This window comes from Alligator mississippiensis, chromosome 10, assembly GCF_030867095.1.
Source record: "Alligator mississippiensis isolate rAllMis1 chromosome 10, rAllMis1, whole genome shotgun sequence".
In the NCBI taxonomy this organism is placed as follows: domain Eukaryota; kingdom Metazoa; phylum Chordata; order Crocodylia; family Alligatoridae; genus Alligator; species Alligator mississippiensis.
In genome coordinates this window covers 57384747-57528925 of record NC_081833.1, presented here as the reverse complement: position 1 = coordinate 57528925, position 144179 = coordinate 57384747, and the positions used below count along the sequence as shown (strand labels likewise).

The 144179-nt window shown below is 43.9% G+C and overlaps 3 protein-coding genes across 8 annotated transcripts; 2 read left to right on the top strand and 1 right to left on the bottom strand.

Moving 5' to 3' along the window:
* Positions 1 to 31515: 31515 nt before the first annotated feature.
* CCNE1 (cyclin E1) lies at positions 31516 to 45630 on the bottom strand. The gene is made up of 11 exons (XM_014595574.3): positions 45525 to 45630; positions 45345 to 45435; positions 45152 to 45220; positions 38985 to 39130; positions 38735 to 38870; positions 37605 to 37751; positions 35031 to 35126; positions 34501 to 34635; positions 34311 to 34422; positions 34078 to 34235; positions 31516 to 32187 (listed from the first exon to the last, which is right to left on the bottom strand). The coding sequence occupies exons 1-11, from the start codon at positions 45536 to 45538 to the stop codon at positions 32065 to 32067; spliced, it is 1227 nt and encodes a 408-aa protein (XP_014451060.1). The 5' UTR covers positions 45539 to 45630; the 3' UTR covers positions 31516 to 32064.
* LOC102568784 (uncharacterized protein F13E9.13, mitochondrial) lies at positions 41310 to 93843 on the top strand. Of its 2 annotated transcripts, XM_014595573.3 has the most exons (6): positions 45806 to 45948; positions 54128 to 54210; positions 63962 to 64142; positions 85611 to 85761; positions 87652 to 87779; positions 92982 to 93843. In XM_014595573.3, exons 1-6 carry the CDS (start codon positions 45876 to 45878, stop codon positions 93170 to 93172), a joined length of 807 nt encoding a protein of 268 aa, XP_014451059.1. In that variant the 5' UTR covers positions 45806 to 45875; the 3' UTR covers positions 93173 to 93843. The 2 variants fall into 2 exon arrangements, with proteins under 2 accessions (XP_019348498.1, XP_014451059.1); XM_019492953.2 differs by lacking the exons at positions 45806 to 45948; positions 54128 to 54210 and adding an exon at positions 41310 to 41549.
* Positions 93844 to 123166: 29323 nt separating this feature from the next.
* On the top strand, positions 123167 to 136531 carry C10H19orf12 (chromosome 10 C19orf12 homolog). 5 transcript variants are annotated; one of them, XM_019492942.2, is made up of 5 exons: positions 123167 to 123274; positions 125318 to 125389; positions 131645 to 131682; positions 132039 to 132215; positions 135100 to 136531. In XM_019492942.2, exons 4-5 carry the CDS (start codon positions 132056 to 132058, stop codon positions 135363 to 135365), a joined length of 426 nt encoding a protein of 141 aa, XP_019348487.1. In that variant the 5' UTR covers positions 123167 to 123274; positions 125318 to 125389; positions 131645 to 131682; positions 132039 to 132055; the 3' UTR covers positions 135366 to 136531. The 5 variants fall into 5 exon arrangements, with proteins under 5 accessions (XP_019348487.1, XP_019348489.1, XP_014451067.1 ...); XM_014595581.3 differs by lacking the exon at positions 131645 to 131682 and having other exon boundaries at positions 123168 to 123274; XM_019492944.2 differs by lacking the exons at positions 131645 to 131682; positions 132039 to 132215.
* Positions 136532 to 144179: the final 7648 nt, after the last annotated feature.

Below are 144179 nucleotides of genomic sequence, written 5' to 3'. Positions count from 1 at the left end.
CAAAATAGAACTCAGCAGTACCAGTCCTCAGTCACCTGATTAGATACGGTAGTACTGAAAAGTGCTTTTTATACATAAGCGAGTTATTGTTGGAAACTCAAATAAAGCCATTTATCATCATGGTACTTGGGAACTGAGTATTTAACATCTATCAAGACAGTGCATATGGGTACATGAACATGTTACCATGAGGTAAGCTAGGGTGTAAGCTTATAGTACATCAGCTACTTTGTGGTAACTGTCCATATAAATGTTCTTATCCTGCAGTAAAGTTTAAGAAGTTTACCCCTCACTGCAAGTAGAGATACACAAATAACAAATATTCAGCAGTTAATGGAGCAGTAGAATCACATATAGAAATGTTAAGCAGGAGAGAGGCTAAATGGAGAGGTAACTCTGTACATGACATGCAAGTCCTTATAAGCCAGCACGTGTAAATACTCGTTCATGTTATAAACCTGTGTTTCAAGTAGTACAAGCACATAGGTGAGGTTTTCCACAGTTATTGAGCTAAATATCTAACCACAGTTGAGTGCTGAGTGCTGGTGGGTGAAAATCCCACCAGCAGTACAGCAAGTGTCCAATTCTAGTTATTTTGTATGCAAAAAGATCTGATTTGTATGTGCGATGAGTAATCACACATGTAAATTACACTCCCAGTAGTGCACAGATTTTGGGCATGCAGCTGCATGTCTCATTTATTTGAAAATCTGATTCTCTATTCTACTGGAATGAGCAACAGAAAGAGCAACACTATTTATGTCCTATATTTTCCAGGTACTCTGATGTAAGGACACTAGGACAGAAAAAGCATAAATATGAAATAAATGGGAGTGGGTCCCACATCTTACATCCCACATAACATATGAGTAATGGGTTGCTGTAGGAAGGCTATGTGAGGCTTTTAGTTGGCCAGAAGAGGTAAAGGAAGAGCTGTGTAAACTTTGCTTAGATTATACAGAAACTGGTGACAGGGAGGGACTAGTTATTCCTTTCACTTTGAACAGATTTTCATTCCTCCATCCTATTGAGTTCCTACTTTCCTCAGAAAGATTGGCATCAGTCAGGCAATTGCTGTACCCACCTTGACACAGTTACAGTTTCCAAGTCACTACAAGATACCAACAAAAATGACCAGCTTTTTTCTTCTACAGTTGGGAGTCCTGACTGTATTTATAAGCAATTTAGGTGTTTCCATAAGAACAGAGCAATCAGAAGATACAGCCAGCACAAAAACCAACCAACCGACCCAACCTTTCAGAACATGCGTATATAGCCTAGTCATAGCAAACTCCAGCAATGATGCCAAACATCCAGATTAATAAGAATGCTTTTCCAGTGAATACGGCCTTGCTGAGTCCAAGCACGTTCTTCCACGATGTCAAAGTCAGCAAAAATGTTGAACTGTCTGTTTGCTTTAAACAATTATGTCAGCTCCATGAGTAAAATGTGTTCCCTCAACTGACCTCTATGCAACAGGTAGGTAGGCAGCTCTAGCTGCCTCATGGTTTAACACAGATATCCTGAGGCAGCTGGAAATTTCTATTAGGGAGGGAAGGAAAGGGTAGGGGTGGAGGATATGGATGCACCAGGGACACTGGTGGATTATTTCACCAGAGAGCTTACCAGTCATATTATTATTGGAGTTACAGAGGTACGCAAGACCTCAACAAAGGTCAGAGCATATTTTTATAGGGCACCATCCATGTCACATAGTAAGGGACAGACTCTGCTCAGAACAGATTTCTTTTGAAGGGCCATGCTTTCAAAAGTTCTCAGATCTCAAGCAGGGTTTCTTGGTGCTGGACCCCTTGGAAAATATGATTTCTTCATAAAAGCTATGACTACAAAAGTGAAATGTGCCCTGAGGTAACTACCTGGATAGAGTTTCCTATATGGAACTTTTTCAAACTCTTAGTGCTGAACTGAAAACTGAGTTCTTGTGAAAATGAAGCCACTTATATAAGCGCAAAGATGCAAAAAGTTGGCTGTTGAGCTCTTTTCACACTTAGATAAAACCAAGGAGGTTCTGGGGCAGAGAAAGAATAAATATTCACAGTCAAACAGGAAATTTGTGGCAGAGCTGGGAGCAGAACCAAGATACCCTTGGTTGCAGCCCAGTATGGTCAACTTGAATTATTTTGCTGCTATCCAGCATGTATTGTCAGTAACAGCTGCAGCATTTTATCCTATAGATGGTGGAGGCAAACACCTGATAACTTTCACCCCATGGCTAGGGATAGAAATTACACAAACCAGTATAAGTGATTGAAAACCAGTTCAAATCTGTAACACAGAAGTTCAGTGCACATAAACCACTTTCAAAATGGCCAAAACCAGTTTAAGATAAACTTGGATGGATACAGTATCAGAATTAACCGATTTAGGTTATATCAGTTTATTGAACTTCTGCCCCAGATCCCCTCCATATTTAAGTTGTCTGCTCCAGCAAAGCAGGGAAGTGTGCTCTAGCACCCCTCAGCTTCTGACCTGGGCTACTGCAGGTACGTGGCTGCATTTCTGAAATCAAAAGTGAATGTCTGTACACTTACTTATCAGTTCAATCTATGCAGCCTAAACAAACCTGTGAAGAGTGAATTGATTCAGCCTCCAGGTTTTTGACCTTTGGTACTTAGCCCACAAGTGCCCACATGGGGGAGTCATACAAAAACAACAATGGTATAATTGTGTCAGTATAACTCTGCTGGTTAAACTTCTCCATGTGGAGAAGTCCTCTGAATTTATGTTCAGTAGTTCTTCACATCCAGTTAAATGACTCAGTCATTTTACTTTACCTTGACCTGATTCCCAGTGTAACACATAAGCTAAACCACAAAGTGTTTTTAGTTTGAAACACATGTTTGCAGAACATTTGGATAAATCTTTACCAATACAATAATGGCTTTGAGTGAACTGGCAACTGATACACAACCAGATAGAAATCTTTAGAGAAGATGATGCCAGCTTAAATCTCATTGTCATCATCTTTGCAGCCTATGTAGGCAACATAGATGGCATGTGGCAAATTAGGCTAAGGGAAAGATAGTTACAGCAGCCTCGTGCTGAGAAGGACTGATTATGGCACAAGAACTTTCTGAAACTGAGCAATTAATGAAGAAAAGATTCTTCGTTTCCCCTGCAGAATCTGAACGGTGCTGACCAGAAAGAACTGTTCTGCTTTGTGAGTACTAGGGTAAATCCAGGCAGCTGAGAGCCCTAGAGTGATGAGTAATTTCCTGTTATGAGTTTTCAAGTTTCTTTACAGATCTCGTGAGATTCATCAAAACTATCCATCTCATGCTACAAGAGACAAATCAGGGTGGGTAAGGAAACTAAATATCAAAATTGACATCGTTTTTTAAATGTTTTGACAGAGTAGCATACAGTTTTAGCTATTTGTGCTAACATCCAGCTGAACAATGTACTGTAATTTGTAAAAGTTCTTAGAAACACGAGACCTCACTACACCATGCTACTTTTAAAACTTAATACAAAGAGCTCTTCAGACTGTAACTATAACATAAAGCAGACCTAGTGATGGGCATTTGAAGCCCAAAAGCTTGCTTTTTATCTTTTTTTTTATTGGACCAAATTGTATAGCTGGAAAAGTCTTGCCTCACAAAACTTGCTTCTCTCATAAAGCCAATATTCATTTACATTCAAACACAGAAAAGGAAAATGGAAAACAGGACAAGTGGATACAAGGACATGACCAATGCTATGATCTGGTGGAGACAGAACACCAAGAGAATTGTATAACAAACACAAGAACTATAACAATCCTCTAGGGCGACTATACACATGCAGAGAGGCTGCTCCAATGCGCTGTAATGAAATCGAGTCTGCTGGAGTGTAGTAATTACTGCGCTCCCACAGACTCCAGTGTCGCATGTATCAGCATCCCTGCACTGAAAAATGTCAGCGGAGGTGCTTTAACTAAAGTTTGTTTGATAAGCTTTAATTAAAGCACCCTCACCATCATTTTTCAGCACAGGGACACTGATACACTTGACGCTCCGAGCGCTTTAATTAGAGTGGTTCTTAGAGACGCTCTAATTACAGTGCTCCCCCCTCCCCTGCCTCTATTCCCAGATCACGTTTGTAAGTGCCCTTAGTCTCTAGTATTTCACCCTCCAAACTGTCATCAGGTAAGAGCGTAATATTGCTCTTAGTTGCCAGTCTTCAGAGCATAATAGTTTAGCTTCCTAAAATCTTTCAGAATCACCACAGTCTGGGAAAATATATCTAATTCCCTCTAAAATAATTTGGAGCTTCACTGGGTAGAAAATTGCTATTTCTGCTCCAATGCTGGAGAATTCCATTTTTAATGATTGGAATTTCTGTTATGTGCAATTATAATATTCTTTATATTTTCTCTCCTTCTCAGTTCAAACATACTATTAGCTTTCTCGCTGCTGCTATGCATTGAGCAGATACAGGTCACTTCTAATGTTCTGGGATTGTGTCCTTCTTACCCCCTGAATCAACTCCAACACAGAAAGAAGGATGAAGGGTTGTGTGTATTCCAGGAGACTTGTTTTAGATACCAGTGGCTTTTGGTGACAAGAAATCCTCACTAATCCACATTCTAATATGAGCTAGTTAGATGGCATTGTGATAGTTCATCTTCATAGCTAGAATAGGAAGATGGTGACTGAAACAAAGCAAACTAAGGATGAGATTCTGCAAAGGGATTCCCAACAATCCCATATCTAAGTTTCCTGTAAGTCAGCATAGATACAAAGGTCCATACTAGTATACAGGATGTTTGCAGGATCAGGAATACAGACAATAATGGAAGAGTGCCTGGAGTCATAGACTGCTGAAAGTACAAGTATCGTTACATCATGATTAGTCACTAAGTAGAATTCATCAGCTGACAGGATCAATTCATTCTGCAAAGAATACCAAACAGCTATCCAAGGGCAACAATTTGAGTTCTCTGGCTCAGATTTGTCCCAATTAGGAGTGGCTGAGAAGTGAAAGCCTTCAAGTGGGCAAATGTTACTTGAGAACTACATACCAAGGATTAACATTTGTAAAGATACAACCATAATAAATCAGCTGCTTGCAGGAATCTGTTGATGTTTTATACGGATTGTCTCCAGAAGTTTAGTGCCTCATTTTTCAGTTCCTACTAGAATTTAGTACCTTTACTGATCTGAATCAATATCCTTAATTGGTAGTTTATAGTTACAGGCAAGGTACATTGACACTGATGAAAATTGGGCATATAATTCACCAGTGGTACAGTTCCACCACAGTGGAAGCTGTAGCATAGGCATATCTGACCCCATGCAAGCCTAAGGAAAGAGGTAAATCTTTTGTGCATGTTGTGGAGAGAAAGAACCCTGTGAGGGTTAGCCCACAGAGAGGGTGCTCCTGTGTGCACAAGGGGTGCTCCTGTGTATGCATGTATCCATCCCTTTATGTATGTGAGTGGGCCACCTCGGGGAGAAATATGAGGATATGGTAAAGCCATGGATCCCCATGAATAGAAATGGCTCCAAGAGAAATGGCCGGTGCATGAACATAATGGGCTTAAATGCACAGAAAAGACCCTTGTTCCTTCTCATGACATCTATCCTGCGGAAAATAGAACTCACATACTCAGAACCTAACTTGGAGCAGCAGCACATCCCAGTCTATATTTGCACATATTGATTACAAGCACAAGTGGTGACCTCATAGCAGGTTGAAAACCCTAGTATTTCATAGCATGGCACCAGAACAAGCCATAATGTAGCCTCATAACCTCTTTTTCCTTATGCAACACTTCTGTTAATTGTCATTTTATAAACAAGGGATATTCCAAAATACTCTGTTCTAGCAAGACCTTCCTCCCCTTTGCCTATGATCACATCCCTATCCATCACTGGTGATGCTCTTTGCAGACAGAATAACTGCTGCAGAGACACCCACTGCATTCCACTCAGCACTTCCTTTCATTTCTGCTCTGACATGGTTTCACTGTTACTGAATAAAAGATGATGTTTAAATCAAAAGAAACAATATCTCCCAATTAAGCCCTTTCAATATAAGTCAAAATTAAATGCAGTCACCATGTGCATGTTTGAAACCCTTGCTACTCAGCTTTTGAAGTGGCCAGCCTGTCCATATTTCCTTTGAAGCATGCCTGCTGGCTGCAGGTTTCTATAGTACGTGCCTGCAATTACATATCTTTTCAACTTCTCTTTTTTAATTTAGAAAAACTGAGACAAATTTATAAAAAAACCAAATCCCTTATCATTCAGACTTATCAAATACAATGTTAGAGGTAAAGCATCTACACACTGAAAGAACATGCAAGCAGTGGCAGATAGGAAAGGAATTGTAATTCATAGTTGAGTTGCTCTGCTCATTAATGGCTTGATTCTGCAGTAGAATTAAAGGTGCTGCTTATTTACTTATACTCCAGCATATATTTTGCTGAAACTTAGCACCCCACAAGATCAAACCCTTACTGAGCAAATGTTGATGGGTGTATTGGGGGGAAGAAGCATCTATCTGTTGGATTTGTTATTTGTGTATGTTTATCACACATTTCTCTCAAGACTTCACAGGACTTCCAACTTCTCACAAAGCTAGAATCCAATAAGATTCCCTAGTCTCATCCCTGTGTAAACTGAGAACTAAAGGGCTAATCATAGAAAAATGTTAGACTGATATAATTTTTCCGGGGAGGAAGAGAATTCAGACAGAGACAATCAAATCATGTTTGTGGAGAAGGAAATGTGCAGAGTGGGTACATCATTCTTTGAAGATATTAGGCATTCTTATTCTAGTTGTAGAAAAGCTAGGATGAAAGAAGGAAGCATAGGGAAATCCTAGCCCCATTGGCACAATGATAAAAATTCTGCTGGCTTCAGTAGAGTGAGGATTTCACCCACTATGTAATTCCCCCTATAAGGAACACATTTCCACTATATGTGTGCTTTAACATGCATTTGCTTATTTTAATGCTCATTAAAGCGTCACTAATAAAATGTGCTATTTAGTTAATGCGCATTAAGATAGGCTAATGTGTATTTTCTTTAGTACCTCACAGTGGAGGGTGTGCTCCAGGAGTTGGGGAGGGTGAGAGGGGAGGGTGCTTTAATTAAGGCGCCTCTGAGAGAAACTCTAATTAAAGTACCCAGAGCAGCTTGTGTATCAGCATCCCTGCACTTCAAAATGGAGGCAGGGGTGCTTTATCTAAAGCTCATTAAATGAGCTTTATATAAAGTGCCCCCACTGCCATTTAAGTGCAGGGATGCTGACACGCAAGCCTCAGGAAGCTGCTGGAGCACAGTAATTGCCACACTCAAGAAGACTTGATAATTTGAACTGGAATTACAGTGCATCAGAGCAGCTTCCCTGCTCATGTATAGCGCCTGGAGGTACTAGATTTAATGAGCATTAACTAAAGCGTGCTAATGCATGTGTAGACGTGCCCAGTATTTAAAAAAATTATGCAGCACCACCTGGATATTAAAGTGACCTTCTCCTCCCCTCACACCCCAATCTAACTCCATTGTCCGGGATTTTGTTTAAAGACGGATAATTCTAAATCTATAATTCTAAAAGCACTGGAAGAATTTAACATTATAATGGAGGACCAGCTCTACTAAAGTTGAGGCTCAGTTTAAAGAATGACCTTTCCAAGTGTTTTAAAATCCACTTAAATACTTGGGTGCCTCTCACACTTGGAGTTCCTCATATGGAGATGGTGAGTGAGGGTAGGCAACTTTTTCAAATGTGGTGGCATTTGAGGAAAAGGATCCTATGACACAGCTTCCTGGAAAAATCAGGTTTCTAAATTACCAACTCTTTCTTTTGAGCACATCTAGGAATAATGACTGTGATCATGCCCCAAATAAACTTGATTAGCATTTATTACAGCTAGTACAGTTTAAGTCTCTGGAAAACAACCTTAAATACTGGATTCAAAATAAAGGTGCGAGTTTAATACTCTAAAGCTGAACCAATTACACTGAACCTGTGTGGGCTGAGTTTTGGTCTACACTGAAAAAGTCTTCCAGCATATCCACACTAGCCAGAAGTGTGAAGAAAAACACCCCAACAAAACCATCACACCCTTTAGCTGACAGCTCTTGGCAAAACCCCCAGCAGAAATTCAACTAGGAAAACAGAAAGATGATTTTGTCAGTTTAGTTTATGGCAGTGGGCTAAGGCGCTCCTTCTGCCTGAATATACTCCATCTCCGCTAGGTGGCTCTGTTAGCATAACTATTCTGATGTCCCCTGGGTATCTGCAGTGTAGACAGACCCCAAGCAGCCAAAAGGCTTGTTCTGGCTGTCAATTTTCACATGTGCTTGGGCAGTTCAAAGTGACACGCAGCAGTCACTGCACTTGAACTACAATCTAGCCAGAAGCAGTTCAAATGTGTGCAGAAAACTACATGGGAAACAGGTGCCCTGCTACAATCAATCTTTGTCAAAGGGAAAAAATGTTACCTGAGTACAGTAAAAATAAATAAATAAATAACAAATTCAGAAGATAGTTCAATAGCTTTCAAAAGGAAAATAAATGACACATGGGCAGCTGGTGGGGGGGAGACAGGGGTAGGGATGGAGGAAGACAAGGCAATAGGGTGGGAGGGGTGGGATGCTGTAGCAATGGGATGGGCCTAGATAAGGGTCAGAGCCAGTGGGAAAGTGAGTGACAGGAGAAATAAAAGAATGACAGGTGTTCCCACCTCTAAGTCTCACATGTCTAGGGTGTGTACCAGGATCTTGGGGGCTCTGAGCCCCTCTTCTTCTATGACAGCTGGGATATGAGGATATCTGTCACTCTGGGACAGATATAAATCCCTTTTCCCTGAGCCACATGTACACTAGGATCTGGGAAGCCTTGCAGAGAGCCTGAGGCCATCTTCCTGCCCCCTGTGCTGGAGTCCCGAGTGTGGTCTGAGACTCTCTCTCTGCCCCCGTGTGAGTCACGATTTTGGGGGCCCCTGAAGAGAACAAAATGAAGGAGCCTGGCACACCTGACTGTACTGGGGGAACTGGACAGAGAGCCCAGTAATGGGGCCAGTGCTGGGCTAGAGGCACACTATGTGGGCCAGGTGCCTGGCTGGCAAGGAGTGGCTGAATCTAGGACTGGGTCTAACAGCTGAGCTGGATGGGAGGAACACAGAGCAGGTGCAGGGCCTGACTCTGTATCCATCAGACTACATAACCAAGGATGCATACAACCCTCCAGTGTGAGCCACTGCCTCTAAGATATATATATGAAAAATCAGAGGGTGCCAGACACCAGAGAACAATTTTCACATGTTACTGACTTTTAAAATGGCCTACTGAGATGGGAAGGGGAGGGGGTGGTAGAAATGGTAGCAGGGGCAATGTGTTGTGGGGATGGAAGACACATCCTAGTCTTCTCTTACATGCTTTAACTTAGTTCAGTCAACATAAGTAAAGGATTTTAGGGCACAGCCATGACTGATCTATTTTATCTGCTCTGCTACTAACTACAAAAACTTCTGACCTTTTGACACAACCACAGCCCTTATTCACTAAGTGCCTAGGAACCACAGGGCATCCTTTACCCTAGAAATCTCACTAGTAAACCTACAGGAAAACAACTGCCTAAAAGATCACTGTCTCCTACAGACACAATTCCCCTTCCTGTAAATAAACCCTGGAGAATTCAAATCTGCTAATGCTAAGTTAATACCAGTAGTCCATGCAAAATTTTTAGTTCAAGTAACATTCAAACTCCTGGAAACCAGGAAAGGAAGTGTTAAGATACAGGGCCACACAACTTTAACACTGCCTATTTAAGTATGACCAGCACTGTCCCCACCCACTCTGCCTGTGAATGTGAACCATATTGTGTAGGAGCTACACCTGCCTTACAGCCAAGCAGCTAGTTTCCTTCACAGAAAGACCACCACAATCCCTTCACTACTTTTACAGCTACTTCACCCTTATGCACACAATGTCATTCAACATTGCATTTTCACTTGGCCAGCATTAAGGTCACTTTTCTGTCTCCTAACTGCTGACAATCTGCTGTGCCTCAGTGCTGCACAATTTACACAATATAGTGCTCATATCACAATCACAGCTCCATTTAAGCTGCATCAGCTAATCCCTCCACCATTCAAGGCAGCTAAAACTAATGCAGTATATGCAGCTGGAGATAATGCTCAGTAGATAGTGCAAGCTTCAAGGAGATCAACAGCTTGAGGTTGCCTGAGCATATATCTTAATGCCTCATTTCTTAGTTTCTGGAAGTTTGAGTTTAGCATGACTAGGCATTTGGGAGGGGCACACGATGCCACATGACATCTTTACCTCTGCGTCCATGGAGATGTTTATCATTGAATTAACAGTCCACAACCCCAACCACTTTTCCATTCATGCTGGTACATGGTTATTAGGGCTGTGCGGAATGGCTCTGTTCCATTTCAACTTCAGCTTCAAGGTTTGGACAGAACAGCGTTTTGTTTTAAATTTCATTTCGAGTTGAAACAGCTGTTCCATTTTGCTCTGTCAAATCAGCGAGGCTGTTTCGACACTATTTTGATGTTTCGCCTGACCATCGGGCTGGGGAAAGGGAACTCAGGCCAGCTGGGCAAAGGTCCCAAGCCTAGCTCGATGATTGGGCTGGGCTGAGTTCCCACCCCCGCGCTAGATCGGGCTGGGGATGGGAAGTCAGCCCAGCCCCATCCCCTGCACTAGATTGGACCGGGGATGGGAAACTCAGCCCAGCTGAACTCCTTTCCCCAGTCTGATCGCAGCGCTCGGGAAGGAAACTGAGCCTGGGCTCAGTTCCCTTCTCCTGAGCTGTGATCAGCTTCCTGCAGCCCGGTAGTGGGAGATGGGGGAGCGCCAGGGCTGCATTCCTGGCTGCTGCTGGGAGTGCAGCCCTGGTTCTCCCATCTCCCACCACCTCGCTGCTGGCTGCTTCGAAACTCAAAATATGTTTTGAAACTTTCAAAACATTTCGACTAACCTTGCTTTGTTTTGAGGCTGTTTCGAGGCCCTTTCTTTCAATTCGATTTTGCTGTTTCGAGCTCGAAATGAGCCAAAACACTGTCAAATCAAAACAGCCAGCAAAATTTTGCACAGCCCTAATGGTTATATTGGGGTTGTTGTTTTTTTATGGTCCTTAACAAATGAAAATGGTACACAAAGGAAAACCACTGTCTGTCAGTAATTATTAGAATAGGATTTAAGTCACTGAATATGAACATGAAAATGCTGTGTGTTTAAGCAAGGTTGTGCTAGAGAAAGCTATTTCCTGTGTCCAACAATGTGTCCTACTGGTCCTGCAAAATCTATGCTACAACAGCTTGGGTATCATCTATTAAGCCCTTAACAATTTACCCATACAGAAACACAGAGCAGGCCAGTAAGAGCTTGTAGTCAATTTGTCTGTGTTATTCTGTTTAATGTGAACCAGTGCTAATGAAAGACATTGTATTCACCATCCTGGAAATCAAAATCCTCTATTCATCCATGGTATATATACAGTACTGGCAACAGCACAGCAAGCTTCCTCAACACCATCCCCAGAGCCCACCTACCACACCTATAAACCACTTGTCTGGGAAAGACATCACCCCATCTCTTCATTCCTTATTGCTGAGAGCTTTGTGTCACTTGAGGTGGACACTTCAGCCCACCAACTTGTTTTGTGTAGGCTAACAAACCCTATAATAAGGATTATCAGTCATCATTCACCAGTTCTGACTGGCACAGATAGATTTTTTTTAGGCTATTACCAGTCCTCTAAGCTATTCAAGTCTCAGTCTGGTTCTCTGAGTATAAAAAGTCTCTACAAAAACAGCATGTATTGGAATTAAACAATATGCTCAGCATCTTTTGTTCCTCCCTTCAAATCCATGCAATTCTGCTATTTTTTAAATTCCAATTTATTATTAGTTTTCATGTTATGGCTACCACAGGGAGATCCTCCAGAATTCATTGAGGTAATAATCTATTTAAATAGTTAATTTGCTTAAAATTTAACCATAACGATGGATTAATGTTCAATGCATTAATATTCAAACATATTCAATCACTTAAAAACTGGTTTTGGGACATGTTGGGATGTATTTTCTTCATGACACATGAACAGAATATATACTTCATTGTTGATATTTAACATATTTTCTTTCCTGCTTTTCCTTTCACTATGAGCAAAATGATGTTTGTCCACACTCTTTCGTAGGACAAAATGTTATCATTTGTGCTTGCAGAGACAACCCAAAATTAAAGGAAATGTGTTAGCTGCCAATACGAAATGTCAAAAATGATTTTAAGACATTACTAATATGCTGGTGTGTATGCATTTTATTCACAAAATCCCTTTTAAGAATATTCATCTGGGGATATTTCAAATTTATTATGTAGAACAACACAGCGTTAACGTACTAGCTCCTATTTAATGCTTTGGTTCATAGCAACAAAGATACCAATGGGAAATCATTAAACAAATATGTGATTTTTGCAGCATAATAGGTCTATGTTTGGAATCATTTGAAAAAACTCACTGAGCTCAAACTGACAGAAAAAAAATGCAACGATCAGGCAAAGTACAGCAACATTATAAACGTTAACAGATTTCAGAAAGTGATTTTATATTAATTCAAATGTTAATGTTGTCCGCAGCAGTTGAAAGGAATGCAAGTCTGAGAGACGAGATAGACATTGTTGTCAATAAGAAAGCACAAGAAACACAAAAGCCTGGCTTTTTGGTGTGGGTGGGTGAGTTTTATTAATTATATTTCCTTTAGAAATGTAACAATAACACATCAGTAATCTACACACTTTGTACCTAATTGATGTTAATGATTTCTGTTTTCTTGTTTTGGCTGAAGACTCTCCCTGTGCCTACCCTGGCCAGAGCTCAAAGACACTGGGTCCTGAGAATCCCTGCTATACACTTCTCTCTCGTAGGGCCCGATCATGCTTAAATTAAGTCAGAGTTTTATCACTAAGCTTTGAATGCCCACACTCCCCACATACTCCCCTCTCTAGCCAAGCCCTTCTACAGATTCAGCCTCCAACCTCCTTTGTAAGAGCTGCTCAGTAGCTGTTTAACAGTTTTCCATGGCATGATAGGATCATCTTTGCTTCCCTTCTTCCCCAACTCGCACATACTACATACCGTGGGGAAGGGAAAGCAATAAATTAAATCCTTGTATTTTATTTGCCACACCTACTAAGGGCTCAGGGCAACCCCAATGTCCTTCATCCTGTATCCATAGTCCATCATGTGTAGATGTGCCTAGTGGGAGCTCACCTTACTACAGGACAGGCCATGAAGCAATGTGTTTAAATTGCAACAATGCAGATTTTGATTAAATCTTGGATAAAACTTTCTAACCATACAAACTGTAGACCAATAGAACATGCTACCCAGGTGAGTTGTGGAATCTTCTTCATTTGGGATTTTCAAGAAGAGGCTGGGTAGGCATCAGTCTGGGAACGCTGTCCAGTATGTGTGTGGGGTTGCTCTAGAAAACCCTTCAGGCCCTTTCCATTCCTATAATTCTAGTCTAGGAGACTATGATCCTGTAGCAAAAACAAAATCAGATGTGCAGAGGAAAGCTAGACAATCCTTTTTGAAAACACAACCTTCTGAGTGCTGTCCCTCTATACCTCTGCCAATCTTTCAATACTACTCCCAGACTCCCAGGCAGTAGTATACACTCCACCAGTTTTTGGACAGGACCAAAAAAAAAAAAAAATCTACTGCACTGCATCAAACCCAAGTAGTTTAATTTTTAGGCAGATGATCTGTAGGTTGTTAGGGAGCAAAATCCAATCTATAACAGAAGGATCAGGCAGAAATGGCATTTCAGGACCACAAGCAACCTTCAAACAGCCCAGTGGGTGCATACTAAAGAACCAGTATATTTACTGCAGTAGAGTTCAGATGATTCACGGCACTGATCAAGATGATTTGTTTTTAGCTATGCCGATTTAGGGGCTTCTCTAACAGACAGATATCAGAAAGACCAATGAAAAATAAACTGGTTCTCTCTGAAGGTAATAGTAGCCTCTCTTCTGCATCTGTTTTGTCTTTCTGTTATAAAGAACTAAGGGGTAGTAGTCCAATAGGATTCTTATAACGCCTGTCCATTCTGCTCCCTCTGTAAAATGGAAGTGGCCCAAGCAATGGAATATTTAATAAATTGTTCTATTGTCACCGGTGAGGGGAAAAATGTTTGTTTGAAAACAGTCAAATGAATTTTGAGAGCTCTCAGGGGCACTTTGTTATGTTAATAACTGTTACTGACTGTCTCTTCTTTATATTAAAGTGTTGACTCATTCTCAGTTTGGGTGAGACAAGACAGCTCGCTTTTGCCTTACAGTCCTTTTGCACTCACCCAAACTGCTCATGTGAAGACACTTTAATATGAAAAGACATTGTCTGCAGCAGTTATTAATCTACAGTTTGAAGCACAGAATACTAATAAAACATCTTAGGATAAACCAACCATTTCTCAGTACATATTTTTATTCTTCAAGAATTGCGCCAAAAGTAAAGCCTTTTTCTTTGACTGATTGTGCCAGTCTTTGGCAGGAAACCAGACTTCACAAACTATGATTTAAAAAGATTTATACTTTTCCTTCACTGTACTAAAAAACAAACAAACAAACAAAAAACCCCCCCACCCTTATCAACTAGAGATATCTCCTGTTAATATTAAAAAGCATTTATTAGAAATCCATGATCAACCAGCATTTTTGCAAGTCTGACTGAGGGACAGATAGAGCTGTCCACTCAGAGCAAAAAGATGTCTCACACCTTGACCTTAGTGTGTAGCCCAAAATATTACATGGAGAACTGCTAGGTGCATGGACAATAAATGTACACCACTAAATGCCAGTCACCCACAATTATTAGCACTGGGTGGAGCCTTGGAGGCACTGATTTGTTGAAGCTGCAATCTCATCCCAAGAGCAGAATGCTAGGACAAGGTTTATAAAATTGTCAGACACTTTTTTTCCCCTTCCTGGTTTATTTTAAATTCTATTATCCAGGGAATCAATTGGGAAATATTTCTTAATCCATACTCTTATACCAGTTGTACAGAGCATAGGTAGCTGCACAGAAGTGAATTCTAACCACTGCAACGCTGCAGACATGGCAAGCTACAGCTGTTGCTGCTTCTCAGTATATGACCCATGGAAAAAAAAAAAAAAAGACAGACAAGGACTTCCTGCACAGTTTTAACTGATCCTGTACACTGATTGCACCGTATGCTTAACTTTCAGCCCAATCAGGTATTTTTAGTTCTACATTAAGCCTCTCCCACACGCATTAAAAAAAAAAAAAAAGGGGGGGGGGGGCTGGATTAAGAGCCCAGCTGATTTACTTGAAACAGGGCAAAACTCTAATCTTGTGGCAAGTAAATGATTAATTCCTGCTACCCTATTGCAATTACAACTCCTAGGTCTCAGCTTTTCAGCTCTAACAGAATCTGTATTCCTGAACAATGTGAATGTCAGTTTGTTTATGTAGGTTGTTATTTTTCCCAATTAGTTTCTCAAATAAATTATTGGGAACATCTTTCTTTAAGAAAGTCCCATTACTCCATTTTCAAAAGAGATAGAAGAGGCTGAAGGCAATATACGGTGTTCAGCAATGTCCAAATGCTGTTTGCTTTTTCTACTGGGAGCTTGATTTCTGTGGCATGGTTTTTAACTACGTAACGTCATTTTCCTGGAATGGTGTACTTTTTTTAGGATGAGTGAAATATTTGGGTTCCTCAATTACTGCTTTCTTGCTATGTGGATTGAACTATTTGCTTTATAAGCAAGATGTAGTATAATGTCAGTGATACGGAATTTTGTTTGTACCCAATTTATGCAAATACTCATAAGCATTTTATTTTGCTTTTCCAGTTGAAGGAGACTGTCAACTCATATTTGGCTGAATATTCCTATTATAGATTTATTTAAAAAAAAAAATTTATAGAAGCTAAGACCAAGTAAAATATTATCACACAAATATAATAATGACAATAATAATACTGACAATTACAATGAAGACTATCTGCAGGAACTCAGCATCCCCCTACACTGTTTGCAAATATCACAAGGAAAAACTGTTGTTCATTAAAACAAGCTAAAAATAGTTTTGTAGCAAGGTCCAACGTCCAAATGCAGCATATTCAAAAATTTTACTACAATCTAAGCTATACATAGCTTGCTCACTTGGTAATCAAAATTTGTTTCACATGCACAGTGGGTGGTTAATCCTTCTCAGTGCTGTGCCCTAAAACTGAATAGGTTCTGCTACTTGGCAAAGATGCTACAAGAAGGGTAGGGGCATTGAATAACAAAAGTAAGGAGTCTTAATGAGGTGCAAACAGCTAAACCCAAGCAAAGTGCTTGCTCAGAGTATTAAACGGAGCAAGCCTAATGATATGCAAACAGATGAAGGCCGGGTATCCCAAACAAATTAGCCAGTTTGCTTAATTATGCTTAAGCACTGTTTTTAATATTGAAGTCATTACCATTAGGCAGTCCTAGAACTCTTACCCAATTTAAATAGCTGCCCATGTTAGGGCCTTCTTACACCTTATGCTGTAAGTGGAAAAAATGTTAATCAGCTTAGTGTTGTTCAGCTTTGTGGAGTAGTCACACCTTAAAGCAGGGGTCAGCAACACTTTTGGCCGGAGTGCCAAAAACATCCTAGCCTCAACCCATGCCTTGACTTGGCATGTGTCAATGGAAGCAGCCAAGGCTCTGTGGCCAGCAGCAGCTGCATTGAGTGGTGGCCATGGTGCCTCCTGTCACTGCTTGAGCTCTGAGGGGCCCAATCCTTTTTTTCCCTCCAGAGATTGTCTGCACTTCCCCCACCTGGGCTACCGGCCATCTGGGTGCCACCTGAACTCTAAAAAGGATCAGGCCTCTCGGAGTCCAGGCAGCACCCAGCCAGCCAGCAGCCCAGCTGACAGCTGTGCAGGTGGGGATGGGGTGTGGAGCTGCTGGCTGGCTTGGCACTGCCTGAGTTATTAGGGGACCAATCTTTTATTTTCCAGAGCCTGCCCCCACCCATGCCTCTGTCAATTGTTGGCTCTGGATTTAAGACCCAGATGGCTTGTTCTGGGATAGATCCACCCTCAGACTCTCCCTCAGACCAACTACGACCTTTCCATTTGATAATAGGCAAATGTATTGATATACAGCGATAACAAAAAAGAAACAATACAAGCAATCAAGCAATTTTATAGCTATTAATCCTAGCATCAGAGTCAAGAAACATCTGGCCAGGATGTATGCTTCAACTCTGAGACTCTCTCTTAGGTATCAGCATCTTGGAGGTGGGATGCTGAGGCCCACACCCCACTACAGTGGGGTGGATGAGATGGGCTGGCAGTGTGCCCTCTGTCCATGGTGGCCTCAGAGACCCCTCCCAGGGGATGGGGATAGCTGGTGTCACCTTATTTCATGTTATGGAACAGTGTGGTACGTGCCCCCACTTTCCCAGGCTGTGTGTATATCTGTTGGCCTTGTTGTGTTAGACAGCCTGCCTACTTCTGAAGGCTCAGAAAACTGTATACGATAGCCAGCCTTTTAAAAAAAAATCAATTAACCCCTGCTGCCCATTCTGAACCTTTCTAATACATAATATAGTAATGTATATAATATAATAATTCCAATATAATAAAGGGCTTAGTTTGTGTGTGTGTCTGTCAGTCTGTAACACTCCTGGCCAAGTGCACGTACGCTGCCAAGAGGGCAGGCGGCGATTGGCTGCAGGGGCCCAGGCTGTGCGGGCCCAAGTTTGAGCTACTGCTGGGGAAGTTGGCAGCAGTGGCTACGAACATGCCCTGGCCACCCAAGGAGCAGGGCTTCCCCACGCCTCCCTGCCCAAGGGTAAAGGATGAGGGTCACAATGGCAGTGCCCCTCCACTGCCCAACTCCACCAGCCCTCAGAACAGCCAGCACAGACGGGGAGGTGGCAAACAGGGAAGGAGGGAGGTGGAGTGAGGCAGTGGAGGCGAACTAGGGGGTCATGGTGGTGGCTGTTGTTGGGGCTGGGCACAGGAAGGGGGCCCTGACAACAGCCAGCAGGGAGGGGGAGGTGGTGGGGAGGGAGGGAGACTGCATGGGCCCAGATAGGTTTGGGGTGGTGGGAGGCAAAGCAGCGGGGTCATGGTGGCAGCTGTTGTCAGGGCTGGGTGGAAGGGACAGAAGGAAGGAAGGGAGGGAGGGAAGCAGGAAGGGTCACAGTGACAGTGCCCCCTGCCACCCAGCCCCAACAACAGCTGGCAGGGAGGGGGAGGTGGCAGGGAGGGAGGAGCAGGGGGCAAGAGGGGGACATGTAAACACTAAGCCTGTGTGAAATGGCAAGTATTCACTTCAGATTCAGTTGATTTGGAGGGACAGTGATTCGATTTGGAGATTTGAATCACTGTCTTGATTCGATTCACACAAATTGGATCCGAAGATTCAGTGCCGCTTCAGAGATTTGGCCATAAACTAAACAGGCAGCAGTCCTCACCACACTGGACACGGCTGGCAAGTCTGTTGTGGTCAGTGGAGGGAGGCAGGAAAGGGCATGGGGGAGGGAGGAATTGGGGCTGGGACAAGCTGCCCAGCTGGGTTGGGGGGCACAGGATGTGGCCACAGCCATGGCAGCACTGGGAGCAGGGGCTATGCCCTGCTGCACTTGCCCAGCTGGGATGGGGCAGAAAGGCCCAATGCAGGCACGGCTCGCTCTGGGCAGAAGGGGGCAAGAGGCAGCAGGGTATAGACCCCGCTCCCAGTGCTACTGCGTCCACATCCCATGTCCTCCCACCCTGGCTGGGCAAGTGGCAGCAGGGCATAGCCTGCCACTTGCCTAGTTGGGGCATCCACATCCCACGCACCTCTGCCCCAGCTGGGCAAGTGGCAGGGTATGCCCTGCTTCCGCTTGCCCAGCTGGGATTGGGGGGGGGGGGGGAGGGGGGTGTGCAGGATGCAGGCATGGCAGTGCTAGGAGTGGGGGCTATGCCCTGCTGCTGTTTGCCCCCTTCCACGCAGAGCAAACTGTGCCTGCGTCATGTCCACCACCCCGCTCCAGTTGGGCAAGTGGTAGTAGGGCACAGCCTCCGCTCCCAGTGCCGCTATGCCTGCATCATCATCCCTCCCCCCCCCCCCCCCCCCCAAGTCCCGCATCCCCCTGCCCCAGCTGGGCAGCTTGTCCCAGCCCCAATCCCTCCCTCCCTCCCCCATGCCCCTTCCCTCCACCCTCTGCCCACCACAATAGACTGGACACGGTCTGGAAGCAGCTGTGTCCAACGTGATGAGGGCTGTTGCCTGTTAAGTCTATGGCCAAATCTCCGAAGCAGTGGTGAATCTTTTCTGAATTGATTTAGAGGCTTCCAATTCAATTCAGATCTTTTAACTGGTCTCCCGATTCGATTCGGATTTGCAGATTCAGCTGCTGAATTGGGCCAAATCTCCTTCAAATTGAATTGGCTACTGAAGCTTTGCACAGCCCTAGTAAACACTCCCTGAAATCCATCATTCTTGATGGGGAATTAGCTAATATATATGCCAATTCCCAAAAAGCAAACTTTTAAATACCATTTTTAAGCCATCACCAGTGGGAGCAACGAGCTGGCTTGGGCAGCAGCAGGGGGCACCACAGCTGCCGGGCTCTCCAGAGCTGTGGCACTCACTCTGTCCGATGTCCCTGGGGGAACATGTCTGGCCCCACAGTGTCCTGGCATCCCCAATTGCCCTGACTCAGAAGGGACCACTGCATCCTGGGATGGTGGAGGACTTCAGCTTGGGTGGAATAGCTATAGGGAGTGGCCACACCTTAAGCAAACAGAAGCAAAATTAGGCAGATTAGGCACTCCTGCCCTGGCGCAGCATAATTTTAAAATAAATAATGTGTGCTTTAAACCATTTAAAGATGTTAATTTACAGCCAATCCAGGGGTTAAGAGCTCCAGAAGCCACCTAAATTTACTATGTAATAAGGTTCTTAGGCTTCCATCTTAGCTTTCCCACCTCAGCCCCAATTGGTGTTCCCTTCCCTTGCACCACTGAGGCTCCACACAGACAGAACCCATGGTTCCAGACTCCACCCAGATGGAGCCCCTGGCACCGGGCTGCCTAGCACGGCTGCCAGTAACTGGGAATAGGTTCAAGGTCACCCATACCTGTGATATATGCTCCTAAATGAGGTCCCTGGAATCCCTGACTGAGCTCCAGGCCCAGGTAGGCAGACTTCGTGACATCAGGGCCCATGAGCAAGAGATTGATGATTACTACAGTCAGGCTTTTCTCCTGAAGAATAAAGAAGAGAAGATAAAATGGCCAACAAGAAGGCTGGCTGAAAAGATCTACCTGGAGCTACCTGGAAGACAGTCGTCTCAGGCTCCAGGACATGCAGGACTAGGGCTGCCCCTCCCCCTGCACTGCACAACAAGTATGCTTCCCTCACCACGCATGTGGAGGCTCCGATGGAGACACCGGAGGAGGTGGGTAGTCAGTGAACTGCCACCCCCAAGATGAGATGCAGGGTGGTGGTGGTTGGGGACTCCATCCAGTGGGGCACCAAGGGACCCATCTGCTGTCTGGACCCCTTAAGCCCATGAGGTCTGCTGCCTCCCTGGGGCCCACAACCAGGATGTTACAGAGAGGATCCCTAAGCTTGTCTGGCCCTCTGACCACTACCCCTTGCTTTTCATTTACATGGGCATGAATGACATGGCCAGGAGTAATCCAGATTGGGTTATGAGTGACTACAGGACTCTGGGGGTTGGGCTCAAGGGGTCAGGGGCACAGGTAGTCTTTTCCTCTGTGCTCCCCAGTTGCAGGCCACGGACCTAGGAGGGAAGGATTCATCGAAGAAGTGAACCAAAGACTCCAATGGCGGTGCTACTGAGAGGGCTTCGGCTTCTTCAGCCACAGTGTATGCTTCAGGGAGAAAGGAGTCCTGAGAAGGGATGGCATCCACCTCACTCAGGGGGGTAAGTCCCTGTTCTCAGCCAGGACGGCTGATCTTCTAGATAAGGCTTCAAACTAAGATCACCAGGGGATGAGGAAACACTGACTGAAGCATATCCAGGGACCAGCACACAAGAAAGCTCCAAAGTTGGGGACACTAGGAGAGCTACTCTTGCAAGAGCTAAGGGAATGGTTCTCCCTCAGCATGACAAGAAATCAAAGGTCTCAATTGGAGGAGTCAGGTACCTGTACAATAATGCCAGGAGCATGGGGAACAAGCAGAAAGGAAGATCTAGCCCTCCTACTCTCCAGTGGGCATTACAATCTAGTAGGGATTACGGAGACCTGGTGGGATTCCTCACATGACTGTAGCCATCACCCTCCACAGAAGGGACTGAGTAGGGAAGAAAGGTGGAAGTGTAGCTCTCTATGTGAGGAAGCAGTACACTGCCTTGAAGGCTGACATCAGCTCCAAAGAAGAGCAAATCAAAACCCTCTGGGTCAAACTAAAGTGGGGCAGTGGTGAGAGAGACCTCACTGTAAGTCTATACTACAAACCACCAAACCAGAAGGAGGAGCTTGATCTGGAGTTCTCTCAAGAACTGGCAGAGGCCGTGTGCATATGGGACATGGTCGTCACAAGTGACTTCAGTTACCTAGACATCTCTTGGGAGGAACACTCGGCCAAGTCAGATCAGTTGTGCTGCTTCCTGACCTGTATCGAAGAACTCTACCCGATTCAGGAAGTGCATGGGCCAACCAGAGGTAATGCTTTCCTAGACTTGGTCTTGTCCAAAGGAGACGATCTGGTGAGCGACTTGAATATAGAGGGTAGCCTGGGCTACAGCAATCACAAAAACATCATGTTCACTGTCCATCACAAGGCAGGCAAATCAGCTAGCAGGGTTGAAGTTTTGGGCTTCAAAAAAGTGAATTTCAACAGGCTCAGGTTAATAGTAGAGGAAGTGCTCCAGGACCAGGGACTGAAAGTGAAAGGAGTACATGAAGAGTGGTTGTTCCTCAAGGACACAAGCCTCAAAGCACAAAAGAAGTCTATTCCCATTCAGAGGAAAGGTAGCAGAAGAGCTGGTAAGCCCTTTTGGCTTGATAGGGATATCATGGTCCTTTTGAAAAAGAAGAAAGAGGCATAGAAACAATGGAAGCCTGGGACAGTCCCCAAGGTACGTAGGGAACAAATGGAAGCATGGGGCCATGCTTAACAACTCAGGACAGCTGGTTACTGACACTGAGGAAAAAAACTGAACTCCTGAATGATTACTTTGCTTTGGTATTTCACTGGACTAAGGGAAAAATCATACTAGATAAAGGTTCAGAATGGGTACGGTGGGAATGACTGCCTTCCTACTGGTGACAGCGAGTTGGTGCATGATCAATTAGAAAAGTTATAAATGTACAAGTCAGCAGGACTGGATGAACTTCATCCGAGAGTGCTGAAGGAACTTACTGAAGTCATCACAAGACCTCTGGTGAAACTTCCAAAACTCATAGTGGTCAGGGGAGGTCCCTGAAGACTGGAAGAGGGCCAATGTTGTGCCCAGCTTCAAGAAGGGGAGGAGAGAGGACCTGGCCAACCATAGGCCAATTAGCTTAATTTCTAATCCAGAGAAGTTAAGCCAATATCTGAACCAGATATGATTTAACATTATTTACCTCGATCTTCACAGGCAAGATCAGCTCCCAGACTACTATACCTGGTAGCATAGTTTGGGGAGAAGGTAAGCAGCCAACAGTGGAAGACGACCAGGTTAGGGACTGTTTAAAAAAGTTGGATGCGTACATGTCCATGAGGCCAGATGCGATGTACCTCAGGATGCTGAGGGAGTTGGTTGATGTGATTTCAGAACCACTGGCCATTATCTTTGAAATCTTGTGGCAACTGGAAGATTGAAAAAGGTCCTGGATGATTAGAAAAGGGCAAATATAGTGCTCATCTTTAAAAAAGAGAAGGAGGAATATCTGGGGAACTGCAACTGGTCAGCTTCATCTCTGTCCCTGGAAAAGTAATGAAGCAGGTCCTCAAGGAATCCATTTCTAAGAACTTGGAAGAGCAGAACATTATTAGGAACAGACAGCATGGATTCATTAAAGGCAAGTCGTGACTGACCAACTTGGTTGCCTTCTATGATGAGATGACTAGCTCTGTGGATGTCGGGAGAGCAGTGGCCATGATATACCTTAACTTTAGCAAAGCTTTTGATACAGGTCCTCCCACAACATTCTTGCCAGCAAGCTAAGTACAGGAAGTACAGGTTGAAGGAATGGAAAAAATGTCTGGATCATCAGGCTCAAAGGGTAATAAATCAATAGGTCAATATTTAGGTGGCAGCTGGTATCAAGTGGAGTGCCCCAGAGGTCGGTTCTGGGGCTGGTTTTGTTCAATATTTTCACCAATGACCTGGAAGATGGCATAGAGTGCACCCGCAGCAAGTCTGAGAGCAACAGCAAGTTGAGAGTAGTAGATATGCTGGAGGGTACAGCTAGGATTCAGAGTGACCTCAACGAATTGGAGGATTGGACCAAATGAAATCTCATGAGGTTCAGTGAGGACAAGTGCAAAGTCCTGCAGTTAGGATGACAATTCCATACACCAGTACAGGCTGGGGACTGACTGGCTAAGCAGCAGCTCTGCAAAAAAGCACGTGGGGGCTATAGTAGACAAGAAGCTGAATATGAGTCAACACTGTGCATTTGTTGTCAAGAAGGCTAATGGCATACTGGGCACATGACTTATGAGGAGAGGCTGAAGGAACTATGTTTATTTAGCCTGGAAAAGAGAAGACTGAGGGGGGGGATATAATAGCACCCTTCAGCTACCTGAAGGTTGGTTCCAAAGATGGAGCTAAACTGTTCTCAGTGGTAACAGATGACAGAACAAGGAGCAATGGTCTCCAATTGCAGCAAGGGAAGTTTAGGTTAGATATTAGGAAAAACAACTCTCTCACCAGGAAGAGTAGTAAAGCACTGGAACAGGCTACCTACAGTCTCCATGCCTGGAAATTTTTAAGACCCAGCTAGACAAAGCCTTGGCTGGGATGATCTAGTTGGGGATGGTCCTGCTTTGAGCAGGGGGCTGGAATAGATGACTTCCTGAGGTCCCTTCCAATCCTAATCATCTATGATTCTATGAAACTGAAATTAGATTTGGAAACAGGATAACTGTTCAAAGAAACAGAATCCCACAAGGTCTTTTTTATGTATTCTTGTTCAGAAGTAAACTTTCTACAGATGCTGGAAAGCAGAACATCTGAATTTCTCTTCAAACACCCAAGATGTACACCAGAAAGTTATTTTTCACTGAAACTGAAAAGAAGTGCTCATATTTGAAATGTTTTCTACTGACTTCAATATTTCACTATTAGAGAAGGCAGACAATTAAAGGTCTTAAATTAAAAGTATAACAACCCATTATAAGCAGTCAATTGCAAGTTTAATATGTGGTGCTCATTATTGATGTTAAGCTTTTATACAAAGCATTAGAAATAATGGTAGGAAGGTTAGTATTGAAAACGAATCTATCACCATTTACAAGCTGTCCAGAGACTGCTCTTCAATGAAATACTTAGACCTAAGTCTGAAGATACGCAGAACCTAAAACTTGCATTAAAGAGTTGCATGTTTTCACCAAAGCAAAGCTGGCAAGTCAGTCAGCAATGCAGAAGTCCTCGACTTCAGGAAAGCTGACTGTGACAAGCTCAGGAGGCTCGTTGTTGAGGCCCTAAGGGACCATGACTTGACAGGAAGAGTAGTCCAAGAGGAGTGGTTGCTCCTCATGGGAGCAATCCTGACAGCACAAGGGATAGCCATCCCACTCAGAGGAAGAGTAGCGAAAGGGCACAGCAACCCGTTGGCTCAGCAGGGAACTTGAGGACCTCCTACACCTTGAAAGAGAGGCTTATAAAGGCTGAAATTACCACCAAGGAGTTCTCAGCACTGGTCCGTACCTGCAGGGAGTAGATCAGGAAAGCCAAGGCTTCAACCAAGCTCCATCTGGCTTCACATATCAAGGATAACAAAAAGTCTTTTTTCAGATATGTAGGGAGTCGGAAAAAGAGCAGGGGTAACACTGGACCCCTGCTGAACCAAGCGGGACAGCTGATAACCAACACCCAGGAAAAGGCCAACCTGCTTAATGGGTACTTCACGTCAGTCTTTCATCAGTCCAATGGGACTGCCCTGCCTAGCAAGACACGGGACAGCCAGGGTGAGGGTATATCTATACCCAGCATCGATGTTGATCTCGTACAGGATCACCTTGAGAGGCTGGACACCTTTAAATCAGCTGGTCCTGACACATTATACCCTAGGGTACTCAAGGAGCTGGCAGGTGTCATAGCCCAACCATTTGCAAAAATATTCAAAAACTCATGGCACTCAGGTGAAGTACCTGAAGACTGGAAGAAGGCCAATGTGGTACTCATCTTCAAGAAAGGGTGGAAAGTAGATCCCAGGAATTACAGGCTAATCAGCCTCACCTCAATCCCCAGTAAGATTCTGGAGAAAATTATCAAGGATATCCTTCTGGATAAGCTGGCTGAGGGCAACATCCTGAGGGATAGCCAGCACGGGTTTGTCACAGGTAGGTCTTGCCTGACCAATCTCATTTCCTTCTATGACCAGGTGACATATCACCTGGACAAGGGAGAAGAGATAGACGTCATATAACTGGACTTTAAAAAAATAAAAGAGTCTTTGATCTGGTGTCCCATGACCTCCTCATGGAAAAATTGGCCAATTGTGGCCTCAGCTACACTACAGTCCGATGGCTGGGAAACTGGCTCTGAGGTCGGACCCAGAGAATAGTGGTCGATGCTGGTGAATCATTATGGCATGCTGTGACCAGTGGCATCCCTCAAGGCTCTGTCCTTGGACCGAGCCTTTAACATCTTTATCAATGATGTGGACATTGGTGTCAGAAGCACACTGGCTAAGTTCGCCGATGACACTACACTTTGGAGCATAGCATCCACGCCTTAGGATAGGCTAGTGATTCAGGATGACTTGGATAAACTTAGTAAGTTGGCAGATACAAGCCTGATGATGTTTAATACCAATAAATGTAAGGTATTACACCTTGGGGGAAAAAACCTGCAGCATGCTCAGCAGTGCTACGCTTGTTAGCACCACTGCTGAAAGAGACTTGGGGGTCATGACTGACCACAAGATGAACATGAGTCACCAATGTGATGTTGCAGCTGGTAAAGCAAACCAAGTTCTGGCTTGCATCCATAGATGCTTCTCAAGTAAATCTCAGGATGTCATCCTCCCGCTGTACTCGGCCTTGGTGAGGCCACAGCTGGAGTACTGCATCCAATTTGGGGCTCTGCGATTCAAGAAGGATGTGGAGAAGCTTGAGAGAGTCCAGAGGAGAGCCACACGCATGATCAGAGGGCAAGAGAATAGGCCTTATGAAGAGAGGCTGAGAGCCATGGGACTCTTCAGCCTGGAAAAGCGCAGGCTCAGGGGGGGGACTTGGTGGCTGCTTATAAGTACATAAGGGGTGTGCATCAGCATCTGGGAGAACATCTATTCACCAGAGCACCCCAAAGGAAAACTAGGACCAATGGTCATAAACTCCTCCAAGACTGTTTTAAGCTAGACATAAGAAAAAATTTCTTTACTTTCTGAGTCCCCAAGAGCTGGAACAGACTCCCTCCAGAAGTGGTGCAGGCACCTATTCTGGACTCATTCAAGAAATGTTTGGATGCTTATCTTGCTGGGATCCTTTGACCCTAGCTGACTTACTGCCCCTGGGGCAGGGGGCTGGACCTGATGATCTTTGAGGTCCCTTCCAGCCCTAATGTCTATGAATCTATGAAAAAAAAAAAACAAACCCCAGTGATGAGCAGATTAACATTTTTTCCACCAGGGCCTGTGACTCATTGTCAGTCAAATCTGCTGCCAGTAGTAGAAACTCCAAGCAGGCTGCTGCCAAGTTGTTCATCTGACATTTACACTTGTTCCATTAGTGTCCAATTTACAACCTTTGAGATTGAGGATCATTCTTTTGAAAGATTCCCTACTTGGTATTGCTACGATGCAATGAGATGTTTAAAACTAGGGGTGCACCAATAAAGATTTTGGCTGACACCAATAGCTGGCTATTAGCCAGCCATATTGGCAATACCGATCCAATAACCAGTTTACAGGAATGCAGCTCGGCAGCATGGAAAGCAGCTCTCTGCAGGTACGTTTGTGGAGAAGGGGCATGAGGGAGGAAAGGGGCATGGGGGGGGCAGACTGAGGCCCCCCCAAGGTGAGGGAGGGAGTGGGGCAGGGGCTGAGCGGGACAGAGCCATGGGCAGCTCGTCCAGGGGATCAGCATCCCAGCACTTAAAAATGGTGGTGGGGGCACTTAAAATAAGTGTCATTCAATGAGCTTTAGTTTAAGCACCACTGCAGCCATTTTTAAGCATGGGGATGCTTTTAATAGGAACAGATCCAGTGGGACAAGGACAGGTGTAGGCTGCTCACTGTGGGCTCGAGGCTCTCCACCCTGCTGCCTTTTCCCCTGGGGCCTTGTGCTGGCCACGTGTCCTCTGCCCATCCAGCAGTGGGGAGCACAACTTACTGCCCTTGCTGCTGCCAACCAGGCAGGGGGCATGTGGCCAGTGTGGGACTCCTGAAGGAAAAGCAGCAGAGCAGACAGCCCCGAGCACACAACAAGCAACCCACATATGCCCTGTGAACGTATCTGGGGGCAGGGGGGCACATGCCCCCGCATGCCTCCTCTGGTGGGGATGCACACAGTGGCAGGGAGCCATCCCCCCTCCCCCCTCCCCATCCCCTCTTGCAGCTCTGTCATGCTTCCCACCCTGGGTCCCATTCACTGCCCTGGCTAGGCAGCCCCCACAGCCCTACTCCCTCCCTCACTGTGGGGGTCTTGATCTGCCCCTCCCAACACCTTCCCATCTACAGACCTGCATGCAGGGTGCTGCCCTCCATACTACCCAACTGCATCCCTGGCCATGAGCATGCATGCAGTTGCACACATGCACGCGATGTCCAAGGGCTGCAGCCAGAAGGAATATTGCATTTAATCAGTGAACGTTAATTGGATACACTGGTCAAAAAATAAAAAAAAACCTGATAGCCAATATGGTTAATTATCTTTTTATTGGTGTTGATCGGATATGCCAGGGGTTGTCAACTGTGGATATGCATACCCCTAGAGGTACTTGGAAAGGTCATAGAGGGTATGCGTGGGCAGGGATGGAGCACAGTGGTAGAAAGAGGGAGGGGGCAGCAGCACCCCTCTGCAGATGGATGTGGGGCAGGAGGGCTTGCACATGGTGGCCACTACCAACACCCTGTGGTGCTCACTACCCCATGCCACTGCCTTCCAGGAGCAGGGCTGGGGGGGAGGGGGTGGCAAGGGCAGCAGAGCCCTGCTGTGGGCCGCACAGGCACCGTATAGCTGGTGCGCAATCGACCAGGTATGAGGCCCGTTAGCAGCCCACGGAGCTGCACAGGAGACCAGCCATAGGACAGTGGTGCACAGTGGATGACAGTGGTGGCCACCCAGTGCAAGCCCTGCCCCCTCCCCACCCCCCAGCCACAGCCACCACAAGTGGTACACTTGTTAAAAAAGGTTGAAAACACCTGTGGTATGCAAACAATATTGCAACAGGGTCCCTGCTAGAAACCCTATTACTTGGGGAAAATCCTCAACACCTGGGGGGAAGACTCCCCACCCCTGCACGGGCAACCAATGACAAACAAGCTTTAGGGATAAAAGAAAGGGAAAGCCCCGAAGAAAATGCCTTCAGGCACCAGGCGAAGCAGATGGATGATGGAACTTGGAAAAAGAGAAGAGAAGAGAACTTGCCAGAGACCCGGATGGACCCCAGGAAGGGGCAAAGCTCAGAGGTATTCAATACACACAAAACAGAGACGCAGAGTGGCAGATCCCTGAAGGAAGCAGCAGGGCGACACCCAGGAAAAGTCGTCTATCCAGTAAATTCCGTGGCACCAGGGAAGGTGGGGCAAGCAGAGGCACAAGGTGGGAGATCCCTGAAGGGAGTGGCAGGCAATGGCTGAAGAGGCACCATGGGGTTTGCCAGCAAGGTGGTGAGGATCACAGGAAAAGGCAGAGGCGTCAGGTGGCGGATCCACTGCAACAAGCAAGTGTTGCTAAACAGTCTCTTAATGAGGGAGAGGGCCATTCCTGGGCCAGAACCCAGTAGAACTGGGGCATCTAGGGACACTAGAAGCCAATCCTCAGGCTCTCCCTAGGTTCTTGCACCAATGTAGAGCAGGGAATGCAGAGGGTGCCCACCACTAATGAGGCAATTAGCAGCAGCATACAAAGCTTGGGTGGGGAGACTCCTCATTTTTCTTTAAAGACTTATGAGCAAACGAGTGGGGATTGCATTTTGAATACTCTGTGTGGAGAGAGCAAGCCAAAGACTCCCTATGTGATCAGGCAGTACGAAGTAAAAGCTGCCCGACACCCAAACTACTAACTAGACAATTAACCCCATTGAGCCACCTGCCGACACTTACCTGAAAGATCCAGCAGCTGCAGGTCTCCTCTTAAGTCCGTGTGATCCAGTGAGAGACTCAAGCTGGTTGCCGCCTCCAACTTGGGCCACTGTAAGTAAGAAGATAAAAACAGTAATAAAGTGCATTGATCAACGTAACGGGTTGGGACTGGTCATTCTGCAGGTACCGACTAACATCTCATTAATTCCTTTCCTCCCTTCATAAGAGCCAAGTCATGGCAGGCAAGAACCAGAGGAACAGGTGATATCCCACTAGCCCGATAACAGATATTATTAACCAATCCGTTTGAAACTATTACCTGCATTACTTGACACTTGACCAAATAAATGCATCAGGATAACGGTTCTCACCCAGTGATGCAAGACCCTTTTAGGGGTGCTGCAGCACAGGTGCTACTGACAACTAGGCAATAGTACCCTGCATGCCTTATGCACTGCCAAACTGAGAAGGGCTGTTGCACAGATAACCCCAGTGGAGGCAGAAGGGCATAACTGATAAGCCTAAAGCAGGCAGAAGCAGTTGCTCTTCCTGGTCTCTCCATCATCTCCTCCTCTGAACCCCAGAAAGAGATATGCAGGATAGTTCCATCTGCCCTATGTGCCTCTGTTTTCAGGAGATGGGGCTGGACCAGGAAGGGCATATTTTTAGGGTCATCAAATAAACCCAGTGCAGGTGGGAGAAAAATTAAGGTGTCACTAATGAAAAAGGTTATAGAGGGAGCCCTGAATTTAAAGTTTGAGAATAACTACATTTGGACTTCAGGTTTGATCAGGTCTCCCCCCACCCCCCTCCAAAAAAAGTAACTTACTTCCAAATAGTTAGGGACCAGCAAATTTTAGTTTAAAAACTGGGTTTCTTAATTTATTATGCTCATCCAATTCCTCAACCTCAGCTCAAGGATATGTAATGCAAGTAAAGGCAAAACCCTCCCAAAATTCAGTGGAATTTGCAAAATGGATTGCTCAGCAACATTTGGGAAAATAAATGGCATGACAATGTGAAAGACTGATTGGCTGCATCAGAAAAATTGACCTGGATGATAGATGCCCATGCACGTGCACAGCCTGTGTGCTGCACTGTGGCAGCAAGGAGTACAGCCCAGCAGTGTGAAGATCTGTGTGCAGTTGGTAAGTCTGGTATGGTAGGAGGGGCAGGGGGGCAGATCAATGCCCCCTGCGGTGAGGGAGGGAGGGGGTAGGAGCTGCCCAGCCAGGGTGGGGTAAGAGCAGGATGGAGATGCAGCTTGTTTGGGGGGTGGCAGGGGTGGCTCCTGCTGCTGTGCACAACCTGAGGGCACGGGGTGGGGTGCCCCTTGATCTGCTCAGGGCTGGGCTAGGCTTTTTTGGGGGGGGGCCCCTCTGGGCAGGTGGTGGCAGGAGGAGGCTATGGGGAGTGCTGCAGCCACCCCAGATTTTGCCACATACCGCTCCCAACACCGCCGCTGCTTGCCCAGCACAGCCCTGGTTCAATCCTCCGCCCACGCTCCAGGAAGAGCTGGGGCTGTGCTGGGTAGGTGAGCAGCAGCAGCCCTGGGAGTGGAGCTATGGTAGGGGGGGGAAGCTACAGTGAAATTTGGGGTGGCTGCAGCCCACTCCCAGCACTGATACTGCCCACCCCAAGTCCACCCCCTGTCAAGAGCCCAGTCCAGCCCCAGCTCCAGCCTGCCCATCCTGCCCTGTGCAGATATAGGGGCACGTGCCCCTGCCTACCATGCCCTCCCAGGTTGCGCACAGCAGCAGGAGCCAACCCTTCCCCCCCCCAAAACAAGCTGCAGTTCCAGATCATGCCCCATCCCACCTCAGCTGGGCAATGCCCTGCCCCCTCCCTCCTTCACTGCAGGGGGATGTTGACCTGCCCCTTCCACTACACTAGTCTTACCAGCTACAACCAGCTGTATCAGAAAATTGGATTACTATCAGTCCCGACATGCCTCTTTAAAATATCAGCCGATTGATATCTGCCCCCAAAAATCTCCACTGGTGCACCCCTAGAAAGCAGCTAATAGTAACAAAAAGATGTCACTCCATCTTCATTCACCCAACTTCTAGAAGTAGTGTCATTCAGCACACAGAGCATGCAACACACAAAACAGCTGTCTTGGACAGCATCTTTATTTAAAACTTGATACACAGACATAGCAGCATTTACATAAAGGGATTTTAAAAAGGCATGAAATTGTAAGCCAACAGTTTGAAAAGAGGCTCTAAATTTTAGTCTTCCATAGCTAGCTATAACCACAGACTACTGATGCCTATTTGTCCAGACTTGGTAGAATAATCCCAGGTTATCCAAGGACAGACAGACAGCTGCAGTTCTCAAATTTCAAGCCTTTTCTCTGAACAGTTGGTCACATCAAGTATCACCCTCCTTAGCAGCATTTGGAGCACTCTTCGGTGTTCTTTTAATTGGCTGGTATACTTGATCCATTTATTTAAAAATATCTATATTCAATAAAAACCATTTCACATAAAAACTCTTCTGAAACAAAAATGCAAGTTTCCTTTTGAGAATCCATAAAAGCTTATAAACTTCACTGGCAGCATTTCTGTAATGAAGCAGGAGTAAGAACCATCAAAAACAGGCACTTCAGCAAAATTGTCTCAGATTTTAAAAAGTCTGCATAGTCATATTGGCTTCTGCCCAGTAGACTGTTTCTTACTACTCTGTGGTGGTGTGAGGACACCAGTGGGTAAAGGAGAAGTCCTATTTTGCTCAGCCAATGTGGCCTGTTTTGCTTGAGCTTTGTCCTTAAAATTAAGAGAGAAAAAAAAGTTAGCATTTTAAAACCAACACTGGTATAATACCAACACTATTAAAGCAAAATGAAGAAAATGCACTATGGTTTATATCACAAAGCTATGATTTACACAAATTTAAACCCTCTGTAGGTTTTGCCAACATACCACTTAATACCTATACCAAATTACTGAATTTATTGCAAAGCCAAGAAACATACTCTATTAGTTAATAAACAACTGGTGACAGAATAAGTCTGGAGTAATTCAATGGTGCTAATTCTATAGCCATAAGTTGCCAAAGTAAAATTTTCCAGTTTTCTTCAGGTAATATAGCTCCCGTTCCAGAGTACAACTTGCAGTCCTATACAAATGTACAAAAAACTCACAGGAAGAGATGTTTTATGACTAACATTTAGTTAATGAACGTAAGCCATGACACAAAAATTAATCAATGCCATCAGTTTTGGGGGTTCCCTACAGAAGCATTAGGTATTTGTCGTTAGAGTCCAAGATGGTAAATTTCAATAGCTATCAAGCTACTGAAATTTTTGCTTCCCTGCCTGCCATCTGACACCTCCAGGGAAGGAATGCTACCTGATCAACACATCAAAGAGCTACTCAACACAGCTCACAAAGACATTCTCACAGACCCAGAAGGACAGACTTACATCTTCAGCTCCCTCTGTGCAATAATGAAGTTTATTTCCTACCTATGGGGACTTTTTACCTTCTTGTACCATCTACACTTTTCCCAGGGCCTGACAAAGGGACTTTGATCCCAAAAGCTTGCAGAAAAGGACAATTTTCTTGCCATTTTCCAGTTGGTCTAATAAAGAGGTATCATTTTGGAACCAAGAGTTCTAGTTTTTTGTACGTCTAGTAGCCATCAAGATCATTCTAAGAGGTTTTTAAAGTCTACTATGATAAATCACATGAAATGACAGAATTAGTGACTAATCTCCCTTCCCAAATTACAGCAAGGCACATGCAACTGTAATTCCATTAACCACCTGCAGATTACCATTTCAGTACACGTTACTTTACTTACTGGAGCAGTTAATTGACAGTAGTATCTTTGGATCACAAAATATTGATGATACTGGACTATGCTAAGTGACAGTTTAGTTCAGGGACAGGCAATTATTTCGGGCAGAGGGCTGCTTACTGAGTTTTGGCAAGCCATTGAAGGCCAAATGACAGGCAGCCAGGGGCAGGTAAATATTAGTTTTCTAAATTTTTAGGGGCCCTGCGGACCAGATAGAATGGCCTGACAGGCCGCATCTGGCCCGCAGGCCACATCTTGCCCACCTCTGGTTTAGTTAGTGGGGCAAGAGGAGATCATTTAAATAACTAAAAGCAGCCTTTGAAAATAGATAAATTTAAAGTTTCATTTGTTCCAAGTTTAGTGAACCTACTATAGTTTTTCTATATACTTTTTGGATTCCCAGCAGGCAAATAGAAAAAAGTTAGTGAAATAGTAGAAAAGAGTTAGTGAAAAGAAAGCTAGACTAGATTTCTGTGTCACATATCAGTGAAATGGTAGCTTAGCAAAATACAGCCTAGTGCAATTGTTTGTGCTACGGTATCCTCTAGTGACCCCAGTTGGGATCACACCCCTTTTGCGCTAGGCACCAAGTAAAAAAGGACAGTCTCTGCCCCAGGCATGCTGCAGTTCAAGTACAAATTTATACAGTCGAAAACTTTGCATCTAAAAAGTGATATGCAACATTTATTTAAGGATTTAAACTTAAGTGTTTGGTTTATGAACTTGCCTTCTTATGCCATATCAAGCTAGACTGTACACTTCAAATTGTACAGAACACAGCTATTGTCTCTAGTGAGCATACAGAATCAAAAAACCCCCCCCAAAAAAAAACAAACAAAAAAACCCCCACATACCAGCAAGTCCAAGCTGTTTATGTGCGTCTGTATGTTGTGCAAATCTTCAGGAGCTATACCTCTAAAGTGTTTGAGTTTGGAACTTCCCACTTCCCTTATAGCCATAGCAAATGGAACCATCCATTTTACACATTCTTCTATGTCACACCATTCATAACCTGTGAGACAGAGGTATGTGAGCTTCAGGTCTAAGAATTTGACCAACTTTTTCTTTTAATTAAGATGTTATTTACCTGAAACCTTTTGCATCAGTTCAGAGGAAGAGAAGTGGTACAAAGCAGAAGCAGCAAGCACTCCATATGTATATTCCAAGCAACCAATATCCAGCACACAGAGATCCAAGAGCTATACAGGGAGAAGGCCTTGTAAGTGACACATCTTTGCAAGAATTGTACAATGTGTGGAGGATGAAGTCATCCTTACCTCTGCTATTTGTACAAAGATTTGCTGAGGATACTGTGGCAGCAACACTTCATAAAGCTCATTTAGATATGCAACTTGCATATAAATATTTAGCCATGATACAATTGTCAGTGGACCTAAGTTCCAATTAAGAGCCTGAAAAAGAGGCACAAAGAACTTCCATATCAACTGAAACAGACAAGTTTCTGAAGAAGCAACTGCAGCATTTGAAATCCTTACCTGGTAGAAGACTACCACCGTCACTTGGTGTAGTGATGCTCAAGAGATTAATTCAGCAGAACTGAACTGTCCCATCTAGAAATCAAGTCACCTTGCCTGAAGCATTTGTGAGGTATGCTATTATGATGTATTATTTCCCACACACTAATGAAGCATAGTTACACTACGCAGTATGGAGCACAAATTTTTAACTACAGAAAAAGCTCCACAATAATACATTATAATAAATCATTGTAGCTGTGCTGTAGACTATGATTACACCATGCTTTGCTCCTTACAGGAGGGTTACTAGTTATAATTTCATAGGCTACCTTCATAATGATCAGTTCCATACTGAGAATTTCATCTTCTGTACAAGCCCCATCTGTAACGTAAGCAAACTGGTGCAACTTTGGTGGATAGATTTCCTGGAAAATAAAACATCCAATTTATAGATTCAAGCAGTATGAAGTAGATAGTTCCACATGTAGAAACCAAACATTTACGGTATTGTAAATCTTGACTTAATCATGCACCTTGGCTTATGTGAAAGTCAAAGAAACAATTATTTTTGCCAATTAAGTGTCCAACTGAGATAACACGTTTCTAGTTCACAACTTCCATCTTCCATTTTTTGATGGATCAGTGCATGCTAAAGTAGATGCAAAGGATGTGTCATGGTTCTTAACTTACATACCAACTAAAATGAAGGAAAAGAGCTTTAAATATAATCACTTCAATCTTGAATGGTCTATTTCAGGGGTAAGCAACCCCTGGCACACGTACCGAACATGGCACATGAGGCCATTTTGCTCAGCACGCCATAGCCAGCCCTGGCTCTGGGTAGCTGCTGCCAGTGATGGAGCCTGGGCTGCTCCCAGCAGGGCTTGAAGCACCCCAGCTGCCTGCTGGGAGCAACCCGGGCTCCCGGCTGGCAGCAGCTACCCAGAGCCTTGGCTGGCTGCAGCCGGGAGGCTCCAAACAGCTGTGCTGTGCTCCAGCATCAGCTCCATACCAGCATGTGCACCCGTGTGTTGGAGTGGGTGGTGGGGGAGGGGCCTGAAGCAGCACAGCCCTGGTCTCTCCCCTGCTCCCAGCACGGAGGCGAGAGCAGGGTTCTGGAGCCTGGCGCAGCTGTTTGCAGCCAGCCTGGGCTCTAGGCAAGTGCAGCAAGCAGGCTGCAAACAGCTGCGCCAGGCTCCAGAACCCTGCTCTTGCCTCTGTGCCGGGAGCAGGAGAGAGATTGGGGGATGCGCTGCCTCAGGCCCCTCCCTCACTGCCTACTTCAACACACGGGTGCACGCACCAGTAGGGAGCCAATGCCGGAGCCCGGTGCAGCCGTTTGGAGCCTCCCGGCTGCAGCCAGCCAAGGCTCTGGGTAGCTGCTCCCAGCAGGGAGCCCAGGCTGCTCCCAGCAGGGAGCTGGGATGCTGCAAGCCCTGCTGGGAGCAGCCCTGACTCCAGCAGCTAGCCAGAGCCGGGGTAGCTGCTGGCAGCCACACAGCCCAGGCAAGACATCCTGCCATGTACCCCCTGCCCTCATTTTGTTGTTCTGGCATGCCGGCACTCCAGCACCTTCCAAGGTAGGCATTGTGGTGTTTTCCAGCACTCTAGCCAAAACATGTTGCTGACCCCTGGTCTATTTTAATGTCTCGGACGAAAATCCATTAAGAACAGTTTCCGTTTAAGGACCAACTTGACCCAGCAGGCTTTTCAGGATCCCCACCATTATAAATCTTATGCCCAACCAGATGTAGTACAGAAAACCTGTCACCCTAGAACTCGTCTGGTCCGAGTAGCAAGCTACATATGGACACTTTTAGATGTGCTCTGGGACCAGGGGACACTTTAATTAGAGAAGCTGTCGAGAGCCACGCTAATGAAAGTGCCTACAGTACCTCATATATTCAGCAGCCTGCATTTCAAAATGGTGGTGAGGACACTTTAAATAAACCTTGTTTGACAAGCTTTAGTTAAAGTGCCCTGCCACCATTTTGAAGCACAAGGATGACAAATACACGGGATGGCAAGGCTGCTGGAGATTGCCAATTAGCACATTCAAGCAGACTTGATGAACTGAATCTGCTCTGATGGGCTACAATTACAGCGTGTCAGAGCAGACATCCTACACGTTTACAGGCACCCTAATATGATCGAGTGATCACTGGTACCTGGGAGACCATTTAGAATGTTAGACTATTAGCATCTTTACTTCTAGAGTAACTCTAATACAGTCTTTAAACTCAAGAATAAACGCTTTTCTAAGGTATTGGGCAACTTGGCTTCCCCACCCTTCTGCCCCCTCAACAGGTATAACTTCACCTTCAGCACACAGAAAAGCTCACTAATGAGTTCTTGCGATTTAGAACAAAAGCAAGGATTTGTGCCAGGGAACAGCCCTAGAGAATGTAGTACATTCCAGAGATTTACACTCCTCTTCACCTTTTAGAGTTAAAGCTCAGGAAAAAAAGTCATTTGGTTTAGTCATTAGGGTTGTTCAGGCAATTAAAAGGATAACTTGAATTATGTCATTCATTTCCACTATTAGCTATGAAAGTACTTTGAAGACGTGGTCTCTAGTTCCTGAGACCAGCTTTGAAGCCTCATAAAATTATCAAGGATAACTAAACGACATGTATGTTAGTCTTTGCAGTATTAGAATATTCCCTAAAATAGGAAGAGAGATATTATACTGAGACACATTTTCTCATATTGATGAGAAAATAGCCTAGAAAACACTAGAGGGGATACTGTAAAAACCTGAGGTCCTTCCTGCTTGCATTAAAAACCAATCAATCACTTAGGAAGAACTTCTGTAAAACAAAGACGAACCTACTATTAACAAAACAAAAACAAACCACAAGCCACCTAGATGGGAAATGCATAGGTAGATTACAAAGTTTTACCTCCAGCTTTGCAGCTATGAATAAAGATGAAATCCCAATTAGCTGCAAGAGGGTTTTTACAACATTTTGTTGTGTTGCCATAAATCGATCAAAGAAATCTTGTGCCAAGTAAAAGGTTTCTCTGTGAAGCTTGTAGACTTCACAAACCTGCAAAAAAAGATTTAATATTAAAATGAACAACTAACATGGTAGCTGGGACACTATGGAAGAAATCTAGTAATCTATAGGTTTACACAGTAGCTTTCAACATCAAGAAAAAGTGAAAAAAAACACATCTTAAGTTGGTTAAGAGACTTAAAACTAAGTGGTCTCAACACCTTGACCAGCCTTTCGCTTTTTGTGGAAGTCAATATCAAATCTCTCACACACACCCACCCACCCAACATTGAGGTGCTTTTAAAAGACAAGAAAGCATCAGGTGCTTTGTTTTGTGCATTTGCAAAGAATCATTTCTTCATTTTCACAAACATGTACACATCCTCCCAACAGTCCAGAGAAGAGTGATAAAAATTTTAGTGCAATTATGAATGGAAAAACAGAATGGCTGTCAATCTTCCAAGCTAAACAGCAAGCTACTGTTAAACATTGGTATTTAACAAAAACATCCTTTCATTCCACGACTGTCATGTTAGAAAGAACTGTGTGCCACATAATATATGCAGACAATATTAGAGTTATGAGATGTTATGAGCCATATCACGGTCCTCAGTTTATTTTCACTTCTACATAACCCCCATTTAGGCTCATTTAAGTTAATTCAGTCTAGAACACAATCACAAAATATATAAACTTTTTTTAAAGTTAAAGGGGTAGACATTCACTTATGTTCCATATTTACAAATGTTTTTATAGTACAGTAATGACAGTTAAATATGAAAATAAAATTTGATCAGGTCTTGAATGCCTGAAATTTGTGCCATTAAGTTTTCCTTATCTGATACCAAGATACCCCAACCTGTCAGCCTGAGTTAACTAATATTCTGATGCATAACATATTAGGCAAAATTCACAGATACAGTTCATGTTAGGTGGTTTGTGCAGGGAAAGCAGGGAGGGGGGAATGTTATTCAAAATGCTTCTTCACCAACTTGCAGCATCCTTAGACCGTTAGCAAGAACAGCAAAGCTCACCTCCATTAGCCAATCTAGAAGAATTGTTCTCATTTTAGGTTGCAGAAGTGGGTGCTTTTGCATGTAAAGTTTATCCCTCACATAGGTCTGTTCTTTGTTTATCATGTTTTTCCATACTTCATCTCTATTTCCCCAGCTAAGGAAAAAAAAAAAGTGAAGTATGTTAAAAAGTTTCAAAAAAAAAAAAACAAAACCAAAAAAGAGTGAAAAGGAAATTGAAGGGAAAGCAAAGGGGAAACAGTATACTTACCCCAGAACTGGTAACGGAGAAGCTCTGGCTGGAGTGAGGCCCAGGGGTACAAAATGAGAATAACCAATACTAACAGAGTCATCATCTTTATCAGGTGTTGGGATGAGCGTATGGGGATTTTTGTGGACATCATTATTCCAAGAGGACTGTTAAAGGAAAGAAAATATGTAGCATTGAGCCTGGTTTTATAGCTTTTACGCCTGATGCACAGAGACTACAAGACAGCTCTTTTTAGACAGCTAATTAGCACAAACAAGGCAAGGCTTTCAATTGCTGAGTTTAAACAAGTTCAGTTATTTTTCATGTTTTGGGTTTGGAAGGCCATGGATGCCCCATGAAACAAAACAGTGTTTTATTTGAGAAGTTCTGTTGCTCTGCTCTTTTTTGCCAAGGACATTTCACATGAAAGAAGTATCTCTGGGAATCTATCTGCTTATTGCCCACCTGAAGTCCTAATCCCTCTGCAATCAAGGCTTCAGGTGGGGAATAAGCAGATGGGACTCCCAGACAAGTGGCCTGCTTTCATGCAAAATGTCATTGGTAATGAGCACAGGCAACGAGGAATTCTAGTTCTATTTTGTCTTAATCTTTCAGAGGTTTTGAGCTACTCATTCATCTCATGACTTGAGAAGACAAAAAGACCAAGCATTTTGTCTTCTACTTAGAATACATTCAACAATTAAGAAAAGCACATAAATGTATGCAGATGCTTTCTCTCAACAGAAATGCACAACTTGGTCATTCATACAAAGAAGCCAGCAAACAAGCATCTGACATTTCATGCATTACAACTTGTTCTTTTTATTCTGAATAGGACCCAGATCTAGCCTCTCCTTTCCTTTAAAAGGCTTATCTTCATAAACTGAAACTTTAAGAAACATGACACTAGCATAAAAAAAAAAAAAAAAAAAAAAAAATCACTATTTGAGTTTCTACAAAAGAACTTATTTTCTTTATCTCAATATCTTCAGAAAAAAAACCAAACAAACATTAAATTAGAAGCCCCACAAATCACCCGGAATATGCAGATATATTTATTCTAAAACCTGACATTTAAGCTAGCACTGCAGGCAGCCATCTTGTTGTAAAGTGCTACACTTTGTAGCACTAGCAGGCTAAAAAGCAATAATACGACTGAAAACAATAATTCCTTGAACTGCTTTAAAGAAATAAAGATTATGTAGTATTTTACAATTCACACACATTTTTATTTAAGTATTGGAACCTGCAAATCCAAACCCAGGCTCTGCCTTTCTGACAAAGGATGTCCCTTTCCAGCAACCTGGCTATACTCTAGTACTAAGTTCAGAGCCAAAAACCACATTTCACAGCTTATTCATAGTGAAAAGTGCTTTGTGCTATTTGAGCCAATAGCTGAGGAAGATGGGCAGTTTTGCTTTATTAAAAAAACCCCTCTCAATATTATGCATGCAAATTCATCACAGCCATGTGCACAGTTGCATCAATAGCCAAATGCTACTTTTGCGCTACCATTAATTTTGGGGGAGTGAGAGGTATCATTCAGAGCAAGTGGCTGGCAGACCACCTCTGAACTGAAAGTTTGGGAGTACAAGTATCACATCAGCACTGCTTTAGGTCAATTTTTGTCCAGCCTCTGGGTTAGACTTTAGCCATACTTTGTCTCCTAACTTTATGGCAGGCACAGCTGTCAGTCCTTTGAGAACCTCTCTCATATCAGTTAATCAACAATCAGTGGGTTGGATAAGAGCTAAGGGAGTCACATTATTATGTAACATCTATGAAGTGCCCATCATGCCAGGCAACTAAAAAAGAGAAGACAGTGCCAGCCTATCTAAAACAGGCCACATGTAAGCAAGAAGAGGTTGAAAGAAACGACAAGATGTGATTTAGTACTGAAATTCAGGTTTTCCCTTTAATAAAAGGGAAACCATGCAGGTGCCAGGACATAGTAGCCGAGTGGTCCCCAACTATGCTGACCTTTGGGCAACAATACTTAGGAAACAGTACTTACACTGTAGGCAATGCATCAAACCTTAGTTTTTTTCTATCAACTTCAATTTTAATTTTTTAAATTGAAATATCCACCGTCAACCCAGGGTCTCAGACAACAAATGGCTGGCAAGCCACAGGTCAGAGACCACTTCATTAGGGATTAAATTTTTATTATGTGCTTCAAAAGGAAACAGGAGCAGGGGGAAGCTTTTCAAACTGGATGAAAATACAGGCATGGAGAAAGATCCAGAAACAGGAGTGGGGGAAAGGGCACAAAACAGGGAAAAAAAAAAAAAAAAAAGAAGTTAGGCATGAAACTTAACAGAGCAAAACAGAACACTGCAGCAAATCAGGGCACGCAGAAGGGGCTAAGTCTTGATGTTGAGATTGCCTGTGAAATGATAGAAGAGGGGCTGTTGTGGAGAGGGTAGCAAGCAAGGTAGTTTATCTTTGAAGGAACTATTTTAGAGAGACTGAAGAACAACAGGGTAAATATTTGGGGGATGCAAAAATACTTGGAAGGAAAACTCTGACTTAAGAGTATGGTGATAGGAAGTGAAGATGCCTAAGCAGACTCCGGAGATACTGAAAGTAAGTATAGATTAACTTGATACTTTTGCTAAATCTAATGTGGGAAGTATCAAAAACTGTTTTACATCAGAGCTGTGACCTTGAGGAACAGGAAAGATTGTTAAATTGCTATCTGCAAAAAAAGAAGAGGGTAAGAAGTTTAAGAGTAAAACTGGTTCAAATTTTTGCCGTTCTCAGATTAGATTTACAGAAGGGTCAGCCCTCAGATGCAGGAGCTGCAGTCTGCTCCTCTACAGCCAGAGTGACAGCTGCAGCTGAGAATCTCAGCAGTGTAAGACAAAGTCCTCTGGTCCACAGATTTCCACATAGGAACAGGAGCTAGGGGAAATGTGAGCCAAGATCAGAGTTCAGCAAGACAGCAACCCCCCCCCCCCCCCCCCCCATTTAAAAGAAACTTAACAGCATGGATGGAAGAACAGTTAGAAGTAGGTGAGGAATGACAAGACTAACCAAGCAAATATGGCCGGCTCCAATTACAAACTAAAGCATCATCCTACTCAGAACTCAAAGTCATAAGAACAGGGATGCAGGTTGGAGACTGCAGAAGAGATACAAATAGACCCTTTTCCTCTGCTCTGCCAGAAGGAAAAAAAAAAAAAAAAAAAAATCCACCAAACAAACCACAAAAACCCAACAGCTGGCAGCCATCCATAAAACTAAAAGCTTAATATATTTGCAAGCATATTGCAAAAAATAATGACAGATCTTGTTGAAGTGTTATGCTACAAGAAAGCCTCACAAAGCAGTTCTACAATATCCAGATCAAGAAGGGAAGAAAAAAAATTAAGGGGGGGGGGTGAAATAAGGAAAGGAGTGGAAGATGAAAGAGAAGGGACTACTGGGGCTTAAGGTTTCAATCAGAGCTAGATAAGAAATCATCTTTCCGTCCTATATTTTCCAATAATTTCGAGTTCCTGTCCCAAATAAGAACAAGCTTAAAAACCTTAGATTTGTGAGCCTGAAGATATTTGGTCTTTTTATCCTAAATTAAGAACTTGGAGAGAATCCTGTATTGAAGGTATGTTGAAATAGAATATTTCATTGACTTTAACTCTTCCAAAAGTGTTATAAACTGGTTTGTCTTATTCCACTTCAAGTAGTTACCCTTTTCCAAAGGAAGTTTCCTTGAAAAGTTTCTGAGCAGCTCTAGTTTCAATTCCTTGCCCTAAAATTCAGTAGGCTACATGATTTACATCAAAGGATTCTGTGGGTTACTAAACTCACCCAAATCATTCTTTATTAAGATATGTAAAAACAATAAATAGTTGTTTAGAGGAGCTGTGTTTCACAACAAATGCTGGAAACATACCTGTACACAAGTTAGTGACCACGATCCATTTGGGAAATGCTAAGAGAATTACAACAGTACCAGTTATCTTCAAAATGAAATGCAGAATTCTGCTTCTACCAGCCTGATGATATAACAACCCTTTCATCCCATAAAGGGTAACAGCTTCCTAATTAAAAGCCTGGGCCTTATGTTCAACAGAAACCAACTAATGAATTGAGCATGAACACGCCATAAGTGGGATGTGACAGTGCTACTTTTACATGGAGCAAAACAGAGCCTAACCGTTTAATGTGAATGTCACGTGGTACTTGCAAGAGGCTATAAATCCAGTGCAGCACATTAGAGTTAGTTATACCATTGCTACATACCATCTTGCTTTCTTTCTGGATATCACACAAGCCTGCTATACTACTGTTGAAATGGCATACATATTCTCATTAGTGGCCCATGGCAATTTATATCAGAGAATAGCTTGTGTCACACCACAGACTGAAGAGCTGCTGCTGTGCAGCCAAATGTTAGCTTCATCATTTTACAGATCCACAACAATCTGGATACTTTGTTACAACAAAGAATCTTCTTTAAATGGGAAGAGGTACCCATTTTTATCTATAAAACAGAGAGTTGCAGAACTTAATTCTCCTCAGTGCCATGAGGCTTTACCAGAAATTATATTTTAATTTACACTCTGGGACTGTAGCTCTGTTGCCATATGCCAATTGTTTCACAGATCGCTCCAACATAGACCGAATCCAATATACACCGTAACGCTATACCTAGTTCTGGAACTTAAGAGGAGAGTTATTGTAGGCCTCCTTGCTAAACATGTTTCAAGTTTTTCTTTCCGTTGTCTTTTCGGGGAAGATGGTAAATATCATAGTTCGCATTAAGAATTTTAGTAGATAGTCACAAAAAAAAACCCAAAACAAAAAACACCACTTTAGGGAAGAAGGAATTGTGGTGAAGATAAATATCCCCCTTGTCAGAAGTGAGAAATTAGTTTAATATATTGCATAGAGAGACAGAAGGGAAGACTAGATCTTCTCATTAAATGTTCACCATTTGAGCCCTACTTAATATGTTGACTGATAACTAGTATACACAGTTGCAACGAGCAGAGGCCATTCCAAACAATGATGCCCATCTGTTATGGTAGCGCTTCAGTCTTCAAACTTCCAGCTGCCACTTCTGGTTAGCTGTACCACATTATGCATAGCCCTACATACTGAATGAATAGGGGCTGTATTCCCCAAATCATGACTTTTGCAGCTTAAATATCACCCTTTGCGCACACTAATTGGCTCAAGTCCTAACAACGGAGGCTCTGTATGAGGTCTATGTATTGTATTTCTCTGTGCCTCAGTCAAATTTATTCTGCATCCATTTCCAAAGGTGCCCAAGTTCACAAAGACCGTTAAAAACTCTCACATATCTTATACTACATATAAAAAGTGTGGGGCAGCAACTGACAGAACCCCAAGTTTGTGGAACAAAAACAAAGTGGAAGCCGAGTTTGCAACAAACACGCAGCCTAGAGTGTCCGGGGTTTTAATCTCAAAATTAAGATACCTTAATAGTCACAGAGGAGTTTCAGAAAGCTGACTATGCCTGTTATGTGACGACATCTCCCTCTTAACATTTGCCTATTGGCCCTATCTCAGAGCCTCAAGTGCTCCAATAGAAACTACTCTACTCTACCCCACCTAGAGAAACTCTAGATGCAGCACTTCCCCCCCTGCATTATACATGCATTGGTGTAGAGCATGTGGATTTCCAAATTTTAACTCTGCACCTTTTAATTTCTGGCATTTTGACAACAGTGCTTGCTAAGGTGAGAACAAATGGGGGCAGGGATGATGAAAGCATACCCTTCCCCCCCGTAAATTCACATCTGAAAAGGGCGATTCCAGTCAGATCCACGCTTATCGACAGTTACGTGCGACATCTGTCTTCAAGTCTCCAATCCCGCCATGCACATTTGTACAGAGATGAAGGACCTTTGTGCACCCGTGCAGAGCTCAATGCAAGATCAGACCTTTAGACATTAAAAAAAAAAAGCGTACAAACCCAGGACGTCTGGTAACCCTACTTTGGTTTGACCGACACGGGTCTCATCTATTCCGTGGCAGCAAAGGATCTAAGAAAACAGCGTGTAAAATTATAAGGAGTTTTCCCCATTTTGTGTGTATTTTTGTAAGTGGCCCGGGTGGGAGCAGGACCAGTCGGTGCTGCCATGGGCATCACCTTGCCGAAACAAGGAAAAACATCACAGCGGCCTTACTCCCCCCGAATCCCGAGCCGAGTCGGTTACCTGGTTGCCGCACTGCTTTTTCTTGCCTGTTTCCACTTTGGCCATTTCATCATCGGGATCCTGCAAAAACTAGAAGAGAAAGGAAGGGGGGAAAGAAGACAAGCGCATGCTAAGGGGTGAGGGACACCGCACCTGGCCAAGCAGGGCCCCAGGAGCCAGGAGCCCCGCTTCACCTGCCCCAGCCTGCACTCACCGTGCCCACGTCGGCTTTCCTCTTCCGGGCTCGCATGGCAGCGTCGGCAGCAGCCTGGGCCTTGGCGGGGACCTTCTCCCCCGAGCCGGCACTGCCGAGAGAGGCGGTGAGAGGCAGGGCGGCGCGCGGGGAGGCCCAGGCCTGGGCCCAGCCCCGCTCCCGGCCCGCGGGCGGACTCACCTCTCGCGGCGCATGGCGCTGGGCGCCGCACAAAGACCCCGCACGTGCGGGCGGCCGGCCGGCCGGGATGGGATGGGATGGGATGGGATGAGCCGGGCAGGGCAGGGCAGGGCAGGGCAGGGCAGGGCGGGAGCTCGGCGCGGGCAGCCTCACGGCGCCGCCGCCGCTCCCGCCCGTGCGCAGGGCGCGGGCTCTGCCGAGCGGGACATTTAAACGCCTGGCGCGGGGCCGCCTCCCGCACACGTGGCCCGCGCGGGGGCAGCGGCCGGCCCGGCGGGCCTGGACGGGGCGGGCCGGGGGAGGCGCCGGCGGCCTCGGGCGGAAGGCGGCGGCCGAGCCGGGCCGGGTCGGATGCGCCTCTCGGAGCTTGTCGGCCGCCTGCAGCCGGCGGTGCTGGGGATGCTGCACGTCGGGGCGCTGCCAGGTGAGCCGGGCCCGGCCTCGGCCTCGGCCAAGGGAGAAGGACCGGGATCGGGGGGCTCCGCGCTCGCACCGGGGAGGTCTTTCCCATGCCAGAGACAGAGGAAAAAAAACCAGACCATCCAAAAAGGGCAGCTTTCTCTGGGAAAGCGCCAGGAAATGCTCCTTTTCGGCAAGCTTTCGGGATCCGAGCCCCTTCGTCAGGCTCGGGGGAAAGTAGAGAGGGTGCAGCCTGGCAACAGAAGTAGAGAGGGTGCAAGATGGTAAAAAGTCCCCATAGGGAGGAAATAAACTTCTATCTTGCACAGGGGAGCTGGGGATGGGAGGCTCCCTCCAGGCCCAGCAGGGTGTCTGAGCTGTAGACCAGGTGGGATTCCTCCCCTGGAGGCGTAGGCTGGCAGGCAGGTAGGTAAAAAACCTTTCCTGTTGTTCTGCACTGAAGTTTAAAATCCCAAATCGGCTAGAATTCAGCATCTTCCCTGGGCCGGGGGGGGGTACTTGGTAGCTGTGTTGGTGTGGGACAAGAAGACAGGCAGTTTTCCATGTGTTGATTCCTCTGTGAAAGCCTACAAAAGATCAATTTTCATGTCTACCCAGGAGGACTTTTACAATCTTTTCTCCAACGCCTGATGAAGGGTGTTTGTGCCTGAAAGCAGCGTTCCCTCTAAACTGTGTGGCATGCTTGGCCTGGCAGTGCGGTCACACGCCATGCGGCTTAGAGGGAACGCTGCCTGAAAGCTTGCAATTAAAGAATTTTTTTTGCAAAAATCTTGTTAGTCTAAGAAAAGATATCATCACTACTATGAGTCCTGATTGCCTTTTCCTCTAGACCAATATGGTTACAACCTGGATACCTGATACAAAAAACTAGAACTCTTGGTTCCAAAATGATACCTTTTATTAAACCAACTGGGAAATCCCAAGAAAATTAAAGCATGGAGGTTGTTGTGGCTGGGTACTGCCGGTCAGACCAGATGCAAGAAGGGCTTGGATTTTTTTTTTTTTAAAAGAAACTTTGTGTTCCAAGCCAAATCAGCCAAATCAAGTTCAAATCCTGAGTCAGTCCAGAGCCATAAGTGGCCCTACAACTGGCAGACATCCTCCACCCCCACCAGGGGCTTTAGATATTTCAAGTCTTCTGACAGGCATACTACGTGCTGGCCCAAACCCGGGGACTCAGTGTTTGTATGCCCCCAAGTTTTGCCTGACCTCAGCCGTTTGGCCGCAGGAGCAAGCAAGGGAGGAGCCTCCCACTTCCTTAAAGTGGGCTTTAAGCCCCAACACCTCAGCGGGTACTGAACCACACCAGCAGTGATCCCTGGGAACGCTTAAGGAAAACTGCCTTCACGGACCCAGACACATGGTGTTTCCGCTGCCTGGCTTGGAGGAAAAAGGCATTGCTAGCTGTGGAGTGAGGAAAGCAGCCTCTGAATTTCATTCCCAGAGCAGTGGTTTGGGTCCCTTCTGACCCAAAAATCAATGAATCCCAATTTCTTGGGACAAAAAAAAAAAAAAAAGCAGGGAAGGGAGTGAGGTCACAGGTTCAAAATAAGGGATCTGGAAGGGGACACTGAGTAGAGCAAACTGGCCAGGACCCACTGCCCCTGAATCAGTTGAGGGAGCCTGTGGATGCCAACCAGTGAAACTCTGCTTGGAGACTTGAATGGAGGAGTGGTGGCAAGACAGCCCTACACTTGCCCTGGTTTCCCCTGGCCAGAGCCTCCTTCCTGGTCTTGTAGATGGCCACCTTGGCCAGAGCCAGGAAGAGGTTGACCAGGAGACCCCAGGGATTGGTGGGGCCAGGGATGGGAAGGGTATAACAAAAAAGGTGCAGGGAGAAGTACAGCCACTACCTCAGCAGGAGGTTCTGAAGGAGGCAGAAGAGGGGTTGCAACCTGGTGCACTCGAGGTAGACATGTGCCGGGGTCTCCCTCTATTGGCAAAAGGTGTAGGTGATGGGAGTGTCTGTAAAGCAAGCCAGATACATGCCCGATGGCTTCATGGAGGATCTGCCAGCTGAGGTTCCCAGCAGCTCATGGGATCCTGGTGGAATAGAGACTTGGCCACTGGGGACCTAGGGTGTCTTGCCACCACCTCACCTAGGGTGTCCTGCCACTTGTTGCCAGGCTGGGACACAAAGACAGGATGATGGATTGGGTGGAGCATGAGCATCAAGAGTTGGTACTGATGGGCAATTCAGAAGAGGACCGATTTGATATCCCCCACTGGTTTGATGTTCAATGGAGCTGTTTTCATGTTGATCTCTGGAAAATGTAGCTAGTCTGTTGGCTAAATTCTTCTAGGTCTCCCCAGAGTGATTGTATGGTTGTAGGAGACAAGTTGTAGGTGTGCACACGGTTCCAAAAGTGGGTTTAGGGTTCGAGTGCTGGGGGATATCAAACCTCCCTGCAGGCGATGTGCTTCTTGGTACCCCTCTTCTCCAGGGCGTAGAAGTACAAACCGCAGCCCATCTCCCGAAGGAGCTGGATTCGCAGGCAGACCATGACAATCATCCAGAGCTTGGAGCTCCTCCTGCTTCTCCCAACACTGCAGAGGGACATGTTGTCAAAGTCAGTGGCCAAGCATCTCCCTCTCAAGCTGTTCCTTGGCCACTTCCCTCTGTCGGGTGTGCCTCCAGGTGTAGCTGTGGCAAAAGAGCTGGACATGCACCTTCCCCACATCCTGCCATCTCCAAGTCAAGGGGAAAGCTGGCTGCAGCTCATGACAAGCCAGAACTGGAAGGCTGCCACCAAATCCATGTCCTCCACCAGGCTGTTGTTAAAGTGCTGGCCCTGGATACTCAGGCTGCAGCGAGACCCCAGGGTAGATGAGGTAGTGTTTGCTGAAGGAGGCTGGCCTAATGCCAAAGGCATAGATTTGGGTAGTGTTTGGCAATGAGACGTACGTTTGGTTCAGCTAGGACTGGTGCACCTGATCCTTCTCCACCCTCACGAAGGTGAAGGTGGTAGTGTCATTAGGGTGGCAGGCACACCAGACATCTGCAGTGGTCTGAGAGGACCCCAGCGGTGGCCTGGCTCTGCTCCCGCCTGTTCAGTCCTGCACTTTGAGGGAGACATTATGAAGTCCTTGGTGAAGACCAGGCATTTGTGTGGGTTGAGGGTGGCACAGTAGGTGGAATCAGGCCATCTCTGAGTGGCGCATAGAGGCGTAAGATGTTCGGCAAGTTCAGAACAAACCCCTGTGCCTGGACCCGGAGATGGAGCAGGTGGCCCATCACCTCCTCAGCACCCTGGAGGATCTCTGGCTGCAGGTTCAGGGAGAACAGAGTTGCCACCCCACATGATGTCTCTGTGAGGTGGCTGATGTACACCCTGTTTCCCCACTCCAGCTGCCAGCTGGCTTTGCGGCCGGAGTCGTGTGAGTCTCATGAAGGAAGAGCACAGAGGACCCACCCTTCCCAAAGGAAGGAGAGTATTTGGCACCTGTGGAGACCTGTCCTGCAGATGTGGACATCAATAGTCATGATCTTGAATGACCTATTGCTGGGGGGTGTCGGCTGGCTCAGCAGGGGCCTCGCAACCCTGCCACCCTCCCAGAGATGTAAAGGGTGTTCTGAAAGCTGTGGGCCCATGTGTAGGTCCTGGTGTTGCACCATTTTGGCCCCTTGCCTTCCCCAGTAGTGTCCTCACAGTGTTGAGGATGCAGTGGAAGTCCCTAAGCAGTCCAGAGCGAGATGCACCATGTTCAGGGAACACAGCGCACTCTCTTTCTCCAGGAAATGGAGCAGCTTCTCCCTGGGGACCGCCAGGGCCAAATGGTCCATGGACTCCCAGTTGTCCTCTTCAAGGCTCTGTGGTTCAACAGGCTCCAACTGATTGCTTGGAGGGGCAGCTGTTTCCTCTTCCTCCAGCCCAGTGGGGGCAGAAGCCTGGTGAAACCATCTGAATCACCTGGTCCACTGCTTCCCCGGACTTCAGCGGAGGGAGCAATGCAGCCCTTTGGGGCAGGGGTGGGGTCAGCTCAGGACTTGGAAGGGCAGAACAGAGCACGGTCTGTGCAGGGTCCCTGTTCTGCTTGTTGGGGGACCCTGCTTTGAACCCCTCTGTGTTGGGACCACTGTGTGGGCCAGGGATGGTTTCTGGGAGTTTTTGTGGGAGTGCTGAAGGACATTTGTCAGGTACTGTTGTGGCTTCGGTGCCCTCGCTGGAGCCTTTGGGAAGGGGCTTTTCCCCATCAGGGCTCGTCAAGATGAGCCCCAGGGCTCCTACCTCCTGTATATGTTCGGAAAGGGAGAGCTGTGCCTCCCGACCCACCCCAGGGTGATCGAGGCCTCTGCTTCGGCACTTGCATTGTTGGGGGGCGGGTCGTGGTCAACGGAGTGATGGTTTCCTCCCAGGGCTCCTCTCTGGGACAGTCTGGCTGTCCCAGATCCTCTTCCATGGGGGCAACTCTTAATTTTCCCAGGGGTGGGGTGTCTGGTGAAGCTCAAGGGGCAAGCAGGCTTTCTTTCAGTTCTGCCCACTCTTGGTGAGCTGGAGGGGGTATCGGAGGGTCTGAGCTGTGTCTGGGCCTTCTGCTTTCTTTTGGCAGCAGAGTGCTGCGTGACACGGACCTAGCAGCCACTTAGCTATGAGGTGGACCTTGGGTGGATCAGCTCCAGGGGCAGGGGGTGGCATGGGACTGGGTATGGGGGTAACTGCATTGGGGGTGGGGCACCCCCCTCCGTCCCCTTTTCTGCCTGTTCCTCCCCTACCCTGGGACCCCACCAAGGGCTGAGGTGCAGTGTCCCCTGAGCTTGTGGGGGGTCTGTGTGCTGCAGCTGAAGTGCCAGGCATGCCAGTGGCAGGAGCACTCCTTTCCTTGGTCAGGGCCTGCAGTACCCCCAGTTGCTGGCCTAGAGGGCACTTCTGGCTTAGGTGCACTGGTGTGTGGCACTGGAAGCACCTCAGGTCTGCCACCATATAGTACACTTGGATGAGGGACCCCAAAAGCCCCCTATCCCCCACTGCCAGCTAGATTGTGATTTTGCAGCAGAATCAGCACACGTGGTGGAGGCTGGGGTCCTGGCACCCCAGCAAGAGGAGAATGGCTGGGGAAATGATTCTTCCCAGGGTCTGGAGGTGGGGCATCAGGGCCAAGTTGGGGAGGTGTGGGGAGACGGAGCTCAGGGCAGCCTGGGTCCCCAGTTCCTCCAGGGACTCGAGGAGGATGTGCTTGCAGGCAACTGGGGGCAGGCAGCTGGCGTGTGTGGCAGAGTTGGAGGGACCCCACTGGCGGTGCAGGTTCCTCTTGGGCTGCAAAATGGCAGGCAGCTCAGCAGCAGGGTTGGGAACCAGGAGCTGAGAGCAGTGCTGGGATCAGGGATGTGTGTGTGGAGGGGTAGCCCTCTCTCCCTGAGGGTGGGGCAGGGGATAGCCGGCAGCAACAGGGGCAGTCCAGGGGCCAGCCCAAATGGAGCAGGTGGGATGCTGACCCTGCGCGGAGCCAGCAGGAGCCTTCTCCAGGGGATTGAGGTAGGGCTTCGCAGGGGAGAGAGGCTCAGGGTGGTTCCCTGGCACAGCAGCTCCAGCAGCAGCCAGGGGGAAGTGGTGGCCACAGGAGCCTGGGCATGAGGGACTCCCTAGCATTAAAACATTCTGACCTCGGCCTCTCCTCTTGCGGGCTAAGATTGAGTGTAGGGAGTAACTGAACTCCAGGACTAAAGAGTCTGGAATGGAGAATGCTTGCCTATAGTATCTGGGGGCATCCAAACCCCAAGACCAGTGGATTTGGTAGTATCTGAAGACCTAGGGTGAGAGGTCTGGGTTGGAGGATACTTGCCAATTGTAGCGCCATAGATAGTGTTTAGAACAATTGAGTTCTGCCCACTCAATTGATATGATTTTTGGAACGATTGAGTTATGTTCAATCAATATAATTTGGAACTGATTTTGACCTGGAACACAAAATATATTATTACAATTTTTTTTTTAAATTCTGACCTCAGCCTTTTGTGAGCCAAGATCAAGGTTACTGCACTGGTCTGTTCCTCTGACCAAGATGGATTTGAAAGGATTGTGTAGTGGAGGATGCACCCCGATCCAATGCACTGAAGACAGGATACTCTATGAGAGTCTGTAACAGCCGCCCAATGATCAGCTTCCAGTGGGAGGATCTCGGCTACATGCTTACTTTATGGAAATGGGGGACCACTCCCTAGCTTGCTTCTGTGGCCATTGGCTAAGGGCAAGTGAGACTCAGGAGGTATCCAAACCCCAAGACCCTCAGGGCTTGGGCCTGCATGTAAGATGCCTGCCAAGGGGTTTGGGAATATCTGACTCTCAAGCTAAAAAGTCTAGGGTGGAGGATACTTGCCAGCTTTAGCACCACATATGGTGTTTGAACCACCTGAGTTTTGCTCAATTGAGAGGATTCAGAACTGATTTGGCTAATTTGACCTGGAATAGGGGGGAAAAAAAATTCTGACCTGGCATGGTTTTTCCAAGTTCTTTGCCACAGAAAAATTGCTCTATTATTTTTCTGAACTCAAAAAATGAATGAAAACCAAGAGCTGCCATTTTCTGAAGGGGGCTTCAAGTCTGACAAGGGGCACCTTACATAGCTATGTATTGGGACCAGATTCACCCCAGAGTAGGAGTGCAAGTCCTGTCACTTTCCTTATTGTCGACTGAGGTTGTGTAGAATAGATTTAGTCTAGAGTAGGCACAACTTTACAGGACCTGCAAGGCTGAGGGTGGCTCCCACAATCTGAACTTAACACAATAGTAAGAAAAACTACCAGGCCCCAAAGAAACGTAAATGAAGTAAAAGATTAGAGGTTAGGTTTCATGAAAGTTTGTGTCCAGGAGAGAAAGGATTAAAGACAATGATTGGTAAAGGAATGAAGCAAGTGTTTAGAGAGAGTGGGTGACTTTAAAGGGTTCTTCAAGTAGCCAAAAAATGAGGGTATTCTCTCAGGGTATTGGGCCTAGTGGGAACACTTGGGTTTTGTCACAATAGTAATGGCTTCCAATGGAGCCATTTTCACGTTGATCTCTGGCAAATGTAGCTAGTCTGTTGGGTAAATTCTTCTAGGTCTGCCCAGAGTGATTGTATGCTTGTAGGAGACAAGTTGTAGGTGTGCAAATGTTTCCAAAAGTGGGGTTAGGGTTTGAGTGCTTATTTTTATCCTACTTGAGGCCCAGTTTGCACAAGTGACACTTCTGTTGGAATTGGGTGTACCTAAATGTACATACTGCACTATCAGAGGGCACGTGCAAATTTTTGAGCTCAAGATTACTTTTGGGGGTAAAGAGGCAAAAAACATATGAATTTTAGCATTGTAGTAGTATCTGTGTGTAAATTCCCAGCCATTTGAACTCTCCTGGGAACTTTTTGGAATATCACAACAAGACCTTACAGAAGGTACTGCAAACAGTGGTCATATGGAACTGTGCGTGGGTTAGTTTACTGTGCTGAAAAGGGTCTTGCTCAGGGGTTCTCAAAGGTTGTATGCCACGGCCCAGCAAACCATGGCCTGGAAGTGGCCGCAGTCCAGCAGTCACAGCCAACCACAGCCAGAATTTCTGACAGGCAGACAGGTAAGGATACCCCCATTCCCCACATGGCGGGGTGGGGTTGGCCAGACCCTGCGCTGCCACGGGCATTGCATAAGGAGCCATGGCCTCTCTGCCCGGCTCTGGGGAGCCACGGTTGTAGAAAGGATGTTTGGGGCATTGCACCACTGCATACACTGTCACTATAGTGAAAATAAGATGTAGATCAATCCTGTTCTACTAGGGAGAAAATACTATTGAGGTATATGACAAGAAACTTGTGCCCATGCTGCCCACACTAATACATTTTACCCACTTTGGCATGCAGGTGCCTGTAATGATCTTAAGCTAGAACTCCAACTTACAGATTCATAGATGTTAGGGGCTTCATAGATGTTAGGGGCTTCATAGATGTTAGGGGCTGGAAGAGACCTCTCAAGATCATCAGGTCCAGCCTCCCTACACGTGGGCAGGAAAGGCTGCTGGGGTCAGATGACCCCAGCAAGGTGAGCATCCAGACTTTTTTGAAAATATCCAGACTAGGTGCTTGTACCACTTCTGGGGAGTCTATTCCCGACCCTGGACACTCAAGTTGTAAAGAAGTTTTTCCTTAGAGAAACTCCTTGGAAAACTCAGCTTGGCTTAGATTTTTTTACTTGTACTATAGCATTAAGTTGTTCTTTACAGGGACACCACGAAACTGTTTGCCACTGCCTGGGATCATTGATAAAGCCTGCCATGAGGCTGAAATTTACAAGGATGCTGGAATAGTAAGTCTGTGTTAGCCTCCTGTTCTAATTTTGATGTAAAATATTGTTGTGTCAGTAATACAAGTCTTACTCCTGTGCAGCTACTATACTAGTGGTCTTGCATGTTAAAGTTCCAATTAAAACTTTGGATCCAAACACAAGAAGGCTGAAGTGGTTGTTTGAAATCCAGTGTTTTGCTCCGTACACTGTCAAAACCACATATATCGGTATCCCTGCTCCTTGGAAGAGTCTGACCTGTGGCTATGAACTCTGCAACTATCTCCAAGTAAGCATATTGACAGTCAGCTCCTATGGGTGAGACTGCTTAAGGAAGCCAGTGAGACATCAGCTATTGCCAACACTCTAGGCATCTGTTCTTTGGTGTGATTGGTCACCCATTCCAGCAAAATGACATACTTTTTGCTTTTTATACTGTATTTGTAGCATAATTAATGTGTTCTGGTTTTGTCACTGGAGAATGGAGTAAGCCAAAGCAAGCCAGGATACTTCCACCTTGCTTATAAGTAAGATAAATCTGCCAGGGTTTTACCAGAGCATTATGCAGGGATTCAAAAAGAACCCACATCCATTTCTGCCCCCTGTAATACTTTTATCATACACCCCTGGCTTTTATGCTTTGCATATCTAGAAGAGAAGGCCTAAAAGGCCAGCCCCAGCCAGAGGCAACAGAAGGCAGGTACTATTGACTACATTTCTATTGGACCTCAGGTGTTGTAGTAATTTCCATAGGTCAGCAGATTTTTAACAGAGTCTATGTCCTTTTAAAAGGTCAGGGTATGTTTTAAACATTTCATTGCACCTTGTATCCCTGTGTTGCTGCACTCTTTTCTTTGACCTGCCTGCAGTGCAAATATAAATTTCTGGCATTGCAATGATGTGGTGTCCCAGAGTGTGGGCTTTAAACAAGACTTAACTGGACAGGAAGTCAGTGCTCTGAGCTGTTCTTATTTGCTCCCTAACTTTTTAAATAGGATTATTTTTATTATTACTCTTTATATAGCATCATAAATTCCCATGACACTTTACAATCAGAATAAGATTGAATCTAAGAGTTTAATATAAGTTCCAAAAGGGCAAAGAGGAGGCATAAGATGACAATTCACGTAAAGGAGGTTAGAGATAATATTGGAGAGGATAAATCTGGAAGAAGTGGGAGAGGAGAGGGGATGCACACCAAAGCAGAACAATGAATTGAAAAGGTGAGTTAAGATGAGATGACTTGGGATATAGCCTTGAAGGCAGACACTGAGGAAAAATGTTATGAGTTAGAAAGTTAGGTCCCAACCAGGAAAACTGATCCCTGTGAGCAGCTGTCTCTATCCAGGCAAAAGGTTACTGGCTTTCAGGGGTCTGCCCAGGTAACAGTTTTTGTGGGCTGATGCCTTCAACTGGAAGATGCTTGCACTAGGGGTTGTTTGCTCCTTTGTCTTGTGTGGCACACAACTCTAAGTATTTATTAAGCTGACAGGAAATCGATGATGATTAAGGAGGCTGATGTGTGATGTGGTTAAAGTAGCAGGAGAGAACAATGTACAACAGTAGGACAAGGGAGTGGCAAGAGGTAGTTTGACATCCTGTTTTACTAGAGGAAGTGGGTATGATACACAAGCAGTCAATAGTTCTCTTAAATCTATCATCCTGCATCCCAGCACTAGTTTGGTTAGGTTAGTAGAGCTTAAATATACTGAAAGCCTTCATAAAAGGGAAAATAGACAAAATAGAAATAGGACTAAAATATACATTAAAATACAATGGAGATTATAAAACACTTAAGCTGCAACTGCCTCTAGTGGTGTCCATGTTCAGCAATTCTGGATACATTGACAATTAAGAATAGATTTGTTAGATATTTTACTCTCTCTCCCATCTTATTCTGCTGGATTCTTTTTGTCAGCTAATACTATAAATCGTGGTGTTCCAGGAATTACTAAATTGCCATATTTTTGCAGTACTGAAATTGCTGAACTCTCATAAACTTTAAACTTGACTCTAGATAAATGAGAAGTTAATGCAGTAATTTCTCTGCAGTGTGTATTCAACTAAATCCTACATTCACCCACATTTTGTGCAGATGTTCTACATCATGCTAATAAGTAGAACAATATTTACAGCAAACCAGTCTTTCACTCTGAAGTTAAGAATTTGAAACTGAAAGTTGAGAATGGCATTACTGCATTATATACTGATTGAAACACATCAGAACTTTGAAAAGCAATGAAAAAAAGTCACACATCTGTTCTTTTGATAACATATCAGAGTCAGGAATAGCTTCTATAAATACCAGTAAAGAGATTGATTTAAAATGTTCCTGGGAACCCATGGCAGTATTTTTTTCCCTTGGAACCCTGTGTCACCCTTGACGGTTGAGGATGAGTAGTTAACATGTCTTTACATTTCTCTTGGGAATTCCAGATGATTTGTTTTCCCCTTAAAATGGCAGGGATAATTTTGTCATATCAGACATGGGCACAGCAGTCAGATTTATGTAATCACTGTCTGGCAGCAACACATTAGTAATTATAATCTCCTAGATGTGTTCAAGGGAGTCAAGAATTTAGTGTCCCATAGGATTGGCAACAGAGGACCTGAACAGTAGCCTCTGGGCTTTAAGGTGAAGGCCTTCCTTCACTTTTCTTGTACCTTCTATCACATGCACAGGTCTACTCTGGATTAAAAGTCTTCATAGTTTGTAACATTTCTCTGGTTTAAATAACTTTTTTTCAGACTGGCTGGTAGGTCATGATAAAATACTGTCTACTTCAGATATTCCTAATGAGCACAATACTGTAGCATTCAGGTGATGACCAGCTGGCAGACTGTGTAATTGAAATCACCTGAAGCTTTTCTCTCCTTTGGAAGGGAGCTTACATTTGGCAACAACCCTAGTCTCCAGTCCTACTGTAGAAGCTAGGTTTTAAGGTTTATACTTTGGTCAGCTACTAGGTAGTATTAGGTAGTATAACTAGAAGCTCATAGTTATCACTTAAGTATCTTGTATAGTAGGGCCAAAAATTTGCTGTAGGACTATCAGAAACTGGGAGCGAATTGTAGGTAATGCTCACATGGTTTTGATGTTGAAGATTTTGTTGAAACTGCTTAGTGTAGACAGGGTATATGTAGCCTATATATGTACACTGCTGAAGAAAGCAAAATCTGGATCTTTAGAAGAAGATTACTTGTCTGGTGTAGTAGTTGTTTAACATAAATAAAAAGATATGTAATATTAGAACACAGTAATTAAAACAGGAAAGGGCCATCTGTGCCAAAACATTTATATGCTTTGTATTTGTATTGCCAAATAATCAGATGTCTTAGACAGTATTTTTAAGCAACAGATTCTGAGATTAAGGTCCCTGCAGTTTTTCCTTTTCTGTTTTTAGTTTAAGAAAATATTTATAGTGTAAAAATATGGCTTTCACAATGTAAGTCACTGAACTTCTGTCCTGTTGATTCAGTCTTGTAACAAAGCTCCTGCAGCCAAATAGTAACAAATGCGCAAGTTTTTCTCCTTTATCATATCATTTCCTTTAAATAATTGTTATCTCTTATCACTTAGTTGAGACCTTTTAAATAGTCAAATCGATTACAAATCATTTAAAAAATGTAATGCAACACTCATCTGGCAAGAAGGCAGGTGAAACTGTTATCATCCTTCTTAACTAATATTTTGCATGGTGGTCTTTTTTTTTTTTTGAACTTACCTGCTTTTCACAAACTTCCTTCCATCCATCCACCCACCCATCCAACTACCCATACTGGATCCTTGAGAAAATGCTTGGGGTTCTCTCTAGTGCAGTTTTATTTGTAATGTTATTCATCTTTGCTTAATTTACCTTTCATGGTGAAGAGGCAGCATCTATTCTCTCCTAAACTCTTTTAAAATAGGATGTAGGTTGATGTTTGGAGTGTAAGTAGGGCCTGCAGTTTATTATGCAGGCATGTTATTGTAAATATAGCTGCAATAACTTGCCTCTTAATTTTCATCCACACTAGTGAGGTAGAATTTTGTATAAATGCTAAGCAAAATAGGACAAAAATGTTCTACGTACCTCAGATCCGGAGGGAATAATCCTGTTATTCAGCTAGAACTTTTGAAGAGTTTAAAATAGATTACTCCTGAAATGCCACGAACTCTACTACTGAGTTTAAAATAGATTACTCTTGAAGTACCATGCAGATCTCATGGGGAGAAATGAATATGCATTTCCTGTTTATATAGGGGTATGTTGGAGGTGGAGCTACGGGCATTCATTTCTTCAGAATACACCTGAACACACCTAGTGCTTGAGCAGAAATATAAAGAACCGTTCTTAAAGGAAGTTGGGTTTTCTAATAAGTGCTGAGTGTAATATTGTTCATGTAAGTAAAGCTTGCAGGGAAAGGATAGCTTTTCTTTTTTCTGTGTAGTTGGAGATTAAGAACAAATATCTAGTAAATCGTTGCACTCCAAAAAAAAAAAAAAAAAAAAAGTTTTGTTTCTATAATGGTTTATGCATGTTATGCTTTAAATATCACTCAGAATAAAAGGGAGCGCTAAATATATATTAAATGAGAGAAGGCTGGTCTCTAGACCAGATAACATAAGTCATCTTAATATTCAATGAAAAAGAAAGACTAGAGAGATAGTTACTAGAGTTTTATCTGTTGGTATCCAAATAAATTCTGTTTTGGAACATGTCATACAGTAACTGTTGCCATAGATTTTTGCACTATAAGCTGAAGTTTCAAGAACTTTAATTCAACCTGTTTTCTTTCCACAGTTTTAATTAATAATTTAATTATATTTATATAAGACACAAAAATCTGTAGCATTATTTTTTATGTAAAAATATTAATGAAAGCTTTGTGTAAATGCATCTGCAATTCAGTCTTCTGTGAACATTTTTTCTTTACTTTTTAACTGAACACAATACAGTGTGCAAATGCTTGTAGTCCTATCTGTGGGCTCCTAAAGAATAATACATTATTCAAGTAATCCTGAAAGTGCTTGGCATTAGCTAGGATTTGGAGGTATAAGTGAACAGAATGGCTGAAGTGTCTGGTTATGGTTAGGTTAAAGGGGAAGGACTTCATTTTTGTGAATAACAGCACGTGCACTTTTGATTTATGCCAATTTGTTTCTAAAATACTTTAGATGGAGGTGTTACAGTAATCAAATGCAAAGTCCTGTTGATTTTGAAAATGTTGTCATGAATAGTATATGTAGATAGTCAAGCTCACTGTAAGAGGGATGGCAGAAACTCTCATTTTTAGAATTTTAAATTATACCAATATACCATTTCTTTACTGTTGACAGAATAATTTCATGGGCTTTCATAAATAACTTTAGAGATGATTTTCCTTTTATCTGGATTATCAATACAAAGTGTTCATCTTTTCATGATCACCTAATATGTTTTATCTTTACAAACTGTGACATGAAAAATTACCACTTGGTCCATTCAGTATTTCCTTTTACCATGTAAAGCACAAAAATGAAGCCTAGGTGTTTTCACTCTCTCCTCCCAGAACCAGCTGGGAAGTGGCAGTTGCATCCGTCCCTCAAGCCTGCTCCCTTTATAGGGCCAGGGTTATAGACACTGTCTTGATTGTCATCTTCATGAGACTGATCTTGGAAATTGGGATGAGCTTGGTTGGCACATACCCAGAACTGTACAGCTACCTTAAGGGTGTGATGCAGCTTTTCTAGGCTGACAGATCTCTTCTACTGTTTGAGGCCTTCCACTGGTTCAGAAACCTTGGCCTCCCAGAGCCAAGGACTCTTCTTGCGTCTCAGTAATCCGCTAAGAGTGGCAATTCCCTCCTTCCCTGCAACAGTGCGGAAGCCATCTGATTAGGCACCCCCCTGCTTTATCTGTATGGAGTTTTATCCAGATATCCCATCCCACCAGTCTTATTTATAGCAAGCACTGCTTAAATTAAAAAGAAAACAAAAAAGAATAGCTCACTGAAAAGGACCCTAACCATTGGTTATACACACAATAACTACTGCCTTTCTAGGATAGTACCGATATATGCTTCAGATGCAAGTGTGCGCACTTTACCATCACGGGAATTGATCAGCACCTGACTGCTACAGAGCAGTCTGTATTAGTTGGAATATTTTGTATTAAAAAAAAAAATCTCTGTGGCCCTGTGTGCTGATCCTCAGGCAAATATGGATTTGCTATTAAAATGTAGTAATTCCTGTGGTGATCGCTTCTGAGTCCAAGATGCTTGCTGGGAACCTGAATTGCAGAGAAGGCAGCTACTTCATTAGTAAGACTAGGATAAGGCCTTCCATTGGACTGGAGGGTTTGGACGCTGCTTACTAGCAGAGACTGGCTTGGGAATGACAGGAAAACAAGGAATCCTTCTATAGTCTGATTATATTGTCCAAAAGTCTGTCTCCTTGTTGGCTGTCCTGTGCCTGGCGTATAATTCCCTTGCGACTGTGGCCAGACTTCTCTTTTCTTTTCTTTTTTTAAATCAAGTGATCGATAGAGTGGTTGGAAAATCTCTAACGCAACATTTTTCTATCAGAAAATATTGATTTGCCGAAACAGAAACAGTTCACAGAGCTTGATTTCAGTAAAGCTGTGGCAGAACCCAGTGGGACTCTGCCTGCTTTCCAGCCGTCCCATCCATCCTGCACCTGTCTGGAAGGGTGCGGAAGAGCCCAGGCTTTCGGGCTCCCAGCTGTTTAGCAGCTGAGGATCTAGGCTTCTCCCCACTAGGTTCTCAGGATTTTTGCCTCCTTTGCTGCTCAAATAGCAGAGCTTACTGATCAACAGCCTTGGGATTAGGAAAAATTGTGCCTTTTAAAGTAATTTGAGATTAAGTATGTAGGAGTGTAGAGGAGTGAAAAACTGAAGGACTTGCCTTTCCCTTGGTGTTCTGAAAGATTCAATCGTATTTTTATGGTACAGGAAGAACATTTGAGATGGAGGCTCCTAGAACAATTGCTTGCTGCTGCAGAGATTTTTATTAAATGTTTCCAGTAGCTTCATTATGCAAGTCCCAAATTATATCTGACAGTTTGTCCATTAAGGATATCCCAAAGTATGAGCACAGGCTGAGAAGTGAAGGTGTTAAAGTTCACAGAAACTGGAGCACATGGTAAAGCAGAGATTAGAGGTCTCTCTATTAATAGGTTGTTTCTTCTTGTGGAGAAGTTAATTAGTTTGAAGGATTTCTTGGCTTGGAAGGCTGAGTCCTCTGTTGGTCACTGGCCCCATTAATTTGTTTGATCATTTAAATGAGGTCTCATGCCTGGTAGCAATGTATATGTTTAATATAAACATAACAGGTCATGTGCTTAAGTGGCATGCATGGTGTATACTTAAGTTTTTAACTGCATCACTTGGTGACATCCATAGGATCCTAGTATCCGGTTTCTCTAGTACATTCATTTTAATCTCTTCCATGTTATTTGTCTTTTCAGGTAGTTTCATGATACTTTTAAATACTCAAGTATCTTCATATTAGGTATCCATTTGTAAAGTGTGCTATTTGGCCTGTAATTCAGCCATGAACTGTGGACCATTCTTTAATGCAGAAGTGATTTCTAAAAGCAAGATAGAAATACAGGCAGTCCTTGGACTTACGAAACAATTGGTTCCTGAAAACCCTGTCTTCAGGACGCTTTCCTTCAGAAAAAAGGATACATTTTTACATTGTTAGTTCTTGATGTGAGCATGTATGATTCGTGGCTATTGACAGTTTTCAGGGGCATGCTTTATGCATGATTGAAAAGGACGAGTGCCTAAATAAAGTACAAAGTTTTTTGGGTTTTTTTTTTGTTTTTTAAAAATAAATCGTGTTAAGTTAAATCAAAAGAATACCTGACAAACAATAGAGCAGTTATAAAAGTATGGCATGAGGTGCATCATAATGGATAATAAATATCCACATCTGCTGTTAAGCAGTTTTGGATTTAAAATATGAACAGTGTCAATGCTTAATGCCAAAGTTATTGGCATCTTAAAAATGCTACAAACATTAGCATTTTTAGGGATGTAAAACATTAAACAGTGATTATATTTATACTATTTACCTACCGGCTCAGTGCTGCCCACTGCTGGGGGAGCAGCTTGAGCAGGGGCTGCCTGGGAGGCAGTGTGGATCTGGGCTGTAGCATGGCGTGGCTGCTGTAGCAGAGAAGTAACTAGCCAGGGGGCGAAGCTGGGCAAAATTATACTGCCAAACTGGCAAGGCTTAAATAGGAGTGAGTGTAGTGGCAGGGGCTGCCTGTGTGCCACAGGGGAGGACTGCACAGAGCCAAGGCTCCCTCCCCATAGCACCCGCATTTTTGTCTGATGGGACAGCCATGCTGCACTCTCCAGCCCACGGGCATCCAGAGCCCCAGGTGGCATCTCCCTCAAGCCCACCTGCCTGCCTTCCAGGCTGTGGCAGCTGCCACTTGGCAAGGACCCGCAGCAGCACTCCCAGCCTGGGGGCATGTGGCAAACCTATGAGTCATGCAAGATTGTGCCCAAGGCACCCACCTGTGGGCAGAGCACCTTCTACTAGCAGCAGTGGCACTGAGGCAAGCCTTCAGATGAGGAGGAGGAATGTGGTGCCAGCCCAGCTGCTGGTTGAATTTGGTTGGAGAAGGGAGCTCAGTAGGTGTTTGCTGAGCAGCAGCTGCTGGAGCCTGAGGGGTGGGCAGGCAGGAAAGAGGCCTGGGGCTCTGGGCACCCATGAGCTAAAGGTACTGCCAGGGCAAGGCATAGCTGTCCCAGCAGGCGGGAGACCCTGCGGGTACTATGTGGGGCCTACCTGGCTCCATGCAGCCCGCCCCTGTGGCACTCAGTGACAGCTCCACCACTCTGCTCGCTCCTATTTAAGCCCTGGCAGTTTGGCCATGCAACTTTTTCCAGCTCCATTCCTCCAGTTAGTTACCTCCCTGCTGCAGGAGCATGATGCTGCAGCCTGGATCCATGCTGCCTCCCAGGCAATGAGCTGGGGTCCTGTAAAATCCCTCTGGCACCGTGCTGTTGCTGCTGGCGCCACTGCCTTCCCACTCCCGCACACTCATCACGTGGAGCCTGCTGCAGCCATGGGCTTCAGTCCTGACTGGCAACAGAACTCGCTGCAATCCCACATATCACCCTCAGCCCTGGCTCCCCGTGCCACTCTGCTGTGGGACCATTTAACCAATATAATTAGAGGAGGTTAAACAGGTAATTTTTAAAATGATATTTACACCCCTAATGTAGGCGTACATTTAACTCCTCTTTTCCTAAGATTAAGTCATTGGAAAATATTTTCACTGGTAGAGTTGAACGAGAAAACTTTTTCATTGATCCTGAAAATCTGTTTGGTCCTATCTCCTGGCTTTTATTAACTGAATTGAAAAGTTCCTTGATTACCTAAGCCCTTAGCTGTCCAGAGTTATTCAGTATTCCATATTGATAATTGAACATTGGCTGTTCAGTGTTTGTTTTTAATGAGGTAAATAATTTAATCCTTTCACCTATAGTTCACATTTTAGGTTGGATATTAAAGAAACCTAATTGACTAACTATATAATTGAAATCACGTTTATTTCACTTTGATTACTTCACAAATATCTTGCTGCTAATTAAAGCGTTTTTTAAGTGGGTATTTGCATCAACATAATTTATTATAGATAATCCCTCCTTTGAAGCAAAACTTTTAAACACAGTGTTCTCTTTAATGCATGTCTTAGCCTAATAGTAAAATAGCTATGATTTTTTAAAATGACTTTCTTTGGTTAAATCAGATTTCTCTATCATAATTTCCACAGGATGGCTTGATAGTGGAAAACATGCATGATCTTCCTTACACGACTTCTGTTGGGCCAGAAATAACAGCAGCAATGACAGTCATTAGTGCTGCAGTGAAGCAAACCTGCCCACAGCTCCCATTGGGTATCCAGATTCTGTGTTCTGCAAATCAACAGGCTGTAGCAGTGGCTCTTGCTGCAGGTAATAGAAATGACTCATAATTTGCTGCTGGGGTTTGGTACATCATATATGCTTGGAAATGTGTGTAGTAACACAGAAGTCTTGAAGACAGGAAGAACCCAGGGCCTACAGTGCTTTCTGCTTCCTGCCTTTTCAGGAAAGCGTTTGTGTGGAAGATGCCTGCTTGATTTTTAACAGCTGATCCCTACCTGGTGCACTGGGAGGAACCAAATGAAAAATCCCAGGGTTCCAGCTATTGTTCCCTGTGGGAAAAATTCTGTACGCAAGTTTAATGATTAGTTTAAACCTACCTGCATTTTAAGTCCATCTTTGGTGTAACGCCGTTTTTTCGAGTTAAATTATATCAGAGATTAATTCACCTTGCTGTGGCTAAACATTTCTTTCCACCATCTGATTATACCATGGGATACTACTGTTATTCTTTACTAAAATTAACTCTCACTACTTTCATGAATGAATGAAATGAAGCTCCTTGTGTGATAGCTAATAATGGAGTATATTCTATTAACCAAAATATTCAAATTAAATTGTGCATAGGAAAATTACATTTCAGCTTTCCTTACTGCATGAATCATATTAATACCACTTGTGCTAGTCTTGCTGTTCCTGTTCATTTCTGCCTGTGGAAACTAGTTAAAACAGTTTGTGTTCCATACATAGTGCTCTCTGGTTAAGAAACGATGGCTATATTGATACTGAAAGCTTGCAATTTTTATCATTAGCTTTATGTATTGAATTAATATAGATATGACCAGCAAATCCAAGGTTATACATACATGATTTTATTTTATTTTTTGCGGCCACTACATTTTTCATGAGCTATTTTATCTTCTCTCACTGCTGTGTTGCCTTTTTTCTTTACTGCTCCACTTGCATTTGAAGCAGGTAAGTTGAACTATAAGAGTCTTTCAGCTAGAGAGTCAGGCTGAGTGGACAGAAGATAAATCTTTTAGTCTGAAAACATTACTTAAATTATTTTGTTTAAATTCCCTCATTTTTAATTATTTCCTTTCCTTTTAGAACCATTCTCCTAATGACTTTGTCCTTTTTATTTGGAAAGCAGTGTTAATTTTCTCTGTATTTTGCATGGGGTTGATCTTCATGTTACTTTTTGAGCTTTAATACAAATATGGTAATATTATTGGGAAACCTTTTTTATATTATAACTTTTTCGGTGCATGCTGCATCAATGATGTGTTTTTAATGTGCAGTTCTGAAAATACATACACTACTGCTGAGCAAACTGAACGTCATGGTACAATTTCTGTCAGATTTTTAGAATTGTGTGAATGGAAAAATATGTGCACTTATTTTCTTTGTACTACAGTCACAAGAAACCCACGCAGAGTGTGGGTCCCTAACTGAATGGGGGAGGCAACCTCACAGGCAAGGTCAGCTCCCAGGCTACTGCACCAGGCAGCACAGTTTTGGTAGAAGGTGAGCGACCCTCAGTGGTGAAAGAATAGGTTATGGACTGTTTAGAAAAGCTGGATGTATACAAGTGAACGAGGCTGGATGCAGTGCATCCAGGGGTGCTGAGGGAGTTGTGATGGCAGAACCACTGGCTGTTATCTTTGAAAACTCATGGAGATCAGGGGAGGTCCTGGATGATTGGAAAAGAGCAAATATAGGGCCCATCTTTAAGAAAGGGAAGGAGGAAGATCTAGGGAACTACAGACCAGTCAGCCTCACATCAGTCCCCAGAAAAGTCATGGAGCAGATCCTCAAGGACTCCATTCCTAAGGACTTGGAGGAGAAGAAAGTGGTTAGGAACAGTCAGAATGGATTCACCAAGGGCAAATCATGCCTGACCAACCTGATTGTCTTCTATGATGAGATAACTGGCTCACTGATGTGGGAAAAGCAGCGGACATGATATACCTTGACTTTAGCAAGGTTTTTGTTATGGTCTCCCACACCATTCTTGCAAGGAAGCTGAGGAAGTACAGGTTGGATGAATAGAGTATAAGGTGGATAGAAATCTGGCTGGATCATCAGGCTCAATGGGTAATGATCAATGGCTTGAGGACGAGCTGGCAGTCAGTATCAAGTGCCCCAAGGGTCAGTTCTGGGGCTGGTTTTGTTCAATATCTTCATTCATGATAGGGAAGATGGGATGGAGTGCACCCTAAGCAAGTTTGTGGGTAACCCCACAATGTGGGGGTGTAGTTGATATGCTGGTGGGTAGGGCCAGGATTCAGATTGACCTAGACAAATTGGAAGATTGGGCCAAAAGAAATCTCATGAGGTTTAACAAGAAGTGCACAGTCCTGCACTTAGGATGGAACAGTCCTATGCACGGGTACAGGCTTGGGACCAACTAGATAAGTAGCAGCTCTGCAGAAAAGGACCTGGGGTTTACAGTGGACAATAAGCTGGATACAAGTCAACAGTGGGTCCTTGTTGCCAAGAAGGCTAATGGTGTACTGGGTGCATTACTAGAAGTGTTGCCAGCAGATTGAGGAAAGTAATTATTCCCCTCTCTTCTATACTGGTGAAACCACACCTGGAGTCCTGTGTGCAGTGTTGGCTCCCCACTATAGAAAGGATGTGGGCAAAATGAAGAAAGTCCAGCAGAGGGCAACAAAAATGGTAGGGGGCTGGGGCACATGACTTCTGTGGAAAGGCTGAGGGAACTAGGCTTATTTAGTCTGGTGAAGGGAAGGCTGAGTGGGGATTTGATAGCAGCCTTCACCTACCTGAAGGGAGTTCCAAAGGGGATTGAAATAAACTGTTTTCATGGGGCCAGATGACAGAACAAGGAGCAATGGTCTCAAGTTGCAGCAAGGAAGGTTTAGATTGGGTATTAGGAAAAAAACTTTCTCACTGGGAGGATGGTGAAGCACTGGAACGGGTTACCTAGAGAGTTGGTGGAATCTCCATCCTTGGAGGTTTTTAAGGCCTGGCTCAACGAACCCCTGGTTATAATGATCTAGTTGAGGGTGGTCCTACTTTGAGTAGGGGGTTGGACTAGATGACCTTCTGAGGTCCCTGCCAACCCTGATTTTCTGTGATATTGTGAAATGATCAGTGTTCTAGCTGTCTATTTGTGTATTTATTCAGATTGGACATGCAGTCACAGTCAGTGAATGTGTTTTTGGAGGCATAATTCTGGCATTCTTTTTTTTTTTTCTAGGACCTCTAGAATTAAACAAGGTTTTATAACTTTTTTTTCAAAAAAATTAAAAATAAATCACAGCAGAAAATGTAGGGTTGCCTTCTACAGTGATAAATGGTCTGAATTTGTATCTTAAAATCTTGACTGAGGGTTGTTTGTGGGGGTTTTTAAAAAAAAAACACGTCCTTATTAATAGAAGGGTTTTGAAGCATGATTTGTCTTCTGAGGTTCTAGAATGTGACACTAATTTTTAAAGTTATCCAGCTGTCTGGTAAACTAGCAAGCCCAGTTCATTTTAATTTCAGTGCTAAAGCCTATATTGAAAGCTGTGGTTGCAGTGAAAATTAACTTTAGCCCAGTCCAGTGTTCTTAATTTTTTTTATGTGCTTGTGTACTTCCAAAAAAATCAATGTAATTTATTCTATTTTTGATTCTTCTTGTTGACTGTGTGGTTTTTAGGAACACATTGTAGTACCAAAATGAAAATATACTGAGGGGCTATCTGTTTCTCCCACTTTTTAGCAATTGTGTGGAACAGAATTCCTGAAGGGCTTATTTTAGTTCTGCGCAACTCTGCTGCTGTTCTGCACTACTTGCTTTGTAACTGGGGACTGGAGCTAGGAAGTGCCCGTCTTTAATGCAATTCATTGAACTATTCTGAAAATGATCGTCTCAAGTTCAATGAACAGGAAAGCAAAGAGAAAGGAGAAGTTGCAATCTGAAGAGCCACTCTGAGCAGAGCTATACCAAAGTGAATGCTGCTTTGTATGTAATATCTATTGGAAAGTATTTCTGTACTGATCTTGGTGATCTAAGCTGCAGCTGAGAAGACTTAATACACAGAACATTGCACAGTAGGCCTGTGGAAAGGAGCAAGTATTTGCTTTGGATTTGGGTTCTGCCAATTCGGAGGGAAAGAGATTCAATTTGGTGATTCAGATTGCTGTCCTGATTCAATTCAGCCAATTTGGATCCAGAGATTTGGCACCAATTTGGAGATTCAGCTATAGATTATATAGGCAGCAGTCCTCCGTGATGCTGGACACAGTTGCCTCCAGCTGATAAGTCTGTTGTGGTGGGCAGAGGGGGGAGGGAAGGGGCGTGGGGGGCGCAGATCAATGCTCCCTCAATGAGGAAGGAATTGGGGCTGGGGGGGGAGGGGGGCAGGTGATTCTGCCACTGCGCGCCGCTGGCCCTGGAGCTGGTCTTCTGGTGGCTCTCACTGCTGATCTGGGAGGGCACGGGAGTGGGCGTGTGCCCCTGGTTCTGCATGGGGTGGGCTGGGCCAGGCTGTCCTCTGGGCGGGAGGCAGAAGGCACTGTGGGTGGAGGCTATCTCCTTGCACTACTCACCCAGCTGGGGCGGGAAGGCACAGGATGGTGCCGCTGCACTGCCTCAGACAAATGGTGTATTGCAGCAGAAGCCGCTTCAACCTCCCTGCACCCCCCAGACAAGCTGTGGCTTTGCCCTGCCCCATCTGGGGGGAGCAGCAACAGGGCATGGGGACAGTGGGTGCATGCACCCAGATTGGGGCAGGGCCGGTGGTAGGGGCTATGGGGAAGTTTAGGGTGGCTGCAGCCTCCCATAGCCCCCGCTCCACTGCGCTCTGCAAGGTGGGTGGAGCCAGGGCTGTGCTCTGGGCTGCGTCTGGGGCTAGCCACCCGGAGCACAGCCCTGGCTCCACCTGCTCTGCAGAGTGCAGCCTGGCAGCAGGGGCTAGCCTTCTGGAGCACAGCCCTGCCCAGCCTGCCCTATGCAGATCCAGAGGCACACGCCCACTCCCATGCCCTCCCGGACTGGCAGTGAGAGCCGCCAGAGGAGCCACCAGAAAAACAGCTCCCGGACCGGCGGCGCACAGTGGCAGGAGCTCCCCTCCCTGAGTCCCGCACCCCCCTGCTCCAGCTGGACAACTTGTCCCAGCCCCAATCCCTCCCTCACTGTGGGGCTGTTGATCTGTGCCCCCCACGCCTCTTCCCTCCCCCCTCTGCCCACAACAACAGACTTACCAGCTGGAGGCAGCTGTGTCCAATGTCATGGAGGACTGCTGCCTATATAGTCTGTGGCCGAATCTCTCTGAATCAAATCAGAAGCTTCCAAATTGATTCAGACCTTTTTAATGGGTCTCCTGATTTGATTTGGACTCAGATTTGGCCGCTGGCTTGGGCAAATCTCCGAATTGAATCGGTTACTGAAGCTTCGCACAGCCCTACTGCACAACTCAAGCTTCTCTACAAAAATATTTGCTAATAATGCAGTACTCGGAAAGCAAATGCAGAAGGAGCAACATCTCCTGCCATTGTGCAGCCAGTTTTGATTCTCTTGCAGAATCCACTCCTTTCTGGGCACATGTACGCATGCATATTACCACAAAGCAATAAACTCCGCCAGGTCATATCTCGCTGGAGTTTATTGCTCCTGGGCACTGTTTTCATGTGTGCCTGAGACCATAGCACATTGAGCCAGGTTGGAGCACCCCTGGCTGACAGGGGGCTGAGGGATCAGCCTGCCAGCCTGGGGCTGCTCTGATCTCACTCAAGCTGTGGAGGGGCTGGCTGGGGCACAAGGGTGCTTTAGTGCAGGGCTAGCCAGAAGGCCGCCTCTGTACTGATGCACCCTTGTGCCCCAGCCATCCGGGTCAGCATCTACACGTGTTGCTGTGCATGAGAAATCTCTGTAGCAGGATAGTACTTGTATTTATAAGTTCTAAGTATAACTAACTTGGAAATTTAATTTCCTAATTATTATTATTTTCTTCCAGCCTTTTAGCTCAAAAAATTGTCAGGTAAATCTGACAATGGCGATAATATAGTGCTGGGTTAGAGGTAGGTACTTTTTATTGTATTTGTGTAGGAGCAATGTCCACATGGAACGTTAACTGTATGGTCTGTGTGCCATATGTGGGTTGTGGTGCCACTCTACCCGGCCCATCAGGCTACCAGTGGACCTCCAGAGGTTGGGACACATGGCAGATGGAAACATCCTGCTACAGAATCCAGGGCCCTTGGGCCCCTGTTGACACGGCCGTCGACAGCAGGAGGGCGAGCAAGGGCTGATACAGTGCCAGTTTCCCTAGATTTGATTTGCCCAATGACACTGCAGTGGCCCTACCTGCTTGGTCATTGCTCCTGCAGCTGCCCTACGCAGGAATCACCACTACATGTTCCATGCTAGAACTAGAGTTGCTGCTGCAGCCTGGGGCACATGGCAGGAGCTCCAGCCCTGGCACAGGACATGCAGCAGCAACTCTGGCTTCAGCATGGGGCATGCAGCAGGAACTGGAGTTGCTGCCACATGCCCCAGGCTGGAATCACCTTGTGCCCTAGGCTTGATTCAGTACACAAGGATCTTCCTGGTCTGGATCCAGGCCAGAATCGAATTGTGTAATAGTACAAATACTGTAAACTATTTGTCTATCAAGTATTTATGCAGAGTTGATTGTGTCAGCTGTCAGTTGCCTGCCTCAAGTTTGTTTGTTTTTTTTGGGGGGGGTTGTTTGTTTTTTTTTAAGTTTCAACACAAATGGCTTACCATTTCTGATAATGGGAGTAAGGAATCGCCTTTTTTTGTCAAAGTTAACAAATTTAGAGACTGTTTTTGGGTTGTTTTTTTTTAAAGACCATAGATAGCACCACCATGGCTTAGAGAAGGGGCATAGCAAAGGATGTGCCGTGTTGACAGAAAGTGCCCTTAGGTTTTTCTGTGAGAAACTCACCAAATTTGGCCATGTTTGTCTTTGAAATTACAGGGGGCACATGCTCTGTAGAAAGCAGTTAGTTTGGCTGCTGAATCTTTGTAAGGATTCTGCCTGGGGTGAGCTTGTTCCAGCCCCGCACAATTTCTGTCTGACCACACAGTACATGTTACTGTTGGTCTGAGCATGTTTAACTGTTTGGCTGAGCAGGGCTTTCTCTGTCTTTCTCCAGTGCTGGGCACAAGAATTGAAAGTGCAGGAACTCTTTCCAGTGTCCCCAGTGCTTCACCTTCGTGGCAGAGGCGGCTAGGAGAAGGAAGCAGCCTGACTCTAAGGAGAGAGAGATTGGCAGGGAGTGGAGAAGGGGAGATGTGGAAATGGAAGGAGGAGTGGTGGGGAGAATGAAGAAAGAATGATTGAAGTGACAAGCATGGGTGTTGGGAGTTGGAGAGGTGGGGGGAGTGGGAGGCACTCCAAGAACTGAGGAGAGGATGTAGACCTGGTGAGGGACAGCGGTGAAAAACAAAGGTAGAAGGATTTTTGTCTTGTACCATATTCCTCTCTAGAACCTAGAATTGAACTAGAGAATCCCAAGGCACTGCATTCCTCTGAATCAGGAAACAGTTGTAAGATCCAGCAGAAGTAGGTGTATGTCATCTTGCCTTACTACCTAATCCACATGTTCTGTTTGCTACAGAACTTGGGGGTTACACCATTAGCTCAAGTGACTGCAGGCTGTGCTGTAGATCTGAAGCTCCAAATCTTGCTTGTTGATGGCACAAGATGAGGATCCCATACGATGGAGTTTTTCTTCATTTTTTTTTAAGTTGGAAAATACCATGGTTTCCCAAGCAAAAAAAACAATATGTGGTCATACAAGTAAAGATAGCCCTAGAGTGCTTACACAGAAAGGCTGTGTCCACACAAGCATGGACATTTAGTTCCCCGGGTACAAGAAGCAGCAGCACACCTTGTGCCACTGCTACTTGTCACCACACACCCTCTGGCGCATGGCAGGTTACCTCGGGTGCGGTAAGGGAGGCTGGGGTCAGCAATTGTGCTGGCCACAACAGCCTTACCTGGGGTTTTGGGGGCCTCCCAGGGTTGCAACCATGCCACTACTGCAGCTGGAGTGTGGCTCCAACAGGTCAGGCTCTGGCTTTGGGCAGTCCATGCTGGCACCATGTGCGCCACCCTTTTTTTTTTTTTTACCATGCAGGTTTTTTTGATCCTGTGGTCTCCCAGGTGTGTAGCACTACATACTAGGGTTGTGTGCAACAGCACCATTCCGATTCGACTTCCGTTTCGACGATTCAACGGAACAGCGTTTTGTTTTGAGTTTTGTTTCGAAAGCACTGTTCTGTTTCATTTCATTGAAACTTTTGCTGTTTCAACACTGTTTCAATGTTTCGCCCATAGACTCCAGCAGGCAGGAAAATCAGGGGTTCGCCTGCACCCCTGGGAGGGCTGTGACAGCGTCCTCCTGGGGCTCCAAGCCCCCGATCTGCCTGCCACATGAGAGAAGCCGGGTGCTGCCGCCTGGGACTGGCACTGGGAAGATTGGTGCTGCTGCTGGTCCCAGGTGGCAGCACCCGGCTCCTGTCACCCGGCAGGCAGATCAGAGGAACGCATCCCCAGGAGGACTGCAGCACAGCCCCTGCAGCCCTCCCAGGGTGCTGGGGGGGGGCCCTGATCTGCCTGCTGGCTGACAGGAGCCAGGTGCTGCTGCCTGGAGCCAGCGGGGCTAGGGAAGCTCAGCTTGTGTGGGGACCCGCTGCCCCAACTCTGGTGCAGGGGAGGGTCCCCACGTGAGCTGATCTGCCCCGGGCCCCACACCCTCCTTGAGCTGGCTCTGGTGCGGGGCCAAGGCAAATTAGCTCATGCAGGGACCTGCTGCCCTGATCCCGGGGCGGGGTAGGGTCTCTGTACAAGCTGATCTGCCCCAGCCCCGATGGCCCCAGGCAGCAGCACCTGGCTCCTGTCAGCTGGCAGGCAGATCAGAGGCCCTCCAGCGCTCCCAGGAAGGCTGCAGGGGCTGTGGCGGACTCCTCCCAGGGATGCGTGCCCCTGATCTGCCTGCCGGGTGACAGGAGCCAGGTGCTGCCACCTGGGGCCAGCAGCAGGACCGATCTTCCTGGCACTGGGTGCGGGCTGTGCCCAGCACTGGTCTGTCATCTGGCAGGCAGATCAGGGGCCCGCACCCTCGGGAGGACTCCAGCACAGCCCTCACAGCCCTTCCGGGGGTGAGGGCAAGCCGCCGATCTGCCCGCCAGATGACAGGAGGTGGGTATTGCCAGCTGGGACCAGTGCTGAAGCCAGTAAGCCTGGCTTCAAAACTCAAAACATTTTGAAACCTTCACTGTTTCGAGCTCAAAATGCATCAAAACAGCTTTGAAATGAAACACTGGGCCAAATTATGCACAGCCCTACTACATACTGCACAGCACTCATCTGGACACAGCCAAAGTGGGCAAATTAAGGTTCTACCTTTTCAAACTATTGTGTGATTGACTTTGACTTTGTAACTGTAGCATTCTTTTAATATATGTTTTTTAAAGGAAAATAAAGTAATGTCTATCTACAAACAATATAGACCTTTATGCTTGGAGGTAATTCAGTATTTAGTAGGTCTGCATTCATACCCTTGATTGGAAGTGATCTTTAAATCCAAATGCATGTTCATATTATTTAAATGCATCCTTTTAACTGTTAATTTTATTGTCCTCCTTGGAACATTGTCTCATCTTCATTCATTCCTATTTTAGTGAAACTAAAATGCTTTTTCTAGAGAAGCAAAGGACTTTTGTATCTGAATTTGTTTGCTAGGGTTAGTTCTCAATTGGTTCATTATTAACAGGTGTACTGTGTGTTCCATAGTGGTATATAATTTCCTGTTTGTTGATCTTGATTTAATTAACTACATCTGTTTGAGTTTGAAACAGAATGATTCCAATAACCAACTTTCAGGAACATTTATGGAGGAGATTAAAAAAATACAAATATTGCCTCTTTTTGTACATTAAACGGCACTAGACCTTCTGTAGCACTCGAAAATGTTCAGTACATGTTCACCATGTCAGAATCAGATTTTGTGCATAGCATTAATCTTTTCCCTAGTTACTCTGCTAGATTGACTATGCCCTGCTTCTCCAAGTCTACCATTGTGTATGTTTGTACCATTATCTGCAAGATCCACATGTCAGCGTGCTATTTTGTTGTTGTATTTGGGAAACAAATTAATAACGTGTGGTTCACCATCTGGCTGTAGTTTTATATATGAATTTGCAATAAATAAATAAAGGCAAACTAAACCTTCTTTTTAAAGAACATTGGTCATACTGAAAAAGAGGGCAGGCTCTTAATAGTCCAGGAACGTTCATAGTGTATGTAGCTACTGTGCTAGTGAGACATTCTTCTCTGCTGTTTCTCTGCTTCTCATTTAATTTATTTTAGGGGTGCACTGTTGGAGAATTTGGGTGCCAATACCAGTAGCTGATTTTTAAGGAGGCATATTGGCCATGCACTGTGGAAAGATGTGTGCAGCTGGTAAGTCTGTTGCGGTAGAAGGGGAGGGGAAGAGAAGGGGCTTGAGGGGAACAGATCAGTGCCCCCAGCAGTAAGGGAGGGGCTCAGGCAGGGGCTGGGGCACGCACTGCTCAGCCAGGGTGGGGCGCGGGATGGAGTTGCAGCTCATCAGGGTGGTGTTGGGGGGTGGCAGCTCCTGCCACTGTGCACATCTTGGGAGGGCAGGAGCAGCGTGTGCCCCCTGGATCTGCGTGGGGCAGGTTGGGTGGACTGCAGCTGTGGGCTGCAGCTGGGGCTGCACCAGGCTCATCTTGGCGGGGACTGAGCTCAGGGCAGGTAGATACGGAGGGGGCTACAGTCGCCCCAGATTTTGCTATAGCTCCAGTCCCAGCACTGCCATCACATGTGCCTGGCACAGCCCAGGCTCTTCCTGGCTCAACCCCCACTTTCCCCCACGTGTCATGAAGAGCCAGGGCTGTGCCAGGTGAGCAGCAGTGGTGCTTGGGAGCAGGGCTATGGTGAAATTTGGGGTTGCTGCAGCCCCCTCCATAGGCCCCGCCGAGAAGAGCCCGGTGTAGCCCTGGCTCCAGCCTGGAGCTGCAGCTCTCTTGCCCCACACAGATTTAGGGGCACATGCGTGCCCCCTCCCCATGTCTTCCTGTGGTGTGCACAGTGGCAGGAGCGCCTCCTCCCCAAGAGCCGCCACTCCATTCCGCACCTCGCCCCACCCCGGCTGTGCAGCGCCTACCTCTGCCCCCTTCCTCCCTCATCATAGGGGGCATTGATTGGCCCCACATTCCCCTTCCCTTTCCACCACAACAGACTTAATAGCTGCATGCAGCTCTTCAAACTGTTGGGTTGTGCTCCTCACCAGCTATATGCTGAGCTGTGGCTGCGTGTACACACAGGCATTTATCAGCCAAACGATCGGCCGCATCAGGACAATTCTAATACAGCCAATTTTCTTTATATCGTTACTGATCCAATATTGGACCAATGTATCGATGCACCTCTAATTTATTTACTAATAAATATTAGAGATGCACCAATACATCAGTCTGATATGGGATCAGCACTGATGTAAAGAAAATTGACTATATCAGAAATCAGCCTGATGTGGCCAGTAATCTGGCCAATAAAGGCCTGTTCATGCGCACAGCCACAGCGCAGCACACAGGCAGCAAGGAGTAGAGCCTGGTAGTGTGGAGAGCTGCATGCAGAGGGTAAGTCTGTTGTGGTGAAAGGGGAGGAGGAGGGAAGGGGTGTGGGGGGAGGGCAGATCAGCCTGGCAGCGCCTACCCCAGTCCATGCTACACTCCCTCCCTATTCATGGTGGGTGTTCATCTGCAGCCCTACACCCCTTCCCTCCCCACTCCCTTTTCACCACAACAAACTTACCAGCTACACACAGCTCTATCAGAAATTAGATCGGTATCGGCCAATATGCCGCCATAAAAATCAGCTATCAGTATCAGCCCCCAAAATCTCTATCAGGGCACCCCTAATAAATATATTTAAAACTTTGTGAATAAGATGCACGTTTCATAGATTCATAGATGTTAGGGTTGGAAGGGACCTCAATAGATCATCGAGTCCAACCCCCCTGCATAGGCAGGAAAGAGTGCTGGGTCTAGATGACCCCAGCTAGATGCTTATCTAACCTCCTCTTGAAGACCCCCAGGGTAGGGGAGAGCACCACCTCCCTTGGGAGCCTGTTCCAGACCTTGGCCACTCGAACTGTGAAGAAGTTCTTCCTAATGTCCAATCTAAATCTGCTCTCTGCTAGCTTGTGGCCATTATTTCTTGTAACCCCCGGGGGCACCTTGGTGAATAAAACCTCACCAATTCCCTTCTGTGCCCCCGTGATGAACTTATAGGCAGCCACAAGGTCGCCTCTCAACCTTCTCTTGCGGAGGCTGAAAAGGTCCAGTTTCTCTAGTCTCTCCTCATAGGGCTTGGCCTGCAAGCTCTTAACCATACATGTGGCCCTTCTCTGGACTCTCTCCAGGTTATCCGCATCCCTCTTGAAGTGCGGGGCCCAGAATTGCATGCAGTACTCCAGCTGCGGTCTGACTAGCGCCTGATAGAGGGTAAGTATCACCTCCTTGGATCTGTTCGTCATGCATCTGCTGATCCACAATAAAGTGCCATTGGCTTTTCTGATGGCTTCGTCACACTGCCAACTCATGTTCATCTTGGAGTCCACTAGGACTCCAAGATCCCTTTCCACTTCCGTGCCACCCAGCAGGTCATTCCCTAGGCTGTAGGTGTGCTGGACATTTTTCCTCCCTAGGTGCAGCACTTTGCATTTCTCCTTGTTGAACTGCATCCTGTTGTTTTCTGCCCACTTGTCCAACCTGTCCAGGTCTGCTTGTAGTTGTTCCCTGCCCTCCGGCGTGTCCACATCTCCCAATAGCTTTGTGTCATCTGCAAACTTGGACAGAGTACATTTCACTCTCTCGTCCAAGTCACTGATGAAGACATTGAAGAGTATCGGTCCAAGGACCAAGCCCTGCGGGACCCCACTGCCCACACCCTTCCAGGTCGAAACCGACCCGTCCACCACGACTCTCTGGGTGCAACCCTCTAGCCAATTTGCCACCCACCGGACTGTGTAGTCATCCAAGTCACAGCCTCTTAACTTGTTCACCAGTATGGGGTGGGATACCGTATCGAAGGCCTTCCTGAAGTCTAAGTATACAACATCCACCCCTCCTCCTGTGTCCAGGTGTTTCGTAACCTGGTCATAAAAAGAGACTAGATTAGTCAGGCACGATCTGCCTGCTACGAACCCATGCTGGTTTCCCCTCAGCATAATTTGTCCTGCCGGGCTCTCGCAAATGTGAGCCTTGATAATTTTTTCAAAGATTTTGCCAAAGATGGAGATGAGACTGACTGGCCTATAGTTGCCCGGGTCCTCCTTCCTCCCCTTCTTGAAAATGGGGACCACATTGGCCCTTTTCCAGTCCTCCGGGACTTGGCCCGTGTGCCATGAGCGTTTGAATATTCCCGCCAGTGGCTCTGCAATGATGTCGGCCAGTGCCTTCAGCACCCTCGGATGGAGCTCATCCGGGCCTGCCGACTTAAAGGCATCCAGTTCTTCCAAGTGACTCCGCACCATCTCAGGGTCTACGCATGGCAGTCTAGCGCCTTGCTACTGCCTCTCTACAACCCCAGTGAGAGACTTGTCGTGCCCCTCGCTTAGGAACACTGAGGCAAAGAACTCGTTGAGGAGTTCAGCCTTGTCCCCCCTGTCCATCACCAATTGCTTCTGCCCATTTAGTAGGGGTCCTATTCCTCCCTGGGCCTTCCTTTTACTCCCTATGTATCTAAAAAACAATTTCTTGTTGTCCTTTACTTGGGATGCCATCCTCAGCTCCACGGTAGCTTTGGCCTGTCTAACTGCCTCCCTACAAGCGCGAGCAGAGGAGGTATATTTGTCTTTGGTGATCTCTCCCTGTTTCCACTTTTTATGTGCTCCCCTTTTGGCCCTTAGGCTGCCCTGGATTTCTCTGGTCAGCCAAGGAAGCCTCCTGGCCCCTTTCCCTCTTTTTCCTCGCATCGGGATCGTCTTGCTTTGTGCCCGAAGGATTGTTTCCTTAAGGCACAGCCACCCTTCTTGGGCTCCCATCTCTTCAAGACTCCTACTCTGCAGTACATCCTTGACTAATCACCTGAGTTCATTGAAATCAGCTTTCCTAAAGTCTAGCACTTTCACCCTACTAGTTACCTTACCCACTCGATGTCTTATGAAGATTTCTATTATTAGGTGATCACTTTACCCCAGATGGCTACCGATCTGTAGCTCCCCTACCACGTCACCCCCCGTTGCCAATACCAGATCCAGTATGGCATTCCCCCTAGTGGGACCGTGTACCTCCTGTGTCAGGTGGAGGTCCTGTACACAGGTTAGAAACCTGCGTGAACGGTGGGACTTTGCCGTCTGCGTCTCCCAGCAGATGTCTGGGTAGTTTAGGTCTCCCATGACTACCGCCTCTTTAGCTTTTATGGTCTCCGAGAGCTGCCACAGGAGCCCCGAATCTATTTCTTCCCCTTGGTGTGGGGGTCTGTAGCAGACCCCTACCACCAAATCCCTTTCTCCTTGCCCCCCATGTAGCCTAACCCACAATCCTTCTACTTACTCATCCTTTGATTCCGCCTTGATGCGGGTCGATGTATACTGCTCATTGACATAGAGCGCAACCCCTCCCCCTTTTTTCCCCACCCTATCCTTTCTGTACAATCTATAACCCTCAATATGTACCGCCCAGTCATGGGACGAATCCCACCAGGTTTCCGTTAGCCCCACTAAGTCATAGGTGTTTAGCGCAGGCAGGAGCGCTAGTTCATCCTGCTTGTTTCCCATGCTCCTAGCATTAGTATATAGGCACTTGAGCCCTGCGACTGGTGCCTTTGCTGCCCCCCTGCTCCGAATCCCAAGGGGCCCCTTATTTCTTACCTTCTTGTTGGTTACCCGTGCTGTAGTGCTGGCCGCCCCATGGCTTGCAGGTTCCCAATGTTCTCCTTCTTCAGGCTGGGCTGTCCTTGTGGGTGCCACGTGGTTTGGTAGTCCACAGCTTCCCCCGCCCTCATCTTCCCCTCCCCCCGATGAGCCTAGTTTAAAGCCCGCTGGAGGAGATCCACCAACCTAGAAGAAAACACACGCTTACCTTTGGGGGACAGGTGAAGCCCATCCCAACTGAGCATGTCCCTCGTCTTAATGTGCGGGTCGTTGTCCAGGAAGCTGAAGCCTGCCTCGAGACACCACTGCCGAAGCCGCCAGTTGGTCTGTCTGATGCAGTTCTCATGCTGTCTTCCGCGTCCGTTCACTGGTAGGATGGAAGAGAATACCACCTGTGCACCGAACTCCCTCAGCACACCGCCCAGAGCACTGTAGTCCGTCATCAGGTGATCGGGGGTTCTCCTGGCCGCATCATTAGTACCCACATGGACTAGGACCATGGGGTAGTAATCGGTGGGCTTGATCCTGGCCTGGATTACTTCTGTCACATCCCAAATCTTTGCTCCGGGCAGGCAGTATACCTCTCGTGTTGAGGGGTCCTGGCGACAGATGGGCCCTTCCGTACCTCTCAGGATGGAGTCGCCTATGACGAGCGCTCGTCGCCGCCTCCTCTGGATCCGCTTGGATCTCTTGACCTGTTCGGAGCATGTAGAATGTGGTGTTGCTTACACGTTCATATAACCACGTGTAATTACAACAATATTGAGCTTTGTATCTTCTTTTAAACAGTCTTTCCCTTACCATTATCAAGATGGTACCAGTAACTAGAAGAAATTAATCACTTGAGATATCCCTAGTTCAATGCATTTCCTCTAAAGCATCCACTCCTGCCACCGTCAAACTGGATATTGGGCTAAATATACCATTGATCTGACCCAGTATAGTACTACTTATGTTCTTATTTGGTTTTATTAAGCAAGATCTACCATTGGGGGGCACTCGCTCATTTCCACATACAGTTCCAGATCTTTAATTGGCTATGGCCTTCCTGTTTTAGGAATAGTCAACTCACCCTTTTTGAGTTGTGCCTCACAGGAGTTATGCATCTGATAGTGCCAATGATGAGATTGCAGCATGGGGAACAATAGCTTCTCAGTGGTAGACCACATCACTATAACCCCTTTGGAAAAGAAATCAGATTGACAACTGTTGGCCTTAGGCTCACAACACAAAACCAAAAACACCTTTCACAAAAGCCTTTCCCTAGTAACAGTCTGACATCTAATTGCCTGCCCTAAGGATAAAAAAGAGGAAAGAGAGACCAAAATACCAACACATGAATTATGAAGGATTGAAAATTGAGGTCCTTTTGTACAGTATTTGTGTCCCCTGTAATCTGTAAACATAGGGAAATAGACCTAGAAAGAATTTACTGGGTCATTGAGACTAGTCCCTTGTTGGTTTTTAGTGTTAGTGTTGAGTCATGCACACATTAATGTGTATTTAAAACTGGAAAAGTAAATCCTTTATTTTAGGCCAGACTTGCAATACTCTGTTTTGCTGGGAAAGGGAAGTTTTTTGACCAGCCTAGCATATTTTTGTTCTTTCTATAATCCTTGATCATTTTAGGGGAAATTTAAAAAAATTATGGTTGGCCTGATAAATGTTCATAACTATTTTTGCAAATATCTAATGAAGTGCTTTAAATGAAACTGCTGCAATGATTATTAGTTTTTACAAAAAAAGGTGTCCGTCCATCCCATGCAGACAGTGTAATTGTTTATCTAATTCCACAAGTGCATCATCTTGATCTAGTCATAAAGGTGGTATCTTTGCTAGGCTACTTTGTCTAGAATTTCCTCCTCTTGTTTTCCAGTAGGATAGCACTCTCTTTGTTCCATTGAAACAGTCAGAACCAGGAATGCACATTAACTTTTCAGTATCACCACAGTTACTGTTCAATTTGCCAAATGTTAAACTAAGCAGTAGTATTATTGTCTCATAGCTTTATGAGGCCAAAAATGAATTCATTAGGAGGACTGGTTATAGCTTCATAAAGCAGAAAGATAATGAGTAGGTGCTTGATCCATGATACTATTTTGGGGGGTTTTTTTTAATATTTATAATACAGTAAGCCTCAAAGACCACCTCCATCAGTAATGGGGCCCATTCATACCAATTGCTATGCTAATAGATAGAAAGACTAAGCTTCCTGATTTCAGTAGTTTACAGTCTGTCAAACAGTAACAAATGAACATACAAGCAGCAGCTTTGAAATAAGTGGGGCTACTCTATGGTCTGTAGATTGAGTCCTAAAACTATGAAATTTCCTTACAAAGCGCACACAATCTTGTTACAAATCATTCATCCCAGGTTCACTTTGTGTACAAATCATCTTTTTTGATTTAAGCCACAGGAAACTGGTTCCAATACAAAAATCATTGTGAAATGTATTAGTTTCTACCAAATATCTAAATTCACCTGTAATGTTAATCCCTGAGGATAAAAAATTTAAAGCCATGTAAAGTGGGAGTCTAGTAACAGTTTTGTATTTAAATTATTTTTTTTTCTTTTAGTTTGATGAACCAATTTGCTGTGCCTGTCATGTTCAGTGGGATATGAAGCCAACCTAAAATGTTGATTAGGTCTAGATGTTCTTGTGACTCCAACTCTGCAATATGCTAGAATAAGTCAATATTATATAGGATAGATTGAGCCTTCTGTTGTTGCTCAGTCAAAATTATAATGTGCAGATAAATATTTTGTGGAACATGGTGGGGAGGGAGACTTAAGGTAAGTTTGTATCCAGTGTGATATCCAGTATATCCACAATATAGTGTTGCCTATACGAAATAAACCCCACAAGACATTTTCAAGACTGTCAATGTGTTTTCTCCATAAAATATCAAATTAAATAATACATGTACAGTAGAAGGTCATTTGGGTCTTGTTGATGTGGAGTGTCATTTCAATGTGTCCTGATTTTTATAGGCAAAATATAATCCATTGTAATTTGTCAGATAAAAACAAAACAAAAAAAAAACAGTTTTGGATTATATTAATTCTTTTGCACATACCCTGGATAATTAGGTTTTCTGTGACTGAAGTACACCAAAAATGTTAGGTGGTGAAATCTACCATCAGTCTGGGACTACAAGGAAATATTGTCATCCAAACACCTTCATAATGGACTATTACCATAGTCTGTGCTGTAGACTGTTTATACCATTTGTCTTGGGCAACAGAGCCATAGTTTCTGTGTAATATTGGATCCTGTGTCTAAGTTTACCTGTAATGTTAGGCCCTGAGGATCAAAAACTTAAGGCCATGTGAAGTGGGAATCTAATAGCAGAACTGTTGGCTCATATTCAGCTTCTTGTCCATTGTAACCCCAAATCATTTCTACAGAGCTGCTGCATAGCCAGTCATTCCCCAGCCTGTACTGGTACATGGGATTTTTCCGTCTTAAATGCAGGACTTTGCACTTCTCCTGATTGAACATCATGAGCTTTCTTTTGGTCTAATACTCCAATTTGTCGAGGTCTCTCTGAATCCTAGCCCTCCCTCCAGCATATCTACTACTCCCACAAGTTTAATATCATCCATACTGGCTGAGGGTACACTCCATCCCAACTTCCAGATTCTTGATAAAGACAGTGAACAAAACCAGCCCCAGGACTAACCCCTGTGGTACTGCACTTGACACCAGCTGCCAACTAAACATCGAGCCATTGATTACTACCCTTTGAACCTGACGATTCAGCCAGTCCATTCATTTAACCCATACTTCCTTAGCTCGCTGTTGAGAATGTTGTGGGAGACCATATCAAAAGCCTTGCTAAAGTCAAGGCGTATCACATCCACTGCTCTTCCTGCATCCACAGATCCAGTCATCTCATCACAGAAAGCAATCAGGTTTCACTTGCCCTTGGTCAATCCATGCTGATTGTTCCTAATTACCACCTTCTCCTCTCCGTGCTTAGAAATGGATTCCTTGACAAATTACTCCATGATTTTTTTCCAGGGATTGAGGTGAGTCTGACTGGCCTGTAGTTCCCTGAATCTTCCTCCTTCCTTTTTTTAGGGAAGAAATATAGGCGCTATATTTGTCCCTTTCCTGTCATCTGAGACCTCTCCCGATTTGCCACAAGTTTTCAAAGATAATGGCCAGCAGCTCTACAATCACATCGGGCAATTCCCTCAGCACCCTCGGGTGCATTGTGTCCAGCCCCATGGACTTTTACATGTCCAACTTCTCTAAATAGTCTCTAATCTGTTCTTTTGCCACTGCCAGCTGCTCAGTTTCCTATGTTGTTAATAGGAAATTGCATTCATAATGCCCACTGGGTCTGTGCAAAACTTCAGTCCCTTATTCGATTTGGCCTGATTCAGTGGCCAAATCTCCAAATTGAATCGGAGGACCCTTTAATCTGTCCAAATTGAATCCAAACCCTCCAAATTGATTCGGAGAGATTTGACAATTTGGATATAGACACAGCTTTAAATGTTTTTTCTACATACCTAAAGGTACCAGACAGCTCATGAATGCTGAGGTGATGGGGCAGATGCAGCATCCCACAGGAGAGTGGGGGACTCCCCAGCAAGCTCGGCCGCAGACCCAGAAGTGGACTAGAAGCACTTCCAGTCCACTTTCAGGTCTGCCAGGGAGCGCGCAGGGAGTCCCCCCACACTCCGATAGGATGCTCCATCCGCCCCAGCATCGCAGCGTTCATGAGCCATGCCTGATACCTCGAGGTATGTAGAAAAAACATTTAAAGCTGTCTCTATGGCTGAATCGTTGATTCTCTGAATCAGCATCAAATCTTCAGATTCAGATTCAGCCTAATAGAATCAGGGAGAGTGATCCGAATCAACGAATCGAATCACTGTCCCTGATTTGGGCTGAATCCGAATCGAATACGGCCTGTTTTGCGCACCCGTAATGCCCACGTACCAGGATGCAGATGGGTTGTTCCTGTTCTAAGGTTGAAAATTTAATTATATGAGTATTTTTAGGAATTGTTAAAAAAATAATTTTTTTTTAAACCCTTAATAATGAAATTTCTAGGAATGGATTTCATGTAGCAGTGGCAAGTCTCATCATTAAAAGTGAATTAATCTGTTTTATTTAACTATAAAATTTATTGCAGACTTGAAAGGTTTAAATATAACTCCTAGGCTTTATTCGGGAGTACAGAAAAAGTTCTGTGCACGTGCATTCTTATACAAATGCTTCAACTGCTGCACCATTTAAGTGACTTTGGCTACTGTGGAAGTCACTTAAGTACTGTCATCAGTATAGTAAAAGCCACTTAAGCAGTATCATTAAAGCCGCTTCACTGGTGTCACTAAGCCTTCTTAAACGGTGTTGCTAGTGTCACTAAACTGATGTAAACTGTCACTAAAGCCATTCAAGCAGAATCACTAGAGCTGCTAAAGCCACTTAAGTATTGTTGCTGATGTAACAGAGCCACTTATGTGGGTTTAGCTCAACTGGTACAACCTGCACCTTTTCTCCAGGTCTGTACCTCATTTTCTGAAAACACACATTTGGCCCCTGAATCTTGACGATATTCTCCATTTTTTTTCAAGTCATTGCAAGGCAGCCCATATTTGAGTTGGAGTCCATCCATGATATTCCTTGTTAGAACAATTGCTGTTAAGCATCACAATCCCCTCCTTCTTCCCATATGGTGCGTGAGTCTCCGCCTCTACAACATCACACTTTTAAAATAAAGCAAACTGAAATTTGGCTCTTGAAATGAACAGCAAGTTATAGTCTGGCATATGGACTCTAAAAGCCATATTTCTGTTTGTGTTTGAGAAGTGTGATTATGTGACTTAGATTACTCAAGTAGTTCTTCATTACAGTGAATTGCATCCTGGAGACAGTGGTTATACCTCTGGATGTTTCTTTGGTATAGTTTCAGATATAATCAAATTTGCAGATGTCTCCAAAATTGGAGGAGCAGCAAACCCACAGGAGTCTGGAACCAAATTACAAAAATACATGGAAGAAACAGAGCACTGGATGTTGCAGGTGGTAAAAGGAATATTTTATACATAAATGTCAACTTTTTAAATACAGAGAGGGGAGATGAGCACCACAGATAGAAAAGAGATACGGGTATAGTAACGCATCTATATCCCTTAAATTAAAGGCATTAACTTTCATCTTCATACTATTGGGTATTAAATACCCAATAGTATATGGGTATTACTACATTTTGCTGTAATTAAATTACTACTATTTGCTAAAATCGTAAGTTCTGTTTGATGTAGCTCAGGTGTATACAGGCAGTCCTTGACTTACACCTTTTCGAATTGCGGTGAACGTCACTTATGACATTTATAAATTGACACCCTGTTTTGATGTTCCAATGTGGGTTTTGTCTTTATGACGGTTGATACTGTGTGAAGTTTCATTGCCCCAAACCCTAACACTTTGTGGCTTTGTTATGGGTAATGCAGAGCTACTGTCCCTGATCTGTCACTGTAGCACCTCTGGAAAACATTAGTCTCATTAAAATAAAGATAAATTGTATCGAGGTATAATGTCCCTCAACATTTGCACATGATCAAATAGTAGCTAACATAATAAAATATGTTTTTAAAGTTTCTTGTTTTACTGTCCCATTTTATCTCAAGTTTACAGGGTTTTTTTTCCCCCAGGTCTCGATTTTATCCGAGCTGAAGGGTTTGTTTTTTCTCATGTTGCTGATGAGGGGATAATAAATGCCTGTGCAGGTGACCTGCTAAGATACAGAAAACAAATTGGAGCAGAGCACATTCAGATCTTTGCAGATATTAAAAAAAAACACAGGTAAATATGAGCACTGTTAACATAGATGTTAATATAGAAACGATAGGATATGCATTCTGATTTTTACAATACTGAATATTGACAAAATTATTATTGGGGAACTTGATTGCTCAAACAAGGTCGTGCAATACTATTAAGGAAAATGGTTACAAATGTGCACCTGTAAACTGCCATTTTCTGCATCTGTGGAATTTGCAGTTGTTTAACCTTCAGAATCTATAACTACAGACAGTAAATGTCTTGCATCTGGCATCAGGTAATGCTTTATATCATTTGGATGCATCTTCTCGCTAGGTTTACAAATAAAGAAATTGTTTCAGGAAGCTAAGCATCTGAAATAGCTGTTTTAAGCAGCATGAGAGAGCTGTTGCATGCAAAGCATCCTTATCATGAGGTTTTTGCCACACTTACTGGATTTTTTAATATATTTCTTTCCTTATGTTTATACAGTTCAGAGGAATGGTGCATGTGAATGTGGGTATGTTTATAATTATCAAACAGAAAGATCTTATGACAGCTATGTGAATTCAGCTGTGTTTGACTGACATTCCATCATAATTTTCACGTTGTCTTTTCAGTTATTAGATGTTTCTTTAAGACTTTTTCAGAATAAGAAAGAACCCAAAACCTGTGTACTGCATAGGTAATATTTCAAGAAAGGTTTGTTTTGGAAAAAAAGCATGGAAAAAAAGCAGGTCTTTGTCAGGTTACATGCCAGATTTAAAAATATATTTAACATTTTAAAGTATAATAGATGCAATCTGATCCTGTCAACATAAAGGCTCCTTAAGACCATTTTTAATAATTTTACTTCATATTTTAAGCAGATGTGCAGTGGCATTGTTTTCTTCCCTGAGAGTCCCAGAGTGTGGTGCTTGTAACATGGAAGCCCATCATTTGTCTTGGAAAAATGATCTATTGATGTTTAGGATATTTAGTAGGGTTGTGGCAAGTGAATATATGTCACTTCCCAATGTGGGGGGAGCATGGTCCTCTCCTTCCATTCCCAGGCTTGGCTGACCCAGGAAGAAAGAGACTAGTCCTGTGGCTGGTTATTTGTGGTTAATGCTCCAAACTGTCAGACAAGTGGTATTGACTCTCTTGCAATTCCTGTAACAGATACTAATGTAGAAAAGATAGAAGAAGATAAACATGTAAGAGTTGAAGTTTCAGAAGCTAAAACACTGTCAAATTTAAAACTGTTTATAGCTGAAGTTGCTGTAGATACTAATTTCGGACAAAAAGCTTCACCCATACATCTGCCACTGCTTAAAAGGTGAATTGTACATCTCTGGGATGTATGAAATTACTGCTACATGAATAAGATGGCTGCTTCTGTTTCTCCTTCAACGACCAATATCCTGGATACAAAGATAGTTAATGACTGTTTCCTGGATTTTGTGAAATGAGGTGAGGATTTAAATCTACTGCTTCCTAGGTGATAGAGATCAAATCTGTGGAGAAGCTGAGCATCCACAGCTCCATTTCAACTGAGTGGTAGATGCTCAGTACTGGAAATTTCAGGTACTCAAGACAAAAGCAGCCTCCTTGATTGGCCCTCTGGTATGCACACTTAGCAATCATTGTTTGCAGCAGGGAGAGACAGAGAGAAGTAGACAAATAGGTGAAAGGTCCCAAGATGGAAAAGCTATTTATTTCTTGCTCACATTGTGATTTTAATTCCTGCTATGAAGCAGGACACTTATCCGTACTCTTTTTAAAAAAAAAAAAAAAAAAAAAAAAAAAAAAAGTCAATCTTCAATTGTTCTGACAACAGGGAAGTGAAGTACAATCAAGAGTTATGGGAAAAGCAGGCTAAGTATTATACAGGATGGATTGTAAGTTATGTTAGCTGAAAATAACTGCTGGTTGTGTTCCTGGTGTTTACAGTGCTCACGCTCTGACAGCAGATGTCAGTGTATCTGAGACTGCCAAGGCTGCTGAGCTCTTCCTTGCTGATGGGATTGTATTGACTGGAACAGCCACTGGAATGCCGGCAGATCCTGAAGAACTGAAAGGTGAGAGCTGTCACAGGAAGGTCGGACAACAGCCAGTGCATTGGCTTCTGGATTGAGAGAGAGAGAAATCTATATATTTACTAACTGCTCTTATAAAAAGAGAAGCTTCTTGGCACTTAGAATCTGATTTAGTTTAGCAAAAGCCACGGTGATTTTGGGTTCTGATTGGACGTGCCATGCCAAAGCAACCTTCATGGCATAAAAGCTAAAATTATTAATAAAATTGAAAACAAAACGTGTTACAGGGGCTATAAATCTTGAATGTGTATTTACCTCTGAAATTATGTATATGTTTCAAAATATTTCTTTCTTCCTCACTGGAAAAAAAAAGGAACAACTCTTAAGAATTCTTAGAGCAAAAAACCTGCTTTCCAATGTGTGCAAGCAGCTTCTGGTGACTTCAGGGGATGCTGCTGTACACATCAAAAAGTACGTTTTGTCCCATGATGTTTCAGCCAACCAAGTCATTGATTCTGTAATTACATGGGTTCTGTAATTTTTGAAAATACCTCTGTTTCATTCTGTCTGGGTCCAAAGAACAAAGGGTGATGGAGACAACACAAAGACACATACTTGTTTTGGTTTCACTTTGTGTTATGAGCTGAACAAAGCTAGAATCTTGGCTTTATGTTAAGATATACAGCGCAAATATTACAAGACTGAGTCAGTGGCAAATCCCTTTCTCAGAGGGCTAGGGATTTTGAATGGTTAAGTGGGGAGGAAAATCTTGAAAATCATTATGGTAGTACATAGAAAAATGACAAGTTAGACATATCTATGTGGTCAGCCTCTTAAAAGGAATCAGGTGTACAGAGTATAAACTCCAGTGTTGATTTGAGCAAAATTTTCCCTATCTCAAATTTATGCATTGCTAAAAAATACTCCATCCAGTATGAGGAAAAAACTTTTAGGTATAAACAAAATTCAGCAAATTTCATCATATTACAAATTTTGTCTTAAAAGCTAAAATGGAAGAGAGAGAGCCACACCTGTTTCTTTTTCCGCTTTGTTACACTGAAATGAATAACACAGAAATACTAGGGCCTTTTCCTTTGGTGTACTGAAGTGACTAATTTGGGAAGAATAGAAAAAGAGTGGTGGTTTGTTGGGCAAAGGAATTAGGGCAAGGCTTTGTGTTTGTGTTGCTACCTTAATTCAACCCTCTCAAGTGTGATAATTCCTTGCCATGGCCAACCCCAGGCCAAATGCCTTTGTACATAATGTCCTGGGGATCTTTCATCCATTAACCTTTCCTTCTGGCTTTGGGTATGGGCGCACACTCTGAGGCAGTGGGCAGTATCATTCCTCACAGCATCTGGCAGGCACTGTTCATGTAGCAAACAATGTTTGGCCTCCCTGTAACATCCAGCTGGTCCAGTTCTAAGTCCAGTTCTGGTCCAGTTCCTAAGGCGTCTTGGACAAGAAGTGAGAGACTCAAGTCTCTTGCACGGCAGTGTTTCATCTGCTGCTAGGACACAAAGGAGCAGGCATTAAGGGATGAACGTTTTAGCTTTTAGGCACCTTTTACATCTTCAGTTCGAACAGCTCAGGTTTGGAAGTGACTATTTCTGATGCCTGCTTGGTTGCCTGTGTGAAATAAGATAGGTGGTCTTGATCCGGTAATCAGGGGACAAGTGGCCACACCACAGAAATCACCAGCTAGTAGTAATTTGCACCTTTGCAGGTATTGTTCACAGAAGGGGCATGAAGATTAATTTACTTTCCTACACACAGGGGATCGGTTAGGTCGAAGTGGAACAGCACATTGCTTCTCTCCTTGCTGAACCTGTCCTGTAGGTAAAGAAAGGAGTTAAGTCTTTGATCTGCACCTTTTGCAAGCCTAGACTTAATAAAGGGAAACAGTCATTTGAATTAAAGAGCCAACATGTTACAGTGAAGCATTACCATAAATATAGTGGTGTGTACGGTACAGTGATTACTGCATATGAAAAAGCTGTTGAAGAAGAGGAGCGGAGCAAGTTATTGGTGCAATGGTGCTTTTTTTTTTTTTTTTTAACACTGCTTTTTGCCATTGTTTAAGCTTAGGAGCTTTTGGTCTTTATTTTATGTAACTTCTGCATGCCACAGTTCAAAAACTTTCATTATGCTTTGCAACTGCACACTTATTTCATCCAATTTTTATTATAGGCATGTATGCAGATGCAATATCACAAGAAAGAGCACAGTGCCCTCTAGTTACAGTTTATCGAAGATTATTGGAAAGCATAAATTCTGTAAACTGTGAGGCCTTATTGAATATGTAGTCACAAAATGGACTACTTTTCTCTCTGTATCAAAAAAACACAATAGTGGGGGGAGAGTTGGCTTAAGAGTTTCATGCCATGTTTTGAATTTAGAGAAAAAGAACAAAAATGAAGGTGGGTGTTCAATGCTACCAAAGAAGTATTATGCACTAGTGAATCTGTCAGTGCTGCCGACATTTTATAGGCAATAGAATGGTGGGTTTCTCATTAAATAAAACCAACATGTTAAACATTTTAATGTAATCAGCACTGGACCTCAGTATGTCAAAGGGTTTTAAATATTTAAAGAGTGTCTCTTTTTATACCATGCTGTAACAGGACCAGAGCATCAGGAGCCTCCAGTATATAGCTACCTTGCCTGTAGCCTTGCACGTGCCTCACAGGTGAAACAATCGAACAGTTCAGTGGGCCCTCTCTGGCCCCATCCCCATCTTTTTCTGGGCCCTGGCCCCTCCTCCCATCCCGTCCTGGGCTGTGCGCCCCTGGTCCTGGCTCAGCCCTTGTGGACTGCTGTACTGTCACTTGCCCTCCCCTCCTTTCGCCTTCCCCTCCAGGCAAGGTCAAGCCGTACACATCTTGCTGGGACCTCCTGACCTCCCCTGCAGTCCCAAATCCAGTCCACCAATTAAACTCAAACCAAAAACATAAGCACATTGGTTGTAACTCAGTTCTCTTAAGCCTATTGGCTATGTAAAGAAATCACCCTCCAATACTGATTCTTATCCCCTGCCAGCCCTCAGCTCTTTACTTGGGGCTCACAGACATAGCTGGATCTCACTCATCAGAGACGCCTTACTGCAGAGCTCCTTCCTCTTTGGCCTCCAGGGCCAGATGGACTGCGTCTAATTTCAGGGAATGGTTTTGCTTAATTTTCTTCCGCAAAGACCTTGTAGGATGGTCATATTATTTTTTCTGTTTATATCATGCAATAGATGGTGCTGGTTCATATAGATGAGAAGAATACTAACACCTCTGACCTAAAGAGTGCTTCAGTAGCAGTAGCACTCCATCAATAGCCCTTTTCCTAGTGAAAGTGGCAGTAAATAATTAGTCTTCTCTCTAGTATCATTAGCACGTTAAACCTCTTATGAAACTTTAAAATCAAACCGCCTTTGCTAGAGGAGCCTCATGTTTCACATTAGGTGCTTTCCCTGAAGCATTAACTACCTATGCCAGCTTGTTATCACCAAGCAAAGCAATTTTATAAGTTTTTAAAGGTCAGAAATAATGCCTCACTTGGTGTTCTCTAAGGAAGCAAATGAAGCAACCTGTCCTGCAAGCATGACTGCTCTGAAGTCTAGTTTGAAGCTAATGGATGATGGGGGTGCTCAACGACTCCTAGACTTGTATATTTTCTATAGCTAATAATGACTCGCGCTTTTCAGGAAGCCCTGTTAATCGGCTCTCTTTTATTGATCCAAGAAACAAAACATTGCCAAAGTATTTCTTTAATTAAAAAAATGTTAATATGCCTTCACTAAACCTTTTGTCAGTCTCTGTATCAAAACACCCAGAATCCTTATGCCTCACAACCAGTGCAGTCATTGCAGTAAATATGTATGATGTTTATTCAGGTCCAGAGAGGGGTTTGCATAAGATGAAAGTGGTTCATCAGTGCTCTATGAGCCTTGTGCAGGTTGCCTACTTGAGCAAATTGTTCCTTCTGTTAACCAAGTGAAACCCTAAATGACTAAACAACATATGTTTTCTCTAGATAAAATAATGTTCTGCTTTCATATCACACTGCCCTTTTTCTTATTGAAAGGAATCTTCCCAACAGTGCCCTTTGACTCCTCACTGCCTACGTGCTGTGCTGCAGCTGCTTGCATGCACGGGCATTTATCGGACTAATTATTGGCCACATTGGGCCTATTTCTGATACAGAAAATTTTCTTTATATTAGTGCCGATTCGATATCGGACCGATTGTATCAGTGCACCTCTAATTTAAACTGATGACTAAAGAATTATAATGAACATGGCACTATTGAATACTTCTGCCACTTCAATAATCTCACCACACACAAAAAACCATGATCAGAGCTGATCCAATAAATGAAAATAAAAGTGGCATCTTATTCTTGTTGCTGTTACATTTTAATTACTTTATAGGAAGATTTGTTCCTATTCTGTTCCTTTTTGGGGTTGAGAGAGAAATTGAGATCACTGTTAAGAGTTTCATTTGATACAGAGGAACTCCTTCCATAAGAATAAATCTTGGAACTAGATTAACTTGTGTCATAGATGCTACTGCAATACAAGCAATAAAGACTGCCTCTTTCAGTGTGTCTGCTGCACCTGGCACAGTCAGGCTGGTAGATACTATATTAGTATTCATAAGAAATAAAAGCGCCCAAGATGTAGTAGAATCATAGTTCTGCTCTTTAGATGTTCTCTGAACGTGGCATCCGTGGGCCATATGGTTTGTAAGGATGGGGTAAAAGTACACCAGTGAAGGAGCACAGGAGGGCGATTTTACTCTCCCTCACCCATTCCCCCGAGCCCCAATACCTTCCTCCCCTTCTTGGAGGGCGAGGGAAATATGTGAGCAGTGATAGCTATTAAATGGCTCCATTTCAGCTTTTGTCACTTCCAGAGCACTGAAACTATGCTGTGGTATGTGGGCAGTGATTGTTTAATATGATCCCAACTCACTCATGCTCTCTCTTTGTTGTGAACAGTGCTATGCAAAATAAGTGGCATTTTGATAGTGGTTGTTCCAAGGGTACAGGTGACTTCTACAGACAGGCATGTTCATTTGTTAACAAAGAAAATAAGAGGATAATATTCCTGGCAGTTTCATAAAGTATCAAAGTGGATATGTTGCAACAGATTACTTTTGTCTTGATACAACTTTAAGGGTTGGAGGGTGGGCTAATGATTGTAGACCGGGTTAACCCTAACATTGCATTTATATGTATGATTTCTCTTCATTTTAGAGGTTGAACAAGCTGTGAAGATTCCAGTGTTGATTGGGTCTGGAGTCACTCTGGAGAATGTGAGGAATTACCTGGATGCAAATGCCTTAATAATTGGTTCGTATTTCAAGAAAGCTGGTTACTGGGCAAATACTGTTGATCCTGACAGAGTAAAACAATTTATGGATCACATAAGTAAACTGAGAGAATGATTTTTTTCAGCAAATAACATTGCATGTGTACATGTGGAATATGATATACCATGGACAACTAATGCATTCCATGTGCACATGAAATGGATAATATAATATTAAATTTAAAAAAGCCTGTAATCTACTTGGCTGGTCAGTAAGCCAGGTGGGACTTTAAAATAAATGAGCGTTCTGGAATTTATTTACAGAAGGCATATTTCTTTATCCCTCAATTCCATGTGCCAATACAAGGCTAAAACTGAAGGTTTGAATAATATGTTCTTAACTGCAATATAAGAATTTAGCTCAAAAATCAACTTTAATGTTAATCGTAGGATGAAATGAGATTTTTTTTTCATGTATAGAATATGATTCTGTACACGGGACGCCCTAAGATTACAGCCAACAGCACTGTAAATTGGATGAGAAATTATCTGTTTCCCCATCTGTAAAATGGCAGTGATACTGTCACCTCACAGGGGTAAGATATACCGTGTAAATGTTTGTAAAGCATTGTCATCTCTTCAAATCAAAGGCTTTGTAAAATTCTAGAACATCATACATTTTTAGGAGAACAATGTATTTCTCAAAATACAGTCGAATTCTATGCCATAATTAAGAGGTTCAAGATTTTGGGAAAGTGATTTACTCACAATATTTGCTGAAGAATAAAATGAAAATATTTAATTGCATTTCCCATAGAATTGCCTTTTTTTTTTTTTTTAATTTGTCTACATTTTCACAAGAGTTTCTGCCCTCAGGAATATGTATTGATATTTTTCAACCATCTAATATAGTCCTTTACCTCTCCAGGCTTGTGTTTAGGCACAATATTGTAAACTGGCAACACTATTCCTAAATTGTGTATGTGAAATTACTATATTTGCTCAAATATCAGACAACTCTGAATATAAGATGACCCTCAGTAATTAGGTTATATATATGGAAAATCTATAAATCTGTTGTAATTTTCTAGGTATAAAATCTAAGTATTGGAAGTTTGTCTTGAACTTATCACCCTACTACTGCTACAGCAGGGAAAGCCATGGCTGAGGCAGGGTGGTCAGGTGGCCCTCTTGCCTTCTGCCCTGCCCACTTCTTCCCCTTGCAACCTTCCTGCCCCTCCTGCCACCTGCATCCTCCCACCTCCAGCTCCCCACAGCCTCTGCCTTCCCCACACTTCCCTCAGTCTCCATCTCTTCATCTCACTCCAAACCACAGCTGCATCTTGTAGAAGCAAAAAAAGTCATCCCTATGAAGTTTGGTTTTGTTAACATAAAAGTAATTCCAAAATAACACATCATCGAACTCCATCTCAGCCTTTTCCAGGTTCCCTTACTTAGGTTTGCTGTGGGCCTTAGAAAGTACAGACTTTGCAGACCCATGTGACTAGGACAGCACTTTACTGCTGGATGTACACACTCATCTCTGGGGGAATTTCACATCGTGGAAAGAGAGTGTTCTAGGTATTTCTGTCTGCAGAATTTTCACTTCTTCCCTTAAGAAGTGATGCAACTTGCTGGCCAGTCTCCTGCAGACCCTGTTTTACAGGGAAGGGCAGGCAATGACTTGGGGATCGTAGTCATCCTTTTCCATACCTTCACAATTCCCAGGCAGAATCTACAGGCAACATGTAGGATTATGGGGTTCTTTAGAAACCTTGCTTGTCTGACAACGCTAAGTATTCTGACAGTGCCTTTTTTTAGATGGCTGTTTGTTTGTTTGTTCTTTAAATCCTTAACCCTAAATAATGAAAAGCATATTATATAGTATTTGTCCTGTTTACAAAAGTAACTGCTGTATACAATTAAAATACTGATTTCCATGTTTTTAAATCAGTAAGGATTTTTTCCCACCTGTGTATGTCTGCAGTGGTTTTCAGGCAGTTCACAATTGTATATATTTCCATACCTGATTGCACAGTAGATTAAATTATTCTTGTAGTGTCACACATTTTCTAATGGAATTATCGCCAACTTTGAAATTCATTTTCAAGAAAACTATGAAGCTAGAAAACTAGCATGTGAGCAAGGAGCACCAGCCAGCAATCAATCTCTCATTGTAAGCACTGCAAGCATTTTTAAGCAGTCAATCAGAAACTACAACAAATATGTTGATAATTATTCAGTGATGTTACTTGTTTTTAAATACTCTGATTACGTTGCTAAATGTCACATTCATTGCTATGAAGGTAAAATATAACTAGTTACTAGTAATATGTTACTAATAACAAAGAGAAAAAAATACTTGTTATTAAGGTCATAGACTAACGAATGGGTAGGTCATGACAGAAGACCAAGGTGTAAAGCCAGCACCAAATGTTCACATTTGCATGCAGTGGAATGTGTCACAAGTTGTGCCAAAAACAGGGGGCCTGGTCTCTCAGGGTCTTTGCAACCCTGCCTTCTCCAGTGCAGCATGGGATGTCTGCTTCAGTACTTGGTGGAAGAGTTGAACAGTGGTGCCCAGAAGACTTCAACTTCAGCTTTCGCTGGTCCTCAGTGAAAAACGTCCAAGATTCACCTGGCAACTTTTTTTCTGGGAGGCCGAGACGGCGCCGTTTCAACACTGAGGCAACAGCATGGACATGCCCTACCTTGACCTTCTTAACATGTTTTCTGCCAACTGTCAGCAGATTGAGACAATAAATTTAGCTTCCTGCTGCTTACTACACTCTTCTACAAGTACTCAGCCACATCAACAAGCAGCTGCAAGTCATGCTGTGGTAGGGCCAGCACCAGAGGACCAAGATGCTTATTATTATTACACCGTACTTAACTGATCTGTGCAGCCTGCTGACATTGAAATCCAGCCGAGGACAAAATCTTCCATTTGGTATGTAAGGATGGCTGGTTCTGGGACCACCATTGTTTGTCGATCATCAGTTCTGGTATGGGAAATAAGCACAGACTGATGGTATGTATGGCTTATTCCGCATAGATGGAATGATCAACAGTGGCAGGAGAATTTTGAAATGAGAGACCACTCTCCTGAAAACCTGTGTAGAGCTAGTCCCAGAGCAGCAGAGGTCACATCACCAGCACTGAACCACCAGCACTAATTTAACTTTAGAAGGGAGTTGCAGTAGCTCTCTGGAAACTGGCCATCACTGGCTATTACTGGTCTGTTTTAAGCTGGTTTAGCATAGACAGATCTTTTAGTGCTGCTGCGTGAGAGGTAAATGCAGCTAGAGAAAAGGTAATGCCCCCCTCCATTCTGTACAGCTTGAATACATGGGGTTCCCCAACTGCATCGTTGATGGATGGAACATGCTTTTCCATTCTTTCTCTGACCCAGGAGGCCTGGAAGTTCATTAACAGGAAGGGGTTGGCTTTCCCCCCCACCCACCCAAATCTTGCTGCAGGGTCTGTTGGACCATTGTGGGAGATTCACACCTGTTATTGCTAGGTGGTAGGGAGAAATGCCCTGTCTTCAAAAGTCCCACCTTGGTTTTTCTGAAGAACATAGGGAGATTCGGTTAAAGTTGCTTGCAGCTTAAAGATCAATTGTGCAACTGTTCCCCCTGATTCTCAGTGTATACATTATTGCCGTGGCTCATGAAGTTTACACTGTTTTTCACAAAGAGAAACTGTTTAGCTATCGACTGAACAGCTGTGGCTGACAGTGGAATATACCACTGGTATATAGCTTAGGTGCTATGCAGTCCATGGCAGAGGCAGCTGCGCAGTACTTGCCCGGGATCTGGTTTGCCTGTTGCTTGTTGCAAAATGTCTACAAAACAAGGGCAAAAGCCTAAGCTAAGCTTGGAGGTGGAGGCAGAGAACTGGCCAGCTGCTCAAGCAGATCAATCAGAACCCTCACCAACTGGCAGGGACACCTCATTTGGGAGGCTTAACCACATATTTTGTGGAAAGGGCACGGTCATGCTGGCATGCTGCTGGGGCTCTGTGGCAGGAAGGTCTCAGTGCTGCTGTGTGTAGCCAGAACTGCTCACCCACCTTGTGCTCTCAGCATCGGTGGAGGTAGGCAAGCTTTTATATTCTCCCTTTAGACTCATTCCTCTGCATATTTCCTATGCCTGGTCCTGCTGCCTGCTTGGGAAGAGGCCCCTTGGGCTCTATAGAGGTATGGATGCCTTTATTCTTTAGTACCTCTCTGCAGAGGTGACTTGTATTTATTAATCTTTTTCTCATGAAATCTGTCTGCTCTGCAGCTGAGCCCTTTAAATGCAGATGCATTTGGCTTGCCTGCCTCGCTTGCACTTGGCCACTTCCTGGGAACCCCAGTCATCCGTTGATTTTTGTAAGGACTGGAAGAAATTAACCACAATAAGTCACTGGTTTTTTATTTTTGTTTTTGGGTGGGGAGGGGGGAGGTTTAGTTGTGGGTTTTTGTTTTTAACAAGTGCAAAATGAGAAGTCTGCATTGAGATAGGCTTCAGACCTGCAGCAAAATGCAAAACAAAAAAGCTTAAATGTGAACAGGGGAGCAAACTGAGCAAGTGTAGAAAAAGTAGTCATGTCAACTGGATGAACCATGAGGCAAGGCTCAGTGGCATGGAGGAGAGAATTTCCTCTGCCCATTTCAAGGCTGGGATCTCTGGGTGCAGCGAGCTAGCTTGGGGCAGAAGGGTTGAACTGGCCTAGCTTCTGAGGTCCTGCAAGAATAGAAGGGGAACACTGTTTTTTCTTAACCACCCTCCCCCCCCCCAAAAAAATGGGCAAAGTCCACACCCATCAGTGTCAGCATTTAGCTTGAGAACTTCCTGTCTCCCAAGTCCTTGTATGTCTCGTCCATGGGCAGCCCACTGTGGGCCTAACACTGGTCTACCAGGCTATAAATGCAAGTAATTACTATTCCCCATGCTTTTGCTTGGTATTGCCTTGGTCAGTGCTGTGTGGGTATGAAAGTCCCATCCACCTACATTTATGTGGCATTTGCAATAGTAGAAGGAAATGCCATTTTGACTGTGCTAATACCCCTCAAGGGGCATTGACAACTGTGATTCCACTGCTGCATGAAACATTTCAACCTTCAGGAGTGGTACCCGGGCCTGGAAGTGTACTCTGGGAGCCTAACTCAAGTCAAGTGGCAAAAGTGGGAGAGGAGAACCAGGGAAAAGCCTGCTTCTGCATGCAAGACTTAGCCATCAGCTACTGTGAGGTGAATGGAGGGTTGAGAGCAGCATTGGCTTATGTCTGGCTTTGATGACAATGTCCAGGCACAGTGACATACCAACACCAGCTGATTTCATGTGGACACGAACAGACATCTAATCCAAAAAAGTATACTTCTCAGCATCTTCCTCATCTGCTGTTCTTCTGTCTCTAAGCTGATCTGTGCTGTTGATGGAGCCAGTGTGGACACCAGGGGTTGGTTGGCAGCCGGATTGCTTGGCAGGGAAATGAGCGGCATCAGCGTCTACCTCAGGATGCTGGGGCAAGGCTGGACCAGGCTTCTGGATGGCAAAAAAGCCCTAGAAGTTTTTAACCTAAATTTTGTCCAAGTTGGCCCCCAGATCTTCCAGAAAATGTGGCTTGATACTAAGATCTGTGGACAAGAGCCCGTCCAACTTTTCCTAGGAATAAGCTGTAGCAGGCCCAGTGTCCAAGTGGGAGTTGACACCTCTTATCAGCTTGCACCGCCACTTCAAGTCCTTCACCTTGGATCAACGCTGCAAGACAGTGCCCCTGCAGAAATTTAGTGTGTGATGAAGTAATACTTCATGTTCTGGTGATTTCTCTTCAGGCCCTGTTGGACCTTTGCTCCTCCCCACAGCTCAGAAGTCAAGGACGGTTTGTGCACTTCCAGTTGTTGAACTGGCAGATAGCAGCAGGCACCTCTGGCATGGCTTGGTCCTGGAAACCATGAAGAAAGCATAAGCAAGCTCCCAAATCTTAGTCTCTTGGGTATCTGAATTATAGCTGTATGCAAGAATCCAGTGGGACATGTTCTTAGTTTAGTTTTCTTTTTTTTAAGAATGAGACTATTTCTCTTTATGCTGTTTAAATCATTGAGGTGTCCCTGGTTACACTCACAGCACTGTAAGTCAGGAATTGATCACTGTCAGTTATGTAAGTCATGACTGATACCAATGGAGTTGCATCAGGGCAAAACTGGTGTTAAATAAAAAGAGAATTGGGCCCCGGGTGTTGAATAATGCTGTAGCGAACTAAATGAAAAGCACAGCACGCTCTGTTTTTGCAGTAGCTCTTCTTATGAAACCAGGAATCCACATTCCAGCAGTGACTGTAAGGCTAAATGCAATAATATTAAGCACCCAGTAGGCTTATAAAAGGAAAAACTTCTAATGTGCCTTGAATGCCCAAGACAGAGCACTTTCACTCAGCTATTACCGCATTTTGGCACCTGATTGAGTAGCACTTAGAAGAGAAGCAAAGCCATAATTTGGCCCTAAATTATTGCATACAAGATGTAACTGCAGGATTTAGGGACCAGAAGCAAAGAAAATCTGATTTTAAAGCCTGGGAGGATGATTGATCACCAACTCTCTATCATTCACACTGCTGAAAGTGTTTGTCTAGCAGCATTAAGCATCTGCTTGTCTATTGCACACAGATGCCATAAATAGAATTTGACCTTTTTGTTTAAAAAAATGCTTGAATATTTAATGCAAAATATTAAGTTATCAAGAAGGCTGTCTCTTTTGGGAAGAATGCGCAATTTTACACAACACAAGTTTTCAAAGTAATATGGAGCTCAAATAACTTTGGAGCAGCATAAAGGAAACTGTGCTAATGTGTAGAAACTCTAGAAGTAAATAACAGCTGTTCAAGAAGACTTCTATTAAATATGTATTAATTAGTTTGAAGTGCATCACTTAAATATGTGAAGAGATTATCTTGTGTTAATTTACACAGAAACACTAGAGCACTTGGTAGCTTCATTATAGTATCCTGCACTTATCCTAAGGTACCACCTCATTCGACACGAAGCATTTTGTTGGGTGTTGATTGCTTTCGATTTGCCCTTTTAAAATGTCAGCCAGTGGCCTCTCTTGCTGGATCTGCTCTTCCTCTCACATATTGTTCTTGCATAGTTACCGTACTTTCTCCTGAGCTTAGAATGGACACACATGAGAAATCAAGCACGTAGAGAAAACTTCAGACAAGGGGTGGGTGTGAAAGTGTGGCCCTAACTACAGAGCCCAGTTTCCCACTGAGCCCACATACATTTCATATAAAAATCTCATGATTGCACACAATTGAACTTTAGGACCACATAAACTGTTAGGTCACTGCATAGAAATTAAGTGCCACCTGTAATTTAGATAGTGTCTTACAAAAAAATTCTCATTTGTATGGGGGTCAGTAGATGAAAGTAAAAATCACAAATAGAACATCTGTTGAACTCATCTATTAATAATACTATATTATTTTAAATCAGTGTGCAAAGCCTGATTAATCCTTGTGATATAGGAGGTAGATACTTTTAAATTCAAAATGAAAGTAGGGAATCTTGGGTAAAGAAGTCAAGCGTCTTCTGTGAAGCCCCAGGAGGAATCCTATAAGGCCTCTTTCGAAACCCAAAGTTCTTGGCTCCAAGTCCTGGGTGCTGTCTACGAGGCTATGTCCCCCTTGTCCTCAGCCTAGGCTCTGGTTTATAAAAAAAAGAATTAAAAAAAAATCCTCTCTTGAACAGGGCCCTGCATAGTCCACGGCACCATGGGACCAGACCTTTCAGAAACTGCCCCTACATTCCTCAGCAGCAAGACTTTATTCTGTCACCGTTAAATACCTTTCTTCTGCCCCACCAGAGATTCCCCAAGTGATGTAACATAGGCAGGGATTTAATTTGTGCTTTTTTGTGGCTTTAAGCTCTAGTTCCAGGGTTCAAATTACAGGGGAGTTTAGAGGGGCTGTGCCCCTCCCACCCCACCTAAGAGACCAGAGCTCCCCTGGAAGATCTGAAAATCATAACTGGGGGGGTGGTCTCTGATTTTATTAGGGTATCATGACAGGCAACCCAATTTTTTTTGCAGAACCCCTCCCCCCACAAAGGTCAAAGTGCAGCTTGAACCCTGTCTAGGAGTGCTGGTTGCCTAGCTCATTAACCTATGTTTTGACCACTCCACACTCCTGGCTACAGTTTGGAGTCCAGACTTTCAGTTCCATGGAACAGGACAAGGAGCATGCATCCAATCATCCCCGTTATGAAAAAGCTTCAGCTGCCTCTTGCTTTTGAGCTAAGCCTCAAAGGACAGGGAGACAAAACAGGTGGTAAGTGCACTTCTGCAGCAAAAATTAGGTCTATGGCAAAATACCAGATGCAGTGTGTTTCCTGGCTGAACTTCACAGGTTCTGAGGACTTGCTCAAGTTGTTTGCAGACTTGAGCATTTGAGTCTGAGTCTGCAAACAGTTTACATTTGGTTCAAGATTATCTCTGCAGCTGTAAGTATTGCAAAGGAAGCCATGGAACTGCAGGACAATTCTTTGGCAACAAGAAGTGAACGTTGTGGCAGATTCCCCTAGCATGAAATCTATGGCCCCCTGTTTTAAGGAGCAGATTTAGATAAACTGAAAACCTCTTTTAAAAAAGTCATCAAAACGTTAAAAAAATATTATAAAGAAAAATAGCAACTTCACAACCACTTCCCCCATCCCTTTTCTCTAAGCTTCAGCAATTATCTCCACACATCGCTTTTTTATTTATTGTGCTAAAGCCATCTGTGCCTTCTAGACTAGAACTCCTCAGGGAGGGGATTGTTTTTAGCCTCTGTTTAACCTGTTGTAAAGCATGGCATCCTATATTGATACTATATCAATTATAAAGAATACGAAAAATAACTCCTTGGATAACTGCTCTTCTTTCTAATTTTTCTGACCAATTTCATGTACACACAGGTTTCGTATACTAGCATTGTTGTTAATTCGTTGCAAAAGGGCAATATTGTTGGACTGGAGCATTCCCATTATTGGCTAGGTCTTCCCTTCCTTCACTGGGTGAAGCAGAGGATGATGCATGTGTGGACAGACATGTAAAAATCTGGCCAGGAGTTAAAAATAACTTTGAGTTTTGTGGCTCTCTTAGGTTGTCTACAGGTACTGCCAATAAGTTGCAAGGGAACTTGCCTCATAACTGCTTGCTTCTGCAGGATTCATAGCGCCTGCGAGGAAGGAGACCGAGTAGTTACTGAGAACTGCTTCTCTAGATGTATCCGGTGGATGTTCCTTCCATTCACAGATAGCTAAGATCTAGCTCCTCCAGTGCCCTCTCCCTGCATTTATACTTTTGACAAGATGCCTTCCAAGAAATTGTGTATGTTGAACCTTCTGAATTTTTCCTGCCTGTTTCCAATTTGAGCCCCCTGCTTCTCCCCATATCCTAGTTAGGAGGAGAATAATAATTCTAAAATAATTGTGGGGAGCAAAAAGAACACATAATGGGTCCAACAACCTTTAAGATGTTCCTCTGACAAGATGAATAGTTAGGAACCTTCTGTTGACAAGCCTATGTTTAATCAATGCATATTTGAAACACTACACCAAGTTTCCCTCCGTTCATATTCCTCACTTCGCAGCAAGAAACTTCCAGGCACTCACTTATTCAAACCCAGACAGAGCTGTTAAATACTCATCTCAGATTATTCTTCAGTTGACAGTTACCACTATTCTCCTCTATTGGATTGATAGAGCAGTGAAGTGTTCTCGTCTTCATTCCAGAAGTTTTCATTTCTCCCCTGTGCTGTATCCACTGCCTTTCCATCCTAGTTAGATACACAAATAGCAGCTGAAGTAGAGGCAAGGCAGATATAGACTTCAGTGAAATGCTGAGAGTAACGGATGAAAATTCTCCTGTTTTCCTACCTCCTATGTATAAATAAAACAACAACTCAGCCCAAACCCATTCCATAAGGCAGACTTTACAAACCTTCACCTGGGGTTCATAATTCCTGTTCCCTCTTTTTCCCCCGCTCCACCTCCACTCCACTTATTTGCTTACAGTTTGGACTAAACAGAGTGCCAGGCTTATATTTCTAGGTGGGCAGAGATGTATGAAGGCCATTGTTTTGTTTTGATTAATGTTATTAACCCTTGGTTTTGTGTTCATGTCATCAAAGAAGTGACTCTGCTGCTTTTGGCTGTGAGTCTACTCAACACCTATCTCCACTTAACATCTCGCTCCTTTTTCCAACCTCAGACTGTAGGGGGAAAAAAGAGATCCACAGAATCAATGCAGTAGGTAGCTGGTTGCTACATTTTGTAAGATTTGTTTTTTTTTCAAAGGGCAAAACTCCCCTTGAAATGAATGGGGCAAAGATCCCATTCACTTGACTGGATGCTAAATTAGCATGCATTCCTACACTAATAAATGTGTTCTTTTAAGAGGATTTTATTGGGTTTGAAGCTGGCATCTAACCTTGTAATAATAAAATGAGAGAGAGAAACAAATACTGGAATAAGAGAATTTTCTTTAACATAAATAGTGGGTCAGATACAGCTTTGTTGTAAGAGCCATCCTCATTTTAGCCCATTGTCTAGAGATTATGTTATATGTGGAATCTTTAAAATCTGTATACGAGATCCCAGACGTGTGCTAATCAGCTAATTGAGTAAAAGCGAGGGAGCAAAAGTGGGCATGTGTGGAACAAGGAAGCTGCTCTGTATAATAATATTTAGCACTGCTTTGTGCTTTATAAATAAGGGTTAATGAATCCCAACAACACACCTACCCTAGGAAGTATTCATTATTTCTATGCTACAGGTGGAGAAAATGAGGCAAAGATCCTCGAATCCCATTGGCAGTTAGATGCATAAATACCTTTTGAGAATTGGGGCTTGAGTGATTTGGACAAGTCCATGGAAAGCACCGCTATTAGAGATGGTACTTAACCTCAAAAAGTATGTGATTCCTTGTGCTGGGATCATTGTACTGATTACACCATATTTTATCCATATGAGTAGGAGGTCAAAGAGGAGAAAAGGAGAGCAGATACAGATTATAACTGAAAGAGACCCTCATATGTCACTAGAAAGCGTGTAAATAAGTAGCATGAAAAAAGTCAGTGGTAGGAAAAGATGCTGAGATCCCCATGAACTGCTCTTATAAAACTGAGGCAAAAACTGACTTAATGAAGGTCCTCCTGTGACAAATGAAAGACTCTTGTCACCAGATGTGCATCAATAAATAGAAAAGCAGATGCCCTTTGGTCCAGGGTAAAAGTAAAAAAGGGCCGCTAGACATGGTGGATCAGACAAGAGCTGAATGAGCTAAACTTCCAATGGGCAAGGGGACCTGTGACTTTTGTTTCCATTTTTTTCTCCTAATAAACAACAGAAGAAATAAGGGACATTTCTGGTGGGAAAGGACCTGGGAGTTAAGTTGTCTCAGTGCTGTTCTAAAAAGTATTGGCTTAATGGCTAAGATTCCTTTTTTCCCCCTTTTTTACTTACTGTACTCTGCTGTTTTCTTATAACAAAACAGCAGGGTAACACTGTTGCTTGAAAGCAAAGATAAGTGGAACAAGCCTCCAGCTATTCTGTGATAACACTTAGATCCATTCCTTGTTCCAAAATCGCATGAAATTTAATTATACCTAGGAACCACACTGAGATTTCTGGGTTTTTCCTTAGGTAGGTTTTTCCTTAGGTTTCCTACAAAAACCTAAAGATCCGCCTATAATAGGATTGAGAGTTAACCTCTCTTTCATCCTTTAGAGGGCGATTTTCAAAGTTACTGAGCTCTTATCCTTAGCTTTTCTGAGGAAACCCTAGGTATATAAGGAGGCAGAGACAAGCCACACAGAGGACTATTTGACAGCAATCAGAGGATTATATTCCAGCCCAGGGTTTGTGTGTTACACCCTATAAGGATGCATAAGGCCAAATGGAACTGAAATATGGCAGCCAAATAGAGTTCCCTTAAGCCATTCAGTCTGTACAGGGCCATAAATTGTGAAAAAAGGCAAACTGTTGTATATGTAGAAGATTGTCAGTGTGTAAACTCTTCAGCTGGCGTTCAGAACAGGATTGGTGAATTCTTTGATCGTTAGTAACATTTCTTTAGTTGTAGCATGTATGTAAGCTAAAAATGATGCAAGTAATTCAAGGCAGATACTAGTCATCTGTAGAATTCAGGGGAAAATTCCCTTCTAACCAACCTTGATTGTGGAAGCATCAAACACCAGTCATAGCTGGGGCAAGATACCTGATGAAATAGATGAGCAGTTCAATCTGCTATGACAATTCCTGTGTAACTGAAAATAGCAAAAGTAGAAGAGTGGATTTGCCAGGGCAGTAGAGGATTGTATTTTCAATAATTTATCAAGATTAGAGAGTACAGATTTCCTGTGGGGAATATTAGTTCTTAGGTTTACAAAGTGCCTCAGTTGTAAATACCCATAAAAATGACAATTTGGTAGGTCGTATTTATTCTTAAGCGGGTCAAAGGACATTAGTGTATTCCAACTGTATAAATCTGTCAAGTACAAAAAATTTTTATGGTCCCCAATCACAAAGGCACCTCTTACAGTCCAGGGGAAAACATAGCATTATTGCCAATCAAGGGCAACAAGCAAGTGTATTGATCCCTATCCAATAACTTTTGCCCCACTTGCTAACTTTTTATCATTGAAACTGGACATATCCCAGAATTGGATTTAATATATACATACAGTACTGATTTATTATAGGAGGAGAAATACAACCTGGCTTTACTTCCTAGCTCTCTTTTTTAGCACTCACTTTATAGGTAACCTCAGCATTCTGTTGGAATATATTATGTTTCTTCCTCAGTCTTGGGCCTTAAGGTCCTCTTGAGCATCAGGCTTGCAGACTTCATTTGTGTGCATGCATGGTTCTCAACTTGCATGACTGCATCATATGTTTGATGTGCACAACTTATGGACCTTTGTACATGCCTATCAAATACATTTGGGCCTTGGTTTTAATAGCTTACTGCTATTCGGGAGTCAGTGGGAGCTTTGTTGTTGATATCTGCAAGAGCAGGAGCAGGGCCTTAATGAGGACACATCATATTATCTTCCTATTCAGAAACTCTCTTTATCCAGCCACTGCTTATGGTACTGTGAAATGCAAACACCAAGCAGAGCTAATTTTTTGTGGGGAGTGGGGGACTTGAGGGTGGGTGTGGGGAATGCAAAGAAGCTGTCTGGTCCTGGAACGTGCTGTATCAGCATGGACCTCTGCACTTGAGACTGCTCTAAAGCATGCTGGGTAGCTCATACTCCTGAGGGTAGTGACATATCACAGCAAAGCTGTGGCACATGCCTTCTTGGCCTTGAAAATCCTTTTTCCCTCTTTCCAGTGGATTAGACCCAGTTACTTCTGCTCCTTTTTTAATGGTAAAGCTACGCCAGATCACAAGAGAAGATCAGGACCACTTGCACCACCTATACCCTCTTGTAACAAAGCTTTATAGCAGAGATGGAATTTCACACTCCATGGTACACCCTGGAATATAGCACTTGGGAAGGTGAGAGTGTGTGCTATTCCAAGCTGTCGTGTAACAGTAGCCACCTAACTAAGAAGCCTTTCTGGGTTTTTAGATAAGAGCCTTGTTTGAACCACTGAAATACCTCAAGCTTTGAGGCATAAAGCTTAGGGACAGACATTCAAAAAGCCTGATCCTAAATTGATTCAATCTAACCTGGCTAGGCTGAACTGGTTTGTAACCATACAGATATCCCCTTTGGCCTGAGGAAATGCAGGCACATGCCTACAGTGGCTCAGGCTAGAAGCCGCGGGGCACTAGAACAACCCTCCTTCTCCTTCCTCAGTACCGAGATGAGGGGGGTGTGACCAGGTCCTGGCAGGACACTCTGATTAGGGAGGAATTCCCCCTCCTCACTACTCCCCTGACCAGCAATGGAGCCAGCAGGGAGTTGCAAAGGATTCACTTACACAGCAGAGAGTTACACAGCATTTATCAGCCCATCAGCAAAACAAAAGCTTTTCTCATTAGTTCAAGCTCTTAAACAACTTTTTCCAAGAAAGGAATGAAGGGACATTACCAGCTACCTGTTGATTAGCTCCAAAAAGCCCTAAGTGGACACTGTCCCATCTGCCTTACACAGACACCTCTCAGCATTAGCTAGCATACCACATGCTGGCTAGCTACAATCTGTGCTGTGGGAGAAAGGAGGGAAGGATACCTGCTTGAGCAGCAAGTGGTGAGAAGTGGGGGTTGGGGTAGGGGGAAACCAGGCAGGTACTGCTGTGCCTGCAGTCTCTGCAGAATCTCCAGCCAGGGAGGAGAGGGGTGGGGTCAGCTCTGCTGTGGAGCTGAGAGCCCCGCCCAGGGCTGCAAAGCATCTGGGATGCTGGGGGGCGGGGAGTGGAGGGGAGGACTCTGGGAATAAGTTAAACCAGGAAGGGATCTGGGACAGACATTGCATAAATTGCTTTGAACCAAATCAGTTAAGTCTGATACTACATTCAACCAGGTTTATCTCAAACTGGTTTTACCCATTTTCAAATTGGTTTATGTGCACTGAACGTCTGTTCTGTTACAGGTTTAAACCAGTTTCTGATCATTTAAATTGGTTTATGTGTAATGTCTAAAAGGAACCACACTGTCATGTTTATGTGTAATAGCCAAAAGGGAACCACACTGGGTGCAAAACAGAGGGCCAAAGCTAGTATAACTCCTCTGAAGTGGAGAACAGCTCAGCTTTCTGTGCCCTGTGTTTATAAGGTGCCTGAGGGTTCTGCTTTGATATGTTGAGGGTTTGACCTATGCAAAAGTAATTGGTCCTGGCTGCTCTAGGGATGTGTGATGGGAGGGGCAGACACGAGAGGCATCCTGGCTACTTTTGCTTGTGTGTAGTACAAAGATAGGGCCATTCTCCATAAACTGCATTTAGGCTCAGGCCTTCCATGAAATTCTCATCTTTCCAGGTAAATACGTAAAGCCCCATTTGCTAGATTAGTGATGAATCATAACTTCCTCCAATGCAGAGCCTTGGGTTTTTTTCCTCCAAACATTTAATTTGTAGTTGACAGAAAACCAGTAGGGTTTTTTTTCCAAATATCCATTTGCCTTGCCATTTATCTACTTTGATCTAAAATACAGAACCTGATGGATGCCCTAGGTAAATCAAACATTTTCTGTCTGCCAAAATGGTTTTGCAAATGCTTATTTCAAGCCATTACCATTTTTCTGTTTCTAACAGTAAATCAAAAAGTATCACCCATTCATCCACTGTAAAAGTAATGCCTTTCCTTTGCATAATTACACATACCCAATGGAGATCTGTATGCACAGTAAATCTATTCCTTTAAAAGGTTTTGCCTTAAGTACGGCAGTGACATAAATTGGTGTAGAGCAAATTTATTTATTTAATAGGTTTATTCTTTTAACTGGCCTGATAACTGTGATACTTTCATTATTTGATTTGGAAGGGGGATTCTTATTAATGTATCTGATTTATTTCTGCAGCAGATGTTTATGTAAAAAGGTCTCGCTCCATGCAGGACTTGTGGAAATTGGTATGTGTCTGTAATTTATTCTCATTACAGGTTTATTCTTAACTGGTGTTCAGGGGGTCTTCACCGTGTCTACAGCAGATCCTTGAGAATTAAGTAGCTTAACAAATGTGATGAGTTAACTTGAAGGAAAGAAGAGTTCAAGAGGGTGTATGTTTGGACATACCTTTCTGAAAAGAATAACTAAATTGCAGTATTAAACAGTAAAAGTTAAGACATTGCCAAAATAATGGTTTCAAACACAATATTTTGGCAAAATGAAGATAATGAATCTGTTCATGATCCTCATATAAACTTCTTTTATAAATCATGTTTGTAGCTCTTGTGGGTGTCAAACCTAAGCAGACAGGCCCAGCTGGTGGAAATGAAATTCTGCATTTTTTAGCAGATCCAGATTTATTTATAGGCTTTATAGAATTATCTTTAGTTTCCCTGTAAGTGCGATTGCAAGGAAGCATCTTTAAAAAATCAAATTTGCAAAAATGAACAAACTAGAGTAACAAAAGCAGCAGCATAACTAGAGCTGAACAGCAGCTTAACCCACAGGCAGGATCTTCCCCCAAGCTGTATTATGGTACTGCTTATGGTTCTGTTCTTGTATATGCACACCTGCATTGTTCATATGATTAGTCCCAGTATAACTCCAGTGTAACTCCACACATGTGTAAAGTTCAGAGGTCTGTCAGGTCCAGGCTTGGCTTGCATAACTTAGTGTGTCATGGGGAAAATGAACCAAAGGCTAGTATAACTAATTCTCTATACTCATTCTCATGAGGAGCCTCATCCTCTCTATATTACTGAGTAAGGAGGCATAAATCAAGATTTTTCCCTTTAGTTATACAGTGAATGTGCTGGGACATTGTTTTGTAGGTGAATTGTAGGTTTTGGATCTATTTTGGTTAAATAATGTGAGTTTGTGGACACAATCGAAGTGTAGTCTACTCTATAATTTTACACTGTCCATTTTAAAACATTCGTTTCTTCTGCCAGCTTCAGCAGAGCTCTCTTTCATACACTTGGAAAGGAAATATTGTTTTATTATCCAAGGCAAACCTGAGAAAATGTCATGGGCATGAGATGGGAAGATGCATATGATAATTACAGATCCGGCAAGGGCTATAGATCGGTGGGAGAAAATTTATTACATGCAGCCTTGCAGCCCTTGTCCATTAAGGTCACTCTTTTCAGATTTCAGTTAAAGTGGATCTGACTTTTTTTTTCTCATTTTCTAATATGTTAAGTAGATCAGAGGTTACCAACTGTCCCTTTTTGTTCCAGAATTGATTGCAGCAGTTGTAACCATGTGGTTTAATGACAGGAGTGGGGAAAAATAAGGCAATCTGGGGTGGAGAACTAGGGGAGAAAAACATCCAGCTGGAACTTCAAGAGGCAGAGCCTCAGCTGGGGTAAATCAGTAGAGGGCATAAAAGACAAAAGAGCCATGCAGATTTACATGAACTGAGGATCTGGCTCTAATTCCCCTATTTCATCCAAGTTCCAGCCATTGCATCACACTTCTACTGCTCTGTTACAACAGACCTTATTTTTTCAATATTTAGATGTATATGTTGTTGCATAACCAAGCTAGCTATTCCTGCTAAGTTGTATATTGCATCTGTCCAGAGAGCTATGTATCTGTAATGCTGGCATGAGGAGTAGGAGCAAACAAATATTTTAAGATGGACATTAGGCTTGGAATGAACCTGCCTTTGTGCCTTTAAGCGTGTTTGTCTTTAGCTTCATACGTTAAGTAGGCATAGGCTTAAGTGCTGTGCTAAATGTCTATATCTCATTACCAATAGCATATGGAGGGCTGGACTGGGCACCAAGTGAGGAGGGGCATCAAAATCATCCTCCATGGTGGGGCTACTATGCTGGAAACTTCAGAACAGTCCCTGGCAGCAGCAGCAGGAAGTAGTGGGGAAGCGGCGGGAGGGGGTGGTGTGGCAGGAGGGAGGGAGCATAGCAGTGTAAAACCATTGGTGCAGTGCAACAGGGTTGCCAACCTAAGAAATTCTTTTTACTGCAAACTTTTTAGTGACAACCAAACCTTTTTTACTTTTTTTTACTATGGTTAATGTTAGCCCTTTAAATTTGAACTCAGCCCTTCCAGCTGGGATGTGGCAACAGGGCAGGGCCTAGCAAAAGAGTTATATTTATATTATGTAAAAACAAATCAGTCAAATGTGATATTAAAAAAGTTTGGCTATCAGTAAAAAACATGTTTTTGGGTTGGCAACCATGGACGAAGAGCTCTGGCAGGGCAGCAGTGCAGGGCCGGGGGTGTTCATTGGCATGGGACTGTGGCTAGGCAGCATTGTGGAGCTGGGGGCTGCCACTGATGGCCATATTCATTGCAGTCCAGGGACCCTGAATTCTCAACAGGCCATGCCCTGCAACTTCTGGTAGCCTACCAAATTAATGGCAGGATAGATAGAAATGGTTCTTCCATTGAGCTAGTGCTTGTTTGGGCAGTCCTTACTTATAATGGCAAGGACTGACTCAAGTTGGATAGTCTCTTTCATAGTTCATGGTTTCATAGTTGGTAGGGTCGAAAGGGACCTGAGCAGGTCATCAAGTCCGACCCCCTGCCATGGGGAGGAAAGAATGCTGGAGTCAAACAACCCCGGCAAGGTGTTCATCTAGCCTCCTTTTGAAGACCTCCAGGGTAGAAGCGAGCACCACTTCCCTTGGAAGTTGGTTCCAGATCCTAGCCACCCTGACTGTGAAGTACTGCCTCCTGATGTCTAGCCTGAACATACTCTCAGTCAGCTTATGGCCGTTATTCCTTGTAACTCCCGGTAGTGCTCGGGGGAACTGGGACTCTCCCATTGCCTGCTGGTCCCCCTTGGCAAGTTTGTAGGTGGCCACCAGATCCCCTCAGCCTTCTTTTGTGTAGGCTGAACAGGTTCAGGTCCTGTAGTCTCTTCTCATAGGGCCTGTCCTGCTGCTCCCGATCATGTGAGTGGCCCTCCTCTGGATCCTCTCTATGCTGTCCACATCCCTCCTGAAGTGCAGCACCCACAACTGGACACTACTCCAACTGCAGCCTGACCATTGCCGCATAGAGGAGGAGAATCACCTCCTTGGCCCTGCTCACGATGCATCTGTGGATGCACGACAGGGTGCTGTTAGCCTTTCTGACCGTGTCCCCACATTGGCGGCCCATGTTCATTTTGGAATCAATAATGACTCCAAGATCCTTTTCTGCCTCTGTGTTGACAAGAAGGGAGTTCCCCAGCCTGTAGGTGACTTAAATAGTCTCATAAAAGCATGTCAAAGCAATAGTCCAGAATAGTCACTTCTTGCTTATACTTGGTATTATAGTTGTTTCTATTCAGGCTTTCCATCTTTCTTTCCCCCCCCAAACCTCTGATTGTTAGCTAACTGTGCACATTTTAGATTATTGATTATCTGTCTAACTCTGGCTAATTTCTTCTAGTTGTGTCTTGTAGTATGTTTGTCCAAGCCCACATAGCAAAAACATTTCAAATTGTTAAACAAGTTTTGCTATATTACCTCCCCCTAGTGCATATTGTGTTAAATGTGTATTTGGATCAGTGTGAGTTGCTTTCATGTTCCAATTAATTTAAAATATTTTGTATAGCAACCAGGTTGCCCTATTAAAAACAGCACTTTACTGGAATTTCATGATCTATAGCACACCCTAGTGATATCTGGAAATAATGGAGTTAGACCCTATCATTTCTACCTTGCTCTGTAGTGGGGAGAAAGTATATTATCCCACTAAAAGGCTGAGAGCCCAACAAGAAATGCTTTCAAATTTAATTTGGGAGAGTTCTTTGAATTTCTTTGTTTGTAAGACAAAAATTTAGACTTGGGGAACTGTGAGAATACAGTATATTCTTGGTTAAGTGGAGCATCTGTTTAATGAATTCATATGGTTATAAATCTAAAGTGTTGGGCATATTTTACTAATAGAGGATAAGGCAAAGTAGCAAGCACTGCATGAAAAGAGGAAAATGATCATTCCCTTTTAAGTTTGTGGGCAGTCTGGAGAGAGGAACTAGGTAAAATTAAGTCCTTATCAATGTTATGAAGGAGATCAATTCTAAAGATTCTACATAGACTAAAGTCAGGAATGATCAATAGATTTCTCTTTTGTTTTAGCACATTGCAGCCAAAACTATTCAACCTAAAGTTAGGCAATGTAATCCCTGCTTTTGCAGCTGAATAAGTAGCTTGGCTTTCAGGGGTGCTGACACATAAATATAGATTTAGATGGGGAACTTGAGGCATTTAGGATGCTGATTCTGCAAAGCAGTATGTAAATGATTAATTTTTAAGCCATGTTGACTTTGCCTTTTTGCAGAATCAGGCCTCACATTTGAATTATTTTGTAGTTTGGTTTTTTTTTACTTGTGTAAATTTTCTACTTATAAAGGGCTCTGGGTCTGGGTCCCAAAAGAGGCAAGATGCTGTTGAAGGACAGATGGAAGGTCATAACAGGGCAAGTGATGGGAACAGGGAGGGAAAAAGAGTGATAAGGTCTGTGAGATGATTTTCAGGAAGTCGATGTGGGGTTTTCAATGAATGGGTTGTTGGTAGAGCTACTTGAGGATGGAGGAAATAGGCTTGAGGAAACCAAAGAGGAAAAGGAAGCCAAAAATAGTCAAAGTGAGAAGGGATAAGGAGCACTTCTGCGAAGTGGAATTGAATCAGTGATATATAGTACATGGGGCATTGAACTGATTGGTAAACATATAATAGGCCACGAGAGAAAAGAGTTGGGGCTCCAAAGATCATCTATAATTTATAGACCGTAAAGATAAGAAGGCAAACATCATACAGACTCATAAAGAGAGATTCCTGGAATTAATGCTGAACTGAATTTACAGAGCACTTTCTTGCTTAACTAATCTGGACAAAACAATGATCCCAGATCCTGGTTTATATTCTAGGCCATTTGTGCTTTGTCAGTTGTGCCCATAAACTTGCTTGAAGTGTTAGTTGCCTTTGCAAGCCTCTTGCAACTTCCTCCGCTTCCATTTCTGATTGAGCCGGCATGCTGTTCAGGAAAAAGTATGAGCTGTGCACTCCCCCCAGGATAGCAGTCCCTGAAGCTGCTGTAGTTTATGCAAGTTCCCAACCATACCTAATTACTGGTTCCAGTGGTATACCACTTTTGTGTTCTTGAAGGCAGTGACTGTGGTTGGGCATTTACATAAATACCTTTACCTTGATGGTTGGGCACTCTCATAACTACCAATACCTCTACCCAGCCCTCTCATCTCTTGGACTGAATGGGCTTGTTCATCATAGAACTTCAATATATTTACAAAAGCTGTATGGAAGAGCTTGAAGTGGATTAATTTCCTTGTGTCCATCCATCCACCCATCCATCCCATACTTGTTGTGAGATGTGTAGCAATATGGGAAGGAAAAAGTTTTCCTTCAAGGAGCATTCCATTTCCAATTATGTCAGCTTATCTAGAGAATAATGGAAATGAGCATTTTGCTTTATGTAAATAAAATAGAAAGTTTGTAATAATGTGTGTTGTTTATTTAAATGAAATGCAAATTACTTTGTGAAACTTGGGGGGTTGGGGGGAGAAGCAGCACAACTGAAACACACAATTGTTTCCAAGAATGCCTCACATTCATTCCAAATCCATATACAATATTTCATTCATGCTTAATTATTTCCCCAATGCTAGCATAAGCATTACTAGTTCCCTTTGTCTTCCTGCTTTTGCATGCAGTGTGATTAGCAAAAATGCTTGTGCACTACCAACTCCTGCACATATGGGGTTTAGCCTCATTGTTTCAGAGGTGGAGCAACAAGCAATATAAACATTAGTGCTGCCAAATTTGTCACACGTGAGCCCTCAGAGGTGTATAGATATCACTCATTTCATTTAAATCCCCTTCCATATTTTGCATTACTACCAAAACTGCAACTCCATTGTCTGGGTGTATTATTTGAAGCAGCTTTTCTCCCATTGTTTGTATACTGTAATCCTTTAGGTTTCTGTAGTCATCGTGAGAAGCTTACTTGAAAGAAATCACTTAGCTTTTACAGATCACTCTCTCCAAACCTGCTGGCAAAGGAACAGGCCATGACTAAAGCATGAGACCTATGATCTTGCAGAAGAAAATCTCTTCAGTAGAGTTTGTAATTTGTTGCTTTCATGGGGCTGTATTCTCAGGGTTTGTACTCAGTGTTATCTTTCCTCCCCTGTGGATTTTTCTACAAGGCATGATGGGAATGTGAGCTGAAAAAAGTAACACTGGCTATAGATATGTAACCTAGCACACAGTTTATACCCGTTTCAAATGCAGGCAAAGGGAGACATCTACTGTTTGACAGAAATTAAAGATCCACATTTATTCTAACTGTAACAAAATCTTGGCTATTTATCCTTCTGACGGACAGAAAATCACATCATTCTCCGACAGAGTTTTGAAGACTTAGCTCCTGCCTGTTTGGGGCAAACATAAAAGATCCCATTGAACTTTTCATCAGACAACAGGCTGGCCAAACTATCTCCTTTCTAGTTTTAGGCTGTCTGCTTGGTTAATAGGCTCTGACTCAGGGATGGAATATTTCAGAGGTGATGTGACACAGGTAGATATTTGGTATATAAAATGCTTTGAGCTGTGTGTATGCAAAATGATTTGGGATAATCTGAGATAAGTTACCCACACAGTTCACTTGAACAGTAAGATCTTTCCTATGTAATTGGCCTTCCAAATACTATGCATGTCCCAGTTTAGCTTATGATAGCTAAGATCACAGACCCAATATTCACTAATACAAATTAAAGACTATTTCAAAGCTTGCATGAAATTGGTTGGATGCCAAGATGCTGTAAGAGTCTGCTTACTGGATCACTTCTGCCATCAGGTCCTAAAGTTCCCACGTAAGCTCACTGATCTTGGCAGCTTTAAATTGTTCTTCAACATTTTCTCTAGCACACTGAGCATAAGGTTGCTATTGCTTAGTGGATGCATTTCTGTCTGTCTTTTTTATGAGTCTCTTTTAGTGCTCAGTGCAAAGATAATACCACTTGCCAGCTAGGTTTGAGTTGCCCAGTGTATTTAACGGTATATGTAGGTAATGGTGCTGTGCTGTAAACTATGTATTCCAAAACCAGCCTGGATTCTTGGATCATCTTTCAAGCTCCTGATGACATAAGGCAATCAATAGTGGTTTGTGACCTTCTGCACTAGTAGTCCATCTTTTTGGCACTGAAACTGATTTTGCCCATCTTGGCACTCCATCACCTGAGATGTGAAGGAGAATTAGGGAGAACCTTTTAGAGCATCCATGATATTAGTGGGATGATACAGCTCTGTTGCACAGTTTTTCAAAATCACCTGGTTCCCTACAACCTGATAAGACAAACTTGTTCTCTGCATAATACCTCAAAAAGTACATAGAGAGCAGGGGAGGGACAGATGTTATATGGATTAACTTAATATGCAAAAACCTGCTATGATATTTATTTGTATTCAGCTCAAAGACAGACTAAGGAATGCCACACCAGAAAGAGGAAGAAAGAGTTACCACTGAGAATACTCTCTGGTTGCACTGAGCCTCAAGAGTTGCTTTGATGTTTTCTGCCTGTAATGATAGTTTTACCTGTAGTAAATCATTCACGTGTTCAAAAGTCAGTGGGAAATTTTAAACGATCGGCACCTTTTTTTTTTTTTTGTAAATCTTGCCACAAGTATAGGGATCTGAATATGGCTTTAGCTTCCTGCTCTTGAAAACATGTCCTTTTTGCACTGTGAAGAGTTCCAGAAAAGGCATGATTCCTAATAAACAAAAGAGACAAGCTGAGCTCAAGCACTAGTTATAGCTGTTTCCTTTAATAAGTGGTTCTTCTTTAAGGAGGGCTCTGATCCTAGAATTGTGTTTCTACCCCTGCTTCTTCACTCACATTTTTTTCTCCACCATGGAGCTTTACTTGTCTTGATGCTCCAGAGCGCATTGTGTATTTGGTAGTGTAGAGATTAATGTTGAAAACCCTGAAGTTTCAGATGTGTGCACTATGCAAAAAAGGAAAGGGAGAAAGCTCATATTGCAGGTAACATAAGGAATAGGCAGGGAACAAAACAGCAGGGCAACAAATAGGCAGGGAATAGGCAGGGAATTCTGGACCCTTTCAGACCAAGTGGTGCTAGCTCACTTTTTCCTGATGGTTGGCCCTTTAAAGCTATGCCTTTAGTGCTGCTGTGAACGTGAGCAACAGAAAACTGTGACCATGCGATATATGAAAAACTGCCCTTCCTCAACATGGAGGGATGCCTCCCACACTTTTGACACTTCTACCATCTGAAGGAAATGAAACCAACTACACCTACTGCATATGTGCTGTCACAGACCTGTATCTCTAAATGAATACATTTTCATGCCTCTTTCTCCCTAACTACTCCATGCTGCTTCCCTCCCTCATCAGGGAGCATTTCTTACATGCTTTTGTGAGTAGTAAAATAATAAGTGATAGTGGTATTTCAAGTATCACCCTTCTTATGAGTTAAGACCAATTGAACGTTTGGGAAGTTCACATCTCAGAGCTATTGTTTTAGGCTCCCTGGATGCAAGCAAACACTATTGCACTTCAGGTTTTGAAGTTTTTCTCAACATCCTTAACAGCTGAACACTGTTTCTTCTCAAAAGGAGGATGAAACTCTGGAGAACACACAAATGGTCTGTTATAGACCACTGGCTAGTGCTTCACACCCTCCTAGGGAAGTTTCTGGCCAGTCTTGCCAACCGTCACCACACAGTCACCTTCACATTCACCCAGCAAATAGCCTGCAGTCAGCCAGTTAGATCATTGTCCTGCAAGGTTGGGAGATGAGGGTTGTAACCACCTAAGAACTGAGCTGGGGTGTATGTACCAAGCACTAGGCTATGGCATAAAAGTGGGAAGTGCTCCCAGATTTTAAAAGAAAGGAATGATCCCATCCTTGATTTTGATAGAATCATTTTAGGCACTGAATTCAAGAGGGTTCAGATTAGGGCCTGAACCCTGGAGACATCAGGAATCTAGAAGTAAGGTCTACTTTTTGTGCTAAATTCAGCAGGCCCTTGCCTGCTCCTATAAGAAGCCATGCATGACCCAGTGCATTGATTACATCACTTCCTTGTTTTCTTCATTCTCTTTTAGTGCACCAGTAAGCTGTTTGGTTCAGCTGTTTATATCCTCTGGCCTCTTACGCAGTTGCCAGCTTGTATGTGCAGTGTATACATAAGAAATATTAATTTGCATGGGAGATCCATGGATTTGATGGTAAATTCTCTACACTGTAATTTAACAAATGAGCTCACTGGTTACTTACGGAGCTGATTAGATCAATGTTCTTCCTGAATGTGCATTAAAGAAGTTTGACATAATAGTTGCTACACAAACTGTTATTTAGCACCATAGAAATTAGAGGTGCCTGGAACACCAAGCTTCCAAGAAGCTGATGTCTTGGAAACTTGGAACATGGAAACAGAGTAAATAAAAATTTCCTACATCAGCCTAATTTAAACTTTTTGAATTGATTATTTCTTTGAAAACAAAGAATTCCTCATAAACATAATATTTACATTTGCTGAAAGAAGACAATATTATCACATATGTTGGGCATGCTGTTGGACATTATGCTGGAGTCCAAACAGTTGGAAATTTATGTAATCCAAATAGTTGGACATTTATGTTGGACGTTAAATAGTCCAGTATACACAAACATGCATGCACACACACGCACACTACATCAAATATAGTTTGGGGGTCAAAGCTGTAGCGGTTAATGGAATGTGCAAGGTGAATTTTTATACTGATACTCTTATTTTAATGTATTCATTACAAAGACAAAATGTATGTAAATCAACTTACTTGATAATTTACAGTCTGGTAAATAGGTTTTCTCAACACTATTGCTGTAGTTAAGTATTTACTATTTAAGCAAATTTAGCTCTGAATTAATTAGTATTTTGGGGGTGAAGTAGTTGCTGTACATAATATTATACTTCCAGAGGGAACTTTCCCATTATATATTTTTTACCATTATTTGTCATATGTACCATGTTTGCAAAACAATATCCAGAATAATCTAATAGAAAACTCCTTCCGATTATCCACTGAGAAATTGGTCTTTCTTCTGCTTCAGATAATGTCACTTTCAGTGAAGAAGACAAAATGCAATACTTTCAGAGAAAATTTCTGGACCCCACTGTGTATGTATGGACTGTGTGCTCTGAGACCAGAGCACAGCTTCTTAAACTTACCTCAGGCATGGCCCTAGCTATCGCTCAAAACCAGACTGTAAAATCCTGAGGTGTAGTTGTGCAAACCTCAACCACAGTCTGATTAGCATTTAGTATAGTACATAATCTGGTAAAAATTATACATTATTCCCTTTAGTAACACAATGTTTGCCAGTTTGTTCAGTTTAAGTGTTGTTTTCTTCCAAGCAGCAATATATGGACCTAAAACTGCACATAATATGGCTAGGTGTTAATGTAGCCACCAGATGGAGCCATCTGTGTAATAAAAGCAGTTTGAAAGGAAATTTAAATTCATTTAATGCCTGCTTTGTTGCTTCAGTAAGAACAAGAATTTGACTTTTGAGCTATATATTCCTTGGTCTATACAAAATATCTGAGGGGAATTTCAAGCATGTAGTATAAGAGTAAAACGATTACTACTGAATCTAAGAATATTTCTCAAATAACAGTGCCTTAACTTATGACATTGGGGTGCAGTTTGTTATGCACAGTGAAATCCTGGCTGGACTGAAGTCAGTTTACCTAAATGGCAACTTGCACTGACTTCAAAGGAACCATGATCTCACCCATGTTGCAGTATATAATTACAGTAACGTTTATTTCCTAAGTAGGATACAGTTACCATCATTACTATATATTTTCATTTTGCTGATACCTTATCCTAGAAAAGACTATAGCAACTCCCTGGAATGCCCATTGATCTAACCCGCAGAAACTGTAACTATTTGGAGTTTTCTGATAGCCATTCAAGTATGGAGAGAGATGGATACTGTTTCTTTTCCTGAATGTTACTCTTGTTCATTACTCCAAATTACTCCTGTTGGAAAGCTGTTTACAACTGGAATTTCTGGGTATTTATGAACTTTTTTCAGAAATACATGACATTTTGGCTCTTTGTTCTTTTTCTGGTTTTTTTTTTTGGTTACATTTGCCTTCTACATTCAGGTATAAAAATTCAAAAGCACCAGTAGGGCTGTAACATTTCAAGTCGTTATACTTGAGAGAGTTGTTTTATGTGCCTGTATAAAGTATGGGGAGGTTAAGAAGCCCCCAGTGTAATGAACAGGAAGACACAGGCACAGAAATAGGAAGCTTTATTTCGCCTTGCTTTCTTTGTGTCTTCTTTTCACTTCCTACGCAGAGGTCTGATGGGAGATGGTTTTCTTTGGAGAGCTGGCTTTACAATAGGGCTTCAGCGACAAATAAACAAAACAGCACAGCTAATAACTCATGCTTAGGAAACACAAACGGGGGGCGGCAGGGGGGGAGGTTAACATTAGCCAGCAACTTTTTATAGATTTTACTGGTGTTAAGAAACAGTGTGATGTTCCTAGAGCCATATGTGACACAGCTGTCCAACTCTGCTTCAATTCGTGGTTTGCTTGATTACATATGGTGCTGTAGCTGAGTATGGCACCGCATCACATCAAGCTGATAGCTGAAATAAATCTGGCTGAAAGCAAGGCACATACTCCTAGCCTGCTCGGACTAGGGACACCCAGTTTGCATTTCAGGGTGGGTATATTTAGTTATTTATTTTTAAAGTGGAAATACATGAAACCCTCTGAAGACAGCTTGTTCAGATGCTCTTAATACTGTTAAAAATCTTGTCTGTGACTAGACAGAGCAGATGCTCCCCTGAGTGTTCAGTGCTGCTTCCCAAACAAAGAGCAAGTTCCCACCAAGTCACAGAGAGGCAGGATCCCCTGTGCAAACCATCCCATACAAATCCACAATCTAAATTCTGTGCTGAAACCCAGCACAATTCCTCTGTCAACAAGAGGCAAAGGCTGCTGGGAGATCCCCAAGTGCCAGGGGTGGGAGCCTGGATCCTCCCAGCATGTATGCTTATCTTTGACTTTACCCCCAGCAGTAAAACCAAGCACCTGTCTATCTACCAGACCAGTTAAAACCATAACAAGTTGGGGTTGGAAGGGACCTCAGGAGGCCATCTAGTCCAACCCCCTGCTCAAAGCAGGACCATCCCCAGCTAGATCATCCCAGCCAAGGCTTTGTCTAGCTGGGTCTTAAAACCTCCAAGGATGGAGATTCCACCACCTCTGGGTAACCTGGTCCAGTGCTTTATTACCCTCCTCATAAGAAAGCATTTCTTTGTATCTAACCTAAACTTCCTTTTAGGCTGCATCATGAGACCATTGTTCCTTGTTCTGTCATCTGCCACCACTAAGAACAGTCTAGCTCAGGGGTGGATAAAATACAGCCCATGCAGGGACTTTGACTGGCCCATGGCACGTTCCCTCAGTCCTCCCTGGCCCAGGAGCCAGCCAGACCATGGAGCATCCTGCTACCCCCGTGCACAGTGAGGCTGGGGTGGCTCCTTCTGGTTGCTACCACCAGCCCTGGCCCCAGCCCCATGGAAACTAGCAGGGACCCATATGCAGAGCCCTGACCCTGGCCCACCTCATGCCTGCTCTGGACCTGTCTGGGCTGGAGTGAATAAGCTCTGGGCCAACCAGGACCTACGCTCACAGCCCCAACCCAACCCCACCCTTCCTTGCACCTGCTCTGGATTGGCCCACGCACAATGAACAGCAGTGGCAGCTGCAATGCCCAGGCAGAAGCTGCTGCCGGGTATGGGGGAAAAGCTGCCGGGCCCTTCCTGCTGCAGCCACCTGGAGGCTGTGACTGGGTTGCCCTGTGGCTCCTCTACACCATGGTGAGCAGCGCCACCTCCGGGCTGCCCAGCAGGGCAGCAGTGGCAGTGGAGAGGAACTGCAGGGCAGCCTGGGCAGGAGGTATGGGCAGCCACAGCAAAAAGAACCTGGCAGCAGCAAGGGGGAGGCAGCCGCTGTCCCCCGCTCCCAGCAGCAGCTTCTGCTTGGCACCCACTGCTCATCTTGGGAGGGCTGGTCCAAAACAGGCATGGGGCAAACCAGGCCTGTGTGCGTGGGTTGCAGGCTGGTCCAGAGCTGGCTTGCTCCAGCCAGGGCAGGTCCAGAGTGGGCATGGGGCGGGCCAGGAACAGGGCTGTGCGTGTGGGTCCTGGCTGGTCCAGAGCTGCTCCGCTCTAGCTGAGGTGAGTCCAGAGTGGGCATGAGGTGGGCTAGGGCTGGAGCTGCGTGCACAGCTGCTACTGGGTACTGGTGATGGTGGCAGTGTCATAGAGGAGCTGCAGGGCCTGTAGGCTCTGCGTTTGGTGAGCTGTTGCAGGGGATAGGGTGCTCATCAGTCTGCAACAGCTCCCCAAAACTGCCTAGGTGGCCTGCAGCCCCAAATAATCCCCTGCCTCTGGTCCAGCTCCACCCTGTTTGTAACCACTCTTCAGGTAGTTGAGGGTTGCTATTAAATCCTCCCCAGCCACCTTCGTTTCTCCAAACTAAATAAACCCATTTCCCTCAACCTCTGATCATAAATCATGTCCCCCAGCCCCCAAACTATTTTTATTGTCCTTCACTGGACTCTCTCCAATGTGTCCACATCCTTTCTGTAGTGGAGGGCCCAGCACTGAACAGTACTCCAGATGTGGCCTCACCAGTGCCGAAAAGAGGGGGATAATCACTCCCCTTGGCCTGCTGGCAACACTCGTCCTGGTGCAGCCCAGTACACCCTTAGCCTTCTTGGCAACAAGGTAGTACCCGGGTGGAGGTCATGTATAGTTAACCTCCCACTTTCATTTCCAGTGAGATCTTGGTTTTACACCCACTTTATGGAAATGGGAGACTCCTTCCTAGCTTGCTCCTGTGGTCATACCGCTGAAGGCAAGCAAAACTCAGGGGCATCCGAACCCTAAGCCTCCGGGCTTGGGCCTGCACATAGGATGCCTGCCAAACGATCTGGAAACATCTGAAGCCCCAGGCAGGGGTGGAGGATGTTTGCTGGTAGCAAGGCCACACATGCTTCTTGAATGACTCATGGTTTTGGAATTGATTTGGCTTACAACTGAAACATTTTTCTTAAAAATAATTTTAAAAAAAGCAACCTCAAAAGCCAAGGGCGCGCTGCTGGCTTCTGTCCAGCGCCTTGCGCGCTGTAACGCCTTCTCTGCAGAGCTGCCGCCCAGGAGCCGGCCCCTGCCTGCGCCCTTCTGTCCTAAGCAGGGTCTGAATTAGGGGGGAGCTCGAGGCGGCTGAGCCCCCCATAAGACACGAGAGCCCCCTGCAAGATTTGAAACTCATCACCTGGGGAGGGGGCTCCGGTTTCATTAAGGCATCCGATGGGCAGCCCAGTTTTGTTCCAGACCCCCCCTCCCCCAAAAACAAACAAACAAAAAACCCCAAGCTGAGTGCAGGACTTCGCACTGGTCAGGTCCGGTGGGGGCGGCGGCGGAGCCCGCGGGGCCGGATCCCGCCAGCCCGGGCAGCGCCGTGTCCCGCGGGCGGGGGCGGGGGCGGGGGCGCACCGCAGCAGCTGGAGCCGCCTCCCCGGGCGGGGCCTGTGCTTGTGCCGGCTCCGCTCCTCAGTCCCTGCTCTCAGCGCCGCCATCCCAGGTAGGAGGCCTGCCCGGGGTCCCCGCGCCCAGCCCGGGCCGATGCCGCCCGGCCGCGCTTGTGCAGCAGCTCCGGGGCCGCCCGGCTTCCTCCCCCGCTGCCCGGGCCGAGGTGTGGCGGGGCGGCCCCGGCCCGGCTCGCTCGGGCTTCACGCCAGGCTGAAGCCGCTGCCAGAGCCGCCTGGCGGGGCCCCCAGCCGGGCACCAGAGCCCTCTGCCCCTAGGCCGGGTGCGGCCGCTGCCTTTCCTGGGGATGCTTCCCTTGGCCACCGCACCGCCAGGGTTGTGGCAGGCCGTCACCCTTCGCATTGTGCCTAGGACGTGGAAGCCACCAAAAAAACCCCCTTTTCCCTGCCAGAAATAACTCTCAGGCCTTGTCTTGGGGGAAAGGAGGCAAGAAGGGAAGGAAGGCAGGGAGGACATACTAGCGGGGTCAGGCAGGTTTGTGGTTGGGCCAAGGACATAGGCAGGCAAGGCTCTTCGGGTAGATGTGATGTCTTTTGTTAGACCAACCGAGCAGTTGGGGAAAAGGTCTCGCTCAGCTTTAGGGCACGGTCGCCCTTCTTCAGGCACAGGGAGTCTCTGCTGGTCCGAGACTCCGAGGCATGAGAGAGGCTAAAAGCGTGGCGGGATGCCAGTGAGAATAGGTAGGGTCTGGAAAGATGAGAGGTAAAGCAGCAAAGGGGTGGGGAGGGGGGCAGGGGAAAAGGAGGCCAAAGGTGGGTAGGGGAGACGGTACAGAGGTAGTGATTCAAGGTAGAAAAGAGGCTGTCTGAGAAAAAGGAAATAGCTGGAAATTGGGAAGACAAAGGGCAGAAAAGGAGGGGAGGGAAGGGGAGAAAAGGTGGGCAAAAGAAAAAGTAAGAGGTACGGTCTGGCAGATGTCACATGGTGAATCAGATGCCAGGCAGGTTGTAATGTGTCATAAATCCAATGTCTGTATTGAGGCCATGATTTGCCAGTCAGGTTTGTAATTTAAGCAAAATGGCACCATTGACTGGATTGTCGTGGGCCCCGTGAAAGCTGCAAGTCTTCAGGAGGGGTTTCAAGGAAGAGAGGAGCACGTAGGCCAGACTGCTTTGGAAGGGAGACTGCAACAAGGACAGGGGGATCTCTAGGAGAAATAAAGGAAGGGGGCATTGAAGCTGGTAGTGCTGGTAATCCAGTTGCACAGAGCTGTGAAACAGAGACAAGTGGTCTTAAATTTGATGTACGTAGGAGGAGCTGTGGGAGCAACTGGGTGTGGGAATGAGGTGGTCAGATTGCTGGGTTACTGGCAGTGCCCAGTCCATCCAAAAAAAAAGAAGCCATTTTCAGTTTCACAGTTTGTCAAATGGGTGAAATGATGTAACCAAGGTCAGATGGCCAAACTGAAAGCAGAACTAAAAGTCATGGCATTTGATGCTAGACTTGGCAAGGAGGTGAAGATAGCAGGCTTCACGGCGCTGGAGCCAGGAGCAGTGTATCCATTCTGTAGAACTGTAGGCAGGTAACTGGCACCAGCCTTTCAGCGGTACAGCAATCTGACCTCCTAGGTAGGATGGGGGAAAAGTCAATTGTTTTTTAAAATACAATTTATGTGTTTCATAGTTTCAATGTAATTTTATTTTTTAAATCACCTTTTTTTAAATAAACTATGAAATGGACCAACCTATGCTAAATCCTCAGACAATAATATCTTGAAATCACATAAATAAATGAGCACAGCATCAATAAGGTCTTCTCATATGTTAATGAGCTAAAGTCTACTCATAATCTCTCTCATAATACTGGGAATCAAAAGAAAAAACATCTTTACTTTTTTAAGTCAGTGGAAGTCTTGTAAAAATCACAGTATCATGCACTGTATTTAAGTATCTGCCTTTTCCTCCAGTTTGTACAATAGAGCAAGTGCTAGTATTAGCGTTTAGTCAAATGCCAGTGCTTTTCTCTTTCCACCGAACAGAAAGGCTATTATCTTAATTTCTTTTAGTTTCAGTTTAGCTGCAGTGCTACAAATAGTGTTTGTCTTTCTTTTTTTTTCTTTTGGACTCGCTCATTCAAGATTTGAGGAACTGATTGGAAGATGAAAAAGTAGAGAAGCTTCTAACTTCTGAATAAAAAGCAGGTGGAAAAGGTAAGCTATATTAACTCTAAACACCTGAAGAGTGCTGTGCTGTGCTGTGCAGGCTATGCTGTGCCTGGCTTCTTGTGAAAAGAGATCTTGCATTTGAAAGCTTGTCTAATTTTATCCCGACTACACAGTTGGGCCTGTAAAAGATGTCACCCTCAGAAATCCTTGCCCCTCACAAATACCTAAAGGACATGTGTCAAAATTTCAAAAGTATTTAGGCACCTCAAGGTGCAGGTAAATACAATTTTCAGGTGTGAAATTTGTAACTAGTTCTCAATTATTTCAGTTCTAGTTGGGGTTTGTTTTTTTTAATGGGAGCTAGATGCCTGAAAGATATGGACTGGGATTTTCCAAAGCATCTAAATATCTTTGAAATCTACCCAGTTGTTACTAGAAGCAATCCAAGCTGACTAATGTTACTGTTTCTTTTGTTTAACAAATCAGTTAGATTTAGATGCAAAACATGCTTTGATAAACTTAAGTAAATGTGTTGGATGCTTTTTATTAGCAGTGGTATAGGTTGTAGCCATGTTGGTCTAAGGACATAGGCAGACAAGGTTCTTTGGGTAAATCTGAAATCTTTTATTAGACCAACCTAGATATTTGGAAAAAATCTTTGCGAGCTTTCAGCAGTGCCTTTTAACTAACCAAAAACAGTGTTGCAAGGCTATTTTTTGCTACTTTTATTAAATTCCAATAATTCCACAGCTTGACACATTTGAGTAAAAAAATTATAGAAAACGAGCACTATTATACTAAAAGATAGCGCGTGATGTAAAATGTAAAAATCAAGGGTCTGAGTAAATATATGTTGAGCTACATAATTGTTTAAAACTATGTACTAAGGTGTAAATAGGTACTGTAAATTTTCCTGGTTTCAGAAAGTACTGTATCCAATTTAATATAAGGGATATATTTAGTTTCAAATTATCACATTTTAATGGTTATGCCAACCAATAATGAACTTCACGTTATGGAAATAAAAGGTACAAATTCAAAATGAGATTAAAATTAGTTGTGATTAAGGTTTCCTGATGCAAATAATTAAATCAATACACCCTGCTCACAAATAAAACCTCCACATGAAGGGGTGAAGGTGAGATTTTCAAAGGTGCAGATGAAGCAATTTCCATTCAAACTAACAGAGTACAGGTAGGGGCTTTTTAGGGGGGCTCCTTTGTTGTACATAAGCATGTTGTTTAACTATTATTCTTTTTTCCAAATTTGTCAACAGCAATTTATGGACTTTATCCATCAGGGCAAATGATTGCTAAATCTAGGCTCCTCCTCATGGTCTAATGATTGTTCATTGTTCTATTCATTGTTTACTGATAATTTGGTGGTCACAGAGGATGACTATATGACAGTAACAGCCATTTATATCAGGGTCATGATGTTAAAATGTATAGGTATGTTGCAGAAGGCAGGGTAATAGAGACATAATGAAACCAGAGCTGGAAGATCTCTTGGAGTCCTGTCTTTCTATTCTTTTTACAATCAGATTTTAATGGAAAGATTCCCCTCTTGTGATTCTAATATATATAGGTAATGACCTCATAGAAAGCTGCTATCAATTGTCTGGAGAGTCTATCCAGATGTCCATGTCCATCACTTAAGTGGCCACCATAGTAAAGCTGGCTACTGGTTGAGTAGTTAGACTGTTTTATTGCTGGGATATTTAGTTTGAAATTTAGAGTTTCCTGTAACAGCCCCTGAATGCTGTATGCTCTCTGAATTTGAGTATTGTCACCATGTTTACTGCATGCTGTTGGCCTGTGATAGGAGCCTGAAGGGCATTTGAGAAAACTGGTCTTGCGTTAGCTGTGGAAGCAGGGTCATTCTTGTCTCTTGTGAGAGGAATCTCCATAGCTTAGCTTCTGCTGCTGAAAGAGGTCTGTCTCCTTAGTTAGCAGATCTATTTTTTCTCCCAACTGAATGTAGCTGTTGAGAAAAATCAGGGTTAGTGTTTTTCAGCTAAGTAGGGCAAAGCAGAAGAAAATCTTTGACTTAGACTCACTGTTTGGTAGGGAGTCAGCACAGAATGATGCTCTGATCTGATGTTCAGGCAGAAGAACCGGTGTGTTTAATAATCAGTTGGGGACGTCCATCTCTATGACTCTTTAATATGAGTTGCTCAAATCTGGAGGCCATATGTATCTGTTCTGCTCAAAAGCAGTGTCTTCGAGGATACTGCTCTGCACAGAGCAGGTTGCCTCCTAACCCAACAGTTGTGTATCCTGCAGGTAGGCTAACTAGCATGTCACTCAGCAGTGCAAATTAGCTCTTCCGAACTATTACACAAACCCGAGTGGGATTTCCAGTTTAAGCAGCAGCCCACTCAAAGCAGCACAGCGTAGGCCTGATAACTCCTTTCTGGAGTACGGTAAATTTACTGGGTAGACGTAGCCTCAGACAGGAAGGGGTATAGTGTTCATATGGCCACAAGGAAACCTTTTTATTTGGCACTATGGCACATGTTCATGCCAAGAGGACAGGAGGACCCCAAGCAGTTTTTTTTACATTTGTATATGTTTTTATTATAAGCTGCCAAGTCTCTTGAGGAATGTGGGATATCAATCTAGTAAATTCAATAAATAAAGTAAAACAGCAAAACAAATGAAGAGTCTGAGAGCTCGTGCCTTCTAGAGTGGGATATGTTACAAGGGACATGTTCTAAGAGCTTTCCTCATCCTCCTAGCATTGCTAGTCTGGTGCTGGTTTATGCGGAGCTGATCACAGGGAAGGGAGGAGGCTGGGATAGAGTGCTGTTTATACTGGACATAAAGAAGCTGTGGAGCTAGTTCAGGGTGTGCTACTCACATTTCAGCCTTTTTATCTCACTGGCATTTTAGCAACTCCTGCCTTGTGGACGCTTCAGGTGAGATCTTCTAGAGCTGGAAGAACAGTTAGTTGCTCCCAATGGCTGCTTGAAGGCATTAAAAAAAACAACAACAACCCCTCGCTTTACCAGAAGAAGCAGCGCATTACTTCAACCCAGCTCTTCAGTGAGGCATAGATTGGGTGCTTCAGTGAGGCTTTTTGGTGCTTTTAGCTGAAGCTGAGGCAATCAACTATTAGATAAAAGCACCAAAAAAGCCCCACTAAAGCGCCTGACCTATACAGACATCAGGGTCCAACTAAGGTACTGCCTCTTCTGGGCATGTGCTAGGCTCAGTGCAGGAACATGCTGAGTTTCAAGTAAAGCATGGCTTTTTTTTTTTTTTTTTAACATCTGCAAGCAGCCAATATGTCTTGAGGTTCAGCAGAAAGCAGAAAGCAGGCATTGAACTCAGCAGGTACCCAGGTTCTAATCCAGATCATATCCTTAATTGTCAGGCTTAGATTACACGGCAAAAGTTAGAAATCCTCTGGCAGTCTTATGGTTTTAAAATGGAAATAGGGTCCGCATTCTTCAGTCTTGAATCTTTATGCAGATAAGAAATGCGTGGTAAAAGAAACAGTTCAGTTTATAGCCTCTTGCCTGTATCCCGATGTCATCTCTGTTAGCTAAATTGTAAACTGTTTGTGGCAGGGAGTATGTTGTGTGGTCTTATTTGGTGTAATGCTTAGCATAGTCTCTTAGCTATTGTCTCAGTAAAGGCTTATTACATTGTCCCTATTACTGACAATTTGTTACAGAAAATGGTGGTTGGGAGAATCTTCCATTTTGATGCACAAAAAAGCTTTCTCTTTCAAATTTTGAAGTGTCAGCTGAGAGATTCTCTCCAGCAGTGGTTACTTCTACTGCTGCACCCAAACAGCTTTTTCATACAGGCAAGTCGCAGCGAGGAATTGACTTAAGTTAAATGAATGTGCACTCGGTTATGAATGAATTGACATGCTCTGTTAACAGAACACTTTAAAGGTTGCAATGTGAAACACTAAGTTAAGAAATGCCAACATTAATATGCAGCCTGAGTTCAGGCTTGGTGCATGTGAACATGCCTACATATTATTTTTCTGCAAGACCCCCATCTCATTTAGTGCACAAAATGGATGGTGCTTGCTTAATGAGCTGCAACTCAGTACTTTTTCTCCTGCTTGCTCAGTGTGCAACCCTAGGCCTTACTGGCACTGGATTTACGACCCAGTCCTGATACCTTGTTCCAGGCAGACCCAACCTTTAGACCGACCACGACACCTTCATTTGATAATAGGGGAATTTTATGAATACACTGTGATAGCAGATAAGAGTAACACAGGCAAAGCAAACAAAATAACACCTCCCCTCCCCCCATCCTACTTATCTACCAGTCCCCGGATTCAGAAGGAGAATGGTGCACCTGGCCAGTATGCAAGGACCACCTGGTGAACGGATCTTTGCATGAATGTCAGATGTCAGCTGTCTTAGAGGTTGAGGGCCGATGTCTACCCCGCCCCTCTCCACCCCACCCCACCAAAGGGTGGGTGAGACAAATCGGTGGTGCACCCTCTGCCCATTGTGGCCTCAGGATCCCCCCACTGCTCTGAAAATCCCTCCTTTTGTATTATTTTTCTCCTGACGATTCTTCAGGTCCAGGTATCATTGACTGGTGTCCCCATGGTCATCATACTGCCCACGTTTTGTGTTGTCAGCCTCCACAAACACATCATACATATGTGTCTTAATTCAGTCATTTGCCAGTGTCTTACTTTGGGCATCCCTCCCAAAATTGGAAATCTGAGGGGCTTTGCAGCTGGTCCCTGTGACCTGCTGTCAATTCTTCAGGTTCCTTATCTTGATCTGGAACACTGTCTGCATGTTTTCAGTTTCCCTGGATGTATGCACCTGCTTGTCTGCTAGATTCAAATAGTGTCTGTCTCAAAGGCTGTGAACATGAAACATTGTCACAAACAGACTTTTAGAAACTAATTAACCCTTGCCATTCCCCTGGACCATTGCAGTACTACCAATGCAGTATTTACCTACAAGCCAGTTCCTAATAGCAAATCTCTAAATATCATTTTCTAGCCATCAAGCCATACTTATGGTTATAATGCACACACGGGGAACCAAATGAAGCTGTTTTCTGAAACTTTTGTTTTGGTATTTCTTAATTTTGAGCATGTGGCTTTACCACTCAAGGGTACATCTGGCCTCCTGCTCTTGAGATGTGTCTCCAGCATGCTTGTGAGTGTTAGCAGGAGTAACCTCTTGAATGCTGGAAATCTGCAGAGCAGGTGGAACACATTGTGGAAGGCACCCTTGGGGGTGTCTTCAAAGTGGTGTAGATATGCCCTTCTGTCCTCTGTAACATGGGGAGGGGGTGGTGGTTCTATGTAAAATTATAGCCTTTCAAAAAGCAGAAGTTTCACCTTCTAACACCAGATCCTTATGGGTTTTATATACAAGGTTAAACAAAGGACAAAGCTTGAAGGACAAGAATCATCTTTATTTTGTGCCTTTTGAATTGACTCTATGTCTTGAATGTTGCCAACCACAAGTTCAAACTTTTGCCCTCCTGTTCTGGGGCAATACGTTTTATAACTTCACAGAGTTTAGCTGATTCTCTGCTGAAGATGTGCAGATCAGGATATTTGAAAGCTTGTAAGCCAACCAAATATGAATTGTAAAAAACCTATTCCTGACGGCATAGTGACCCATTAGCAGATTTCAGGAGATTTTCTTTTTCGGTTTACAGAGATGTTGCAGCTTCTTGGTGAAAAGGCTGTAAAAATTTGATAGGCAGAATAGTCATCTATAATTTCAATTTTAGAAATTACTTAACTGTTTGCTAAAATTTTTCCTCAGTCCCAGCACGAAGCACCCTCAGAACAGAATGATTTGGCATAAATCATCATAACTGCCAATCTCAAAACAAATGAAAATGTGCCGTACTGTAACGAAAGTATAGCTATAACTATATTCAAAATTGCCTTACTGGTTCCACCTAATGTGGAAGGGGCACACAATGAGCCTGATTCATCAACTTTGCTGTAGCTTCCCTTTGGGAAAAGGTGCAGTACAGATGCAATCCATCTGCTTCCACAACATGTCATGGTACCATCACATCAGAGGCTGGGGTTCCATCAGTGCAAAGTACACCCAGCTCCCACTGAGGCTAGCAAGAGCTGCCGGCTCACAGTACCTTTCACGGTTGGGCCTCAAGGAACTTAAGCATATGAAAAAATAGTAGAAAGCTAGGTTTAAACATTTGAGTTAGTGAAAACATTCACAGTACAAGAGAGAAGAAGGGGGAAATACTAGGGAGGACTTGCCAGATACAATCTTATAGTTGTGTAAGAATAGGCACTACCTGTTTCTTCTTTGCCCTGCAGCCATGTACAGCACTGACAGAATATGGCAACTGCTCAAGGTAAAAGACAACAGACCATGAAACAGAGGGATCACTTTAAAAATCTTTCCTTACTGTGATTATTTGTCCTCAGGTTTTTTCTTTAAATTTGGACATGCATATTTTTGTAAACATACCAAACCTCTGATTGGGGTTTCACTTGCTGCTTGGTTAAAAGGTTAGTTCTCAAACTGTTATCTTGCCTTCTGAAAGAAGAAATGCTGCTCTGATTTCCAAATCTTTCTTGTTCTGAGTGGGTGGCTAAACACTGTTTTCTGCCCCCTACTTATGTACCTGAACAGTGTAAGCATTTGGTGTCAGAGGTCTGATATCTGTTTACTGTCTTCTAGACTTGACCTGTGAACTTATCTTTCCAGGATCCTAACTAGCCAAGATGCCAGTCAGCATTAAAGATATGATGCAACTCTTGTGCCATGTCTCTGAGGAGAAGAAAATGAAGGCTGCAATCAAGCAATCTGGGCGAGGAGCACTGCTAGCGGGTGCAACAGCTTTTTTGGGGGGCTTGGTAGGCGGTCCACCTGGAATAGCTGTAGGTAAATGTAGTTTGCTGTGGCTTGGTTGAACTGAGTGCTGGAATGACAAGACCTGGAGATGATGGAATTATCAAATTGATGTGTGATGTGATTGAAAAGGAAGGTGAAGTAGGTTTTCATAATGGAAAACATGCCAATTTCAGTTTCAATTTGAAAAATACAATTGCATGTACTACTATTGCCTCCTTGGAAGGAATAGTTTTGGCTGTTCCTAATTAACCAGGTACTCTGCTTAAAATGAGTAGACCTAGATTCGTGGTGTGACCCTATGTGCCAGCACAATCTTGCACACAGGGCTGTGTCATCCAACCCATAGGGCTATGTAATCCAGCCCATGGGGCTGGAAATTTGGTGGTGAGGAGTGGTGGCAACACTGATTGCTCTGACTTGGGACTGTGTTGCAGAAGTTAAGGCTGCCACTGCTACCCTGCTGCCAAATTTCTGGACCCCTGGGAAGTCCCATAAACTGGATGACACAGCTCCACAGGTTAGATTAATCTTGCAGGCTATAGGCTGAGCACAACTGGCCTAGGTTGTTGACCCATTTGGAGCAAACATTTTAGGACTTCAGAGAACAGTGGGTTGGAAATTCCATTTTATTCCTTGTGGGAAATCTATTTTGCTTGGGTATGAAGTAATGGTGAAGAAATATCTCCAGTCTAACCTTAACCAGAGGAGTGGAGATTCTTCCTAAACAATCAATTCCTTTTGTCCCCTGAAGGATAATTTGTTGTATATAAAAATGCACTGTGCCTGTTGTCACAGTTGGATGTGTGTCTGTATTCTGTCACGTATCTTTTCTCTGCATAATGAAAATGAAACGAAAGCTCTGAGCTTAGTTGCAGAGAGACATACTGATAGGAGAGAACTCAACTAAATGCCTTTATTTTATGGACCTCTGCCATTGTAAAGCTGGCTTAGTCAAGTCCCGATGGCCCCAGACCTTTGAACATTTGGGCCAGGAGTGTTAAAGCCCTTCCCTAGAGTTCAGTAGGAATGCTCGTTATGGAGGAAGATAGTGTGCATGCTTAAGTGCTTAGCAGTATTGGAGAAGTGTGGTAATGCAAAATAAGCATCCAACAAGCAAAACAGCAGGAAATGCAAAATGACACTGCATTGGATTACTGGCAGAGGAGATTTGTCTTTGTATTTTTTTTTAATGCTAGCCACCATAAGAAATTAGGTGAAGCTGGGCATGTGTAAATCACTTATAACATTAAGTCTGGCAAAGAAGAACAAGAGAAAATGATGTAACTGGCCATCTGCTTCCATAAAATGGCTGAGAATAGTTTCAGGCAATTAAACAGTTGGAGTGATAAATAAAAAGGTATATTGTCTGGTTGTCCACCAGGTACTGGAACAAGAACGCTGTATAAAAGGGAGACTACGTCCTTCCCTAATGGGCAGCTATGGCTGAGTTAAAATCTGACCCAGCAAAGGCCTTTATATGCATAAATAAGTGACCCTCTGACTGCATTAAAGCCTGCCTTAGACTTTCTAAGTGTTCAGTTTGGGTACAGGAATGCGTTTAATTGTGCTTTACCTGCAGAAGTTTTGCTGTACATGGATTAAGCTGGTGCTACAGACTGGTTAGCAGGAGTTACAGATATTTCTCATGATGAGCTATACAAAAAGGAAACTCATCCTTCATTATGTCCCTGAGAAACTGCAGCATATTATGCTTACCAGGGCTTGGAACACTTGCCTGAGTCCCTCTGAATTGGTAGGTTTGTTACTGGGGAAAAGAAATGGTCATGTAAAAGATCTTCCTTTCCCAAACTGCTAGAAACTTGCATATCAGTATTTCTAGTGACTTTTGCATCAAGTGTCCCTAAATCAGATATTGATGTTCTCCTAAAGGTTTCATGCAGATGAATGCAACCATCTTTGGCTTTCAGATGTTTCACTGATATCACAGGTAGAATTGGTAGCTCTGTAAACATGTTTGTCTTTTGAAATATGCTTTCCAGAGGTGTGGAAATTATAGTTTAGGAGTAGTCCCTGGGTGCAAGCATTCTGGAAGCCAAGGAACTGGGTTCTGGGCCTGTGCTGTGTGTGTGTGTAGATGTTCCTGATTTTTCTGTGTGGGAGTGCAGTTCATTCAGGACCATCAAGCTTGGTGTTGTGTACTAAAGAGAATTACTTAGCAATTTAGGATTAAAACTTTTTTTGAAAGTGAGATCATTTTTCAGAGCAGCATTAATAACCACCTACCGGCTACCCAAAATCCTCCCAGTAATCTAAGAATGAGCCAGAACAGCTCCTTGTACAAAATAAGAACTTGCTGGAGAATCTGTAGCTCTGCCTCCCCCTGGGGGAAGTGTTGATTTAACAGTCAATAGGCTCAAGATGTCATCATTGGTACAGATCATAATCAGTGGGTTTGTTTGACCTATTGTAAGTCTCTTTTTATGCAAGAACTTTACCAAGGCTTGGAGAATACAATGCCCCAATTAACAGCAGGGAAACTTGTACCATGACAAGTGGTACCAGTGCGTAGCAGCACTTGCACCTGTGTGTCATAGTAGATAAGTACATTAGCATTGATAGCCAATGTTACTGTGTGGTTTGTTTTGTAACTTCCTTTGCCAGGCGTTATTTAAAGATACAACTCATCCTGAAAAGACAGATGCCCCCAGGGGTGACCTCTGACTTGCAGCTTTAAGTTAGGGTTGAGTGTGTTTTGAGATCTGTAGTTTGACTGGAATCGACCTTTCTGGACACTTTCAATTGGACTTGTACACGAACATTAAAGTAAACGTGCTTATGGACACCAACCTACATTTGATTGATAATTAAAATGGTAGCACTATTGAAGCTGAATGAATAGAGTTCAGAGACGGTCACTTCAGATTTGGGGTCTAAATCATTATTTGTTTTCTAGGGGGTGCAGTTGGTGGCTTGCTTGGAGCATGGATGACAAGTGGACAGTTCAAGCCAATCCCTCAGATTTTACTGGAACTGTCTCCTGCTGAACAACAAAAGCTCTATGATGAAGCCTTTGCAATTATCAGGAATTTAGATTGGACTGATGTTGTTGAATTGACTGTACTGGTAATGTCAAGCGGTGCCCTCCAACAGAAGTTGGCAGCAGTGCTAATAAATTTTCTCACAAAAGAGCTAAATGCAGAAATACAGTATGGAGAATAAACCTTTCTGGAGAGATTTTTTTCTTCCCTTTATAAAGAATTTTATTCAGACAACTGTGATCCTTTAACCTAGCAATTAGTAATTATTGGTGGTAATTGTAAAGTCTAGAAAGTATAGTAGACAAGTTTAAGTATTATTTTGGTTTATATAAAGATTAGTCTAGATTACTGCATTATCCTAAAACTGACTTGCTGTGTAATTGACCATGGGTAACATTTTCAAAAGCATTTTACTGGTATAGGGGCTTAACTCCCATTTTTTGAAAATGGGACTTGGGTCCTAAATCTACTTGGATGCTTTCTGAAAAGCCTTGCCTACTGTCTGCACTTATACTGTGAAGGTTGTTTGGAAGAATGAAGAGATTTTCTTCCGGTGATGTTCCTGAGCCTTTGTTTGGTCCCCATCATAACTTTATCATAATTCTTGAATCTTCTGTTTCCTTATAGCTGTATTATAAATCTGGCAAATGCAGAGTTGGATCTTATGGGAGGGAGTAGATAAATTGTGCACAGCAAGATTCACCATCTCCTATTTCATCTTGCAATTGGGGTTGGCACCTCACCCTTGCCTTATAGGGTAAAAATAACTTTCTCTGATTTGAAACTTGTTGAATCTAAACTGTAGGTGTTAATTGTTCCTCTCTTTTTCATTAAAATAGTCTTAAGATGTGGAAGTACAATCAACAAATTTGAAAAGAACTCTCTAACTGAGCTGACCCATCTTGATTCCAGCAGTAATGTATGGATTTCTTGTAGAAAATAATGTTCCCCTGCACTCCTATAAAGTCTCCTGTTTGTGTTTGTGTGTGTGCTTCTTTTAAAACAAGTAAGTGGAAACTGGAAACTGAAATCTGAGCAAGAAGGTAGATTTTTACCACATCAACCACTACCTCCTGAATAATGGTGGTATGGGATGTCTTCCCATCCAGGCTAAAGTTGCAGACTCCAGATGAAATCATGTTTGTTGTCTTCTCTTCACTATGAACAATGAAACAGCTATAGTACTGTACAAAGCTGTATAAAGGTGCCTTTTTTTATATCTGAAAATCCTACAAGATAAGTGAAACTGTGTTTACATCCTGTTCTTTTCCTAGTAGCAGAATACAAATAAAGACTTTTTGTCAGGTTTCTGGGGAATAGATTTTAATTAAAGTTTGCTGACTACCACTTTGTGCTTTGGATTTATTTGTACACATGCAGCATGCTCTTACCAGGCCCTTGTTCACCTCCCATCCCACCAAAGTGAGAGAGGTTGGATGAGTGTTGTATTCCTCACTCAAAAGTAATACAGCCTAATAAATTGGAAAGCAGAACTGAAATGAGTCAGAACTGGATCAGTCCCAGTGCATTACACTGAAGCAGGAGTCTACGTGTATGCAGTTTAGTTGGAAACAGATGCAATACAGTTGGCATCTTAAAGGATTTTTTTCAGGTAAGCACAATTACCTGTGCACATTCATGCATTCTTTTGTCTCTTAGGAACAGCATAGCAACCAATATGTGCAAGATCTAGAACAACATAAATTAAATTGCCTTCATAGTCGCAATGCTTAAATGAGATGTCACCAGAGATGATTGGGTAGTTTATAGAGGGGAGAGAGCATGCCACCTCAGGATCATGTATTCAAATGCAGCCAAAATCAGCACCAGCTTAAAGATAGCTGACATCTGGTTGTAACATGGCCCACATGAGAAAAGGTGATGACTTAGTCTATTTGCAATTATACTTTGTTCTTACATAGTCCTGTTCATCTGTAGACCTCAAAGCACTTTGCAAAGAGGTCACTCTCATTACCTCCATCTGTAAGACACAGCATGGTGTCACTCAAGGTGCAGAAAATAGGGCCCTAATCAGAAGTTTAATTTGGCCTACAAAGCACTTGTTAATGAAGCATAGAATTGGAGATGGGCAAATCCTCATGGATCATCTTGGCTCGTATTCTGTACAAATTCAGGAGGTACTACCTCTACCCAGTCCCAGACAACTGCCTATCCAGCCTGGGCATGAAAAACTCTGGTGAAGGAGATTAACAGAGTTTCCCTGGGCAGCTGGTTGTTTTTTCCTTCTGTCCTGATGGTTAAGATGCCTTTTCCTTAGATTTGTTCAGTTTGCTTTGTTACAGAGTAAACTTACTGTCTAATAACGTACAAGAAGAGCGGTCTGCCCAAACGAAGTTTACAAGGTTGGTAGTTAGAAAAAAAAATCCTTCTTGTAAACTAGAAACACTGGGTATTAAATCATTGAGAAGGAAAATGAGGCTGGTGCCTCACATAGCTGTTTGTCTAGCCGCTTGTCAAAGTAGTTGCATTTTAATGTCTAGATCCCAATTCCTGCTAGCCAAACCTCACTGACTGATACAGAAAGAGCATATTTCTTTTCTTTGTTCCTCTACCTACAATCTGCAGCCTTGAGCTCACAACTATGTTTGTTACTTGGTCTTGTCAGGGGGTTTGGGGGGTTTCAGAAGAACTCTTCAGTAAATGTGATCATCTGACCAAAAAGGGCAGTTGTAAGAGAATTTATTAACATCCATCTGTTGTCGTTCTTTGGTGCAGAGATGCCTGTCCACCACCACATCCCTTGTTGGTATTGGAAACAGCCACGGGCAGGGGATGGCATCTTCTGAAATCCATTCCAGCTGCATAATGTCCAGGCTGAGCATAAGACAGAGTCGTCACCTAGGAAACGAGGTAAAGCAGTGCCAGCAGTTTCAGGAAGCAGCTGAAGAAGAGTCACTGCAGGGAGATGCACATATTTATACAAAAAAACCATCTGCTCCAATGCTGGTTATTAACCTGGTTTGGTTGTGGATGTGACAGAATCAAGCTAGATTTTCACTGGCAGATGGTGTATTTTTAGCTAAAATTATCTTTTTTTTTATTCCCCTCTGTGTTTTTTTTAAAGCTGTCTAGTTTAAAAATGGAAAGCAAACACGATGGGAAAGTGTTATATTAGAAAAGGGAGAAAATATCTTGGGTGGCTGTTAAAGGGTGAATTCCAACCTAGATTAGTAATTGTGAGATGCCATCTAGTGGGCAAAGAGTTTCTTAAATCTGAATGTAGTATATGACTCACCATTACTGCCTTCTCATGTGACGACAACCCCTAACTTTTGAATGCTTGTCCCATGAAATGTCAGTGCAACTGATTTTTGTTGCTATTAGTTCATGAAACTGCTGGACTTCTATGAGTTTCTATTCGACAAGAAATATTAACTCGGGAATGACTTGCATCTAGCTATGTCCTGGTGAAGTTGTTTCATGGTGATGTTTACATATGAGCCACATAAAAACAAATGTGAAACCTGTGCATTAATAATGACGAAAGGAAAATAAATTATTAACCATTATGACGACTTGGAGATGGACAACTTGGACTATGAAATGAGACCTAAGCTACTGACAATTCATAAAGCAAGACTTTTTTTTCCCCCACATTTACCGTAGTCCTCCTAAATCTAAAATGAATCAAGATGAACAAGAAATATGTGTAGGCAAAACTGAAAATTGAGAATATTTTTAACTCTGTTAATGATCATTATTTACAATGGCTACAGATTGTGTTGCAGATTGATTATGATTAAACTGCTCGTGTAGAATGGCCTTTGTTCAGTGTGGTTCAGACCTTCACAGTTAGCATTTTTACCAAGAGACATAGGCAGAGGTAAGGAACTGTTATTTTCCTTACCTCTGTTAGGAAAAGTTAGTGCCTGGGCACATTGCAAGGTAGGCAAACCATTTAAAACCCCTGTCAGAACCCCTGTGCATTGCCAGCCAAGAAATCTGGGTAGGAGAGAGTTTGCATGTGTCTGCATAAGCTCCCATCACTGCAATTATGTAAATACCTCCTGAAATATATAAAAATAGAAATAACAATAGCAGTCTCTTTCTTCTTTTCCAGACTGCAAGCAAAATAGCTTGATTACAGGGTGGCTTTTGTGCTTGCTTGCTTGTCTTTGTTTGTATCTAGAAAATATGGACTTTGGATTTAGTTCTGAAAGCAGCAAGCTCCATGATTATTGCTATTTCTGGCAGAGGAGCTACCTTGCCAGCCATGAAAGTTCTCGTGTCTCCCCCTATTGATCAACAGTGTTACTGCATGAGTGACACAGGGAAGGTGAGAGAGGTCACACTCACAGCTGGTGAGGTGATCTCATGTGCTCCTCAGTCCAGTCCATTACAAGAATTTGAACAATGGGACAGGGACCCTGAACTGCTTTGAGTCTAGAGCCAGCGTAGAATGCAGACTGCCTAGGTGATGCCTGCATGGTACCTGAGTTGCTAAGCAAGTGAGCAGCAACATTTTGTACCAGTTGGAGCCTTTCTAGACTTTGTAGCTTCGTTCCTCTAGGTGAACTGCAATTCTCAAACCAGAGAGCTGCAAGTACATGGAGTAATCGTCCAGATTCCTGAATCTTCTAGCCAGGATTATGCTCTAGTGGATGGGAAGTAATCTCTTGGCCAGCCACAGATGAAAGCTGGAATTGTTTGTGTTGCTGGTGTGTGCTTGGGCATCTGATAGCACTGAAGCCCTGGAGTCCTTTTGGACCAATCAAATAGGTACAACCTGAGGGCATGTACCCTGGGTAGTAGGGAATATTATAGGGGAGGTATGTTTTTTTTTTTTTCCAAAAGCTTTCTCTCTGCTAATGAGCACTGCTTCCCTTTGGCCTGATTCAGTGTTAACTAGCTGCTTCTGGTGCTGCATTTGGCTAAATGCCGGGTAAGATAAAGGAGGTACACAGCTGGGGGTTGAGCTCTGTGCTGCTGGCAGTTCAGCCAGTGTTGCCTCACCAGCTGTCCCAATAATTTCTTATGAATGTTGAATAATAATGTGGGGCAGAGAGCTGAGCTTTGGAAGGCTCTTCAAGGCTTTGGAGGATAGCCCTTTGTCATCATTTATTTAGTGACTTTGATTTTCAAAATCATTTCAGAGAAACAACTAAGTCAAGTGCAGCCACACACACGGTGACGTATCATTCTGCCTAGTTATGATGCTTCCCACCCCTCCCTAAGTGCACAAGTGTTTCTTTGACAACTAAAAACACTCAGTGAAATTTGAGCTTTTGTTACCACCAAACCCACCCACTTGCATCTAAGTATCTGTGTAAAACCAGGGGTGCATTTTAAAAACATGGAACTTCTGGAGTTTATGAGGCTTCAGATGAAATGCACACCTTTTCAGTTATCTCCACACTGGTAGATGGAAACTAAAGCATGGACAAGTTAAGTGACTTACCCTTGGTTACACAGTTAGTGATAGAACTGGAAACCTGGCTCTTGGTCCTGTGCTCTAACATTTGACACATTCCTTCACAAGTAAATAGCAAGCTTTGGGTATTAATGGCCCAGATGTCTGTGGTCATGTCAGTGCTCACTGCTATTGTATTAGAATGAAGAATGGCCAAGACTAACCACAAGGGTGAGGAAAATGGCTGATAACACTTCCTTTGTCTCATTTCTGCTGCCATGGGGGTGGGAAGGCTGTTCTGTCCTCCCACTGCATTGTTCCCTCTATCCTATGGCATATACATGTGCTCTGGGAGGGAGGGGTGCTTTAATTAGACGCCTTGGAGCAGCTCTGATTAAAGTGCATGGAACGTCTTGTAAGTCAGTGTCCCTGCTCTGAAAAATGGTGGCAGGGGTGCTTTAACTAAGCTCATTTTTTAGCATGGGGATGCTAATACATGAGACACCAGAATGTGCTGGAGTGCACTAATTACTGTGCTCCAGCAGACTCAATTAATCAAGCCTGCTCTGATGTGCTGTAATTACAGGGTGTTGGAGCAACTTTGCTGCATGTGTATAGGTGCTCCATGTGACTTCATGAGATGAGCTCATGGTGATATTTCCTATGAGCTGCGGCTGCCTGACTTGTTCTCCCATGTAGCTTGTGTCTGTGAAGTCCTTTAAACAGCAGGAAGCTGCAGAGGAGGATTTTTGTAGTAATTCTGGGTAAAGTGTTTAAAGAGGCTGACATAGCCAGAACTTACTGTGTGGGTCTTTATAAAATGGCATGACAGTGCTCAGCTACTTCATGGAGAGTTGAGAGCTGGTAGTTCCTGGTTATAGGTGCTGTGATTTGGAAGGAGTTATTGAAGGGCACAGTATGGTCAGCATTGTATTGCCCACACTCTAGCACATTAAGTTGTAGTGGAAACTGTTACATTTGCTCACCAGGGTTTCATATCAAATGCCTAGTTCTCCAGAAAGAAAGCTTGCCTGACCAATGACTGCAAGGTACTGGGCCAGCTCCTCTTCTGATGTTGGGATCCTTCTTAGTGCAACCAGTGCCAAATTATTGGGTGGTGGCAGCAATCCCTCATGGTCATGGATAATCGCTCCCATGGGTCAAGTAAGGGGGTGTAGATGAGTCCATTGATGGCTAAGAAAGTTGATGCTAGAGCTGCAGACTCCAGCAGATGCCACAGGTAGTTAAAGGGAGGGCTGAACTGCAGATTTCTCAGTCTTGCTCACTTTCCTTCCGTCTCTGTCATTTTTCTGCCTCCCCGGTGAGATGGTTTTCCTCAAATAAGATGTATCTTCTCTCACAAGGTGTCAACATGTAGCCCTGTCCTGGGCTATTTTTCCCCAGTTTGTGGTGTCAATGATACACTTCTTAATGTTTGCCTTGAGGATGTCCTTGAAGCATTTCTTCTGGCCCCCACCTGTCCTTTGTCCCTGGCTGAGTTGGGAGTATAGCAGTTGTTTTGGTATACACACATCAGACATGCACACACAATGCTGATGTTGAATAATCAATGCTTCCACCCTGGTGGCATTAGTGCTGGTGAGGACACTGGCATTTGTGCGACAATCCTCCCACTTTATGTCCAAGATCTTCCAGAGGCAGTGCTGGTGAAGCCATCCCAGGATTTTCTGGTGGTTCCTGTAGTTTACCCAAGCTTCACAGTCATAGAAAAGAGTTAGGGTTACAGACTTCCAGAGGCAGAGCTGGCACATTGAATCCTATGCTAGATCTTCTTGTCAATGGTGGCTTTCTTTGAGAGATGGCTGCCGAGGTATGCAAAGTGTTCGACATTCTCCAGCTACTGCCCATCAATGAGGATCTTTGCCAAAGGAGTTAATTGGCCTGGAGCAGGCTGATGAAGCACCTTTGCTTTTCCAGTGTTAAGGGTTAGTTCCAGGCATTGGTATGCTTGGGAGAAGCAGTTAACGTGCCTTTGTAGGTCCACCATCCCACAGGTGTCCAGCATTTCTTTCAGCAGATGATTCTGTAAATGGATGAATGTATTTCACATCCCACTTTCCCTGCCTGCCCGGTGTGCCATTCCTGGCTCTTGCTGTAGTAAGGAAGGTATATTTTTCTGTCACCAGGATGCTCTCCTGGTGACAGCAGTAGCTTGTTAGGGACACTGACACTGTTTAGGAATAAATCGGCATGCACATTATGTGCATAACTCAACTTGAATTCAACAGCAGACTTTCAGCTTGGTAGGGGTGATTTTTTTTTATACAAATGTCTTTGCATTGCTGTGAACTAAAACTATTAGCCCCTAATTAGAACGTGAGTTTTCAGCTTTACCTTTCTAGAGATCACAAAAATCAATGCATTTTTTAAGCTATGAGCCAGAAACCAAACATTCGTCATGTAATTGCAGTAAGTCTGGGCTAATACTTCTCATTAAGTATGATTTGCAAATTCTACAAGAACATGAGAAAATAGATACATTTATTCCAGAGTCCACAAAAACACAGGCATTCCAGATTTGCTTGATGATTCAGATGTTCACCAGAACTGAAATGCTTCAAAGGAAGCGTTTATGCTAATATAAAAATAAAAGTCTTTTAAAATTCAGTAAAGGCATACTTGTATTGTTTGGGAGCATCTCAATGTGGTTGATTATTCCTGAATGAATGGGGTGGTTTCTGTCTGCCTTCAGGCATGTCAACAGGGATCACTCTCCTTACATTCTGGGCTTTGTCCAGGGAAATGGTGTGGCCTAAGATAGGAGTCTAGACCTGGGTTTAGTCCCTGTCATGCTATTAGTTTGCTTGATAATGTTGGGCCAGTCGCTTCTGATCTCTGAGTGCTACTTGTGAGAAGTGCTGCATCTCAAGTAGGTATTACTGTTATTGTGTGTGATCTCCTTCTGATCCTACAATCAAGTGTCAAAGCAAGGAAGACTTATAAATATTAGCAGAAGTTCAAAATGATTGCTAAGGAACTTAAAAGTTCAACTACCTGCAAAGCCTGGTTGTTTGCTGCTTCCTGAGAGAGATTATATTGGGTCTTAAACAGGATTTTGATTTTAGTTAACATGGGCTCTATACACTTGGTCTTCAGGAATCTGTGAATGCGCTTCCCAGTAACCGTTTTTTCCTTCACAATCTCAGTGAGCAATTATCAGTTGGGATAAAACATGAACATAATGCTTCAGAATATGGATACGTATATTCTGAGGACAGTATCACATGGCTTTGACTGCTGTATCAAATAATAGAAGGTGCAGTGAATCCTCTTTGTACTTTTGGCTCAGAGCTGACTTAATAAAGCAAAACTCTGAGGGGTTTATATTTTTGTCTCAGCTGTACCATGTTTCATAGAAATCCTTGTGCTACATGAAGAAGAAACTGTAGGAGGAAACCCTGTTGTGGCAAATGAATCGGGAGATTGCCCAGTTTGGTTTGAATCAGCCCAATGAATGTGTACAGCTTGAAAGAGGTTGCTTACGGCAGGGATACAGGAGGTGAAGTTTGTTGCAGGTGGACCCGAGGTGCCTGATGCCGCTGTGCGCAGGAGTGAGTGTTCACTCAGAGCTGAAGAGATGCTGCAGCCGCATGCAAAGGAGCG

Excerpts from the sequence above, each read along its gene's own strand:
- CCNE1 (XM_014595574.3), bottom strand. Across the intron at positions 35,127-37,604 it reads TCATAGCTGCAAAGCTGGAG|GAAATCTATCCACCAAAGTT; the intron begins GTAAAACTTTGT and ends TTTATTTTCCAG. Across the intron at positions 34,236-34,310 it reads ACTGATGCAAAAGGTTTCAG|GTTATGAATGGTGTGACATA; the intron begins GTAAATAACATC and ends TCTGTCTCACAG.
- LOC102568784 (XM_014595573.3), top strand. The coding sequence starts at position 45,876 with ATGCGCCTCTCGGAGCTTGTCGGCCGCCTGCAGCCGGCGGTGCTGGGG. Across the intron at positions 45,949-54,127 it reads GCACGTCGGGGCGCTGCCAG|GGACACCACGAAACTGTTTG; the intron begins GTGAGCCGGGCC and ends TGTTCTTTACAG. Across the intron at positions 64,143-85,610 it reads AGCAGTGGCTCTTGCTGCAG|GTCTCGATTTTATCCGAGCT; the intron begins GTAATAGAAATG and ends TTTTTCCCCCAG.
- C10H19orf12 (XM_019492942.2), top strand. The coding sequence starts at position 132,056 with ATGCCAGTCAGCATTAAAGATATGATGCAACTCTTGTGCCATGTCTCT. Across the intron at positions 132,216-135,099 it reads TCCACCTGGAATAGCTGTAG|GGGGTGCAGTTGGTGGCTTG; the intron begins GTAAATGTAGTT and ends TTTGTTTTCTAG.